This window comes from Callorhinus ursinus, unplaced genomic scaffold (assembly GCF_003265705.2).
Source record: "Callorhinus ursinus isolate GAN/ISIS: 27379988/994484 unplaced genomic scaffold, GSC_fseal_2.0 scaffold20, whole genome shotgun sequence".
Classification (NCBI taxonomy): Eukaryota; Metazoa; Chordata; class Mammalia; order Carnivora; family Otariidae; genus Callorhinus; species Callorhinus ursinus.
Genome location: NW_027397082.1, coordinates 3,738,921 through 3,883,099, shown reverse-complemented (window position 1 = coordinate 3,883,099; position 144,179 = coordinate 3,738,921). Strand labels below are relative to the sequence as shown.

At 39.9% G+C, this 144,179-nt stretch overlaps 1 protein-coding gene across 1 annotated transcript; it reads right to left on the bottom strand.

Moving 5' to 3' along the window:
- Window positions 1-35,780: 35,780 nt before the first annotated feature.
- Window positions 35,781-79,362, bottom strand: RAB11FIP2 (RAB11 family interacting protein 2). Its single transcript, XM_025880827.2, has 5 exons — window positions 78,745-79,362; window positions 72,750-73,192; window positions 71,577-72,045; window positions 45,936-45,981; window positions 35,781-40,133 (listed from the first exon to the last, which is right to left on the bottom strand). Exons 1-5 carry the CDS (start codon window positions 79,092-79,094, stop codon window positions 39,906-39,908), a joined length of 1,536 nt encoding a protein of 511 aa, XP_025736612.1. The 5' UTR covers window positions 79,095-79,362; the 3' UTR covers window positions 35,781-39,905.
- Window positions 79,363-144,179: the final 64,817 nt, after the last annotated feature.

Sequence of the window (144,179 nt, the reverse complement as noted above, 5' to 3'; positions counted from 1 at the left end):
AGAGGGTTTAGCAAAAACTGTTCTGAAATTCTCCTTTGATTCTTGCTCCGCAGTATAGAATCCAATCAATGCAAATGTCAAGTCCTGTGTTGCATCTCTCTGCTTCCTTTTAATGTTAAGAATTGGATTTTGGAAGTCATGGGTTTTCACATGTTAATGTTGAAATGGAATTCATTTGTGAGCATGTTTTTAGACAGAATAAGAAAACTATGATCTAAAGGCAGTTGTAAACCTTTAAAAATTTTTCCTTTTATCATGACTTTGTTTCACTTCTTGCTAGAATCCTAGCAAGCACAAACTCAACTCTTTACCCGGGCTCATAAAGAAATGATTAATATCTTAAAAAAAAAAAAAAACAACCCTTATCATTCGTGCTTATTTCCATACCAGAATCATTCATTATTATTTTTTTTCCAGAGTCTTCTTTTACCACCTAGGGAACAAAATCCCAACTATAGATTTAAAATGACAGATTTTGTGGGTTTTACTTTTCAGAGATGATGTCATTTGCGGGGAATTGTTGGGTAAACCATACACTCTTTTCAGAAACCTGCAATTACCTCTCTGAATAAAGAGATCAATGTCATGTTTCTAGAAATAATGGCTAATGATATGTCTCCCGAAAGGAAGTGGCGTTATTAATTACCTCACTGTGAACACACAGTTTATAGACAGCTCTGAGGGCCACTCGCCCAATTAAGTATAATGACTAAAGCTTCAGTTAGTCCATCTGCACGGCCTTCTAGATTAACGAGCCTGCAGCTTTACAAGACTTGCAAGGCTGATATTCTCCACAAGGAGAGCTCAGATGCAATACCTGGGCTGCTAAGAGATTTGGTATTATTGGAACAGCGGGATGGGGAAACCCAAACTCTTGTTTGCAGCCACCCAGCTTTGTTCCCGTGTGAGCTGAGATACTGATCGCCCCTCCCCCCCATGCCCACGGTGACGTGCATTAATTCATAGTACTCATCTAAATATATATTTAAATATGCATAAATATATCTACATTGTTAATATTATATTATAAACTTATATATAAATCATGTGAGTATGACTGTACACAACTTAAAATATTCTATTTATATATTTACATGTCAATATATATAAGTATATATAACAAGTTTATATAACATACAGTAATGTATACATAACTATCATAAATTTATGCATGTAATATAAAAGTAATTATATAACTGCATATTTATATGCTGACATAAAATAGAGTACATAAAAATATATTAATACCCATTTACATATAAGGTGAGAAGAGCAACACTTCATAACCCAAGGCAGCCAAGGTTAGAAGCTGGAATTTATCTTGGTCAGAAATAAAGGCCCCAACATTTTTAAATAATGTATGACAAAAATATATATATTACATATACACACGCATTTATTATTTTTATTAAGTGTTCTTAGTCTTTCAAGTAGCAATGAAAGCTGATTATGGAGCCTTTAATACAGATCCATGTTTTAAAATTAGTCTGTCTTTCAAAAGACAGACTATCTCTTTCCGTGACAGCATCAGTATAATTTATCACAGCGGGTCCTAGTTTGTTTGCTTCCTTGTTCTTTTGTTTGTTTGTTTTTGTTTTTGTTTTTCCCCCCGAAGTGTCTGCAGGGGCTGCACGTTGAGGCCTGAGGAATGATGTGCAACCTTTGGGGGTGGGTTTTCAGACACTAAAAGGGTGAGGACACCTGGACCCAGAGCTGGGACCCCATCCCCCGGCTTCCAGTGACTGCAGGCAAGGACCAGAATCCCGCTCTGACAGGGGCTGCACGAGGCCCCTGGGCTGCCTTCTGACTCCCCGCTACCCAGCCCCTGATTTACGACTTCCACAATGAATCAGGCCCTCCCCACCCCAACCTGGAGATAATACCACCTCCTCCCCAGGGCTTGGCTGGATTAGGAAGTCCTCTTTACAAGTCTCTTTGAAATCCCGCAGTGAAAACCAGGGGGCTGGTCTAACGTCTGGAGGCTTCCTGAGCAAGCCCAGAAGAGCCAGCGCCCTGCCCTCACCCAGCGAGGGGAGCATCTGCCCTTCCAGCTGTTGCTTCATGGGAGGTCACTCCGAAGGTCAGAAAACAGGACGGGTCCCCCAAGACAGGTGGCCGTGCAGAGCTCTGGTCATTCCCTGCGGCAAAGACACTCTGGCCATGTCCTACCTGCTCTCAGCTCTTCCACAAGGAGCACGCCCAGCGGAGGGTGGCGACTGTCACAGCTCTCCGTGGATTAACGCCGGACGCTGGAGCCTGCCAGAGTTTGGGTTTGGTGAGGTTTTTAAGCATCACCCATTACATATCTTTCTTTCTCTCTTCATCCGTTCCCAGATATTGATGGAGCACCAGCCCTGGGCCAGGCATTATCACCAGTGAGAAGAAATGACGAGACAAGACTGGAGTCCCAACTTCACCACCTGCCGACGGTGGCCTTGAACGCATTTCTCAACCTCCATGAGCCTCAGTTTGCCCACCTGCAAAAGGGGACTATATTCTCTACGTCAAAGGGTAGCCCCCGAGATTAAAGGAGATAACAAAACACTATATGTAAAGTGCCTGACCTTTTGCTTCATACAGTAAACAAACACGTTTTCCCTCAGCACTGCTCCCACAGGTTGCTCAAAGCACTGTGCCTACTTGTGTCTAAGTAGGGAGACGTCATGCTACACAGCTCAGATACCACCGAGCTCAGAAATACCACCCCGACTCTCCATGGCTCCCACCCGGGCCAGAGGGACGCTTTCCTCACGGGTGGGCAGGCCGCTGGTGTCGCAGGGGAGGACTTAGAGATATTGGATGTCTGTCACATGTACAGTTCACTCCAACTCGGGTGTCAGAGAAACCCTGGAACTTTCACTAGGCTGCTTTATTTTTTTTATTGTTATGTTAATCACCATATATTACATCATTAGTTTTTGATGCAGTGTTCCATGATTCATTGTTTGTTCATAACACCCAGTGCTCCATGCAGAACGTGCCCTCCTCAATACCCATCACCAGGCTAACCCATCCCCCTACCCCCCTCCCCTCTAGAACCCTCAGTTTGTTTTTCAGAGTCCATTCACTAGGCTGCTTTAAAAATGCCTATGGTTTCATTATAGAACACACAGATAGAAATGATGTACTCTTATGTTTGAACATGCATAGTATGGATGTGACCCAAATTCCACTCCTATGGAAAACACTTGCCCCTGTGCACCAGGAAACATGGACAAAACAGTCATAGCAGTGTTGTTTTTGAGCAGAAATTAGAAACAACTGAAATCCCAAAACAGTAAAACTGATCTAAGCAGTGATAGAGTTATTTAAAAGGAATACTACACAGCAATGAAAAGTAACGACATGTACCCATTTGCTTAAATCCTAGAAATATAATATCGAGTGAACAAAAGCATGTCACAGAAGAATAGATAGGGTCTGGATCCACTTATATACAGGCCAAAACATGCAAAATGAAAATATGCACATATGTATATTTTAGGGAATATATGTATGAGTGGTTGAAAAAATTCAGGAGAGTGATTATCTCTGAAGGGAGAGACCAGGACAAGATCAGTAGTCAGGGAGTGGGTACAGGTGGGGCGAAGGGGGAGCTTCACCTGTGTTGGGTGGTGGATTCTTAGGTGTTAATTTCATAATTATTCTTTAATCCATACATGTGTTGTACGTACTTATGTGTGTGCTATATTTCACAATAAAATATTTAAATGTTTCCTAATGTATTTGATTCTTGGGAACCAAGAATTTCCTAGGAGAAAAAATATGCATACAAGATATATATACAATGTTGTCTATTATAGCATAATTTATAGGAGCAAAGAGGAACCAACCAGAATATGCCAATATGGAAATAGTTAAATAAATTATGGCAAAATCACTTTTTGGGGGTCCTTGGCTATTGGTTTATAAGACTGGAAAGCTAATAAAGCCGCCACCTTCCAAAATACTACTCATGAGACTGGCTGAACTAGAAATTAGGAGGTGGAATTCTTCCTACTGCTTGGGCTATCTAGTGATCAAAGATGCTCACTTCAATGTTATTCCTGCCTTGCTCTCTAGACACAATAGCACAATGGCGAGTAACACTGACCTCACGTTTTCTAAAAATATGAGAAATTGCTAGCAGAGACTTTTTAAAAGGCTGTCTTGAAAAACTTACATAAGCAAGAAAACTAGACTTTGAATCAAGAGTCTTAAGAAAGAAATACGATGGCCGCACCTCCTACCAGGATGCTGGGCATGCAGGAAGTCCTAAGCCAGAGACGAAATCAGTAACCAGAATTGTGCTAGAATTTTCCTTCCCTTTCTTCCACCCACAGCAGCCCCCTGGGCACTAGAGGGTCCTCCACAGAGTCCTTGGTTTTTTCACAGCTACTTTGTAGTTGTGGCTACCAGTGGCCATAGAGGCACCCAGGCTCTGCGGGCCTCCACTGTGACTCCCGTTGGTTCAGCATCTTTATGTCACTCAGCAATGATCACCAAGCCTTTATTCCAACTGTCAGGTTCACCCTTGCATTTCTCCCTCGCACCCCCCACCGCCAGATTGGCAGAGGACCCAAGTTTGAAGACGGACAGTCCTCAGTCTGTGTCACTCCCCTTCTGAGGGCTCAGGAGGAGAGCAGCATCTCCCAGATGGTCTGGACTGTCTCCGACTCAGAGAACATCAAGTCTTGAGCCACGAAGGCCATGAGCAGCAGAAAGTAAGCTTTGTGCTGGAGGTAAGGGAGGCCAGGCCCTCAGAGTTGGGCTCTGATGAAGAAAATGCTGCCTTGGTTCACCTCACATTTACCGATGCATATTCACTCAGCAAATATGGACGGAGCCCCTCCGATGTGCCAAGCACCATGCCGGCTGCTGGCATGCAGTGGGGAGTGAGAGCAACACAGTCCCTGATTTCGGCAAGCTCACAGTCTAGCAAGGAAGACAGAATAAAGACAGAGAAGCAAGCCAGTCAATACACATTATACTCTCTATGGCCAAGACCTTGCTTGATAGAAACAAGCACGATGTTGAAATAGAGAATAATCAAATTGGGGAGCAACAGACTTTGCGTGGGGGAGAGAGAAAGACACTCTGTGAGTGTTCGTGCAGAAAAAAAGGAGGAAAAGACAACTGTGGGGAAAAGGGAAAATTTTGCCCCAGAACTGGAAAGAGACGGCGCAAATGCCTGCAGATGGACAACGGGCTGTTATGTGGGGCACACTGAGTGACGCCCTGTGGGGTGGAGGGCAATGAGCGAGGCCAGAGTGGGCAGGGAAACATGGGCCAGATCACATGGTCCCCTTCCATGTCGTGCAAGATCTGCTTGCTCAGCACGTGGGTCTGAGCACCATGTCGGCCTCCTCCTCCTGCTCTTGCCAGGTGACATGGGCCATCACCCAAGGACCAGTTCTCCATTCAGACTCAGAGGGGGCTCACTGTCCAGTCCTTTCCAGGCTGTGCTGCAGAAGGTGTGCGTCCAGAGATTCACTGACCTCCAATCTGATGGAGACAGCCTCCTGAGGGGCTCTGTCAGCCTGCTCCCAGACCAAGGGCACCCCATTTCATCCCAGAAATGTTCTTTGGGGTGCTGATATGCAGGGAAGGTGGGTAGATGGGCTCATCCCCATGGTCAGCAGTCCCCCAAGCTCCTAACTGCTCACCATAATTTCCCCCTGATGGGAACGGAGTCATCAGAAAGCATTCAATAATCTTGCTCTTTATAAAACCCAAAGGAGGCCCCGTCCAACTGTTGATCCATCTGGCCAGCTGAGGATTAGCTAACTCTGAGAATGCAGAAAGCTGTGAACAGAGGGAAATGAAGGGGTCTGTCTGGCTCACAGTGCAGATGGAGAACGCAGTGCTTTTCCAATCATATACAGACCCTCCTGCTCTCTGGGCCTGTGGCTAAAATCCAACAGCTGACTATGGGTGAAGGGCACCCAAGTCTTCCATGAGAAGCTAAGAAGTGCCTAATAGCAGCTCCAAATTTTCTACTACGTTCTTTCATTATAAAATATATATATCATGCTATGAAATAAAATGTAGACGTTTTAAAACCACCTGTGATTTCATTATCCCAACATAAATATTCTCTTCTTTATATAGTAGTTACTTCTAGTCTTTGACCTTAAACTTTTTTACATAGTTGCAGTCCTATACGCACATACTTGTGTTTTTAAATTTTATATTCTATCATAAACACTTTTCCATATTCCTCCCAGCCTTTATAGTTCACATTTTAATAACTGCATTATTATATTACCAAGTAAATGCACTGTAGCTTTTTTAAGAAATACCTTTCATTTGGACTTTTATGTGATTTTAGTATTTTACTATTATGGATAACCCTGCAGTCGATATTTTCATACATATAACTTTTGTCTTTCAAATTTTGTCAGAAATTTGATATTATTAAAATTTTAAATGCATGTGTTCATGCATATGTTACCATCTCTCTTTCTCATCTGTGTTATTATTTTTTTCCAGAGACACTTCTAAATGCAAGCAACACAGTGTGAAGAGACCTCTTGGTGAAAAACTGTCTCTCATAGTGACTTGTGAGTCTAAAGATACAGATGTTATTTTGGCAAACTTCCCATTCAGGTTCATCTGGGATGTCCTGTGCTTGTTCTTTGTGGAAACAAATTTGGGGCAGAAGGTCTTCTATAGACTCCGTTCGGAAAATAACCTTTCCCTTCTTAGATCCACCTTCTCTCCTTATGGGGATTCAGAGCCTGAGGAATGCGCCCCTCCCTCGGGAGCTGGAGCAGGCCAGTCCTTAGATGACAATGGCTTGTCACCTGGTAAGAAGCTCTGACCCTAGAGTGACAGGTCATACAAGTCAGAGGTCCATCCAGCAAGCCTGCGGGTTCCTCCTTCCCTGGGAACCCTTTCTTAATCTGCTGCGTAGGAGACATCCACCCTTCATGGGCTTCAGACAATGGTGACCAAATTCCTAACTTCTAAATCTCTGTTTAACCAATCCTTAGCCCTTGAAAAACAGGGCACAAAAAAACAGAAGTATTCTCTCAACGCTTTGCTTAGAAAAGAATTTTCTCTGAAGATTTCTTTTTTCTTTTGAAGGAAAGTTTTAAAAAGGAGGTGGGGAGGAGATTAAGAGGGAGAAAGTGCTGTTCTCCAAATTTCCCCTTTTGACAACTCTGTTGAGATTACCTAACATGCTTTCTAGCTCTCCTGAACAGACAGGGGAAGAAGTTGGCAACTTGGATAAATCACAAGAATGACATTTCTGAGAATGGCATTTATCAATCTATCCATAACTATCAATGGAGAATTCATGTTACTCTAAAATTTTTTAAAATGCCAAAGTACTCACTTCTTTACTGTCAAATTGAGATTTGATGGAAGAAACAGCCAGGCAATTAATTATATTTAGGAACCATGCATCTTGGCTTTGAAGTTAAACGTATTTCCCTGTGGCTTTATATTGAGAACAGCTTTTATTAAATTCAATTACTTTTCCCTCTGGTCTGCTCCATAAAGGTGCACTCGTAGAGAAGGATGGCTCTTAACAGAATTATTTCCACTGGAAAAGATGATGATCAGGTGGCGTTGGTCACTAAAAGGGGCCTGTCCTTTATAAGCAAAATAACAGACGATAGGGTGTGTTTCTGGTGGTCTTCAAGTTTTACCACTTTCTCCTCAGCCAACAAAACAAGGAACAGGAAAAAATGGAAGGGTCTCATTATTTTATATTCCATCTTGGCCACCTAAAGCTTTTTCCTTTCACAGAATGGACCAACTCCACTCATCTCTGAACCCTTGGACCGTAAGACTCCTCTCAAGATGCTCCCAGAGCTATAGATCATTAGCGTTGGAAGGAACCTGGAAGAAATGGTCTGGAAAGCTGATTGGAATAAAAGTCATCAATTCTAGACCCACCTGTGTCTGTGGCCACATGAGACTGGATCATTTCTGTCCCGTGAACCTTATTTTCTTCCTCCCACCAGCAGGCATAATGACTCTTGCCTTTCCCATCCCATATGGCCGTTATGAGGATCAAACGAGATGGTGAGATAATAAACAAGTGATAATTGCAAAGCATTGGCACAATCGTTAATAATTTACGAACTAGCAAATTTCTGTTTCAGCATCGTTTAAAATAATCTGTGGATTTGTTGAATCATTTTCCTGTTTAAGTGCCCTTGGTTGCATCTTACCCTGCATCTAGAATGTTTTTTCTCTCCCTGAGCCACACGAGCAAAGATGTTTTTAAGACCTAAGGTATTATTTGGTTAAAAAGTGACTGCAAAACTTGAGTGCGCCCTTGGCCAATCAAGGGGCAGCTTCCAACAAGGGCATTTTCTAACCAAAAGCATAATGTATTTCCGTAATAAAATGACCAATTTTACAGGTCCCAGGCATTGCTTTAAAAATGGTTGCATTAGGATCAAAAGCCTCAGTACCACCTGGGACCAATAAGTAGCCTGTTTCCTTCAGAAACATCGCCTACTTTAGCCCCAACACTACAGTTCTGACTTAGTGAAATTAAGAAGCATGAAAAACACAAGGCAAACCCTAAGAGCTTGTAGAAGAATTTTTCTGGATAAAATTCAATATTGTGAGTAGGTAATTCTCCCCACCCCCAAGTTTGTCCCAGAAAGAAGCCAAGGTCACAGCTACAATTGGCGTGCCTTCCACCAGCAACACACTCCTAAAACTGAAAGTTCAGCAGCCAAATCTACCAGAAGTGGCTTGCCGTTGTGGCCTGGCTAGCTGCCACCGGATTTGTCTGTTCAGAGTCACGCTGTCCTCTCCCACTTTTCATCATCGATTCTGCCGGGGACATGAGTTCCAAGCAGTGTCCATTACATCAGGCATATCACTACCGCTGCTCAGGGAAAACCTCCAATGACGAAATGTCATTGAATTGCCACATCAAGACCTCAAGTGGATGGAATATATCTTCTGGCACTTTTTTTGGGTAGACTGGGCTGGCCTATTCAGTGGGCATAAAAAGAAACGAAAAACTTAGACATACAGGCGTGTTGACATCACCGCACAGTGATTAAATCACTGAAAAGTTCTATGCGTGGTTTAGACGGAAGTGGGGCCTAGGAGATCGTTCTTGACTTAATGTGCCTGGAATATAGTAGGACCAACATAGGAGGTGGTGGATCGTCATTAGCAAACAATTATGTTGATTGTCTGCCATATGCAATGAGTTTATCTAGGATCCCATTAGGCAAGGACCATATCAGGCTTGTTAACTTATTCGTCCATGGGGAGAACTATAGAGCTCAGTATGTATTATGTGCTCAATAAATGCTTTATAAATAAAAGAATAAACAAGCTATGGATGTTTGAGATGTTAGGGGTAAGCCTCTAGTAAGATGATGGGGCATGTACTCCCTCCCAGCTCCAGCCGTCAAAAACTACTCAAGAAGGCAAACTTGATTCTGGAAACTAAGAAGAGTATCATTTCCTTACCAAACACTTCAAGGTCTCTTTCACATAGAGAGTCCTAATCAGAGGGGACTGAGGGAGAAAGAAAAGCCAAACCCCTAATTCCACTTCTTATGAGAAAGCATTGTGATCAGGAAGGAATTTGATGAGCCTTAATATGTCCCATTGACATTCCCCAGTTCGAAGGTCAAGGGCTCACCTTAGGGTAGAAATCAGGAGGGGCTGGCCCAGTAGGGTGCCTTCAAAGGGCTCAGCCTCAGTGAGAAGGCTGAAGCACTCCCTGAAGGCTGCAGGGTTGGAAGACATCTGGGAAGAAGACTCCGGAGGAGAATTCTCTCTCTAATTCACATTTACTGCAAACAAAACAAAACAAAACAAAAACACACAAAAAAACCAACTTGAGAAATTTTCATATTAATGAAAATTCAAGAGGACCCTGAATCTATAAAACTGAAAGGGCAATCATTAGTAACCAGCTAAGATAAGGGAACAGTAGGGGGCATTTAAAACATAATTGCCACATTACTTTGATAGAAGCAGTGAACAATAAACTCAATAATAAAAGAATTCAAGTTAGCAACACAGAACAAAACCTTGAACAGTTTTACCAGAAGCCAGAGGACAATTTTAACTTAAGCTAATTTGATTTAGTTTCTGCTATTGCAAACAAAAGATTCATAACAAACTCACCTCAAAAAAATAACTACAACTGAATTTGTCCATTTCTCCTTTTAGATCTGCCAACATTTCCCTTATATATTTTAAAGCTGTTATTAGGTGCATACAAATTAAGGATCATTAAGCTTTCTATTGAACTGAATCTTTAGCATGAAAAATGTGCTCTTTCAATCTCTCATGTTTTACCTTTATTATGGACTGAGTGTTTTTGTCCCCTCAAAATTCAAATATTGAAGCCCTAACTCCCAGTGTGATGGTATTTGGAAATGGGACCTTTGGGAGGTAATTAGAAACAAAGGGTCATGAGGTCATGAGGGTGCGGTCTTCATGACTGAATTTATGCCCTTATAAGAAGAGAGCTTGCTTTCTCTCTCTCTCTCTCTTCAGGTGCACTCACCAAGGAAATGCCATATGAGGTCAGAGAGAGACGGGGCCTATCCACAAGCCCAGAAGAGAGTGCCCATCAGGAAATGACCATGATCATCAGACTTCCAGCCCCCACAACTGGGAGAAAACAAACTTCTGTTGTTTGAGCCATCTGGTCAGTAGTATTTTATTACGTAGCTTGAGCTAGGACAACATCCTTTGTCTGATATTAATATAGTCATGCCACCTCTTCTTGGTTAGTTTTTTTGTTTTGTTTTGTTTTTATCCTTTTACTTCTAATCCATCTGTGTCCTTATATATTTAAAATGTATCGCTAGTAAAAGGCATAGAGTTGTTTTTATTTAAATCCACGCTTTCACTTTGTATCTTTTAATTGGATTGTTTAGTTCATTTCAATCAAATGTGGGTACAGATATGTGACCTTTCTATTCTTTGTTTCTTCCTCCTTTCCTGGTTTCTTTTAGATTTAACAAGGTTTATGTTATTAATCTTATTCTTATTTTGATATCTTCCCTCTGTTAGCATTTTATTTTCTTACGGAAATTTTCAAGCATAAAGAGAAATTGAAAGATTTATATAGTGAACACAAATATGCCCATGACCTAGATTCTACATAACATTTTATTGTATTTGTTTTCTCATAACTCTCCATCTATCCATCCTCTATGCATTCAGCAATTCACTTTATTTTTAAAAGGATTTAAAGTAAGTTGTGAACATCAATACATTTCACCCCTAATCACTTAAGAATATACAAAAGTACTAGAATTCAATATTTGTTTATAGTTTTCTTTTTTTTTAAGATTTTATTTATTTATTTGAGAGAGACTGAGAGATAGAGAGCACGAGAGGGAAGAGGGTCAGAGGGAGAAGCAGACTCCCTGCTGAGCAGGGAGCCCGACGCGGGACTCGATCCCGGGACTCCAGGATCATGACCTGAGCCGAAGGCAGTCGCTTAACCAACTGAGCCACCCAGGCGCCCTGTTTATAGTTTTCTTTTAGATAAAATGTATATACAACGAAATGAACATATCTTAAATGTACGATTCAATGAGTTTTGATGAATGTGGGCACCTGTATGGCCCAAAACCCTAACAAGAAAGAAAATATTATTATCTGGAACGTTCTTTCATGACTCTTACCCTTCTCAATCAATCCCTACTCTCCCCTCTAAGGAGACAAACACTATCCTAATTTTGTTTCTACCAAAGATTAGTTTTTGTCTATTTTAGAATTTCATATAATTGAATTATAAAATATATACTCTTTTGTATCAGGATTCTTTCACTCAGTATAATGGTTTTGAGATTTAACTATGTCCTTGCTTCTATCAGGAGTTTGTTACTTTTTCATTACTTAGTAGCATTTCATTATATGAATATAGGGGGTATAGCTCAGTGGTAGAGCATTTGACTGCATTATATGAATATATCCTCTAATACCTTTATAATGATATATATATGCCATTAAATACCATTAATTAAATACAGTTAACTACACTATTAAAATAATAGTACTATATATTATGTACTATGTATATGGTACTATATATATAATATAATATTATTATTTGAACGGTTACCCTGAACATTTAAAAAAGTTAATATATTTATCTTGAGATAATTATAGATTCACATGTAGTTCTAAGAAATAATATGGGGAAAAGATACATTTACCTTTTACCTAGTTTCCCCAACGGTAACATCTTGCAAACTTATATTACATTGCTGTGATGCAACAACCAGCCTATTTACACTAATAGAGTCAAGATACACAACCTCTCCATCATCACAAGGATCCCTCATATCACATCTTTACAGTCATATCCACTTCTCCTTTGCCCCTCTCTCTTCCTCAATCCCTGGCAACCGTTAATTTGTTCTCTAATTTCTATAATTTTGCCATTGAAGGATGTTCTATAAATGCAATCACGCAGCAAGTCACCTTTTGAAATTGGATGTTTTCACGAAGCATAATTATCTGAAGATTTCTACAGGTTGCTGTGTCAGTGACTCACTCATTTATTTTTATTGCTGATCAGTGGTCAACAGCATAAGTGTACCACCATTTGTTTAACCATTCACCTGTTAAAGGAGATTAGGAGATTAGGGTTGTTTCCAGTTTTTTCCAGAAATTACAAATAAAGCTGCTATAAACATTCCCGTACAGGTTTTTGTGTGAACATAGTTTTTTATTTCTCTTATTTATCCTAGAACCCTCAAACCCAAGACTCGAGATTAACTTATTGAACCAGCTTAGGTCACATGCCTTCCTTAGAACCAGTCGCTGGGGGAAGAGTACAGGGAGATAAATGTAGGTGTGAATTGGCTTAAACTAGGTTGGGAGCTTCACCTCGTGCCAGGAGACTGGAGTCACCTCCCCTGGAATCACAGGAAACCCCAAACAGAAACATGGATTGTCAGGCAGGCTGGAACCTGGAGAATTTACCAAGGTAATAGCCCTCAGTGAGAATGCTATGCAGGGAGAAGTTCTGGCTCCTGGTGAGGATCCACCTTCAACTTAAACCTTTCCTCCAAACTTCTGCACATGAATTTTGAGACCACATGGCCTCCATTCCCCCTTTGTTCCTCTCCTCCCGCTCTCCATGACTACATCCCTCAGCGCACACTAAATGGTCCCAGTCCTCAGTTCCTGGTCCATAACTTGTGTTCAGTGGTCCCTCAGGGTGAACCTGCTTCCCTGTCTCCTCCTGCTTCCCTCCCCATACACTTTATTCTTTTTCACTCTGCATGATTCCATCTTCTGCAGGGGCGGATTATTCTAGAGAGCCGGCAGTCTCTTCCTCGTGAACATCAAAGTAAACTTCCCTTTTTGTAATTTTAGAATTTTGGAGAAAGAAGTGAGAAGGAATGGGGAAGACCAGACCACCACCACTGGCAACTCTACCAAGTGCCTTGGTGCTATGGAGTAGGTCCAGTCTTCTTGGGGGTGACAGCTCAAACTTACCTTACTTCAACTTAGTCTCCATTCCTCCTGCCTCCCACCAACTGGGTCCCTTCATAGCAGTAGCTAACATTTACAATGGCTTACTGCCCATCATGCACTCTTCTGGGTGTTTCCCTTATATTACTCATTTAATTCTCACAACACCTTATGAGTCCATTTTAAAGATCAAGAAACTGAGGCTCTGAGAAATTCAGTGACTGCTCAAGGCCACATAGCTAAGAAGCATCAGGGTCAGCATTCAAATTCAGGCAACGTGACTCCAGGTTCCATGTTCTTAACCATTATGCTGACTTCGCCATCATTCAGAATCATCACAGCTCATCGCTTGCACTCAGTTTTGGGGGAGCTAACCAATACCTTCCCTCAGCAATATAATACATTATAAAAGAAGGCAACAAAGGACCACAGTCACAGGCCACTTACTGTGTGTTGGGCTCCATGCTAAGTGTGTTACATATAAAGTTGCTCATGTTCTACAGCAATCAGTAACAGTTCAAGGTCACACAGCTAGTTAGTAGGGAAGCCTGGGCTCGAACCCAGTTCTCTTGATGCCAGATCCCATAACCGTGGCCCCTGGCCTACAGAAGGGTTGTGGTTTGGTCCCTTGGTCAGGCTTAGGTCAAGGGGAACTCAGAGTTTCTCTCTCAGGAAGCCTTTCATTGCCTATGACCCCAGGAGTTCTTAGCACCAAGGCAGGGGTACTGGGGGCTCAGTATTTCCCAAAGCTGACACACCAAATGGCTGCTTTCTTTGAAGTCCAGTGTGTAAATGGCACCACTAAACTGCAAGACCAGCTCAATTCTGATCTGTGTAATAGAAGACCATGATAACCTGGCTTTACAGGAGAAAGAAAACATCCACATTGCAGGCAGTATGAAACCAGACGTCATATATCACCCGGGGGCACAAACCAATGGGGTCCAAGCAAGATGCCAAATGAGGAACATTTTGGGTTTAGATATAAAATTGCCACCACAGAGCTGTAGGAATCAAAAACACCAAAGTTAAGGAAGTGCTGTGTCAAACAAGATGATTAGGTGGGAATCATTCGTGAACCGTGAAGCTCCCTGGATGTTTCAGTGGTGGGGGTCGCTGGGGGTCGCACAGCCTAACCCTTCTGATTGTGACCTCTTGACTCTTCTCACCCCAACACCTCCTCACTGTCCCTCCCCAGCCTTCCCCATCTCAGGAGTGGCCCCACCATCTACCCAGGTCCGTTCAAAAACAATGTATTCTTTAGATTTTCCTCTTTCCCCTCACTGCTTTCTATATCCAATACATGAGCAAAAAGGTCAATTCTGCCTGCAAAATCTATCTCGGATCTACCTACCTCATCTCCCCTCCATCCAAACAGCTCTCCTCTCTCCCTGGATGGCAGGAATATCCATCGCACTTCTTTCCTCACTTCCCATCTGGTCCCCTCCAAGCTCTTCTCCAGCTGCAGCTGGGATTGTAATTTTAACACTTAAGTTTGATCTATCACCCTCATCCCATGCTTAACATGCTCTGTAATGTATTTCAAATAAAAGGTACCCTCCCTACCAGGACAGAGAGAGCCCCATATGATCTGGCCTCTGTCCATGCCTCCAACCCAATCGGGGACCCCCTCCCCAGCCCCCCCCACGCCTCAGTCACGCCCAGCTCTCGCCCTTGGGGCTCTCAACTCCACTCTCTTTCGTCCTTCAGTCTCAGTTCAAATACCACCCCTTCAGAGACGCCCTCCCCAACCACCATCTTGCTAGATAAAACACAGGGCACCCAGTCAAATCTGAATATCAGATAAATAACAAAGATAACATATTTCCTAGTATAAGTCAATCCCAAACATTGTATAGGACTTAATTATGCCAAAAGTGTATTTATTTATCATTTATTTGAAATTTCGATTTAACCGGGAATCCTGTATTTTTATTTGCTAATCTGGCAACTCTCCCAACAATCCAAGGAGTTCCCTCAAGTTCTTCTCAACTGTAGCTCCACATTCATTTCCTCCATTTGCTCGCCACAATTTTACATTGTGTGTTGTATGTTTGCCTCTTAATGTCTGTGTCTCCCCTCACAGTTAAGCTCCTTAAGGGCAGGGCCGATGTTGCTTTTATTCATCAGTTTATACTCAATAATTAGCACAGTGCCTAGCATATAATAGAAGCTCAGTAAATATTCAATGAATGAATGAATAAACAGGTATTATTTTAGCTGAAGAGTTGGTAACCTCCTTTTCTTTAAACTTCTTCCCAGGTAAAGAGGCACGTTTTCACCCCATTGAAAATACACGTCACAGACCAAAGCAGTGGAGTATGTAATCATAATCCATTTAGCACAGTAATTACACTTTAATGTGACTAAATTCAGCTGATGGCGCATTGCAGAGACTGCTAGGTGTTGAGTAAAGTTAATGCGACTTTGACACCTTTCCAATGGTGAAACCACTGGGAAGAATAAAATAGGAGGGAGGGAGGATACAGAGATGCACAAGGGGAAGCCCACAAGAGCTAGAAGTTCAGGTCAGAAGTTCAGAAGGAAAGAAAAGTAAAGACTGATGCCAGTAAGACAGAAAACACAGAGTAATCACAGGCAAGGGCTCGGATCCGGAAGCAGCTTAAAACACTGGAGCCAAAGCAAAGATTACAGAGAAACTTTGGAAAAGCAAAAGGTCATAAGAAAAGCAAAAGCCAAATAAATATTAAAACCTGCACTGAAGTCCTTCCTGATAAACGTCATCTGTCACATCCAGAGGAAGGGTCAGCAAACAAGGATTGGCAAGACCATCTAGAAGATCATCTAGGAGAAGAGTTTTGTTTTCAGAATTTGATTTGCTTGCTTATTTTTTTTAAGATTTTATTTATTTATTTGACAGAGAGAGACACAGCAAGGGAGGGAACACAAGCAGGGGGAGTGGGAGAGGGAGAAGCAGGATTCCCACGGAGCAGGGAGCCCAATGTGAGGCTCGATCCCAGGACCCGGGGACCGTGACCTGAGCCGAAGGCAGACGCTTAACGACTGAGCCACCCAGGCACCCCTGCTTGCTTATTTTTAAAAGGGACGTGAGGGCAGATGCGCAGTTTGCCAGGAATGGTTAGTGGGTGCCTGTTTGCATACACACAAATAAAAATAAAGAAAACTCGCTAAATCCCTGACCTATTTTACTATAGCTTTGAGGACTGGGCAAAAGCTATGCTGTCATTGAATAAGGATGGCGTAGAATGTATGCATCAGATGCTTGGAGATTAGTTGTTGAAACGTTCTTATTCTCTGATGGATGTGGGCTTGTTTCTGTGCTCCAGAGATGGAGTCCCGGGACCCCCCCAAAGGGGTCTAGCTCATAGGCATTTACAACACACATTACAGGGGTGCCTGGATGGCTCAGTCCGTTAAGCTTCTGCCTTTGGCTCAGGTTATGATCTTGGGTCCTGGGATCGAGCCCCGAATTAGGCTCCCAGCTCAGCGAGGAGTGCGCTTCTCCCTCTCCCTCTGCTTCTCCCCCTGCTAAAGCCTTCTCTCTCTGTCTCAAATGAATAAATAAAACCTTAAAAAAAAAAAAAAGAATAACCTTGAGTAACAAATGCAGTTACCAGGGCAACCTAGGGCTCAAAGGTGGGGTGTGATCTCCTTTTCTCTGAATGGCTACCTTTTTGAGTCTCCACCAATCATTATGAATCTCCCTTAAGCATACCCAAAGCATTGAATGAAAAGATTTGTCAAGCTGTCATCTGCCCTGAGACCTTTGCACATGCTGTTCCCTCTGCCCCTCCCCCATCACAGACTGAGTCTTCCTATCTTTAGGACTCCACGTAGAGGTCACCACCTCAGGGAAGCCCTTCTAGACCCCTGGCGTGAAGTAGATTCCCTGACTTTCCTGACTCACAGAGGTCCATTCTTCTTCTCAAGCTTAAAACTTGTAATCATGTACCACGTTGTCTGTGTGCTCAAAGTCAACCCCCAAATCCCCTGACCTGGAAACCCCATGAGATCAATGACTGCGTCCTGATCCTCACCAGCAGATTCTCAGAGTCCAGCAGTATGCCTGGTGCACACGGTGGGCCTAGTGCACATTATCATATTTATTGATTTTTTTTAAATCTTAAGAAATAAAAATAGAACATCAGAGATTTCTATAGTCCTGTTGCCCCCCACCTTTGCCCCAGCCCTGCTCTCCTTTGTCCGTCTCAAAAGGCTGTGCCTTATACATTCATAAAAAATACACTGGATTGTTTTGCATATTCTTTTCAGTAATCATAAATATTCCTTTCAATGGTCATAAATGCCACCATACTATACATGCCATTCTGCAACATGTTTTAGCACTGAGTGTTACAGTTTTGAGATGTATTCAATTGACTATTGCCCGAGAAAAAAAAAAGTGAAACAATGCAGCCTGGAAATTGTCCTAAACTTTCATTTTTTAATTCACATGCCCCATCTCAACAGAGATTATTTCTAATTTCCTGTTTCCTTAATTCCCCTCTCCCACTTCTGCACTTGGCTCGAGTGATCTCATTCAGTCCCACAACTTCACATGCCCACACCCCCAGTGATGACACCCAGCTGGTTATCCTCCAACCTTGACCTCTCCCTGGATGTCCACATTGGCATCACGCTGGTGCTTTGATTCCATCACCTGACTGTCCAACAGTCATCTGAAGCTTCTCATGCTGGAAAGGGAGATTAGTGAATTTCCCCCCAAGCCTGATTCTGCCCTGGGCTCCCCAATTTCAGCAAAAGACCCAAACCTGCTCAGTCACTTTGACCAACATTTTAGGAGTTACCCCTGTCCCTCCCTTTCCTTCACTTGGTCTGGGGTAATAAACCCCCGAGAGGATGTGGTAGGAGAGCGAGGGAGGGCAGCTGACATCTGTCGGGCAGCCCCCCGTCACAGCCCAGGTGGGAGGTAGAACAGAAGTGGTCTGGTTTAGCATATAACGCAAAGGCAAGTGACCCTCACCCTCTGTCAGGGATGGGGTGGGTGAGGACAGGGGTTGATGGGGACGTGGCATGCTTGTTCGGATGGGGCACCTTCCAGGCTCATCTGGGGATTGATACCATCAACCCAAACTTGCTGGATCTTCTAAGAGGAGCTGAAGACCTGCATTTTAAATGTTGGCAACTAATCAAAACCATTTTTATAGACTGCAAGAGTCAAATGAGACAAAACATCTCTATGTACTGATCTGGCCCAAGTGTCACCACCTTGCAATCCTGTGTGTGTGTACATGTATGTGTGTGCGTCTGTGCGTGTGCATGTGCATGTGCGTGCGTGCACATACGTGTGCATGTGTGCGCATGTGCATGTTTGTGTGTGTTCTATATTTGGGAGAGGGACAGTACTTGAAATGCAGGGATATGGGTTCATCATATTCCGTTCATAGTACGCTATTATTCCATATACTATCTTTCCATCCATAGACCCCTTTTCTGTATTTTTAATTATAATATTTATTCTTCATGCCCTACTCCCATCACCCACCTCCACCACATGCAACTGACTAGTGTCTTTTGTTTTTGTGTGTGTTCTTGTAAAATGCACACTGTCTTCTGTATGCCAAGTATTGTCGATTTACATAAACAGTGCTGTCATATAGATCTCATTCTGTATCTTGCTTTTTTTTTGGTCAGGACTATGTTTTATCCAGTCAATCGTCTTGCTGTGTAGATATCTATTCTGTTACTTGGAATTACTGCACAGCATCTATGATATGCGCCACCATGTTTTACCTGACCACACTCCCCAGTCACTTCCAGGATCCCCTGTGAAAAATAAAACTGCAATGAAACCATCCTCTACCTGTCCTGCAGGAACCTGGATGAGCATCTGCTTAAGATCTGCCTTAAAAGGCAGAATTGCTGAATGATAAGGTATGCAGGCTTACCTGCCCAGCACTGCCAGCAGTGTGGGAATATGCTTGCACCCCTGTGTCCCCACCAACTTCTTTCTTCCCAGCCTAAATGGAAAGTGATACCAAGTGATACCTCATTTGCTCTATGGTCCCGAAGAGTCCTTCTAGAATTAACACAGCTCTTTTTTTTGGAAAGCTCGAAAGACTTTAAAAACTCTTTGTGTTCATCCTCAGACTGGAAGGTAGGTGATTCTCCCCACTTGACGTTGATTCAATTATGCACCATAAAACTTATACCTCATAAATTCTAACTTCCACCTACTAGCGAGGGAGAGATGAGGACTGCTTTTCTTATCATCGTCTCTCTCCACTGATTCGGGTCCGTATGCTAATCACTAGCAAATACTTCTTGGGTAGGAACCATAACACCTACTTCTGACTAGAATGTTTTGTCAATTAAAAAAAAAAAAAGAATGTTACTTAAATAGAAATCCAAAGCCTAGGCTATAAAGTGAACTTTTTCAAATGACTTCTAGAAGAAGTCACAGTCCCCATGTGAGATGAAATATACTCTGGACACAGAGAAGCTGCTCTACTTTAAGAACAGAATAATGTGACGATCTGGTCCAGAGTCTTGACTGATGTTGCCTTGTCATTACAGAAATTATTTTCTTCCTTTTCTTATGGCATAATGTAATCCAATACTTAGGTGCTTAAAAAATGTTTCCCCTAAAGCGGCAGGAGTGATTATCATGAATGATAAGTACATTTGTCAGCATTAACACACCAAAGTAGCTTCCATCGGTCTACTCCGAGACATACCCCAAGGCTGGCAAGGTGCTGTGGGCACCCGGCTCTCAAGAGGGGCTGTTGGGTGTGCGCCGTCTTTTGTTTTCCATTCTGACATCGCAAGAATATTATAAGTAATTTAATGTTTGCTAAAATATTGAAAATCCTTTTAACTGAATAAATTTACTGAAAAGCTTCATAGATTTAAATGGTCTTACGAGTCATTTACTAGAAAAGATTGATTCCCTTAAGAGGATCCAGCTGTAACTTGCCTTGAGCATTGTACAAATTCTTTAGGGGGAACGGATGGCTTTTTTTCTTGTCAGTCCAGTTGAAAATGATACTCAATAGTTCTATTTACCAGTGGGGAAAACTTGTTTAAACACATTCAGAATGCTGCTCCTGTTTTTCTTGACTCTAATCCTTCTGTTTCCCTTGTTAAGAAGGTTTAAATATAAACACAATCAAATTTGTTCTGTGTGAGCTGTTAAAACCCAACAGTAATACAAAGAGGACCAAAATAGCTCTGCCCTAATTCATAATTGGCAACATAATGCTATTTATTTATAGGACAGAATGATAACACCTGAAGAGATCAAAAGAAGAGTGAGGGAGAGCACTGTCCACAATTAAAAGTAATAAAATTGAATTTCGTAATTCTAGACTGCAGGTTGCTCAGGACAGGGACCAAGTCTTAGCCTTCTTTATAGACTCAGTTCCTGGGAATGAGCCTGGCTCCTTGTAGATAAGCGTCGATTGACTTATTGGAGTTGCAGGGGCCACGGTAAATCACACCCCTTTCTTCCTAACCTGAGACAGAGAAGGAATGGGACAACCGGAGACAAAAATATACATATTGTTAAAAGATAAAATTAAAGGCATCATGCATCCAGAACGGGTTTCTTAATCCTCCATTCTGAAGTTGATAAAATTGGCCACTTAATCACAGTCAGCTCTGGCCAACTGAAGGTTCCCCTGCAGATGGGGGTGGGGGGCACCCATGAGCTCCCAATTTGACTGAGATGCCCCAGAATGCATGCTTCCTGGGGACAGCCTGCCGCAGAGTCAAAGATGCTCCGCCCCCTCCCCACGCCCACCCATCAGGTAAGCCACGCCCCCTCCTGGCACCGAGAACCTGGAAGTGATTCAAATGCTTTTTCTTTCTGGAAGCAGAGCGGCGACTGCTGCCTCTCTATGGAGTCATACAGCCTTGGCAGTGAATGTGTAGTAAAATGGGAGGGGGGGCGGGGGTCAAATGGTAGGTTTTATTATTCTATATAGGCTCCGCTATGGCTAGAATTCTCGACTTGACTCACGCTGGTAACCGGGGTATAACTATTGGCAAATACAGGTATCTCCCCCTTTTCCAAACTTCACATTTTGCCCCTTTGCTTTTCTGAAAGACTTACATGAGTACCTGTTTTCGCTCACCGAAGTGGGATTTTTCACTTTTGCGGAAAGAAAGGGTGGCGGGGGAGTAAAATAGCATCGAGCGCCGTTTGCTGGAGCCCGGCGGAGGCTGCGCGCCCCGAGGAGAGGCTCGGCAGTGGCGCCGCCCAGCTCCTTCCCCCGGAGCGACCCTGGGCATCTCAGCGCCCAGCCGCCCCGCTCGGAACTGTCTGTGAGCACCTGTGCTTTGTCTTGATTTGTTTTGTGCCTCCGTTAGCAAGATGTGTCCTAAGGTATCAGAAAAGCCTAGGCTGGGTCATTTTGGGGTCTGGAAATGCTCACATTTTTTTTTTCTTCATATAAATTAATGGTAATTGTTTCTTCACTTTACGCCTTTTCAGCTTATGAAAGGTTTCGAGGAACACTCTACTTCTGGATACCGGGGGAAACCTGCGTTCCTCCAAGTAACTTTAAAATTCATGCCATTGCTTAGATCCACATTTTATATCTGCCTTCCATTGAGATTAAATTATGTTGTTGTCAAAGGAATTGCTTGATCATACTTTTATTTCTACGTTTGTATTTTCCCTCTGTTCTCTGACATGATTTGGTGTACTCTTTTTGTAACTTGTTGCTGGGGAAACTCACTAATTCTAAGCTTGGGCAACTATTTGAATCAGGGCACTGTTCTTTAATGACCCTAATTGGCTGGAAAGAAAAATCCTTGTTATAGTGCTTTCTATTCTGTTTTGGGTTTTAGAATTTCCGGATGTGTGACAAATATTAAACAAACGATCACTTTGATTTGGGGTTTCAGGCTCAGATCAAAGTTACCATCATCAAACACTTGGGGTGAGGTGATGAAACCAGGCACGGCTGGGTGGTGTAGAATGCAGACGCGCAGGCGCGGGCATCCAGTCATGTTTGCTGAGAGGCTCCTCTGGGACTCAGATCAATGAGGAAGATACCCCGGTGTTGATCCACTGCCCTGCCTGCCCCATGCTCCGGTCTTCACTTGTCTCCCGCTTCGTTTTATATCATCCTCACCCTGGGATCTGATCAGGTTTGGCTGCTCAAAACGGAGCTATCAGAATTATGAAATACACAAAGGCATTTTCTAGACACTATCGGGGAAGAAGGTAAAACCCCAGACCACCCTATTTCACGGTCATGGGGCTTTAGGGCTGGAGGAGGCCGTACAGGTCATCAAATCTACTAGCCCTTTGCCCCACTTTCTCGATTTACAAAAAGGGGGAACAGACGCAAACAAGTTTGGTAACTTGAACAAAATTACAAAGCTCATCGCTGACTCGGTCAGGGTCACTACTCACTTTTTCAGATCCTCCAACTATCTTTATTAGTCTCTGTTTCTCAAATGTTGGAAACTTGGAGGAAGAATAACCCAAGAGTCAAGAGAAGGCAGTGTTAATGCCACCTGGCCACCTGTACTTTGTGTCTAGTGCTGATTTGTTGAAGTATTTAAGGATAAATCTACGTTGTAGATAGCATGTTCTAGCCCGAAGCCTGACTGTCCCTTGGTTCCCACAATTTTCCAGTTTTCATTTCTCTTCTTGGTAGATTTTTATACTATAGTCACTATACTAATAGTCCAACCCATTGGACAGATCACAGCTCAGATCTGGGAAATCCAGGTAAGAATTTATCCATGACTTGCTTCCTTGCTTGGGTGGACCCAGTACGAAAATCATTAAATTGGCCTCAACTGTTTGGATTTATTTGCTTTTGGTGTTATTTGGGAGGTCTTGGGGATTCCAGGAGAATGATAGGAAAGGTTTCAAAGTGTGAAAGTTAAAAGGTCAAACAAGGGTGAGAAGGGGCGGGAGGGCCCCCAGGAAGGAAGAAGCAATGGCACCTTTCTTGCCACACAGGCTACTGACAAGTGGGAACACAAACCCAGACAGGCCCTCTCTTTAGATAAAACAGATGCTGATGATTGAGAACATCTCTCGGGGCACCCATGTTGGGAACCAGAGCCTGGAGAGGCATGGGGCACTCTCACCTGGGCCTTCCTGGTTTTGGAAAAGGCCAACAGCAATTTACATCACAGCTATGTACAGGACAGCTGGGGATGCCACTGCCCCAGCGAAAGGGAAGGGAGGGCAGGAAAGGCCAATGATGCTGACAAGAAATTCATGACAGCCCCAGAGGGGAAAAAAGAAAAAAAAAAAAATCACCCACCCAAGGAGGCCCAGGAAGGAAGACGTTGCCAGGTGGCATCACTTCAGTTTAATTAGACAAAGGCTTAAGGGGTGGGGTGAGGTCTGAAAGCAGAGACACCTGGGAGCAAGACAGAAGGGGGTGGTCAGGGCAAAGGTTGAGAAAAACAAGCCACCTGGGACCCTGACGGAAACATTCCCCCCGGGAGAAGGTGTAAGGAAGCGGGTCAAGGAGGCTGGTGGGAATGGAGGCCGTGCAGGGGGGCAGGTGGTGCCCGTGAGCTGGCCTGCTGTTAGTCAAAAGAGGTCAAATAGACCGGGAAGAAAGGACACCGTTCATAGGGACCTTACCAAGAGAATGTCCTCCCCTCGGAGGAATCGGGGTAACTGTCAAAGCAGGAGGGGTGGCAGAAAGTGAAGGAGTCTAACCTAAAAAGTCTTTCTTCTTTTTTATTTTATTTTTATTACGATTTGCTACTACTAAAATTAAATACTATGATCACTGTTTAATACCACTTAATACTACTAAAATTTTCATTTTATTCCTATATAACTACCATAATTTTATTTTTGCTGTATTTGTTTATTAACAGTATGATTTTATGAGTCAAATCAGATTTTTTTTTCTTTCCATGTTTTCATTTGAAAATTGCAAACTTTCTGAAAAGAGTTGAAAGAAGTATACGCTCTCCACCCATCTACCCTTCATCTCCATTTACAAATTGTTGCCGTTTGCTACATTTGCTTTAGCTTTCTGGCTGTGTACTTTTTCTGAGCCATTTTAAAATAAGTTGCAAACACCAAAATGCTTCCGTCCTAAACACTTTAGTAGGCCCCTCACATAATAAGAAGGCCATTCTATTACATCCACATACCTGAGAAAATTAACAGTAACTTTACTTAATAAGAGTTCATATTCAATTTTCTCAATTGTCTCCCAAATATCTTTTTTTTTTTTTTTTTGCCTTTTTTGTTTCTAATCCAGATCCAATATTTGAGCAATACATTTGGTCGTGTCTCACTAAACTATTTTAATTTGGAGCAATGCTTTTTCGTTTATTGTTTTTCATGACATTGAAGATTTCGCAGACAACTGATTAGTATGTACTACTTCTGGATTTATCTGATTTATTTCTCATAATTAGATTAAAATTAAATATCTTTGGCAAGAATACTGCATAGGAGGTAACTTTTTTCTAGAAGGAAAGCATCCCCTCACCTAGAGGACAGAAAAGATTCTCATCAGAGTGACATTAAGCCTGATCATTTCTTTACAGTTTACTTTGCTGTCATGGTTTCTCCCATAAAAGATTTACAATAAATGTCTTGGACCCAGACCAGATCCTTAAATAGTTATTAAGCACCCAGTCATGTACTGAGCTCTGAATTTGTTTCTAAGATTCCGGGGGGAAAAAAAAAAAAGCAGCACTCTGGTAAAGAAACTGAGTTCAAGAATTTCATTGTACAACTCATGTTGTAAAAAGAAATTCCTGGACTAATTGCTGCCGGAAATTTATCCTGAGAAACACATAATGGGCAGCACCCTCCCTGTGGTTCTCCAGCCGAGGCAGCATCAATCCTCATGAAGAGCCTGGGTCACAGGGATTCTGTGCTCTAAGGAGAAGGGCCCCCTGTATTCTGGATGCCAGATGTGACAGTGGGGAAGCTGACAGTTTTGAAAATGAAGGAGCCTGACTCCTATTCTTGGCCAGATGGTGAACCCCTCACCTCAGCAAGGCAGTGGCTTACCTGAGGTTCTCTGTGTATTATTTTCCAAATACAGACCCCCCCCCAAATTAAATAAAGAGTGGCTCAAGTCTTTTGTCAGATAATAGTCAAATATTCCTGAAAAGGATAAAAAGATGTATCTTATTCAATTCTGAAAATGGCACATGGGTATGATGAAAAATTAAAACAGACCAAAAGGGTTTATGAAACATTAATCTGTCTCCTATGCACATACCCCAGTCCTATGTTTCATAAATAACCACCATCTCATATATTCTTCCAGGAATGTTCCTGCAAATACACATACCCATACCATACATAGTTTCATAAGAAAATTATTGGAGCTCTTTATACTTTTCTATTGGCTTTTCCTTCTCTCTCTACAATGTACCTTGGATATTTTGCTATATCAGCTTGTATACAGATTTCCTGCTTTTTAATTGCTGCATAGTACTCCATTAGATACCAAAAGTGTTTGGCTAGTGGCCCATTTCCAGTTTTTTGTTTTCATCAACAATGCTGCAGTCAGCATCCTGGCAAGCACGTGTTTGTATATGTTTGAGAATATTTGTAAGATAAATTCCTAGAAAAAAATCACTGGCTTAGTAAAGGGATGCATTGAAGATATTAACGGATCTTGTCAAATTGCCCTCCGAGGAGCCTGTCTCCAGTTACACTGTGAATGACCTGAGTACCCACATCCCCTTCTCCTGGCCAGCCGGTGTGTTAATATGGCCGAGCGTCTGCTAGGTGAAACCCAGCATCTCCTTTGTTTGTTTTTTCTATTTTGTAGATGTTTATTAGGATATTTGGTTTTTTTCCTGCCTGTCTGTTTTCTGAATATTTTCCTAATGGTTTACCTTTCCCTTACAGGTGTGTGGCGGTACTTGGTATAATAGAGAAGTTAGACCTTATCACGTGTGGGGCAGTCTTTCGCCATTTTACCATTTGCCTTTTGACTTTGTTTATGGTACTTTGTTGTTCAAATGTTTTAAAAGGTTTATGTAGTCAAATATATCTATGTTTTCCTTTATAGAATTTAGGTTTTGTGACAAACAGAAAGGCCTTTTCAGCTCTGACATTATTAAGAAACAAAACAAAAACAAAGTTTCCCATGTTTTTCTGGTGCTTCTTGTATTGTATGTTTAAGTTTTTAAACCATATATAATTTATTTTGGTATAAAGAGTGAGGTTTGGATTTGAATTTGTATTTTTTCCAGATGGCATTCAGTTGCCATAAGTCTATTTATTGATTGGCCCATCTTTTTCCCATTGCTTTGATGTTTGGTTTTCATCTTTTGAAGGTAATTATTCTCAATAAAAAGGCTAAATCAGACATCATTATATGCTGGATATGAAAATTTTTCAGTTAGTTTATTCAGTTTAGAAGCTACTGAAAACAATTCCTTTTATATATAACTCTTAATCCATTTGGCAGTTTGATACTTATTTTCCTCCAAACCAAAGAAGTCATGTGTCATAAATGTTGATGAAGTTTTCTTTTTTTTCTTTTTTTTCTTAGAGAGCGAGCGAGCAAGCATGGGGGTGCGGGGAGGGACAGAGAGAGAAGGAGAGAGAATCTTAAGCAGGCTCCTCGCCCAGTGTGGAGCCTCACGCGGGACTCAATCTCACGACCCTGAGATCATGACCTGAGCCAAATCAAGATTTGGACGCTTAACCAACTGAGCCACCTAGGCTCCCATTAATGAAGTTTTCTTAAATAAAATATCCTTTCTTCATCTTTCATTTCTAAATGATATGGCTGCAATTCTAAGTGGAAAATGAGGAGTTTTCTGCAATGCAGAAAAGGATAACAATTGGGATGCCTGGGTGGCTCAGTCAGTTAAGGATCTGACTCTTGATTTTGGCTCGGGTCATGATCTCAGGGTGATGGGATCGAGCCCCACATGGTGCTCTGTGCTCAGTGGGGAGTCTACTTGTGGATTGTCTCTCTCCCTCTGCCCCTCCCACGCCCTTCTCTGCTCTCCCTCTCTCTTGCTCTCAAACAAATAAATCTTAAAAAAAAAAAAAAAAGGAAAAGGCTAACAATAGTCCATTTACATCATTACCTCTAACCATTCAAGAATTGTCTCTATACTGGAGATAATTCAGTGTTTTCTTTTTTCTTCAATCTTGTTTGGAAACACCTCCCAGGTTTCAACTATATTTTGTCAAAATTAAACTCGTGAATTAACTAAGAGAGTCACGGGAGAATTGCATGTAAGGTCATCATTACTACTTTGTGATACTGGATATATCTATCATTAGCTATTGTCCAGTCTCAGTATCACAAGATGACATAAATGTCTACCCTCAGAAGAAAAGAACACTTAACTGTTCCTCCAACTTGAGTAGACCTTAAAAGACTCAAAAATGCCTCTTAAAAAATGGGGTGGGGAAGAGGGAGCATGACCTTCCTGAGCCCTTGGTAGACATCACTGATTGATTATGGCACGCTTTCTGTTTGTCCATCTTGTTCAACTGTGTATCATTTGTGTTTAGGATAGCACTTTGCACATAGCAGGTATTTAATTTGTTGAGTGGAAGGAAGGATGGGTGATTGTGGGGTCCAATCAATGGATGGGTGGGAGACTTTGCCAACGTCTACAACATAGTGCTAACTGTTTATTTATCAGTTAACACTGGAGGTGAAATCTATTTACCTTGTTGCACTGAGGTTTTATTCTTGACTCATTTTTCCTGACTATTCAATGAAAGATAGGTGCATTAAATAAAGCACTTCAGTCAGAAAAGCCCACCTTGCTTAGTGTGCTCATCAAGATGATATATTTTTGCATCATAATGTAATTAAATAAACTGTTTTTATATCTAGAATTTCCATAAGAGGCCTAAGCAAAAGTGGATCAATGTACTTCCCATTTCAAATAGGGACCACTCAAGTTTTCTTTCTTATTAATTACAAATATAAGCCATATTAGAATGGGAGCTCCTCCCTTCATCAAGGACAATGAAAAGTGTTTTCATAATAACCATGGTTGTAATATTTTAAAGTGCAGGTAAAATCTCAGCATGCTGCCATCCAAACCACATACAACAAAAAAGTAAAACCTTACATCATATTTCAAAGAACCAGCTACGAAACTCCTCCCTCCCCTCCTTTCTCTAACGTGCATCTAGTGAGGACCTGGAACGTGACGTGTGATCTGTAAGTGGTAGGGAAGAAAAGGTGAGCAGCTATTTTGTTCTGTTCAGTTTGCGTACAGATGAGCAGGGCACGCAGACAAGTAAACAAATATCTACAGTGGGACATGGCAAGCCCTCACTAAAATATTGAATGAAGAAGCTGATTAAGCATGCTTATTAAATTTTGATAGGCTGCCTATAATTTGAGATGAATTTATTTCTGCACACTCCCAATTTCCCCTAAGCAATGTTTTGGTAGCAATCATTTCTCCTCCAGACCCAACTCCTACTACCTATCAAAAACCCTTGTTTTCATTCATTTCAAAGGGGGCTCCCTTATAAGATAAAATCACTCTTTATAATAGCTATTCGTAATAACTATGTGGATCTTGGTAAAAATAATTTGATCACCCATTCAACGAATATTTATTTGATATATACCGGGCACTGTGCTAGCTGTCAATACTGGGGTTCCAATGACTAGAGGCTCAACTCTTCGCCGGGAATTCTTTATTAAAAAAAATAACTATTAGACTCAAAGACAAGGACAAATAAATGTGTAGGTTGAGGGTTTGCTGGAGGTCAGCAGAGATCAGATGCGGCAATTTGTGTGGAGTGAAACCAGCAGGACCGGAAGAAATGTATTCATATGATATAAATGTATTCATGACAGCTCATTCCACAAAAGATCTGAGGGGACTGGCCAAGATACGTACAATTCAAAAATGATGAAACAAGCGAGTCAGGACAAAGAAATAAGGATATAAAAATAAGAAAGATAGGAGTAAGTTTACCATTTAAAAATGCATACTGAAATTCACGTAGTTACTAGGAAATGCCGAACACTAATGATTGCCAAACTGAAGGGTAACTTTGGGGAAGTCTGTTCAACTCGACGATTCACTACAGAAATAGGAGGAACTCAGTGCAGAGAAAACAGAGAGGCATTTATAAAGTGCTTGGCCCATTTGTGGGAATCAGCAGACAAGAGAATCCCAAACTATTTTAGGTGGATAATAATAAATACCTAGGGAATCTATAATAATGTTGAAAGAGTAAGGGTCAGACAAAAGTTGAAGTAATATACTCATATACTAAAATAGTGAGATATTTGCAATAGCAAATCAGAAATTAAGGTGTGGTCCATGGCTGTGGTCTTGGTCTGGCTTATGAAAGAGATGTGCTTTGGGAGTTTGAGGAACACCCATGAGGGAGGTCACTCCTGTCGTTGTGAGGCCAATAAGTAACAGGCACTAAAAATAGGTTGGAGTCTGGTTTAGACCACAAAACACAAGAGTTGAAAGCAGTCAGAGAAGGTACCGCTGGAGGGTGAATACCAGGATGAAGACTTATGATCAGCTAGACATTCCCTAGGTCTGGTGGGAGCTAAGTTTTGTCTCATGTGTATACCATTCTGGCACATTCTTAGAGGAGGCATCATGATAGGTGTCTTGGCCCTAGCTCCTCAAGTGGTGTGACCCCGAAGTCACAATAAGCCTCCCAGGAATGGGCAAGTCTCCTCGGAATCACTCCTGGCTCAAATGAAAGGTGGTTGGTATAAGATTCAGGTGTCTCCACGCAGCTGAGTGACTTAGGACACCTCTGTTTCCAATCTTTCACAGAAGGTCCCTTGCTCTGGAGGACCCGTGCTGGGTGCCAACCTGCCCTTTGCCCCCATCCTTCACCATCCAGAGAAAAGAAATAAACAAATAGCCTCAACCTGCAACAGGATTAAAGGATCCTGCATGACCTAGGATGTCACCTTGCCTGCTCAGGGTTCCCAAGACCATCCAATTAAAACCGATGCTCCCTGCAAACCCTTCGTCCAGGCCTGACCCCCAGACCCCCAAGCTGTCCAGTCCCAGCCTCTCTCCTGGCCTGCTGCACAAAGCAGTGCACTTACCCTGGGTCCCGTGCGGTCTTTCTGCAAGTACTCCTTACACCTAATGAAGAGCTCATATAAGCACAATTCCAATTAGTATGATTTCCAATGTTTTCATTTACAATCTATTCACTTAAAGTCAAAATGACATCTTAATGCCAGTCAGCAGAGCAATTTGCCCAGAATAAGAAGTGAGCTGCATTTTTGGAAAGACTTACTGCTAGATTTCAGTCCACATTTTTTTTTTAATTAAAATACATGGATTGTCTTCACAAACTCTTCCTGAATATTTCATGTGTTTTGCGCTTTACTTGCTGTACATATCTTCACAGCATGCATATTATTCAAATATTCCCAACAGATGGTCTCAAGTGCTACATATTATATAGCATTAAGTGAATAGCTTGGTAAACAAATGAGTCAAGGATTAAAATATTTTACAGCTTATAAATCATGAAAGATGTTCAATAACAGTACATTAATAAAAAAAATCTTTAAATGTAAACATAAAAACATTAAATGCCGCTATTGGATCAGTCAACTATGACAAATGAATTTTTTCGTAAAACAGGTGGTCGTCCTGTACGGTCTCAGATTAGAACCTAAATTAATCCGCGGCTGGCAACTAGCTTACCTGCAGGCCTGGCCTCAACCTTGGTCTCTTCCACCCACCTTCCATGGCTTTCCCTGCCATCTTCCCCTCATTAACACCTCCTCCATAACCAGGAAAGGAAAGGAAATACGTAAGCCAATTCTGGTAGTCTTTGGACTAACTTGAGCAGAATTTTGCTGAAAGACGTTCAAACTACAAGTTCAAGTTGAGGATTCTGACCTGGCTGTGACTTTAATGCCCCAAGCTCTCCACAATTGGCTAAGCAGGTGTTTGGCACAGGCATCTCCACCGAGAAAACAAACCAAAACAAAACAAAACAAAAAAACCCAACCCAACAACTTTTGCCAGTGTTCAGATGGCTTGGAATCCATTTTACGCAGTTAATGTTCTAGCCGTTATTCCACTGAGGAATAAAAAGCAATAAAATGCTCTCCTGCTAGATGCTCTCTCTCCCACCACCCTTATTTTTGATGATGTTACTTAAACCTAATGCATAATGGCCTTTCCTAACTAGTTGGCCTTTCTAGTAATGATGCGGGATCTTGCAAGACTTTTAAATTTCATTCTAGATTTCCCTGGAAATGAGAACTCAACCCAGTTTTGATTGTGAAAATAATTTAAGCTTTCGGGACTATTTTTTTAAAACATTTTATTTATTTGAGAGAGTGAGAAACATGAGGGGGTAGAGGGTCAGAGGGAGAAGCAGGCTCCCCGCTGAGCCGGGCGCCCGAGGTGGGACTCGATCCCAGGACCCTGGGATCATGACCTGAGCCAAACGCAGTCACTTAACCAACTGAGCCACCCAGGCGCCCAAGCTTTTGGAACTATTTGGCAAAATTATTATAACCAGCAAAGTTACAAGGTGCCTGTTAAATAGAGTCTCTCACCTACAGTCCTACACTGGCTGCATTTGTCCTATTAAGGTTCGTTACCCGATTGCACACGCAGAGCCAGGCTTTATTCTACTACATTCCATATGCGGCTGTGTTCTGTTTCTTCTCTATACTAGTATCTTTGACTTCAGATAAAGGCCTCTGTGAGGCGGAGAAGGATGCTGCCCTCCTTAACCAAACGTGGAATAGCCACATCACAACAAAAGGAAGACACTCTAGCATGTCTGCCTGGAGGCCCATAGTCTCAATCAGAATCCCAAATCTTACTGCACAAACCAAAACATCCGTATCAATAAATCCATAGTATTTATTAAGTACCTACTTTGCATAACGCATTGTGATTATCTTACGAACATTCTATGACATTTCATCATACTTGAAGACTAAGTTTCTTTAAAATACAAAATGCTTATTTCACCAAAAAAACAAAAACAAACCCAAAAAACAAACAAAAAAACCCCTCCCAGATTCATAAATTCAGGACTGGCAAGGAAAGTTATATTAACTTAAAAAAATAAAAAAGGATTCTCTATTAATAAGCTACCCCAAAAAAGGGCAGGGGCTCTATCTCAATAGTTCTCAAATTTGAAAGTGCATTTGGAATACCTGGAGGGCTTATTAAAAGGGCATTCTGGGTCTACTCCCACAGGTTCTGATTTAGTCGGTCTGGATAAGGGCCTGAGAATGTGCATTTTAACAAATTCCCAGGTGATAGTGACATTGCTGCTTTAGGGACAATACTGTAAGAACCAGTGACCTACACTATTCACCTTTCCTCACCTGGCTGGAGTCAAATATGGTAGATTTTTTAATTTTATTATTTTTATTATGGTAGGATTTTAAATGGCTAATGTACAAAATCAAGCAAACTACGGAATTGACAACCATTATATTTTCATTGAAATACGTATTCTATATCCTAAAAAAAACACATGAAAACACATCAACTCAATACAAAGTACTGCTTGAAATTGTCATAGACCTTATGACCTTAACACAGCACATTAGGTGCCTAACTGATCTTTGGGATACTGAGCTTTGTTTGTTTTTCTGGGGGGTTTTGGTTGATTTTTTTTTTTAATAATTTTTAATGCCATAAAGTTTTGTTGTTGTTTTTTAAAGATTTTATTTATTTATTTGACAGAGAGAGAGAGAGAGAGAGAGAGAACACAAGTAGGGGGAATGGCAGGCGGAGGGAGAGGGAGAAGCAGGCTCCCAGCCGAGCAGAAATCCTGACGTGGGGTTCAATCCCAGAACCCTGGGATCATGACCTGAGCTGAAGGCAGATGCCTAACCGACTGAGCCACACAGTGTGCCCCATGTTTTTGGGTTTTTAAAAGATTTTTAAAACTTATTTATTTGAGAGAGAGAGCACGAATTGGGAGAGGGGCAGAGGGAGAAGCAGACTCCCTGCTGAGCAGGGTGCCTGACATGGAGCCAGATCCCAGGACCCTTGAGACCAGGAGCTGAGCCGAAGGCAGACGCTTAACTGACTGAGCCACCCAGTTGCCCTGTATTTTGGGGGGGATGCTAAGAGTTTTAACACAATTTTTGCCAAAAGCAAGACCATCATAAACAAGATACTGAAAAATCGTAATTACCACAAGAAGGGTATGTAAGAGATCCCAAGCTAACATTCTAAAATTCTTTAAACACTAGTGTGGTGGCCCTCCGACCGTAACTTGGATTTATCTGTACAGTTTTCCTTGTTCAAAGCAACTGCACGTCAGGCTCAGGGACAGGGCTAATCGGGGAAAGTCTTTGTTCCTTATTGTAATAAGAAAATTTAATGCGACCCACCCTCTTAACAACTTTTTAAGTGTACAAAACAGTGTTAGCGACAGACACAAGTTTGCACAGTAGAGCTCTAGTCGAGCAGAACTGGAATTGTGTACCCATTGAATGGTGACTCCTTCTCAACCCCTGCAAGAGTTTTGAGCTGGGGTTCTTACATCTCACACACACCCCACATGCCTCTCGGCCAACCCAGTTTTTGATTAAACACAAAATCACTTGTTGAGGGAAGTAAAACACCCAGAGTCTGAATTGCTCTGACGACCAGATGGTACATTAGAAATAGTGACTCAGGATGTCGCACACTGGTGGCCCTCAGCTTTGTTGAAAAAACGAATTTGTTGCAAACATTTGGAAATCGTATTTCATATAGAAATCTGTATTTTCATTTTCTCTAGGAAGATCAGGTTTAGCAACCCTGGCCTCAGCTTCACTTCCATGTGGCCACATGAGCCCGAGCTTAACAGCTGCTGTCCCCTTTTAGAGGAAGAATTGGGCTCTCCAGATGGCCCCGGCCTCCCCATAATTGCTACTCTGCTAAGCCTGGTCTGCCTGGTTACCCATCATACTTACCTGGCTCTGTTCACTCCGGAGTTTGCAATCCCTGCACAAAGGCTGTTGCACAAATAAGGAAGTTGGCTGGAACGTGCAAAGGACCTGCAAACTTGGTCTCCTACACTCCCCTCTCCCTTGCCAGAGCCTAACAGGATGCAAGAAACGTTCTAATGGTGAAATCTTTACTGTTCTAATTCATTAGAAAAAAATAAATCGTTTGCAAACTTTGGTGCTGTTAGTAACAAACTGGACCACGATGTCCATTTGGCCACAACACACTATCATTGAAAACCTCTGATAGAGAAATTTGATTCTGTGCCTCCCAGCATCAATTCTGGCTTTTGGGTATGCCTACCAAATGATGAAACAGTTGAACATTTAACAAATTTTAGGGTGTGAGGAGTAAAATAACAGAATCAAGCATTTCTAGTTCATGTAATTATAGGTTTCTAAAAATGCTGCTTCTAAGTAAAAATGTGAAAGCGTGACATTTGTGTCATCATGTAAAATTATTTGGGGGAAAAATGTAGAATGCGAGGCATCCACGTCACAAGGCCATTACCTTGAAAACCTGAACAGAAACATTTCTGAGACAGGCATTGCATTACAACAAATCCTTTGGGGAAAATGGCCACTTTAATAATATGTCCCTATTCTCAAATTACCCCAAATATCTTTGTCTCAGTAGACTAAGGAAACTTAAACCTGGGGCTAGGCAGAAAGGGGAACAATCTAGAGATATAGTGGGGGAAGTGCAGGGATGCGTTAAACAGGCCCCTAAAACTGATGGCAATTCAAAACAGGAAGACGTTCTGGCCTGCAGAGAAATCCCTTGCTCCAAATGTGTGTGATTTATGCCCCCAAAACTACTACATATGGATCACATCTCCCAGTCTGGAGGAATACAGCTGCCTGAGAGACTGCCATCCATATACACAGCCACACTGCCATGCGACTGGGCCCTTCCATGCCTGCCTCCTGCAGCCAGCAGAGGATGGACAGGCGCACCCTTGGACTGCTGGGCGGAGACAGTGGGAGGGTCACTTCTGCATGAGCTGGACAATCAGAAGTGGTAAGCAATGCTATGGGTTTGCCAACTCTATTCTTGAGTTTCACAAACAGATTTTTCATTCGTCGTCTTACATTTCCTCTGAACCCCTAAATGGTCCTTACCTTACAGGGTTGTTGCAAGGGATAAATGAAATAATGCATAAATGGAAAGCATTCGGGCTTGGCCTTAGCCTCCATCTAGATACTCAAATGTCATTTTCTACCCAAACCATAAGCTCCAGCCCTCTGAGGGAGGGCCTTCACACCTCTGTTGAAGAATGTCCAGTCTCGGGGGCTTGGAAACCACTCTCTGAACGACTGTTCAAAATTACTTTCCCCTAGTGAAGTGAGTTTGTAGGTCTTACAATACACTTGCCGTAATACACCAAATAAGAGGCATCCTGAGTATTTTTCAAAGACAAGCAGGACTCATGTAGAAATGCATGCACTGTACAGTTTTACCTGCAATAAGAAATTACGACAACTGAATCAAGATTGAACACTTTAATCAACTATAATAAATCGATAATTATATATTATATAAAAATTCTGATTCATGCATCAGATTACATAAATTATACAACTGTCACATTCTGCAATGCTTACAGACTTTTGGGTTTGTACCTGCAAAAATGTATACAAGTTACCAGAGCATTTTACTTAACGGGATGTAATACTCTTCAGTTATAAATAATGCTTATATCTTTCAAGTACCTACTAAATATATACACTTCTAGATCTGCAGCATTTTTTTTGTACCTCAAAATACAAACCACCTGGAAGTTTCAAAGATCAATAGGTCCAATGTATCATTTTTTACAGACCTCAATTCCATTGTAAGAGTGGAAATTTTCGACACAAGAAAATAAATGAAATAAAACGTCTAGTTTAATGCTTGAAAGCTTCTACACTTATTAAATACATCAGAAAACCCTTCATATGCAGATTAATTAGTTAAGGTGCTACCTATTGCATATTAAATACTTCCAATGATTGCATCTGGATTATTAAAGTTATAAATCTGTGAAAATGGGGGCTTTCGATGTGTGCTGACAGACCCTTACATCTCCATGAACCAGCGGCGCTGCGGTCCTTTACCTCCTACTTCAAAGAGATCGAGTGAATGAGCATGCTTTATACTTCACTTACACACACACACACACACACACACACACACAGACACCTACCATATCTATAAGACATATGAGTACATGGACATCAAAAAGTTTCAGCTTGAATTTCAAATCCAAAGTAGGTCGCTTCTCCTAAAAAGCTACAGAGGAAAATAACAGCTCTAGTGTAACAATTGCTAGATACGTTAAAGACAGCAGTTTTTTGTTTTTGTTTTAAGATTCTCCTTGCTAAAGAATAAGCACCCTTACGGGGGTAGGAGGTGGGGGAGGGCGGTGAGAGGATGGAGAAGTAGGTGAAGGAAGGATGTGAAGAAAGCAAGTCTGTCACTAATGAGCTGAATTTTACTTAGGTTTCCATTCATGAAATCCTTTTAAATACAAGGCAACATTTTCACAGCTGGAAAATTACTACAAAATCTTCATTTACTGCCAAAAGCAATAGATGTAGTTATGCATAATCTATGGATAATACTACGTTCATGGGAGGGTGGCAAAACTAGATTCAATGCACAATACAGCAGCAAAAAGCAATACTTGGAACGTTTTTCATGAATGGGTGACACGTCACTTTATATACAATTCTAAGCTATAACCCTGGGATTCGGTAAATGCAATTTGAAGCTTAAGTGGTAGGACAGTAGGTTCAATACTTTCAAAGCCGAATTTTAGAAATGGAAGGGGAACCGGATGGAAAACAATACTGTTTTGAAAATAACAGCAGAAATACTTTAGTCAGTAACAGAAGTATGTTAGCTTAAGATAGGTTTAGGATAAATATTGATGCTGTGATTTAAAAAATTCTCTTATGGTGGGAACATTCTTCAGCATGCATTGTTTAAGCCTAAAAGTAAAATCTGTCTGTAAGTCTACTGTGCTGTGCATTACTGAATGAGTGCATGTCTTTTATTTCTATGTCTAAACTACTAACAAAATATACCCTTAGAATACTTAAAAGTTACATTTTGGAGAAATTAAACGAAGGTGATCTTTTTTGGCCTTTTTTTCCCTACAATGCTAGAAACTAAAACTACTCTGTTCACACTTCTGCCCAAACACAGGAAACACTGACGTTTGCTCGGAAATTCATTTTTACTTTTTGATTTTAGATTTTAGTGATTTTATGTTGACCAAATTATGAACACTTATAATAAGTCTGACTCTAGGTCCCGAACAGAAGTTCATAAACATTGGGACAGAGCATTTTCAGGCAGTGACAAGTGCAGATTCCTTTTTCAGCACAATTCTTGTCTCAGGTTGAAAGATAAAAATATTGATTCAGTTATAACCGAATCATTCACGTCTGATAAGGCTAATCCTTAACAGTTCCATCCTGGCAGAGAACCTCTCCTTAGAAATGAATTTCCTCATAAAAAGAATAGTAGTATTGGAACAATACTTTTTAATGAATTCTATTTACATAAAACAAATCCCCAATACAAAACTGACATCTTGGTTCATTTTATAAGGAACAAATTTGGCCAAGGCATATTAAAATATCTGCAGATAATCCGTAATACTGAAAACTCATGGATTTTAGTACTTTAAGAAGTATAAGAAGAGCTTCAGTTATACTAACAGAAAAAAGTGCTGAGAATTTTATAATATCTAATAAAACGCTAACTAAAAATGTCACCGTGTTAAAAAAATAATAATTACTAAGACCTCAAATGAGAAAATAGAATTCTAAACCAGATTTTGAGGTTTAGAACAGAAATTTATTAAGTGGGAAAAAAAAGTTGGTAAAAGCTATTTTTCCTTCTCCATTTCTTCATTAAATTATTTAATTTTTTGTATTTAGGAAAAGTTCCCAGAATTTCAAAACATATATATATGCTCTCATAGGAAAACTAAGGTAACTCAGAAAATACAAATGAGCAATTTTAGCTCACAAATAAACAGTTGGCCAAGTATTATCTGATTCAGAATATTAAAATGAGCAAAACTATTCTATCTGCTTTGTACTGAATTTTCAATAAAGTCTTTGTGGAGATAAACATTAGACAAAAATGCAGTTCATTAAAAGCCTGGAGAATATAGATCTCCATTTACAGGTAAATTTTTTCTTTTAAAACCAGAAACACAGATTCAGTGTTTCACGGTAAGTATTTCAGATTTTTAAGGGAAAAAATAAGCAGATGACTAGTAATATTTTCATACCATTGTTTTCCACTTTACATCTCAGGATTATTTTGTACAAATCTATAAAGATAATTCACGGAAGTAATCGATGTTTTCGGGGAGCAGACTTAAAAGAGCTGACATATAATTTTGCAATAAACCCAATTCTTAAGGGTGGATGGAGAACAGTGTTTAGGGTGCCATGCTAGTGAAGGGCTGTTCCAACAACTCACTCCTCCTTCAGTGACTCTTATTTTGGTTCAAGACCCAAATGCAACCATCTGTTCTATTATTTACGTAACTTGAAACCAAGACGAATTCTTCATTCCTAGAATTTGCCCATTGCTTTGGGTTATCTGACAATCACCTACTTTTTTCCCCCTCGGAATGATTTTCAGATCTGACTTCCTAATACTTTCTTCGCTAGTGATTTAAAGGCATTCAGAATCTCAACAGAGCAGACTACATTAGCTTCTCTCCTACTTAAAAACGCAAATGTTAAGATAAAAAATTAACTCAAGAAATTCGTACTCTCGTGACGCTAGTAAATTTTCCTAAAATATGTCACGCTTTAAAAAAAAAGAAAAAAACCTTGGAATCAGTCCTTTTAGAAAAAGAGCAAACATCTGATGCTGGAATAATATATAGGAGCAGCTCATTGTGAAACCAAGATTCGCAAAGTCAAGAGTGATCTGAAGCAGCTTCCCTCTAAGTGTACTGGTAGCAATGATGATTTGTTTTGCATCGACAGAGCACACATAGATTTTCAAATTAAGAAATTGGTATCCTAATTTTAGAGGCAATCAGTTGTTTTTAAATGTTCTAGAAACACATGTATATATGAGGTATATGCATGTATTTTATATACAAAGATACATGAACATATATTCATGTACATATATATATGCATATAAAATATGAACTTTTTTTTAGTGTTTATAATGAACAGTATTCCTGCAGCTAAGTATGTCTACAAATTGACTTCTGAGAAACCAGCCAGAGCATCGATCCTGCTTTATGAGATCCATTCCTGAGGAACAGTACGTCATGTACTTCGCAGCCATCCCTAGGCCTGTGGCAGGTTGGTAGGCCAGCACCAGCACCTAAGTGAATCCTAAGGAACTGCTTATTCATTGAGAATCTGGCCCGTTTTCACTTGAAATGTTTCAATTATTGAGCTCACTTCAAAGGTCACTCTTGATGGTCCCTGTTAATATTTACAGGTAAAATAATTTTTCGCAAGGAAACAGTATATAATGACGCCTGATAATGCAGTTTCTTGCAGTACCAAGATTTTCTTCATTCTTTTTCTCTTTCTTCTTTCCTTTTTGCCCTTAATCATAAATGCGGCACAACTGGCTTATTAACTGTTGGCAAATTTGCCAGCCTTCCTGGACGGTTCGTACGGCACTCTGAGGATACTGGGTGTCTCCTCCATGACCCTCACGAGGAGGTTGTCGATGTAGTCCTCGAGTTCCCGGATGTGGGTATCTTTCCTCCTCAGGAGCTCTTTGTGCTTCACCAGCTCCTGGAGGACCTCCTCGTAGGTCAGACCACGATACCCTGCAGTGGCATCAAAAGGGTTGCTGTCCTAGAACAGAAGAAAGATGGGTCACTTTAGGAGACAACATGGCGGGCAAATTCAGAATTATTTTGAACTTCAACTTTTGATTTTTCAAACCCCGATCAGGTTTTTTCTGTGTCTGTGGCTAGAACCAACACGACCGTTCACACCGCGGCTAGCCAGTCCTGAGGCAAGAACTAGGACAGATGCACCAAAGCCTTGATTGTGATTTTAAATCCTTCTAGAACCGTTTTTTACTTTGTGGACAATGTCCTAATATACGAAATTGACCATATAATTTAGGACTAAAAGATAAAATGTTCTATAACAGATATAACTAAAATAGATTAAAACTAAAGATCTCTAAGAGTTACTTGGGACAACTCTAAGAAGTTACTGAAAACTATACATTTGGACAATGGCTTAGTCCTCATGGAACTGCTCCCAGTGAACTGTGGTTTAATGTTATGACTTTGGCTTTCTATTGAAGATGGTTTCAAGAAGCAGCACTATCCCATGTGCTTCTTCACTTTGCTATGAACTGTTCAGGGCCTCCAGAAGTAAATCAATGAGCAGCCTTGGAAGAAGCCCCATGGGGGTAACTTCTGTTTTAATTTAGAGGCAAAAGAAGCTTCTTCTCCCCTGAGGAACCAGTCTGTTTCTTCCTCCTCCTAGTGCTAATCCCTATATAACTTATTTCCCTTTTTGCCCTGGTTATTAGGAAACTCGGAGTTCAACTACAATCATGTGAAGGAACACTCAGGATTAGTTTATCTGCATTCTCCTCTTTCACTTACTATTTTACTAACCTTATTCTATTGGTATTCTTTTTTACACAAAAATAATATAAACAAAACAGAAAAAGACACTGATTTAATTCATTTTTATTACAAAGCACTCTAATAAAAGAAAAATATTTGTCAGAAATTTCATCAAAACGGCACTAGAACATCATCTACAGTGTATAATATTTAGACTGATTATATAAACTATAACATCCAAATATAAAGGAGCAACCTTTATGCCTTTTTATACATAGTTCTATCCTTAAAACTCAACAGCTTAGAACTGGTTTTTATCACTTTCTTTCAAAACATTTCCATTCGGCTGTAAGGAAAAATACACCGAGGAAACCAGTCCTGCTCTCAAGGACTAACTGTCTCTAATCTATTCCATGGAGGATGGAGAACAGGGACTGGCGGGTGAGTGCAAAAAGGCCTTTTTTCTCTCTTGTATTCAATGGATTAAATTTGTCTTTGTTTTCAGGATCTACTTTAATCTGGTGTATGTCTAGCTCACCACAAAAGCCCAAGTGTAACTTTTTATTCCCTCGTCCCCAAGGTACCTTGACTTTGCCAATCAGAGAAACACCTGAAGTACAGTTACCAGTTCGATGCTTCGGTTACCAAAGTCACTCCCTTCTCAAGGAAAAAGGGGAAAATTCAGGATTGAAAACTGCTCCAACCTCATGGAATCGCTCATGTTTTATAGAGAAGATACAGCTCATGCTAGGCCTTCAGAGACTCTGCCAAGCAGAAATGCATAACAGACATCCCAAGCAGTGGGCTCTGCTTGTTTAAAGGAGGAAAGCAGACTGAAGGCACAGTGGGCTCGACAGCAGGTGATCAGGGGAGAACGGGTGCCGGAAAACAAGGTTCAGGGCAGGGCATGGAGAGACTGAGATGGGAGGTTCCAACAGACCGTCGAGGACGCTGGATTATTGCAATGGGAGACAGGAAGCCACTGAAGGTTTCTCAACAGGGGCAGGATATGATTGAAGCGAAGTTCTAGGAAAATTAAAATGGCAGCAGTGGGTAAGATCATTTGGAGGGGCTGAGATTCTCTGTAAAGCTACTGAAATGTTAAAGTTAGTAAGAGCCTCCACTACATTAACAGAATGAATAGAGAGGATGCCAATGGAAAGTGAGCTTAAATTCTTTAAGACTGTATTTAAAACAACTTATTTTAGCAATAGAAACTGGGACCAGATACAACTTCAGCAGTTGTATTACCTTTGTCCCTAAAAAAACATTTAAGAATATTGCTTTACCACACAACCCTGGAGACAAGTGTGGTTTACTTTTTCTTCTCTCTCTCAATCTTCTGTAATTTTAAGAGTACACACACACACTCATGTATTAACTAATTTATTTAATTGGTCATGAGCAGTTGAAGATATAAAACTTAAAATTTCCTAACCACAATCTTATTAAACATTTATTATATTAAGCAGATTTCTACAGAAAAGATAAGACACAGTATTGAGGCAAGTTTATTTTTTAAATTTATTAAAAATAAGCTAAACTTTCTTACTGTAACCCAAGTAATTCTGCATAGATTTGAGACAGATACCAGCCTAGGCCTCACTTCCCTTATCTGATAAATGAGATGTTCTCCACGGTTCCTTTCAACTCTAAAATTTCCTGGTCTACAAAGTAATTTTTTTTCCTGAACTGCATTTTAGAAAAGTAATAACATCCAACTAATGTGATTTCATTTATCTAATAAAGCATATTCTGAAAAATAGGCATTCTTGTGCGAATTGCAGGGGTTAATGAAATTGAACTAAATGGGTTTCATTACTGACTAGTTGAGGCTGTTTTATATGTTTTCTTGGTTTAACATAATAACAGCATCTGAGTCTCTCTAATCTTAATCAAGTTACACATATATGAACTGATTTCTCCAAACTATTTAAGTGACGATATACAGTTAGAAAATCATTTATATTGTTATATTTAACCACACCAGTACTACCAGATATGTGATTGAAACTTTTTTTTTAAACATTTCTCTAAAAACAATGAGGATCAAAGACATGTTGAAAAATTCTTATTCTGACATACGTAGTTTACATTAATGCCATGATACGAATCAATCTAATGATTTAATCTCTCAAAATAATTCATCATCATCCCAGGATAATGTTCAATGCTTTAAAGCCATAATCTAGAGTAGAAAAGCCATTATTTGGCTTATTTTTCCCCTCACAACCATCTAATACTTATGTACAGACAGATTTCCTGAAAATACATTTCTGACCTTTTCAATACATTTTCCATTTGTCCTTTTATGTGAAAATTTTCCCCCAAATTTCTGCATCAAGTTTCTAGGCAGGAAAACATCTTAGAAACACATGTACTATAAACTATATTCTGGAAAAGAATATAAAATAATTAAAAACAGTTTTGTGCTTAGTTCCAGATTTTATCCCATATTTGAAAAGCATTTAACCCCTCTAATTTTAGGCCTGAGATTCTTAAACTGACTGATATACTCAATACATATGTATAGATCTACGTCTCCTTCTGTTGTTGATATAGCTCCCAATAAAATAATAAAGATTAATATTAATCCATACAATAGGAAATTAAATAATTTTCTGGTCACAAAAAGTATTTTGCTTGAAGAGGAAAACTCTCAGGCAAATACAAAATCAGTTATTTTTCCAAAAGATACTTCTAATACTGTTCTCGGAAAAACTTCTAAAACCGAGAAACCTCCAAACTGGTAGAGATGCCCCCCTAACCTACAGTGGGACTCGAAAGTACTTAGTATTTACTCCCCTGGCTCCACACAGATAGCACATGTGTTTTTAAGATGTCTTCTTATATTGAAATTTAATGTAAATTTGTCTTCTCTCTTCCCCTTTTACAACCGATCCTTTGTCATTCTGACCCAACCTCTGTTAAAAATTTCCATATGCAGATATCAGAAAATAGGGAGTGGGTGAGAGATCAGCAGAATTATCACAATAAGTTTTCCAATTGCAATTTTAAATAACAGAGTTGTACAAAAGACTTTGGAGAATTACTAGTGATCTATTTTTACTTCACACATAGCCTAGACTTTTAAACGAGGAAATGTATATTTTTTGCAATATTTAAATTTCAACAAAAGCAAATTATCAGGACTCAAAATAACTGGAGATTTAAAGAAAGGTTGTCCTGGTAACCAAATATTGGTGGGGCACTAACTGACATCCAAGGCAGCTAGAGGAGAGAGAGAGAGAGAAGATGAAGGCTTGGCATTCTCTGATCATCTCATTATTGTTCTAATGAGGAACTTTGCTCTGGGAATATCATCTCAGCTACTTTCACATCTTTTGTCCTACTGCCTTCATCTCCCTTTCAGTTCTTAATTAGGCCTTAAAGAGCTCGCACTGCCCTTTCAACTGGCTACTCCTCCTGTTTAAACACTGAGCTTTCACAGACAGGTGTTGGCAATAGCATGTAAGACACACAAACTTAATTACAAAATACTATGTCCAGAAGGGGAAAGAAATAACTTGGTGGACGGCTATTATCGGAGAACTTAATGTAAATTACTTCAAACATCTTATAATCTTCAACATAAAAATTGTTCAAATACTTTTCCTCAATAACGCTCGGTAGAAGGATGAGCTTTCTCCTCTTAATTGTATCCTGCAGTAAATTAACAACACCTAGTAATCCTTTTGCTGCCATTTAGAATAGTTAGTATTCCAGAGAAAAATAATCACACATCAAGGATTCTTTTATCACCTTTAAATCCTTTAACTAAAACAATTTTCACATTTTATTTCTTTAAAGAATTCTAAGGATGCTTTTACGGCAATAAATTACAAGATTGGGAAAAGTACATGTACAAGCACAGAGAAATTGTAATTAAGGTTACTTAATAAACAATGGCTGCACATTAGATCGATTTTTTGATGTTGCATTTTGTTTGAGATTAAGTAACCGCCTGATAGAATTCATTTTACTATCTGATCAAAGGCTGACTTCATATATTCTGACATTTCTCACCAGACTGCCATATTCTAAAGACTTGAGTATTTATGAAACATCAAAACTTATAAATCATTTACATAAAACAGCAAAAATGCAGCAAAGTCCTCTGGTTCTATAATGTTTTCTACCGTTCTAAGTACAAATAACTACATTTAGAATGGTTTACACACCACACCATACTGTCTTCTAGGCATATCACATCACAGAAAATTGTGGTATGTTATTGCTTTAAAAAATTCTTATTATACATCTGGATCACACACATTAAGGACAGATGGTTCAAACAGCAACCACCAGTCTCTTGGAATAAAGGCTCTATTTCTGTTATTCAGTGAGGATTCAGTTTTCTACCAAGAACATGCGCCCATACTTTTGTAAAGTAACTTACTCTCTAGGTTTGATGCATTTAGAATTGACTGAGGTGCAGTAGAACTCGGAACAGAGAGTCAAACCTGGACTTCAAATAATAATAAAATGAAGTTAAGATATCTGAATAGTCCTTGCAAAATCTGTGAGTTAATTCAGCTGGTAGCTTCTAAGCCTGTTAATATATTTGGTTTTGTTCTAAGAAGGTAAGTGTCCTAAAGGTTCTTTCAAAGCCTCTCCCTGTTAGCTAGATCTCTTGCCAGGATGCTGTTCCTATTGTTCAATGTTAATAAGGCAATTTTATTCTTTCTTCGATTTTTGCCACAACAACAAAAAATGTTCATTTTTCTCCACGTGCTCTTATTTCCTAACTATAACGTTGACCCTGACATACAGCTTTCACATTAATTTTAAAACAGTCTGTAACCAAAATATGTGGATTCTAAATTGGCTTCAATTAGAACTATCATATTTGCTTGAATTTCTATAGATCATAAAGTCACACCCTACCGTATATTAAAGACAAAGCTGGAATTTTGCTTTTCTTCTTTCTCCCCAGATTACCACATTAAACTATAATCCAAAGGTAACTGAGGGATTCAGGATGAAGGTCTTTTTAAAAATATATGCCAGCCAGAAGGCCGGCTTGTGGCTTCTTTTCCCGTAATGCACTAACGCCTCTGCAACTTACCGGGATTTTCCTGAGGTCCTCATTACTTGTCGGATTCATATGAAAACTAAGAAACAAAAGACAAACACAAATGTTAAAAGTATATCGCACAGTCCGCATGGTTGAGGAAACATAAAAACAGAAGCTTTCTAACCAACACGGCAATAACAATTTCTGAAGTCCTAAATGACATGGATGAATGAAACTTAACCCAGGATGCAGGAGAAAAACAATACTGACTCAACATTCCCAAGCATCTACAATTTTAAACTTTAAAAGAAAACCTTTCAGTTATTATCAGAACTGAAGAACTGTACCTCTAAATGTATAGTTTCTAAAAATCTTCAAACATAAGCGATTTTACCCAGCAAGATAGTTTATACAGCTGAATTTTATCACTTATTCATGTTATATACACACTCACCTGAGGGCCTTCTGATATAAACTGTGGAGAATTCAATAAATTTTAGTTGGAAAGACTGTAGAATGCCAGAGTTAAAGCAATCCTTTAAAAAGATTATGTAGGTATTAGAAAAATTAATTTTTAAACATTATCCTATCAATGAGAATGAGTTCAGAGTTGTATGAACTATTTCTGTCATTAATGTGATTTCTAAGTGGTCTTCAAAATTTAAATACCCAAATGGACCAAAACAAAATGGATTTCTTCCATGCAGAGAGTAAGAGAACATCACAGCTGAATGCTATAATCATTTTCTTCTTTGAAACATGTCCATTAGGAAGGGACTACAACCAAAAAGTGGCTAAACTTCAAAGTCATCTGATGAGTAAATATTTCATCATTGCTATTCAAGCTTAACTTTTACCCAGCACTTAAGAGTACTGGACATTAGAGCCTCTACAAAGCATTACTGTCCTAGGAATCTTTTTATACCCCCCCCAAAACAATACTTAGCTGTAAAATAGACATTTTTTTCTTTATCTGTGTTTTATCAGCCAAATAATTGGAATCCTTTGAAGAAATTCACTTTTACAACTTTTGATGGCATGCACAAAAAGTCTGAACACTGGCTATAATGTCTGGACAATCTCTATTCCTACAGGCACATGTCCCAAGCTATAAACCCATGGGGCACACTTGCGTTTCTTGCATGAGAGAAGGCCTCACACGTCCAACATTTCATTTGTTATGACTAAGATTCGTAGTACGAGCTTCCAGAACTGATGACTGACCTTTTCTAGCTAGAACTCCTGTGGATAAACTGAGTATATTTCAGTAGAGCTGGGTGACATGGCAGAGAAGATTAAAACATATTTTAAATACCCACAAATGAACACCCCAGCAACAGGCTGATGCAGCTGACCCATATTCTCATTCACTGTCTTTACGGTGTTCTGTATGGTTCCAGACTAGCATCAGTGTACCAGCAAAGCCTTAAGAGCCTGAGCAAAGAGTGGCTTAAAAGAAATTAACAAAAATAAAATCCAACAAGCCACACGTAGGCCTGGAGTGTCATGGGAGGGGCTGCTAAACACAGGTGGTCCCCGTCCTCCCCAATTTCCAGTCCAAGGCAGTCAACATCAGGTTAGTCCTGGAGGGCTAACCTCTCCTGGCCATCTCCTCATGGCACACTGTTTTCTAATAGGTCAAGAAACACATTCTGTCGCATGGCTTTCCATCCAACGGAGATACTCTCACGCACAACATGATTTCCATTCAGGTCTGTGGTACACACCGCGGTTAGAGGAGAGAAGTGACTGATGGCCCTGGGGCCAAGGGGTGTGAATTCAAATCCCGATTCTGCCCTAATCTTGCTGGGTGACCCTGAGCAAGTCACTTAACTTTGTGTCATCTGTAAAAGGGGGGTGGCAATAGTCCCCGCATAGGAGACTACTGTTAAGATGAAATGAGTTAACAACATGTAAAACACTCAGCACAGCCATACAATCCAGCAATTGCACCACTGGGTATTTACCCCAAAGATACAAATGTAGGGATCCAAAGGGTACGTGTACCCCGATGTTTATAGCAGCAATGTCCACAGTAGCCAAATGGTGGAAAGAGCCAAGATGTCCATCCACAGATGAATGGATAAAGAAGATGGGGTATATATATACAATGGAATATTATGTAGCCATCAAAAGGAATGAGATCTCGCCATTTGCAATGATGTGGATGGAACTGGAGGGTGTTATGCTGAGTGAAATAAGTCAATCAGAGAAAGACATGTATCATATGACCTCACTGATATGAGGAATTCTTAATCTCAGGAAACAAACTGAGGGTTGCTGGAGTGGTGGGGGGTGGGAGGGATGGGGTGGCTGGGTGATAGACATTGGGGAGGGTATGTGCTATGGTGAGCGCTGTGAAGTGTGCAAGACTGTTGAATCACAGATCTGTACCTCTGAAACAAATAATGCAATATATGTTAAGAAAAAAAAAAAGAAGAAGATAGCAGGAGGGGATGAATGAAGGGGGGAAATTGGAAGGGGAGACCGACTATGAGAGACGATGGACTCTGAAAAACAAACTGAGGGTTCTAGAGGGGAGGGGGTGGGGAGATGGGTTAGCCTGGTGATGGGTATTTTTTTTTTTTAAAGATTTTATTTATTTATTTGAGAGAGAGAGAGAGAGAGAGAAACAGTATGAGAGGGGAGAAGGTCAGAGGGAGAAGCAGGCTCCCCACTGAGCCGGGAGCCTGATGTGGGACTCGATCCCAGGACTCCGGGATCATGACCTGAGCCGAAGGCAGTCGCTTAACCAACTGAGCCACCCAGGCGCCCTGGTGATGGGTATTAAAGAGGGCACATCCTGCGTGGAGCACTGGGTGTTATACACAAACAATGAATCATGGAACACTACATCAAAAACTAATGATGTAATGTATGGTGATTAACATAACAATAAAAAATTTAAAGAGAAAAAAACACTCAGCACAGTGACTAACAGAACATGCTCAGTGAATTATTTTATTTAATAAACATTTACATGGCACTTAGACTGTGCCAGATACTCCTCTAAGCACTTCACCAAAATTAACCCATTTAATCTTTATAACCCATAAGGGAGGTGTGATTTTTCATTTTCAGGATAAGGGAACGAGTCACAGAAAGGTTCGGTAACTTGAGTGTGGCCAGTCAGTAAGAGCGGGAGGTGGGGAGGTGTCTGGTTCTAGCCCCTGCCCTCCTAACTCTGACACACAGCCTAGCCCTGCTCTCTGCACACAGATCTGCTGAGGGAGTACCGGCCACACTGCTGAAGCCCCGAACAGACAGGACTCACGGATTCCTCAGAACACAAACACCCCCATCCTTTTGAGCAGGCACATGGCAGAGCTGCACCTGTGGAGGGAGGGGAGCGCACTCAAGAGTCTCACTTTTAGACCACATGGAAAACAAAATGTCCCATCGCAGCAGTTAGCTAAGGAAGGCCCATGTCAAGGAAAAGGGAGGATTTAAAATTACATGAAGGATAGGTTTGGCAGAGAGAAAGGGCTCTGAAGATAGACGCGTGGCCTGCGGCTGCGAGACACGGCACCACTGCAGTACACGGAAGAGACTAGAACACAAGGCCCATGGGGAGGAAGCAGCCCTTGAAGGCTCTTGATGCAAAAGATGGGGCTCTTAGGACCTGATCCCTTAGAGCAGTAGGCAAGTTTTTGACAATTTTAATCTTCTTTCATAAATGCTATTTAGACAACTCATGTCTGGTAGCATAATCCATACCATTACAATTGACAATAATGACAACTGTATGAATATCGTGAACAACAGTATGACTGTACAAATAACATTCTCTGTCTCAGGAAGAAAGTACTGACCTGAGAAACAGAAATGCTGGCATTAGATTTATTGTAATACAGATTTTTCGAAAACAGACATTGAGGACACAGATTTTACCAAAATCACAAAACTACCAATATGTAATATCCAGTAGCTTTAGCCTATGAAACTAAAGTGAGACTCAGGGACAGCCCAGAAAATGTCTGAGAATTCTTAAGAATGCTGAAATGACAAAGGTCACCCCCCGGCTGGGGAAAGGGTGTCGTGCACAGCCGGCCCTGCTACCCCCATTATGACTGGCAGCCATGCGCAGCACAGAGCTGAGCGAGAGGGCTCTCGCGCGGGGCATTGTCTGCAGGATAAAGGCACAGCCCCTCCCTTGGGGTCGGCTTTATTTTCACACACTGACGTGTCAAACACATGACACACTCAGTCACTCATGGCTGCCTTTTTTGATCTGTCCTTAAGGGGGGAAAAAGAGTTAACTGAACTGGATTGAATTAGCCTGGCGAAAAATAAAATGTCTCTATTTATCAAAGTGTGGCACCAATTTGTGTTATCTTTCTCTCTGGAATGCTGTCCTCCTGTCAGACAAGATATCGAATAATGCAGTCTGACTGCTCAACTGAGTTGTTGACAGGTTAAGGGAAATGGTGTTTTTAATCAGGTGTAAGGATGAACTTAGACATGCTCCTACTGAAAAAGTCTATACAAATTTCAACTTCATGATTAATTAAGGAACTTTAGTTTTAGAAATCAAAACTGAAGGAGTTTGGCGGTGACAAAGAACTTTAAAGCAAATTTTAAGCTGATGAAAATATTTTAAATTTGTATTTTCAAAAATATTTTAAGCTAAGAAAGTGTGTTACCTGAACGTTCTAAAGTTTTTGTCAATTGTTTCACCTCATATTTCCCAAATTTTAAAGAATTTTTCCCAAGTAAACTCTAATTTACAAGTTTAAATGAATACTACCAAACGTATTTCAAGAAATCATTAGTATCTCTTCTATAACATCACTTATTAGTTATTTTGAAGTTAAAATAAATATTGAGTAAGGAAATAATTGGTGAGAACTTGAAACTGTCCTAAAATAGCTGCTCTGGACTAGCCCTCCACAAACAGAAAGGCCAACCAACCTTTATGAAGTGATAAAATTAACCACTGCATGAGTCACTAAGGCATTTGGCTGCATTCATTTTCTTCTTTGTCCTTCCTTTTCTCTAAATACATTCTTTTAGAGCAAGAATATCTAAGACTAGAGAGTATCGAGAGTGAAAATGTATAAAGTCCTTGTCAAGAAAAAAAACACAAAAACCCCACAGAAGAACAAAGATCTATTAAAACCGATTAACTGTCTTGTTAGCGTAAGACAATGCAAACTGTGTAAATTCCTGGCTCTAGGACTTCAAATCTTTCAGTGAGAAGTCACGCAACAACACTTGAAGCTCTTCTGAAGGCATTTAAAAACAAGTATTATTACCTCTTCCATGTTATCTCTTTCCAAGCCCCATTATTGCTGAAATTATAAAGCTAAATACATTTTTGGCCTATACCGTGATCCATTTTGTATTTAATAAGGGAATTCAAGTTATTTGCAAAATCCAGGAGGTGACCGACCTGGCTGGAAGGGGGCAAAGAAGGAAGGGGGGGTGCAGCAGAGGAGTAACTTATTGTGTATGGGAAATAAGTATAACTTTAAACTATCACAGAATAACTTCTAAGATCGTTTGCAAAGGACACTAACCTATTACTCTTCTTGTTTAACTGTCTCGAGAGTAGGCACTAGAGACCCAAGGCTTCACTCTGGTGACAAATGTAGTTGGGAGAGGAGTATAAACTAAGAACTCTAACGTAACAGAATACTTTTAATGAATCTGAAAAGAGGAAAAGAAAAAATACCCCACTGACAGTGAAGCAAGGGCAAAGAATGACAGTAAGCCTTACAACAGCTGATATTTTATTGACTTTAACTGTGCTACCAGGCACACTTCAGAGCACTTTACATGTTAGCTCACTTAATCCTTGTACTGTGCTGTTTTTATTTCCGTTTCCAGCAGCAGAAAGAGGCACAGAGAAGTTAAGAAGCTTACTCAAGGTAACACAGTTATCAAGTGGTAGAGTCAGGATGCAAAGAAAGGCAGCCAAACTCCACAGTCCAAGCTCCTTAGTCAGGAACTTCTTCTCCTCACACTTTCTAAACCCTTCAGTCCTGCTGTGAGCTCAGAGAGGGTTCCCTTCAGGGAGTGCAGGATAATTACCTCAGGGGTCTCCCAATCAGAAGTGACTAAGAAAAGTCCAAGTTAATCTTTTTTTTTTTTTAAGATTTTATTTATTTATTTGAGAGAGAGAGAATGAGAGACAGAGAGCACGAGAGGGAAGAGGGTCAGAGGGAGAAGCAGACTTCCTGCGGAGCAGGGAGCCCGATGTGGGACTCGATCCCGGGACTCCAGGATCATGACCTGAGCCAAAGGCAGTCGCTTAACCAACTGAGCCACCCAGGCACCCAAAGGCCAAGTTAATCTTAAAAGAGGTAAGAACACAGGCTGCAAAGCAACAGGTTTCCAAAGAACTGTGCCCACCGTTTTCTGTTGGCCCCTCCTGCTCCATATTCTGCCCCTCCCTGCGCCCCAGCAGGCTGACGTCAGCAGAGTGCGTCCTCTGGGCCGCCTTGCCCAGTGGCTTCCAGTTACTCTCTGGCCCTGGGAGGCACCTGCAAGAGAGTGGGGACAGAAAGGGGTGGCAGGGGGCAGGGCATGTATCCCCCGCTACAGCCCCATCTCACTGCTGCCTCAGGCCCTCCCTGCTGGGCTACAGTTTTAAGCAGGAGCTTCTCTATAACCGGCCACAGATGAGCTACAGCTGTCCCTTCTAGCCACTGCAGGCTCCTGGGGCTATACTTTCCCTCCTCGGTGTCCTTAACCCCAGGCACCCCTCTGTAAATGGTCTCTCACTAAACGTTCTTCAATTATCTGTTTTGAGCATGTCAGTTGTTTCCTGCTGGGACTCTACACCTGATACAAGATTATACAATAAATGCCATAAACTATTAACTTCATAATATAAAGCAGTTAAGGACAAAGGTTTGTCCTCTTTATCTATTAAAACGAAAGAAGAGAGAGCCAAAGAAAAAACAATATCCCACAATTATTCATATGAATTATCTATACTTCCCTTCTTCCTTCAATTTCTGGCTTTTGCTCTATAATTACTTATTTTAACACTCTTTTCTGTCTTCCCAGAATATACAACGTCTTCTACTTTGTAAATGATAATTCACATTTACATGCTGGCCACAAAAAAGTTCCTGGCCTTCATTTAACAACACTTTTCACATTCACAGAGCTAGACTTTATGTTCAAAATTATTTTCAATTTAGAATTACATTATTAAAGACTGACTGCTCTTGCAGTTTTGAGATGGCGTAATTGCTTAAAGTGACTTGAATTTGAATAATACCACCTCATATTTATATACTACCTTACAATTTATAACACATTTTCCCAAACAGAATTTCTCTAGACAAGTTTCCAAAGGAAGAGTAATCAAGGTGGGACTACTGCTACTCACGTTCAGATCCATTCAATCAAAATCCCATTTGATCAATTTCGTCTTCTGATTCCCCCACTCGCTCCCTCTGACGGACCTGCTTTGTGGACCCACTACCATCCCAATTGTTCCCCCACCCATTGTGTTTACTCACCTCTCCCCCCAGGGCATGTTGACAGCTTGTTACCCCCTCCTACACTGCCCATCTTTATTTTGCCAATTTCTAATCCCTCCTGAGTAACCCCTGCTGACTTTGTTACTCACTCACCTTCTGTAATCTGCAACACATTCCCCACCACCAACACTCGCTGCTGCTTTTATAAAGGTCACCAACAGCCTCATTCTCTTTAACCTCTCAGCTCCATCTGATAACAATGACTGTGTCATTCTTTTTGAGACTCTCTTCTGTGATACCTGGTAGCCGAGATGTTCTCCTATGTTTCCAATTATACCCTTTCCTTGTCATCTTCATCTTCTCACCCCTATGAGAGACACACTGGATATTTCTTTTTTTTTTCCTCCCAAAGATTTTATTTATTTGAGAGAGAGAATGAGATAGAGAGAGCATGAGATGGGGGAGGGTCAGAGGGAGAAGTGAGACTCCCTGCTGAGCAGGGAGCCCGATGCGGGACTCGATCCCGGGACTCCAGGATCATGACCTGAGCCGAAGGCAGTCGCTTAACCAACTGAGCCACCCAGGCGCCTGACAATGGATATTTCTTAAGGTTCTGCTTTCATACCTCTTTGTACTCTACCTTGGTGATTTCATATTCTCCCCCCACTTCCCCTGCCACAGTGATATGGCCTGGTGACTGCTCAATCTTTTATCTTCCACTATGGTTGCATTATCCTTTGAATACCACCTTTACGAATGTCTGTTTGAAGTCTCAGACTGGATATCCTCCCCATACCTGAAAGTTAGCATGTCCCAAACCAATCACCATCTTGACTTTTGTATCAGTTCAGCATGATTTTCCAATTTCTGGCATAACCAAGTCTCCTGGTCATCCAAGGAGAAGCCTCAGGGATGCACTGGACTCTGGCCTTTAGCTTGGAAGATTCTGCCTCATCAGTAAGCTGCAGATTCTCCCCATTCAGCTCCTGGACATGGCTCTCTCATGTTTCCTTGCTACTCATGGTCACTGCTACCTTTCTGATCACAAGACCACATCACCCCCAGCCCAGACTACTGCCAACAGCCTCTTACCAGTCTCTACCAGTCCTTCCTTGTCCAATCCAGCCTAAGCAACATGGCTGGGTAAGATACTCTGAAGCTCAAGTCTAACCTTGTTACTCGTCTGTCAAAAAACTTCTGGCCTTCAACTTCCTCCTGAATAACAAATTTCTTAGCCTGGTTTTCAAAGCCTGTTGGTTTTGACTCAAATTATCTTTCTAAACTTACTGCCCAACACCTAGTACCCAGGTACAACCTACTTGCTCTAAATTGCATATTTTTAATGAACAAATAAGAGATGCCACCTATTTCAAAAAATCAGGATTGAAAGAAGGTTAGGAGAAATGAATATGACATTGTTATGACAAAGTGCTATTCAAATGTAAGGTAAGGGGCGCCTGGGTGGCTCAGATGGTTAAGCGTCTGCCTTCGGCTCAGGTCATGATCCCAGGGTCCTGGGATCGAGTCCCACATCGGGCTCCCTGCTCCTTGGGAGCCTGCTTCTCCCTCTGCCTCTCTCTCTCTCTCTGTCTCTCATGAATAAATAAATAAAATCTTAAAAAAAAAAACAAAACAAATGTAAGGTAAGTAAACCTAGACACAGACTTTATATCCTTCATAAAAATTAACTCAAGACTGACCACAGGCTCAAATGTAAAACATAAAACTGTGAAACTTCTAGAAGATAACATAGGAGGAAATCCAGATGACCTTGGGAATGGCAATGACTTCGTAGATACAAAACCAAAGGCATGATCTATGAAAAAACAAACTGATAAGCTGAACTTCATTAAAAATTTCTGCTCTGTGAAAGGCATTAAGAGAATGAAAAGACAAGCCACAGACTGGGAGACAATATTTGCAAAAGACATCTGATAAAAGACCGTTATCCAAAATATACAAAGAACTCTTAAAACTCAACAATAAGAAAACAAGGAACCCCATGGAAAGATGGGCCCAAATCTCAACAGACAACTTCACAGAAGTGATACAGATGACAATAAATATATGAAGAGATGCTCCACGTCATATGTCATCAGGGAAATGCAAACTAAAACAATAATGAGATACCATTACACATCTATTAAAACGGCCAAAATTCAGAACACTGACACCACCAAATGCCAATGAAGATGTGGAACACCAGAACTGTCATTCACTACTGGAAATGGAAAATGGTATGGCCACTTTGGAAGACTGTGGTTTCTTACAAAACTAAACCTACTCTTTTTTTTTTTAAGATTTATTTATTTGAGAGAGAGAGAGAGAGAGAGAGAGTGCATGCAGGGGGAGGGGCAGAGGGGAAGGGAAAGAGCCTTAAGCAGGCTCCGTGTTGAGTGAGGAGCCCGACATGGGGCTCAATCTCATGACCCTGAGATCACGACCCGAGCCAAAACCAAGAGTCGGATGCTTAACTGACTGCGTCACCCAGGCTCCCCACTAAACACACTCTTACAATACAATCCACACACAATGACAACTGCACTCCATGGTATCTACCCAAAGGTGTTGAAAATTATGTCCACACAAAAACCTGCACACAGAAGATTTATTCATAACTGCCAAAACTCGGTAGCAACCAGGACGTTCCTCAGTAGGTGAATGGATAAACTGTAGTATATACAAACAATGGAGTATTATTCAGTGCTAAAGAAGAAATGAGCTATAAAGACATGGAAGAACTTTAGATACATATTACTAAGTGAAAGAAGCCAATCTGAAAAGGCAGGCTACGGACTGTAGGATTCCAACTATATGACATTCTGGAAAAGGCAGAAACTATGGCCACAGTAAAAAGATCAGTGGTTTTCAGGGTTTGGGGGAAGGGAGTGATCAACAGGCAGAGCACCCGGGACTTTTAGGGCAGTGAAAATACTCTGTATGATACTGTACAGGTGGACACATGTCATTACACATTTGTCCAAACCCACAGAATGTACAACACCAAGAGTGAACCCTAATGTAAACTATGGACTTTGTATAATTATGATGTGTCATTATAAGTCCATCAACTGTAACAAATGCACAGCCCTAGTGGGAGTGCTGATAATGGCAGAGGCTATGCATGTGTGCGGGTGGGACACTTACAGGAACTCTCTGTACTTTCTGCTCAATTTTGCTGTGATGTAAAACTGCTCTAAAAATAAATTTTGTTTAAAGTTTGCCTTTTGTGCATCTATCTTACTTCCTGGATTCCCCATCCCTTCTGCTACAAATTACTTGAAGAAAGGAATGATATTTCATTAATCTTTTCAGTCCTGGCATCTTGACCCAGTACCTAGAGTGCGGCAGATGCTTAATAAATATATATTGAATAAATCAATAGCCAGTGCTTAATAAAAATTTCTAAGAACTGGGCTAATAGTTGACTGAGCAAATCGACAGTTAGGTCAATATAAGTTTTAACAAGATATCAAGTCCTCAAAGAGCAGAGGAAATCGTTTTTGCTGAGTAACAAAGATTAATTATATCTAGACCTGATAGTATATTAATGGAATGTTTTTCAGTTCTTTTTAAGATAGGAAGAATTATTCTGATACTTAAAACTGCCAGTATGAATTGAAATAAGTTTCAAATTGGTGACCTGCAATAAAATCAATTCAACTAGCCAGTGTATCCAACCAGGTCTACCACAGTTTAGGTATTTGACCACAATACAGATTAATTTTGAGATTTTTCTGGTAAACCCTGAAAACATTTATTCCACAAAAGCTCAATGTTAAAGGAGCTTAAAGAAATGCCCTATAATGATCCTCTTTATAAAAACCCTAAAAAATAAAGTGTCCAAAGAGAGATCCCACTAACAAACACAACCTGTAACGTATTTCAGTTTTATTACACGAGCAAAAGGGCTTAAGAAACAAGGTACAACTCAATATTGCTCCTTCCTCCTTTTTAGGAAAAGCAAAAAAAAAAAAAAAAGCACAAATCCATGACATTATAGATTAAAATACTACATTATCTCTCCTGGGACTGGGCACACACACTGAATATCTGAATGGCAAAACAAAACCTAATACATAAATGTCTATGGGGATTAACTGTAATTTACTTATTAATATTCTCACAGGATGTCTTTCATGAGATCTTATAGGCAAGACAATTAAAAATTGTGGTCAATGACACCAGAGATCATGAACAGCAAATTCAGAGCAAGCTGCTTTTCAATCATGAATATCAATGAATATGTCACTGAAGAAGTCCTAAAACTTGACAATTTAAAGAGATCTATGAAGTTAAGGCATATTTCATCAAGAACATCATATTCAATCTAGTTTAACTTACCATTTTCTCCTGGTGAAGAAATGAAATAATTATTTTAAATACATTCCCAAATTTCCAAACATAAGCCCTATGGCTTGTGTAATCAAGGCCAACCCAAGCACCTGATAAGCCTTTCCTGTGAGAGGCTGAGGGCTGAGGACAACCTGGGCACAGGAACTCCTCCATGAGGGGTGGGCAAGGCAAGCTGGCTCTGGGTCCCTTTGGCCAAGGCAAAGAAGGCCAGACAGCCCACAACATCCTGGGCCAAGAGCATCCCAAGCTGGCTCTGTACCTGGGACAAAGCCAATTTCTGGAGAGAAAGCCACGGTGCCCTCTGGTCACCAGGAAGGCCTCAGATGTTCAAGAACAGCCTGCAATGAGGCCCCTGGTCAGAAAGCATCTGCTTCCCCAGCCAGTCATCTCTGTTGGGCCTTCAGGGAGGGGCTTCCAAGGCAGCCAGACTTACTGGGGACCCTCCATTAGGTGATACAAACCCCAGACTCCTGTGCATACTCCTTGGAAGCAGAGCTGCTGGGGTGACTGGGAGATTTCTGGCCACTACACCCTCGGCTGAGAAGCCCAGCCTTAAAAACCAAGTCTTGGTGATCAAGAGCTGGTTTCCCAGAGCTAAGAAATTATAAAACTTTGCTGGAAAAGAATTTATTGTTTTGTATAAAAATACACTCCCTAGCCCCTCGAAAAGTGGATGAATATAATGATTTTATTGGAAATTGCATATTATACTGTATCCCTCAGCCAGCTTTTTCTGAATGGTTCTCTTATAAAAAAAAGAAAAAAAAAAACTAAGAACATTTTAAACACAGGCATCCGCCGATTTTTTAGAGTGTACCTTGTCATATTTGCAAATTTCTGCTGCCACAATAACTTCCCCATTGTCCTGTTCCTACAAGCTACATAAATAAATTACTTTTCACTCTAAACAGCTTTTATTCTGAATCTAAAAATCACACTTAGAAATGAGGTCTCACTGGCATCTTTTGATTTTGTGTCTCTTCCTATTCAGGCCCATATTATATATGCATTACCTATATCACTGTTCTCTGGGGGTCCCCAAAATTGGTGTTCCATCACATCACTCCTAGGCCAAAATATCTTTATACTTATTACAGAATTAGGTGCAAATTCTTCATTCTGGTATGCTACATTCCCATTAACAAGGTCCAATCTCCACTACTGCCTTCGACCTTAACAATTCCAGGTAGTGGGTCCCTGATAGCCACTTAAAACACTCACTTTTAATGCATTGCCTGGTCTCATTTTAACCTTCATTCATAAAAGCACTTTCCTCTCTCCATAGGTCCATCCTTTGAGACTCTGCCAATTCTACCTTTTCCATGATGCCTAGACTGCGTGACCTTACTCATTTAATCTGTCATTTTTAGCTCTCTGAGCATTTACTAACTGCATCACCAATTAGGACAATTAATTACATATTTTGTATCTACCTGCCTGGGATCTAAAGACAGAGACACCGCCTGATGCATCTCTGTTTCACAATAGTAACAATTCTTATACAAGACAGGAGAGCAATGTCCATACCTTATTATCAAGTTCTAAAACATCTTTTTGTAGAATGTCACCCCAATACATACTGTCTCCTGGTAGTCTAAAGATAACAGGCACAAAAAGTGACATTTTAAGACCCTGCCCATCCCTATGATTCCATAAAATAAAGTGATGGCAATACAAAAATATCTTACATTTAACTTTTGTTTATAAGTATATTTTCGCTTAAGGAATATCTTTTAAAAACAGAATGACAGAATATTAAAAATGCAATTAATATTATTTCAGGCATATTAAAGAACCTTGAGTCCAGAGACTCCTCAAGCAGAATCTTATTTTCTTAGTGAAAACCAGAGAGAAAAGAAGGCACCCTCCTTAACAAAGAAATGAAAGGAAGAGCCCACCTTCAAATCTCGGTTAGAAGGGATACCCTGGTGCCTGTGTTGAATTTCCTAAGGCAGAGACCCTTTTCGCAGAGGACTCTGGAATGTTCTGAAGAGTTTTCCGTAAAGTAGCATTTATCGTTCTTATAATGATAGTTTGAACTGTCATCTTTAACAATTTAATCTAAGGTCAGATACGTTGAGTTTAGAAAATTTTCATCATGATTTAAGGAAAAGCCAAAACTTAGCTGTCTGCCCTGCACTGCCCTTATTAGAACTACGCAAGAATTTCTGAACACAGGATTTGATAGCAATATTGATTATAATACCTTTGCCTTGTAGAGCAATAAAACAAATTTTCTACTTAATACCGGGAATATTTTACTTAATCTCAATGTGGTTCAGTTTACTGAAGATTATTATTGAACATACTTCTTGAAAGAAACTAGAAAAACTATCAAGTTTATTGTTTTCTGCCAAATGTATATATCCTCTACTAGTCAGTGAGAAACATGAGTTCCTAAATTCTACTTTAAGTTGAGAATACATCAGTACTTGGAAATAATTTCAGTTAACTTATTTAAAGCAAATTTACATATTCTGTAGACACTGTGCAGTAAGGCCATAGTGAGAGCTACCATCTCCCGGTTCACCCTGTGGTAAGCCATGCTCCACACTTTATCCCATTTTACAGTTGAGAAAAATGAGACTTAGAAAGGTTAAATAAGTTCATACAGCAGCTAGTTATTCAAAAGACTCAAATCCAGACCCGAGTCCAAAATTTGAACTCTTAATACCTATCCTATACTTCCTTTACAATATTCTACTATTACTATATTTATATTTTCATGTTATATTATAACACCTTTGACTGGACGAAGGTAATCAAATATATATATTCTGAATCAAGTATTAAATTATGTTCAGTCTGATTTCCATTTTTCATTTATTTGGGGCATTTAATTTCTTTGAAAATGAAAAAATCCGTATGAAACAAAATATACTGTATACCTCTAGTCAACAAAATATGTGATTAACCTGAACACCCCCATTCCCACTCCAGGATCCATAACAAAGAGGTCATTATACCTAATGCAGACCCGCTGCAGGGCACTCACTAATTGGCTCCTTGGTAGCCTAAAGTAGCAAACATACTTCCTCAGGAACCTACCAGGCATGGAGTATAGCTCCATGACTCCAACTAAAAAAGAAATGGTAGAATTACCGAGTAGTGAGTAAAGAGCTAATGATACAAGAGTATACAGTCATTATTTATAAAATATTCCTTCAAAATGCATCTCTCAATTTTTGAAAAATAAGGTTTCTTGCTATTTACTGAAATAACTGTCTATCCACTCATTCCCCAATTATAAAATCATCTCTGATGGTCAAGAACAAGCTCAAAGGCCTCTTCCTTGAAGAAGCATTTTCCAATTTCTAGCAAAGTGTTCCTTTACCTTTTCTACAGTAAACACTGTTCAACACAGTTCATTCTGCCTGGAATATGGGTCACTGCTTACACATTCCTCTCCCTATGTGGCTACTGGGACTTTATCCTCTATGAATTCTATCTTCAAGCCACCCACCCCCAGCCCTGGTAGAGCTTCACATACATGTCTGTTAAAACAATTTTTAAAAACTGGCAATTTGAATTAAGCATTACTATAGACAGAACTGAGTCATGTAATTGCTATTTAAGTGGTATTAGCACTTTTGTCAGAAAGATTTCTAAGGTTAAAATAAATACATAAGGGGCGCCTGGGTGGCTCAGTCGTTAAGCGTCTGCCTTTGGCTCAGGTCATGATCCCAGGGTCCTGGGGTCAAGTCGCACATCGGGCTCCCTGCTCGGTAGGAAGCCTGCTTCTCCCTCTCCCACTCCCCCTGCTTGTGTTCCCTCTCTCTCTGTCTCTGTCAAATAAATAAATAAAATCTTTAAAAAATAAATACATAAATACATAAAATACATATATTTTTTACCCAATGTATGATACATTATATTTAATATATGATACATATTTATATATCACATTTTAATATTTATATTACAATTATATTATATATTAATACTATATTTAACACATCAAAGAGCAATAATTTATCCTTAAAATATAAGTTCAAGGAGACAAATGTCAAATGTCTGGATCTCAATATTCTTAGAAACTAGCTAAATGTGTAAAAGGAAAATCATTTCATAATCAAATTAGTTGCTTTATTTTCTATCACCAGCAGCCATTTAGAACACCCCTGCCACAGGTACCACTACTACCATTTATTAAAATACAGAAACAGTACATGTGTTTCAAAAGTCAAAGCTTTATTGTTATGGCCAAAAGTAAACCGCAGGTGATGGAGTCATAGTGGCCGAAAAGGAAGTGTTCTAAACATAGAATAGGGGCCTGGAAAAGTAAGAGTTCACTGAAGTAGGGCTAAATATAAAAGAAACAGAAGTTATTCTCTTGTGAGAAAATAACAAAAGGGGTCCAACAGGAACAAGATTTGGTAAAGCCAAAACTGCTGGAGAGAAATACATGTAGTAATTACAATTCTAAGGTGAACACACTTTAAATGTATTAAATCCATAAGCAATTACAGAAATTTGCACTGTTGTGTTCAAAGAAGCCAAGTGTGTTTCAGGATTCAAAAACAAACTCTCAAGAACTGTAATTAGTGTACTGATTCTAACTCTTTGTCTTCAACAACTCAAAACACATAATTTCTATCTCGAAAACAAAATTCTAAAATAAACAAGGCAGCATCTTATAAAAAAAACAAAAAACTCAAACCTCTCCATCAAGACTAAAATGCCAACTCTGACAACAGACCTGACGTTGTTAATATAGATCTTCCTTGACTCACAATGGGGTTACATCTCAATAAACCCATTGTAAATTGAAAATACGTGCATTTAATACCCCTAATCTACCACACATCATTGCTTAGCCTAGCCGATCTTAAATGTGCTCAGAACACTTATATCAGGCTACAATTGGGGAAAATCACCTAATTCAAAGCCTATTTTATAATAAAGTGGTGAATATCTCATGTAGTTTCCTGAATACTGTGCTGAAAGTGAAAAACAAGATGGCTGGATGAGTAGAGAATGGTTGTAAGTTGTCTGCCCTAGCGATCGCGAGGCTGACTGCAAACTGCGGTTGCTGCTGCCCAGCCTCACCAGGGAGAATCCTAGGGCAAATCCCAGGCCTGGCAAAAGATCAAAATTCAGAATTCTGCAGTATGGTTTCTACTGAATGCATATCACTTTACCACCATCGTAAAGTTGAAAATTCATAAGCTGAACCATGAGTTGGGGACCGTCTGTACAGTTTTTACAATGCTGTGTTTCATCAAATTTAAGACACTGATTAAAGACACATCGTTGGAATAATCCTCATTGCTTCTTCTCCTTTACCAATCCCCTACCATCCCAACCTCCACATACAAAAGGAATGTATCTCCAAGATGTTCCCTTCTTTTCCATCCTCACTGCCAAGTAACCTCCATCAACTCTCACCTTCACAACCATATTAACTTTCTAATTAGTTTTCCTGCCCCAAGTCCTCCCCCTTCCCATTCCTGTCCCTACCAGACTCCCCCACATCACAGGGCTATACCTAAGATGTTACTCTGATCATATCACAACCTAACTTAAAAATCTTCATGGCTCCCCAACTGCCTCTACAATGTCCAATCCTTAGCATGGAATGGAGACCTGATATTTACGTGCCCATTTCTATGAACTCTAAGATCAGGAATTTATATATTAATAAACCTCTGATTTTCTTGTATAGTAAATATCCCAAAAATAATGCAAATGAAAGTGTCATCTGATTATCAGATCTGAAATTCAGAAAAAATCATCTGGAAGGACTGGAGTTGTCACACGGAAGAGGCAGTGGAATGAATCAGGAGACCTGCAAGGGCCTTTTTATTTTTAATCTTCAAAGTATAACATGTTTATAATAAAGGTCTGCTGACTGTGGGAGTTTTCTGTACCAAAACTTGATTCAGACCCCAACAATTTCAAATTTATGCAGGAAATAACTATGCCAAATGTCTGAAATTGGGAATATCAAGTCTCAAACTAGAAAGTACCATAACAACATGAGTGGCGCTGTGCATATCACATAAAAACTACACTGGTGAAGAACAGCCTCCTCTCTGGCCAGATCCTGACAGCTTTAAAGGAGATAAGGAAAGTAAGGTCAATCTGGAATAGACAATTTTACCCAACAGGCCACTGGTGAAAAAGAAACAGAACAAGAAATGTCTAAAATAGTTTAGAATCATAAAATTTATATCTTTCCAATGTATTGTTCTCAAAATATACATGTTCATTAATGGCAATTAACAATGATTATTAATCTACATGTAACAAGCTTGTTGGTTTGACAAAGAAATAATCCTCACAAATTCTACCTTAAAAGTTAAAATTTACATATTGATTTGCACTGGGGTCACTGGAATATAATCTTAATACTTCCCTATCAGAAACCTCAGAAGGACTTACATACTATTATCTTGTATTTGATCATATCATAACAACCTGTTCTCTTTAACTACTGGACTCGTTGTGTTATCCTGTGTCCAGTGCCTAAGAGCTCGTTAATTACCTAAACTATATCTCCATAGGTCTTGTTAATTACCCGTCTCCTGTCTCAGAGGACCTTGTTAATAACTTGTACAGTCTCTCTAAAGAGGTCCTAACAACACATTAAAATTAAAGATGCTTTTCTTTTAGCACCTGTCAAGTGCTGTAAATTGAGAAATTTTCACATCAGTTTATTAGCCTACAGTAGTTTTTGTGGATTTTTTTTGGCTGGTTTTCTTCTCTCACAAAATCTCTCTGTATCTCAATCTCTCAACTCAAAATAATAATAACGACGACTTAGCAAAGTTTTGTCTTTTTTTGTTACAGAGCTTTTTTTGTTTTCAATTTTGAAGTCTATAAATATCAATTTGCATTAGTGAGTTAGCAAAAGGATGGCATGGTTGGTATCTGCAAATTAACCCACTGGGAGATGTACCAATTAATGAGAGCTATTATAATGAGTATTAGGATGACAAAGGGTAAAAAAGTTTCAAGTAGTATCTGGGGAGTTTAACATAAAAGTTCTAGTTAGTGTTAAGGGAACTAATCATATTGCATATTTCATGTTCCTAGTCACTGTTTCATTGGATACATTCTGCAAATCCCTGGACACTAATGGATTAATGGCTCTAAAAATCATCTCAAAAGTTTTTGTTTTCTGTCTTGTAAATGAGGCCACAAATTTTCAGCTGTGTAAAAGATTTATGGCCTGTCATGAATGAGGGCAAAATTATCTTTAATATTAGACAAATATGAACAAAAAATAAATATTGCTATTAAAATAAACCTTATACATGTTACGGTTTATTATGCCAGAGACTGGGCTTTAAACTCATATGGGGGGAAAAAAGATCCATATGGAGTATTATAAAAATGAAGGTTTTAAAACTATGAATAGGATCATTTCTTTCGGAACATTTGTTTACTCTAACTTTTTAGAATCAAAATGTAGGCCTACAGTAAACAGTCTATCTTTTTTTTCATGGACATGTTATATAACTTCATAATAATGACTACATGCTTATAAGCCTATGGTGATTTGTAAAAATTAGAAACATATTTAAATATACATTCTAGGTAACCAATTTTTTTGTAGCTTCTAAGAAAGGTATGATACAACCATAGACAGGAATTGATGAGTTAAGGAAAGAAAGGACAAAGGGAAAAAGGGATGTAGGTCAACCTGATCCCAAAAGTAAAAGGCATATTGTCATGCAAAATTATAAAATATTAGTGATAGACAGGAGTTCTTAATCTTAGACACTATTTCCTAAAAAATAACTGTTTCACCAGCTAAGCAACACGTAGGTTTTTCCACAGTAAATACTGTAAATGGAAATATATGCTCTAATAGAATCAATAACACCAGGAATGATATTATAAGACATACCATTAAGTTAACATAGAACAACTAGGAGTTTGCTACATGATATTCACAATGACAATAAGGCAGAAAATAATGAAGGGAAAGCATGTTCTTTTTATGAGTCACATATAGAAGAATATTCCCAAATCAACATTCTCTGGTAAAAATACTTCCCATAAGTTCTTGCTCTCCAATGAGCTTCCTTTCTAAAATCAAACATCAGCTCTTCATACAGAGTATGCTTATACACACACACACACACACACACACACACACACACACACACACTTTTTTTTTTTTTTACATTTCAGAATAAGACATACACAACAAACTTTCTCCTTGTGTTAATGAATTCTCTTAACTGGGGGCAGTCCTTCAATCCTACAGTTTCCCATAGAGCCTCAGAAGAACACACATCACAGAGTTTCTGTTCAAGTTATGATAGGTAGCATATAAACACAAGCGTATTTCCTAAGTGTTGTTCATCACTACTGATGTCTAGGTTTTACCTGAATTCTGAGAAACAATTCATCTACAGATGCCATAAATATTAAATACTCACACATTTCTGCCTGATCCTCAATGCCTACCATAATTTAGATGTTTCTTAGCTATTCAGCGAAATCTTATATTCCTCTCCACATGCCTGTTTTAGTCTGGCTGACCTCCCTCCTGTGCCCTCCACCTTACTTAGGGCCCTGTGAGCAAAGCGAATGTGACTAAGTCATCTATTCAACTATGAGTTTACCAACAGAACTGCAGATTTCTATTCATCAATTAGTAATTACTGAAGTCTTATGAAATACATGATATAAGTCAGATCAGTACTTTTTAAACCTGACAGAGAATCAGTGGGAAGTTTTAAAAATGCTGATTTTCATTTCAGGGCCCATTCACACTAAAGATTCTATCTAATTCAGGACCCAACAAATTGTAGTTGAAAAGAAATCCCCAGGAGGCGCTGATGATCAGCACTGAGGACATGTACTCATCTAGATGCTGTGGGGCACCCACAAGAGAAGATTCAGCATAGCTATTAAGAAGCTTAGAGAACTTAGTAAGGAAGACTAAGACCCAGACACAATAGATATCCTAGAGCAGTTATGTTCTGTATCAGCAGAAAGCCAAAGGGAAATGCCATGTTATTATCGAGAAAGAATTAAAGAGTTTTTAGCCTCAATCAAGGATAGGCTGAGCACACTCAGATGAGTTAAGTGCATTCCAGGACTGAGCTAAGTAATGGGCATAGCAAGGCTTACGAGGGTCTCGGAGGAGAGAGGTTAAGGAAATTAACTTACCTAGAACAGAGAGATAAGGAATAGTAAAAGAAAAGTTGGACCATCAAGAAAAGCCTAAAATACAGTAAGTCTTGAAAGTTAGAAGAGTTTGGATTTGGTGTTTCAAATCAGTGGTTCTTAAACTTTTTTGAACTAGGCTTTTCAAACAGACCAAAGTTACCATGGCTCCTGTACCCTAAATACTAAGTAATAATAATGCTAAGTGTTGTGATAAATAAATGCAAAAACCGCAGTTCACTTAATAGTCTCAGAATGTCTCATTCAGATAAGGTTTATTCAGTTATGCTTGGTTAGGTGGCCTTCCACATTCAGCGACCCAGGCTGCCCTGTCTTACGGCTCTGCCCTTTTCCTAAGACCCCTATTCAGCCAGCCTGGGGCTCAGCAAGTGATTTCAGTAAACTCTGCAGGCCACACAATCTCTGTTACATTGACTCGACTCAACCGCTGCAGCACAAAAGTAGCCACAAACCAGTGGCGAGGCTGTGGGCAGCTGAAACATTATTTACAAAAACAGGCAGCAAGCCAGATCTGGGCCCCCAGCCTTGTTTGCCAAACCCTGGCCTAAGGTACTGAGGAAGAGAGGCAATACAGATGACTACATAGGGCATTTTCATGGACCAGACCTGCGGTAGACATCTCTTCCACTAACTCTTCAATAAGCCAGAACTTCGTCACCTGTCCCCACCTAGCTAAGGGTCTAGCTGTGTCTGTTTTTAAAAAAAAAGGACATCCTGTTTGCTGAACACACCCACCATTTCCACTTTCCACTGGAACCTAGCCTAGTGTTAAAGACATGGCTATGAACAAATGATTAAAAATGGCATAACAAACACTCAGGGTTTTTTTTGTTTTGTTTTTTGGAAAATTATGTAACTGCTGATGCAACCAAGCATTACTTTACAAATTGTGGGGTTAACCACACAACACATTAGTTGATACTGATGACACCAAATTACCTGTGATTTATAATTAAAAAGCAAGAGCAGCCACAATTTGAAAACACAAACAATACCAATCATAAACTGATGAAACATTTTCCTGAAAATGGCAAGAATTCCAACTACACTTTCCAGCGCATGTGCAGTACGAGTTGCGCAGCATGCCAAGTGTTAGACAGTATCCAGACTTCTCAGACCTGGCACAGACCACAAACATAATGAGGTGCCCTCACCACACCCAACTCAGTCTCTTCTGGGTCCATCGCTGAACCAGATTTCTTCCCTGGCTGCACTGTGGTTGGGACATGATGGACTCTGGCCAAGGGGAGAGCTGTAGAGGTGATGCACACCACGGCCAGGCCGGCACAGAAAGACGTGCCACACGTGACCCTCAGCTCTCTGGCCCCGCTGTATGACCCTGCAGGCCATGCGGTAAATGGTAGCACCACAAGAAGAAAGGAGCCTGGTTCCTGAATAACGGTGTGGAGCTGAATGACCACTTGGAGCCAAACACCCACTTCCCTCCTCCCCGTCATCTTGAATCAGGCGGTGACAACAACGAGTAACACGCTTTGACTGTGATAAGCCACCGCGATCTGGGGTTGTTTATGACAGCTGATAACCTACTTAACACGGAGTTCTTAACTCCAGAAATGTGCTATGTAGGGTCTGAGTATTAAATTTCAAGAGCCCTTTGACACTCACTTAGGTTTTGACTAATGCTGAGTTTTACGTAAAAATGTACATATTTGCCTTTGTGAATCTGTTTTCAGTGTACCAGATCTTCAGCCCACACTGGGCTGCAAGAGGAGCCTAAAGGAATAAAAGCACATTTTAGGAAATCGGTCTGCTATTCCGTGTTCATGGATTCAAAAATGATTTTTTCTAACATCTACTATCTACTAAGCAGCAGACTGGAGATTATGGGTGGAAAGACGAACGAAATGCAGATGCTGCCCTCAAGCTGTTCATGGTGGTGGGAGGTCTACTGGTGAACAATGGGATGCCCACAATAAGACTTACGTAAGAAAAGGCTAAGGCTGCCCCACAAGGATCAACTACCTCTCCTTCTAAGAGCAAGCAAGGCTTCAGAGGGGCAGGTAAGCAGAAAGAAGCTGCAAATTAGTAAGTGCAAGGCAGCAAAGGGTTTCAAAGAACCCCGTTCTCCGTTCATCTCTCCTGTCGGTTTTATGCAAGACTATTATAGGACCTATTAAAAGAATGGAAGCAAAAGGTGGTATTTTGGGGGGTTTACAAGGTGATTTCTTCAGGTGGATTTTACTTTTTCGTTACTAAGAAATAAAAACTCTGACTTCTAAGAAAGCGTTCCTTAGTACTTTCAAGTTTTTCAGAATAAAGAAAATTCTCCAGGTTTAATCACACCCTATCCCCTTGCAGGGCAATAGCACGGTTCCCCTGCACCTGCGATCCCCGGTGAGCCAGCTCACTCACAAAGAACATGATGTGGATCCACAGCCACAGAGCTTACCCTTCACTCTGCTCAGTATTTTCACAGACGCCAGCCACAAGAGTCCAGGAGACTCTAAATTGATCCCTTTAGCACTAATGGAAAAAATAATCTGCAGCACATGTCCTCGTGGTAGGAGTCTGTAGCTTCCAAAGTGCATCTGATTGAGATGTGAGAGTGAGAAATCTAAAATGTCTCCCATAACTGAGGGCTGATGTCGGCAGGAGAAACAGGAACACAGGCCACATGAAGATGAAACTACCTCGACTGTATCCTCCCAAATTCCACTCAAGATCAAGCTGCTTTCCAGAACTTTCAACTGTACTCTCTTCCTAGATCTACTTATAGTCAATCCTTCTTTTTTACACTATAAATTAGAGCAACCCTTTAACTGCAAATGTATTTACCACAAACACGGTTTGCGACACACAGAGGAAGAGGAACTTCCCAGGAACCTACAAATGTTGTTGGCCTCATACCTGGCGTCCCAAAGAACACGAAGAAGAGGAAGACTTAAAATGTAAAAATCCTGTTTTTTTACACACTTGCATTTTATGCATTTATCAAGAAATAGCTCTAATTTTGACAGAAACAGCATTTGTCCTGAAGTCACCCAAACAAAGCCTAAGTCTGGCAAAATGCCCCACTCACTTTAAAAACCCGTGGCAATCCATGTAAACAGCCCAAGTATAGGGCAATTAAAGATTTGAGGATACTTATTTTTCCCCATGCTGCCATAAGTTAAAAACATTTTCTTACCACTTCCCATTTTTCTTGCTTTTCTTTGAATCTAAAATTATATAAAGTACCCAATCTCTAAGTTACCTCAGACAGTTGTTTTTCATTTTCTTCAAAAAAAAGTTTAGCAAAAGGGAGAAAAAGCAAATATATTTCTATTTACCTCTGTAATTTAGGACTTAAGACAATATGTGGAATACGCCATGTGAAATACCAAAATAAAGTATGTGAGTAGCACAACGAGACTATGGACTCTTTGAAAAAACATTAATGCCACACGATAAAAATATATTTTTTGGAGTATAGTTTATAAAGAAAACTGAGCAATACTTTTTAAAGCCACAGCAAATATTTGCTGCTAAAAGAAAATGAAAGAAATACACGTTTCCCTTGAAAATGTTAAATGCATACCTGACCACATCAGTAGAAGATCAGAAGACAGGTGGGAGAGTATGGTCTAAAAGGGTGCTTGTTAATATTACACTTTTTGTTTATGGTGGGCCAAAACAAAGCACTTTTTGAATAAAATACGACATGACCGTATATAAAACATAGTAGTAACAGCCACCATTCATGGGTTCCCTTATTTAGGCCCTGGCTTCATGCCATGTACTTGATTTATAATTTATCATCACCCAATGCTACCAAGCAGGTATTCTTTTCCTTGTTTCAAAGATGGACACAATGAGGTTTACAGAAGTCACAGAGCTACTGAGCCAGGATTCCCACTCAGGCTGGTATTCTGTATGTTATTGCCTGGAGGAAAATCTACATTCCATGGCAAACACTCTACCCTGCTATTCCACAAGTGCTTAGGATTCCAATAAATTCATCTTATTCTTTAAGTCTTCTTTGATCAGCTATTCCACCGTTCACTTCTGCAAAACCTATAATCTCATTTAAAGGTATATAGTTCCAATTTGTACTAAGGAAGAAGAAAAGTACCATTATATATGTAACTGAGAACTCAAGATTTTGAAAATCTATTATCATGACAGTGATTATTCCTATGACCATTAAGTCATCATATAGAAAACTCTGATATACTTATAGTACCCACAAGGGTCACAAAATTCCAGTAAACATTCACAAATAAAAGCTGCTTCTAAACAGACATTTGATAACGGTAGTTAACACCTACGATGAAAACCATTAATACTTAACCTAAGCCAGTATTTCTTAAAGAACAGCCCATGGGCTGCTACTGGTCCATGAATCCTCTCCAGAGAGCCCGTGAACTAATCCCTGGAAAATAATATCTAGAAACATAACATATCACCTAATTTCTGGCCTGAATTAACACCCAGTGGTGATTGACTCTCACCATGTCTCATCAAAAGCTATGTCGTTCTCTTGGTAAGTTTCAGTGAGTTTCTTGCTCAGGGAAGTAGAAAGAGTCTAGGATAGGGATTAATAATCTTTTATCCTTCTAAGATAAAAAGTTCAATTCCAAAAAGATGTATGCAATGTTGCCTGGCTCCATAATTAATTATAAAAATAAGATAAGAATTTTGTTCAAGTCAAATAAAAGGAATTTAAAACATTCAAGTATTTAAAAGGGATATTTGATACTTTCAAGTACAATATTTTTCAAAACAGCACAATTTCCCCCAATGTTAGGCTTACCTTGAAGATGGCATTATATTTGAAGCCCTGAATTTTGCTGTAAACGGATTAGTTGACTCATAATCAAAACAGTCCTGACGATTTTCACTAAATGCATTAGGTGATTTCAAGTCACAAGGGCCCTCAGACCCCCCATTGTTAAGTTTATCAGATCTTCGGCTCTCTTTCTTTCCAGTCACTCTTTCAAACAGGCTAACTTTCTCCCTTTTCTCTCTTTTATTTTCTTTTCTTACTTCAACTGATTTTGAAAATAAATTCATGCTGCTGTCCCATGATTCACTGCTTTCCTCAAATGGATTTTTCTTCCTTGGCAGTGTTGCAAATTTTTGGGGTAATGAAGCAGTCACATTTGTAAATGGGTCATTTTGTCTTCCAAAAGACGATTCACCTTCATCCACACTGCTGTCAGGTTGGTTCATTTTAGAAGTATCAAAGCTTAATGTTCTTCTGTGTGGAGATTTGAGACTTCCTGCAAACAATTTTGTAGTTAGCACATAATCAGTGACACATTACATCACACTACTTGACACATTCTGTGTGCATACTGCTGCTTTTAGAATGAGAGCAATTAGCTATTTAAAGATATTAACCTTTAAAATAATCAAGGAAAACAATCTTAAAATGGTAAAGTATAGCACAAGAAGGTAGGCTAATGATAATTAGCATATTGCTAGACAATCAGTAATTTACTCAGCTCAGAAAAAAAAATCACATAAACAAACTATAATGTCAAAACTAGGGGTTCTGGTGGGCATAAAGGTGCTTAAATTCTTAAAGACTTTTGTCATCATTAGCATTAAATATACTTTGCTACTTCTGAACATACAAGATTTTTTTTCTAGGAACTTTCTGATTAAATGGAACAATTATTTATGCTTCAGGCTTTCAAGACCAAAGAAACAGCAGTAAAAAAAGATGCCAGGCCATGAAAAGCAACTGGGACTCATTTTTGTTATCATTTAATAATATAAACACAATGCTGAATACAGGCAAGTTCTGCCTTTAATAAACTTACCAATTTTGAGCATACTCAGCACTCAATAAAGAGTTGACGACTAAACTTAGAAACTACCAAGAAATTGCCATTTTTATTTTCTAACTTTATAAGTTAGACTTTAAAAATTACAACGGTAGCTTGGATCACTAAGGACACAATTAGAAAGTGTCACTTACCACTCTCCGGAACCGCTCCAAAGGAATCTATCTGCCGTCCAAGAAGATGCGTTTGACCAATGGTGCCAGACTTCAGTTTCTCAGAAGATATGTGGGTCCCAGTTAAGTCAGACATTGAATGTGCTGAAGAGAGTCGCTGAGGACCCAAAAGGAAAGGCTTTTTTGGTTTGGATTTCATCTGTATTTCACCACTTGAAAATTCAGTATTGGCATCGGGTATGTGAGAACTTGGAATGATTGCAGAAGACGTATCAGAAAATGTCCCATCATTTTTTCTACCTTTCATCTTATCTTTTAATTTTGCAAAAGGAGATCTTGTTTTGTCCTTCATTGATAAGTCAAACATACTTGCTGTCATATTGTTCCTCATGAATTGAATATTGACCTTTATCTCACCCCTGTTTTTGGCTCTTTTTCCTTGTTTGGATTCTAATCTAAACCACCTTAAAGAGAAGGAAAAAACCGGGTTGTAACACGTAATGAAGAGAGGATACGAGCTTGTTATATATAAATAGCTTTTCAGGTAGAGCTATCATACACATCAAGGCAATCTAAGCACGACAGCTCTTCTGTGTCCATCTAACATAAGCGTTGCCAGTGGCCTAAGAACATTTGTTAATGTTAAAACACACTGAGGTAAAGGCTATGAAAGAATTCATCAGTTCACTACTCTTAAGCATTATACAATAATGACCCCATTTTCAATAAAATATTTAGCCCGTTTTTCTTCGGTAAAAACTACTGAAAGAATTTCGTTAACATCAGAGACCACTGCATTATAGTTTGCTCACTGTGAAAATTACCTAAGATGTAATTTAGATTCATATCAAGTGGGTCAAAGCCTTCTCCTGAATAAAATATGAAAAATGAGTAAAATGTAGGAAGTGAAAAATAGTCATAAATCCTGTAAAGTTTTTGAAAAAAGCAAGCTTAAATGCTTCCTGTTAGAATCTATTAGCTTCATTTACTATTGCTACTATAACAATACCAAAGAAAAATTATTTAAATCGGAGCCAAATCTTATGCTTTGTAGTCAGTTCGCTGAATTGCAATGCCCATTGTCAAATGTTACAGCAGTCCCCCTTCTCCACGGCTTCAATTACCAGCGGTTAACCGAGTTCTGGAAGCGGACGATCCTCCGTCTGACATATCCTCAGAAGGTCAGTAGTAGCCTAATGCTATGTCACAAAGCCTATGTCATTCACCCCGCTTCATCTCAACAGGGAGGCATTTTATCATCTCACATCAGCACAAGGAGAGTGAGTACAGGACAATAAGAGAGAGAGACCACATTCGCATTGCTTTTATTACACTATATAACTGTTCTATTGTACTACTGATCTCTTACTGTGCCTAATTTATAAATTAAACTTGATCATAGGTATGGACATATAGAGAAAAACATAGTAGATCTAGGATCGGGTACTAGCCACAATTCCAGGCACCCACTGGGGGTCTTGGAACGTATCCCCGTGGATATGAGGGGGCTACTATATACGAAGCCAAGTCTGTTTTGGTTTTGTTCACAGTATTTTTATCCACAAGAAAGTCTCTGGTGGTCAGTGGTACAAGTGGTTATTCTACAGGGAAAACCGCCAAAAAAAAAAAAAAAAATTTTGCAAAATCAAGCCTAGAAGAGTTTCTACAGTGTTTTCACATTACTTAACAGTGAAGCATAACCGGCAGACAGGTTATTACTTAAATACAGCTCTAACCAAGTGTAACAAATTTTCCTAGCTACAAAGGAACTCTGATCTAATTTTACATTAGTACTTTCTCTCCTTGTTACCAGGAAGATATGCCAGAAGAAGCTTATGTTTACTATCCATCAGGTGGAAGACTAGTTCACGGGTCTTTTCCAGGCCAGGAGAGAAAATTGGCACACAGCATCCATACCAGTTCCATCTCAGCAAGTAACACACAAGAGAAATGTTTTCTTCATTAATTTGAAGAAATTCAATCAATTAAGATCTAGTTGCATCAAAGCAAGCAGTTTTTTTAAAAAAGATAAAATATTTTATAATAGGAAGCATTACCCCAAGACCTTAAATTGAGAAACGCCCTTGAAGCAAATATTGAAATTTGAAGACACAGGGGCTAGAAATAAGAAATGACAGCAATAAACTCTGTGGAATACAGAACCTTGAACAAGACAAAATTTAATACTCGAAAAGCAAGGTTATACACCCAGTTATTAATTCCCAGTTCTGGAAAATAAAGCCATTTTCAAGGGGGGAGAAATGCCTCTAATGGATAGTACATGGGAAATACTCTGTAATATCTAGGCTTTACACAAAATAAGTGAATATACTTTGCAAGAAGTGTACCAAAAACAAAAAACCGAAGCATGTCCTCTTCCATGTATACAATAAATCAAAGCAAATCTGAGGAAAAAAATAAACCAATAACCCAATAGTTGGTAGGAGGTGAGAGTAATCAAAACTCACTGAATTTCAGAAATAAGACCAAATCATTCATTTACTTTTAACATCCATTTTTCATAGATGAGGGAATTGAGGCACAAAGGCTAAGTAACTTCCCAATGTCAGATTAAAGTCAATAAGGAAAATATCCAATTTGATGAACAACATCTGCATGAAAATAGAAGTTCTTTACTATTTGATGAACCACATATGTTAATAAGGTTAAAGGCAGGGCGGGCCATATTACAGGACGCTGTGTTCCATCAGGAGGCAGTGACAACCACGGAGGAAGGCAATGCAGGTTTTCTCCGGCTAAAGGGTAAGCTCCTTGAAGGCAGTTTGCCTTGCACTCGATAAATGTTTATTGAATATTTTTTTCTAAAACTATACTCTTAACACAACCAAGCTACAACTCTGTGTGTGTGTTGTGTTGTTTTGTTTTATGGTAGGGAACACTACTCAGGTAAGCTTTAAAGAATCAAGCAAGTCAGTATTTGAATACAAATTCTAAATGCAGTGTATTTTCCACCCTCTCCCCACCCTTCAAGGAAAAAAAAAACTGCAAAGAACTTTTAACAAATATATAAAACTTAAAATTTAGGCATGACAAACTACTTTAGCTGCTTTGTTTTGAAAGTGATATGATGGGGAAGTCTTAATGAGACCTTCAAGAATCATTCCAGAGATAGCACTTATTTTCCCAGGCTTCAGAAAGATAAAATGAAGACACAGCATTTGGGGCTTAGTGGATTAATGCTGATTTTTTTTCACCTCTGGAGTGCTGTTTTTAAACTGTATATGGCCTCTGTTCAATTTTTAGTGGGCACAGGTCCATGTTCAAAAATCACCACACATGTGGGAACTATTCCCAAGCAATTGGTGCTGTGTGGTCAGAAACAGGACAAGATTGGCAGGAAGGGTGCCAGAGGCCAGGACACAGGTGCACTGCAGAGACTCACACAAAAGTCCTAAAATCTGCATGTGTTTGAGTCATACCTAACTCTAGGGACTCTGATTGTTATTACTTTTCATGAGCATTAAAAAAAAAAAAAATCAACATTACCCATTCCTGTTGTAAAAAAATCAATAGATATTACATAACAGCATGAACGATTTTACCATTCTATTATTAAACATTGTATTATTTCCTTAAATCTCATGCCAGAACCAACCCAGACACCCATAAAAGTGGGAGATACAGAAGTTCTCTTTCCATGCCCCACTCAAAATGTTCTGGCTCAGGCCCTTTCCCTCTCTTTAAAAGAAAAAAAAAAAAAAAAGAAAGAAAGGCATTTAATCTCAAATTATAAAAATAAGTAAAGTAATAGTTTTAGCCATCACATTTCTTTGCGTATCATGACACAATTGGAAGACAAGCTGTAAATACTTGTCTTCAGTGTCAAGAGTATAAAGTGTCACACCCAGCAGTTTCATGGGACTTCTAAATCAGCTGGTAGCCTTCATCACTCATACCGGTTTTCTAAAAAGCACTTGGGAATATGCCGACAAGGCTCAGCACTGTGCAGAATATTAAATATCTTTCTTGCAATACACCGGTGGCTCAAGTTCATCTCGTACTGTGCCACATGCACAGCTGTGTTGGAAAAGGAAGCTATTAAATATATTAAAAAACTAGAAATATTACCAATAAAGCTATCTCATCAAATATGTGGTCCTCATTTATCCACAATGAAAATGGGATTTAATAACATCTGAAAATCACTTTGCATGCAATAACATCACAAGCCCTGTTGAGAACATTTAAAAGTATTTTCCCCCTGAAAGTTCAAATGAATTTTATATAGTAGTCAACAGAGAATTTCTGTAGGGAGACCACGATAGGAGAGTGTTGCTTACGGCCAAATATACTGTCATTCGGATGCTGCCAAAGATAAGGAGTAAAACAAGAAGGAATTTTAAAACCTCATTTCATCCTCTGAATCTCTGGATTCACAGTTGGGCCTACTTTCACTCAGAAAATTTAGATTTCAGAGAAGGCCTGGAGTAGGTCATTCATTAACATAAAAAGTACCAAAAAACGCAGCATAAAATTTGCAGTTACAATATACCTAAAAGTTTACATTCAAAACACTTTAAATATTATAGAGTAAGTGTCATCCAAAATTGGTGATTTGAAGCAAATTATTTGGTGATTATCCATTTTTCAGTTTCAATTTGATGAAGAACTCCTCAGAGGAAACAATGCCATTTTGTAGGTAACAGTTGTCAAAAATCATCCATATATATTCAACTTCACATTTTTTGAAAATTTTTTTCTTAAAATATTATCTCCTAATTAAATATTTACCATTTTTTCCTCTTGCATTCCTAGTACTTATCTCTCTACCCTTTTACCCTTCACGTATTAAATCTTACATGAAGTCCCAATTTAAAAAAATGTAATAAAAATAAAAACACTAATCAAGAGAAGACTGCAGGAAGATGTACAGAAAATAAGACACACTTGTTCGAAAATATAAGAAATTAACACGAACTTCAAGGAAGTTACCATTATCAAAAGTTTTTAAAAGGGCAAATAAATTTCAGTTATGACTCTGAAAGAAACACCAAAGCTGCTTTGGGAACTTGAAGTCCTCTTATAAATTCAACCTATATTTTTCTCTCATTAATTCCGTTAATCTTAAGGTTCTCTCAGATCAGAATAATTACAGGTTTAAGGAAGTGTGAGTATATCTATCTCTAAAAACATATTATTTTTCAACTTAAGACATAATATCCAAGTGCTAATTTATATTATCCTTTTTTAAATGAGACTACATCTATCCTAAGCTTGAAAGTCGTAGGTTAAAGGTCATGTTTGCAGGGAAGATGTCATTAAATCACTTCATCACAAGAACTGAATCACTGTCTCCAATCTGAGAGCATTTAACATAGTCTAAACACGCTGGCTTTACAAAACTAATTCTGAAGTAATATACTAACTCCAACACACTGTAAATTCACAGAAAAATGTTAGCGTGTATTCAAGGTTAGGAATGTTTGTAAACACTTTTAAATTTTTTTTCTTTTAACAGCTTTAGACTCCATCAAGATGTACTGACCCCGAAAGATGGTTGAGCTAAAATAAAGGCGAACTTGTGTTTGTAAATCTCCAATGGAATAAGGAGCTCTAAATTTGGTAATTTATCTTTTGACAGCTTCAGAGTTCAATATAAGACGTTATATTGGTAGATTTAATTTTCTGATGTTCCATTTCCTGGCAAATTGTAATGTTTAAGGGCCATAACAATTTAAACATATGTTATGTGATCCAGTCCTCTTAGAAGTAGTGAAGCAATGTCAGTTTACTTAAAATTCAGTGCAAAATATTCAATTAAGATGTTTACCTTAAAAATGAGAGAGTAATGGATCATTAATGCCTCCATTTAAAAAATACTTCTTCACAAGGGCTATTTTTACTTCAGATCCGTGCAGATATGGTGCTTAAAACTAGGTCATATTTCAGTCCAAAAACCAATGCCCCAGCTATACAAATAATTTCCAAGAACAGAATATCCATAAAGAAGATATAGTCAATCTCCCCCAAATTCAAAATAAATTACGTAACTTACTCTGTTTTCCTTCTTTGTTTGTCCTCAAAGATGTCATTGAGATTGATTGCCACCTGCCCTAAAAACTTATCCAGACCCACCAGGGACCTGTGCATAACTATGAGGAAAAGAATGTATTTCTCTGGATTCCCCTGCACTAGCAATCCAGGTAGCTCAAAAGAGGCCTCTTCCTTCCAGACTGGCTCAAGGGTTTTCTCGGCTACAGAGGTGGAGTACTTTTCCTTGCCCAACTGAATTATAGTGTATGTGTCATTGGTGCCACTTTTGCCTTTTGGCCTAAGATCTTTGGCTTGGAGCACGGTGACCTGCACGTGGGTCGGAAACCACTTCTGGGCTTGCTCGGACAGCATCTTTCTGTCCTTTTTCTCTGCACCGAGTTCTCAAGCGCAGGCACTGCCCCTCCCGGAGGGAGAGCCTAATTCCTTAATCACTGCATCCTAAGGGCACTTAACGGCGACAGGCAACCTCACAGCGGCCCAACTTCCCCAGGGCTCGCTGCCAAGCGCCTCGCTGGGGCAGCCCGGAGGCACGGCTGTTCTGGGGGTGCCCTCTCCGCTGCAGAAGCCCAGGGGCCCACCATCCCCTGGCCGCGCCGCCCAGGCCTCCGCGCGGACCCCCACGCCGGGCGTCCGCACCTTCACGCGCCGCCGGCCGCGGGGACGGACCCTGGGCGGCGGCGAGCGGCTCCCGGGCCTGCTGGCAGTTGAGGCCTGGCCGCCAGGGCCCCGCGAGGCGCTGCGGGGGTGGCAGGGCGCCCCCCGCCCGACCTACTAGAGCTCGCCCGCCGAAACTCGCAGCCCCCGGTCCCACGCCTGCCTCCTCGCGGCCGGGCCGCCCCCGCCTCCTCCACGTCTCCCGCCCGCCCGCGCAGGTCGGCTGGCCCGGCCCGGCTCCTCCTTCCGACCCCGGTAATACGAACCGCCAGCGGCTCGCGCGGCCTGGCTCCCTCTCGCAAACCTCTCCCTCTCCCTCCTCCTCCGCCCCCTCCTCCCCCTCGCCTCGGCTCCTCCTCTCGGGCGGGGGCGGGGGCGGGTCGCCTGGCCGTGTTGCGGGACGGGGGGCAGGGGACGCGGCCGCCCCAGCGCCGGCGGGCCGCGGGCTGCAGGACGGCGGGTACGGGGCTCGGCCTCGCCCGGCCGGCTGCTTCTAACACCCGGCGGGCGGCGGCGGCGGCGGCACTTCCGGGTTGGCCTTCTCCATGTTGAGCTCGGGAACGCGACGGGGCGGGGCCGGGCGGGGCCGCGGGGTCAGGGGTCAGCACCTCCCTGGTTGCCGTGGCGACCGGGGGCGCGCAGCGCGAGCTCCCCGCCCAGTGCTGGGCGCTCCTCCCTGGTTTCGCGCTCGCTGCTGGGGCCTGGAAGGGCGCCGGGCCCCGGGGACGTGGGGGCCTGCACAGGCCAGCAGGGAGGCTCCAGGGGGAGAGGCGGAGTGCTCCTGAGAGGTGGCTTCCGAGGCCCGGGCCTGCCCGATCTAGGGAGAGACCCGATTTCAATCCTTGGAAACTAACACAGTTTAGCTGTACCTTGATGCCTGGCGCCTGGCACAGAGCGGGCGTTAGATAAGTGGTGGCGGGATGCGTCAGTCCTCTTCATTGACCGAAAACACACTTTTCCCCAACCCCTTACCCACTCCTCTAATTCACTGGAAAGACATCCCCCACTCCCAATGTTAGAAGAGAGGAAAGCAGATAAAAGATTCCCAAACCAACACAGGAATTTAAAAAGATCTGGAGAGACACTGGCTAGAGTCAAAAGACCTGGTTCCTGAACCCCATGTCGGCCACCATCAGTCTGTGTGACCTTGGACAAGTCATTTCCCCTCCCTGACCCTCAGTCTCTCCAGGGGCAAGAAGACTGTGTCTAGGACACCCTCTGGGCACTCCCATTCTCGTAAGACTATCCAACTTCCGAAGCCAAACCCAGAGATGATTCTCATTCACCAAGGGCTACAGACTGTTGCCTTACCTGCGCTTAAGGGCACAACCTGATGGACACCAGTGCTGTTGGAAAGGAGGAAGCTTTTTAAGAGAAGGAAATGGAGATCTGTTAATACTGAGCTTTTTCTGGACTAGCCAGATCTACTGCGGAAAGTATGGGTAGCGTTGCTGGGATGTTCTGCCTCTGCTGGAAATTCAGTATGTAGCCTGTGATGGGCACTTAGCTTCTTGAGGCAAGGAACTGAGATTCTGGGAGCCTCCATCTCTTTGTCCATACATTGTAGATAAAATGGCTATTGGATTATAGATAGCTTTTTATTTTATTTTGCTGTGACTAAAATAGTTTGGAGGAGTATTCTGAGATAATGTACATTTCCTAGCATAGTGTGGCACTGGGTATCCTTTTGCCCCTCTATTTCTCAATTATAAGAGACATTTATATACTACTTTTATTGTATTTATTTCGGTTCATGTCTTATCTTCCCAAGGAAATTCTAAATTCTTTGGACTGCCTTGTGTATCATGGATCATCCCTTCACAGTGCCTGGCATTCAGTAGGTACTTGGATTATTGAATGACTTAATGCCTCTTCTCCCTTTATAGGACAAATTTTGAGAGTAAAACAGTTTGATAGATGTACATATACTTTTCCACCTAAAAATGACCATACGTGTAAGATAGAGTGTTTATTATTTTTAGGCAAGGTTCAAAACTTTTCCATTTGAAGACATTATGTTCTCCATGTTCCTCAGTGTCCCATGTTTACAGGATACTAGCTGCAGCCCTTAAAACTAACTAGGGCCTTTTCATTAAATATTTCTTGAATGGAGATATGCGAGGGCCCAATATATTTGTGTCAGAAGAGCAGTCATTGAAGAACCTTAGTGGGAGAGGGGATGACCTTATATATTTTAGTCTTGTGCAAGGAAGGTACTTTTCTAACACTAAAGGACAATGACACAAACCTCAAAGAGCACCCAAATTCTAGCACATTCTTTCAGGGACCCACTGACACTAGTGTCTAGAGATTTCCTTTCATGTATGAGAAACTCCCAGTTTTTGAGTGCTGCTTACACACAGTGGTTGGTGTGAGTTCTGCATGAAGTAGGTGCTCCAAAAAGAGACACTGGATTAATTTACCACCAGAATCTTCAGGGAAACAAACTATAGATTAATCTTAAATAATACTGAGCTAGACACCATCTAGAGTGAAAAGACCTGGTTTTAGGTCACTCTAAGGAAAGCATACTATAAAAATGTTAAAAAAAAAAAAAGCAGAATTTTCCATCTCTGAGACACAGTGTATGAAAAGACCATATGTGGAAAATAAAACAAAATCATCATCGTACTGTGAATATAGCATCTGGATCCCAGAGTGGGCAGTTGTCAACTTTAAAGAAAAATATTCTTAGGGATTTTTAAAGAGTCCACTGAATAGTCAATGGTGGAATTTCAACCAGCATCTCTAGAGAGAAATAATTTGACACCTGAAACTTACAAAAACAAAATAAACATCATGAAAACAAATTTAAGTTTAGAATTTTTACAAATTGCACTTTTAAAAGTCTTCATGTCTCTATTAAATGTTGTGATTAAACAGTAGGCAATTAATTATGATAATGGATGTGTGTTTCTAAAGAGCTTAAATTGTTTGGTAAGCTTTATTAATGATTATAAACTTGTTTACAAGTATCATTTCACTCATCTCTGAAATATAGTTATCTCTAGGGTGGAAGTTGGCAGCAATAGTTCACAGCAATGCAATAACATACTCCTCCAACACAATTGAGGGAATACTCTAGAATTACTAACATCCCTTCCTATAGCACCTAAATTTCTTTTGAGTTTTCCCAAGACCTCGCTAGAGCCAAAATTGTTTAGATTTACTATCTGGCAAGATCAGAAGTTATGATCTAATGTTTGTAAGCCAGAATAAGAAAATAGCATATTTTTGCCCCAGGGAAGAAAATAAACAACAGCAACAAAAATGAGCTAAATAGAAGCCAGAATTACATTGTAAAAGTGAAGTGATTTCCTATAAGAAAGTGTTTTTCTTTTCTGATTGTTTATTAAAAGAGTAAAAAACATGTCAGTTAGGTCAAATATGTAGTTGGCTCAGAGAGAGAAATAATGGCCGTTATTTAAGATCTGGAATCAAAGTGGTTCTGCAAAATATTTATTGTCTTACAGTTTTAAAAATCCTTCTTACTAATTTTAAGATATACTGGGGCAGTAATTTAAAAGGGGAAGAAGGATTGCATACATAAAGACAACATACCAGAGTTGAAGAGAGTCACTTTGTTTTTTTTTTTTTAATCCTGCACATATCCTATGTCTAATGATATGTGCAGAGATGTTTGGTATTGAGAAACCAAATACCAGGGCTTGGGAAAATAACACATCTTAAAGGAGTAAAATGCTGAAATTTCTAATTTTAAACTGTTATAATGCCTGTTGCAATGAATGAGAACAATTTTACCAGAAAGTAAAAATAGTCAACACTTATTCTCCAATAGTGGAAGATTTCACCAGTTGAAAATATTTACTAAGTGCTGCACCTTTAAGTCAAGTCCCATAAGGAGACTTATTCCAAGCACTGTGAAAGATTTTTCCCTTTGGGCATCAGCGTCTCTAAAATTGCACCTTGTGAATCGATTGTAGGACAATTATAGTGCTCTTAGTGTTTAAATAACCCCCTAGGTCACTCCCATGTACATTATATAACAGATATTCATTATTTTCCAGTTGGAGGTTCAGAGACAAGGGCAACAAGAAGCTTTCCCAAAATATCACAATCTTCAGACTTCAAATACACACACACATGCACACACACACTTCAAATATACATACAACTCAAATATATACAAAACTTATATACATATGGCAAAACTCCAGAGTTATGTTGAAGATACATAGATAGATTAATCTTCACATAACCAGTCAAAAAAAAAAAAAAGAGTGTTTGGCAAGTTGACTTGAAATTACAGTCACAATAAGCTAGTATCTGGGGCGTTTTGATGATCATTTTGTTTTCATCACTGGATTGATTGATTTATCTTCTGGGATCGAGCAGTGTATGGACACAGTTTATGGTGCTTGAGAAGCAGTGTGGTGTGTAATATAAAGAACTCTAGTCAGCAACCTGGGTCTTAATCCCAAGTCTGCCTATTACTAGCAACATCTCTTTAGGGAAGTAATTTTCCTTCCTTGGACCTCTGTTTCTTCATCTGTAAAATAAGAGTCTATAATAGGAACACTAAAGCATTCTATAATATTTAATAATTCTAAGTAGTACGTCCACAACACAAAGAAGCAAATTGCATTTTAATTGAATTGAATTTGGTCAATATACTAAAGCAGATTACCTTTCTATGTAACTTAATAAAGGATCCTCTAATTCAAGAGAAAAAGAATCTTCCAAATGCCTTGAGAATTCTCTCTCCCAAATGAAAATGATCATCACAGAAAGGAAGTAAATATAATTTTTATTAATGGACTCTACATGAGGAAATTGACACTAACAGCTCAAGATTTGGAAGAAATTACACATAAGTGTAAGTGGTTTTGGAAAGACTTAAACTTTTCCCTTGTAGTAATAAACATAACTTCTATTCGTATTATTTGTAGCTTTTTCAAACTTTGAAGACATGCTGACTGAGGAGGGTAGGAATTTATGGACCAGAATAGATATTTACACATCAGAATATTTTGTGTGGCTGTCTTTTAATTTCTACCTCATGCTATCATACTATTATGTTGTACAATTTTTGTTCCCTCAGCAAAATTTATGCATGTTGATGCACAGAGGGTGAATTGATTTACTTTAGCTCTTCTATGGTATTGGGCCAGATGAATGAGCCCCATTTGCTCTTTTTCTTTCCAAAGGATGTTTAAATTGTTTCCAATTTTTTACTGTCATAAACAATGCTGCAAACATGTCCGTATATGTTGCCTATGTACATGTGCAGGGATTTTTTTTTTTCATAATCATGCCTCTTTTTGACAACTGGCAGTGAAATTATTAGGAATTTGTGAATGGTAGGTAGTGTGGAAAACCCATGGGCCTGAGCATCAGATCTGTGTTCTATTCCTGGGTCTGCAACTGAGGAGTTGTAGTCCTGACAAGTCATAATCTTTCTGTGCCACTGGGTTCCCTTCCATCTTCAGAATTCTCAAGGTCTTTTGTATGTATTATGTATATTTTCGTATTATATATAATATATGTTATTGTATATATATAAATATGTACTATTTATATATAATGTGTATGATATATAATATGTGTTACATAATAGATATGACATATGTATATTATAAAGTATGCATATTATACATGCCGTATAATATCCATTAACTCATATTAACTTATATGTACTATTTGCTATCTTTTTATACTATATGCACTATTAACATATAATATGTATAACTTATAGTATATTCCTTTAAGTTATGTCTCATAGATATTAATTTATATGTGATTAGTTTATATTTATAAAATCAAATAAATTTACGTATATATGAAATTACTGAAGAGCAAAGATTATCGTTATGGAAAAAAGTTTTGTGCAACTTAGATATTTATCTTCAAGTGTCAGTTGTCTCATCATCATGAGCCTCCTTTCTGAAATCTCCTAGAACATTGCAACTTGTATAGACAGACGTATGTGGAGGTTAACAGAGACTGGATAATTTTGAATAATATTGAAAGTAATATTTATCAGAGTTATGTAAACTTATCACCTTTGTACTTTGTAAACATGTTAGCAGTTTTTCATTTTCAGTTAAAATCCAAGATGGAGGATTTTTAAACAAATAATAAGGGATTAAAATTATAATATCTCTGGAACTAATATATATATGTTCATTTGGGACACATTAAACTAGTGGGCAGTTGGCAAAAACATTTGGTAGTTATGTTTTTTTTTCCCTACGTAGGATCTGGTAATCTAGTAGTCTCTCCCTTTCTACTTATTTAATCTATGCTAAACAAAGCAAAGGGCTTTAAAAGTATGTGATATAGTGTGTGTGTGTGTGTGTGTGTGTGTGTGTGTGGGTGATACACAGCCTGGCTGGGTGGAGTGGGGGATTGCATTTTGAGGGACAGATCCAACTCTTCTTGTTCCAAGGTCAGATTTTATACCATTTCTACCTAGCAGTTTTCAACCAGCCTGAACAATGTTTTAGTCCATCTGAATATCTGATAATAAAGATAGTTTTGGCTTGGAGCTGGGTGCTTATCTTTTACCCAGCCCTGAATTAGGTCACCTTCAGAGCACTTATAGGTTAAGATATAGGGAAGGATTGTTATAAGACTGTATTATAATCATTTTCTAGTTATCGGAATCATCATTGATGATACAAAATTAAGCACAGGACTTAGCTCGGCATGTAGACCTAAAAGAAATACCTGCTTCCAGGAAGTTAAGTAGTATAATGGAAGGAACATTGAACTGACAAAAGCTGTTTGACTCAAACAGCTAATGGCTTATGTGACCTTGAGCAACTTAAATTCTTCCTCAATAAAATAGCAACTGTAAATTTCTTTTATCACCATACTTGGGTCTCAGATTACCAAGAACATCTTCCCAATAGTCTGACATCAAGGAGACACTGTGTTTTACTGTGGTTATCAGGCTTATGCAAGAGGATAAGGTATTTACATTATGTAATTTGTCCCTGTCACTGTGCTCTCGTAACCTGAAGTCTTAAAAATATTGAAGAAGTTAAAAAAAAAAGGTAAAGGTAACCCCAACATGCATGCACTGCCTTGGTGACCAGGGAAGGCACCCTTGTGGCTATGGGAAGACAGCCTAAGGCTTAACTCTCACTATCACTGTTTCTCAAGGTGTGCTTGTCAAAGAGATACTCTGCCATGCCAGATTCGGGAGCCCCTATCTTGCACAAGTTGGTTACATGGTCACCAAATTCTTTGATGGATTTCGCCTGCTCATTCAGGTATTGAGTCTCAATGAAGCCACACAAATGGGGGTCATTTTTATCAGTGGCCAGTTTGTGCAGTTCCAGTAGTGACTGATTCATGCTCTTTTCCAAGTGTAATGCACACTCCATTGCATTCAGCCTGTTCTCCCAATCATCACGGTCTGGTTTCTTGATATCCTGAAGGAAGATTTGGCCACCTCATTGGTTCTGCAGCTTCATGAGTTTCTCAGCATGTTCCCTCTCCTCGTGAGATTGGTGAAGAAAATATTTGGCAAAGTTCTTCAAAGCCACATCATGGTGGTCAAAGTAGTAAGACATGGACAGATAGATGTAGGAGGTGAATTTCTAAGTTAAAAGTTTTGCCTAAATGCTCTTTGTAATTTTGAAGGTTTTTGTTTTCCTTTTCTGTATGCACTTGGACATTGGAAAGGAATGGAGCAAACTGACTTCCTGACGTCTCGTGCATTAGGCACTTCTAGAATCAAGGGCTGGCAACATTTTCTGAAACAAGATTTTTCTCCACGGTTCCTGGGATACAGACGTTCGCGCAACTTTCCTTGAGTGCCTAGCCCAGGATAGGTTTCATCCCTTGGGCACCTAACTACCTGTGTGACTTTGGGCAAATCATGTCAACTCTCTAAATTTAGGTTTGTTTGCCTACACAATGGGTTGTTGGGGGGATTAAATGAAGGGTTGGGCACAGCTCAGGGAGGGCCTGGTATATAGGAAGTGCTCAAAAGATGTTTGTTGATGTTGGGTTGATGGTGCAACTCCACTTCTCTCTGCAACTGCTTTCCTCATATCTGAAGGCAAAGACTAGACAGCACAGTTGTTCTGGGCTGTTCTTCACCAGGTAATTAAGGATCTGGCGCTGCAGCAGATGCCCAGCAGGCGAGAGCCAGGGAATGAAGACCCTGAGTTACTTTTGTCTTAAGCCGAATGCAACGTTGTTAGACACTTTTTCCAAACAAAAATAGAAATATAAGAACCCCTTAATAATATTTCAAACCTTCATTTGAAATTTAATAATGATTTGTTAAAACTATCATTTTAACATCTTCATAAGAGTTAATCTGATTTCTGAATTGCAGAAAAATAAGGACTCCCTAAATTATACAGCTTCCATCTCTACAAGTAGCTGAATTAGAAACTTAATAGATCATATACCAGGTAATATTTTAATATACTAGATTTTCACATTGAATTGTGAAAACAATGAATTTGAAAACAAAAGTATGCCATCCTTTGGTACACTTAGTAACAAACATTCGGCGACTAATCAGTGTTTTCTGACTCCCATGTACCACTACTCTAATTTTAAGCATGTTATCTCTTTTAATAAAAACAATAGCTAACATTTTCTGATTGCTCACCTTATGCTAAATTCTTTAACATCACAATCTCATTTAATTTCAAAGAGGTAACATTACAGTCAACACAAACATTCCCACTGTGTTTTCCTAACCCATCACGAAGAATGAAGGGAGTCTGTGTGGTGAACTCTTCTCCTCAGGCATGACTCTCAACAGGACGAGGCAGGAAACTTGGAAACCAAATCCTTCATATCCTTTGAACAACTCTTGTACTTTAATTGGCTTTAAGCATTATCATAATATCCTTGACACAATCCCAGAGCCTAACACTGCTTTAGTGAAAGCACGGACAAGCAAAAAACAATTGATCTATTTTGCAACCCATAGCATCTTCTGTGAAGCAGCGGTTGCACATCCATAAACTGCAGAGGGATTGAAATGTATTAGTGAACACATTGAGAAAAAAAAAATCACTGTTTACATTCCCGAATTCTTGCACTTTCATAATCAAAAGACAAAATGCTGATACTGATACATAGTCTCTTGCGGAAAAATACTGGGTTCTCATTCAGGAGTACAAAACTCACACACCATCTCAACCTACCAATTACATTTATCAGACGTTTGCTGCAGAGTAAAACACAATAATGTATGTAAAAGCATTTTATTAAACTTTTTATAAATATAAGAATTTTATAAATATAAGATTTTATCATAATTTTAGGTGTGTATCTATTAAATATATACCTCTTAGCATTCACACATTCTCCTAGCATCAAAAGTTGCTTAAAATGATTAAGGGTTGAAGAGATTTAAAGGCAAGGAAAATTCTAGTTTGCCATCATTCAAACTATGTTAAATCCAATCAGCTTTATAAGGCAGTGAATAAATAAGAACTTGATAGCTAAGTGGATAAATATATGTGATGGGTCGAAACTGGTTGACCATTGCAGAAAAGATAGATTACATTGTATTGACAGATCAAATTTAAATTTATTGTGAAATGAAAAGCCTCGTGCCTTCTTGGGAAAACATACTTTTGCAGGCTCATGTGGCTGCATGGTTGATAATATGTTGATAATAACTGATATGTTTTTCATTCCCAGTAGTACCCAGTCCCCTTGTGACTTTTCTCCCAGTTTCAGGCAGCACGAAGCAGAGCCAGACTCATTGCTGCTCCAGGGTCCATTCTCAGCTTTGCCATTTCCAAGTAGCCAGGAGGGGAAGAGGTATAAAAACCAAAGTTCATGCAGTAAATGAAGAATTTTGGAAGGAATGCAATTGATGAAAGATGTCCCTGGTCCTGGAGAAGGGGAAAAAAGGAGACTGGGAGAGAAGATCAAGTGTGTCGCATATTTTTTAAACATCTCCAAGACTTTTCCCTTCTCCCCTTGTTGGCATGGGAACTGGGCAAATTGTTGACAGAGCCTCCAGACCAACTTGAGCACCAAAAGCCATCAGTTGTATCTTGGTTTCTAGGAGGGTCTTTGAAGACGAGCAAGGTCCAAGAGCACCCCCTCCCTGCCGCCCCCAGTGCCTTGCACCATGCTGACTTGGAGCAGTGACAGTGGTAGTAGATTAGCAGGGCAGTGAGGCTCTAGGCAGAGAAGATTGGAGGCAACTCCCTGAACCCCCTGTTTAATACGAAGCACCAGAAAACCTCGGAGAATTTTATCTTTCCCAGAAAGGTGTGAAAATGACTAAGAAACCACTGGTAAAGCTCAGTGATTCTCCAAGTCAGGATCTGGAAGATCTGGAGTGCAAAGATCAAGGACCAGGGACCCAGCAGGATGGGACCAACACATATGTCTGTACGCAAGGAGAGGCTAGTGGGAGTAGGTACTGACAGCTTTGGACTCGCCCTGGCTTCTCGCTTGGGACCTCCATGTCTGTTCAGCCCTAAGAATTTCAGTTCTGTCCCAGGGAGGAAGATAGAGAGGCAGAAATTCTTACTGAGTATAAAACCTGAAATGACTGAATATATCCAGTTAGGATGTTTTCTGGATGAATTTTGACAGGAGCAGAAATGGGAGAATCCAAATAGAGATTAAGTTGAGTGACAGGGACATGGAGTTACATATCTTGCCTATCACCTGAGTATGTGTCCTGAAATCCTATTCTTGCTAGAAGGCATAATACATTGTAAGAAAAGTGAGGGAATTGCCCATGCATCTGAGGGGCCCCACCATGATGTTACGAGACGGTGTTGGATCTCCTTTTCTATCAGCTTATGGTTGCACATTAGGACTAAATGTTAAAAGTGTATTAATACATATAAAGTATATTACCAATGTATTATCCTGAAGTGATATCTCTAATGAACTTGGTCTTAAAAATCACCTGCAGGTGGACTGGACAACCTCTCAGCAGCATATAGGGAAAAGATGAAGGGCGATGGTTGATCCACTGAAATTGATAGTGTGGTGTAGTTTCGTGCAAAGCTAATGTAAGTTTGGTGTGCGTTAATGGAACTATAGTCCGGGAAGGTGCACCCTACTCTCCTTCCCTTTCCTGTCCTGTAACCGTGATCATCCATCTGAGGACAGTTACTGAGCACCAGTAATCGAAGTCATCCCTTCCTGTGTTCTCAAGATTTTGTATCTGCCATTAACCCTTCTCCTTCCTGCTTCCTCAGTTGACTTCTCCCCTGCTGGACCAAATCTCATCCACATGTAGAGTCTCTAATATTTCTCATATTAAAGCAATGACTCCTTTGACCTTACATCCCCTCCGGCTACCATCCCACTTTTCCATTTCTTTTTGGAGAAAAATTTCCTGAAAGATGTGTCCACACTTGCTCTCTTTCTCCCATTTTTCCCTTGAACATGCTCCAATCAGATTTTCGTCTCAGCCATTCTACACCTACATATTGCCTGGGTCGATTTTCATTCGTCTTCTTTGGCTGATGAGCAGCACTTGATACAGTTAATCACATATCTTTCATCCATTGGGTACCAATACTATTCAAGTTTCTAAAGCAAAGACATCCTAGAACACCAAGGTTCAGAGGGATGCCTACCCTGTTGTAGCATTTGGTGTGTTACAGTGTAATATCACTGTGACACATGATGGTAAGTAATGAAAACATATGTTTACTGTACTCATTTGGTATATTTTTTAAAAATTATGCTTAGGGGCACCTGGGTGGCTCAGTTGGTTAAACGACTGCCTTCAGCTCAGGTCATGATCCTGGAGTCCCGGGATCGAGTCCCACATCGGGCTTCCTGCTCAGCAGGGAGTCTGCTTCTCCCTTTGACCCTCTTCCCTCTCGTGCTTTCTATCTCTCATTCTCTCTCTCAAATAAATAAAATCTTTAAAAAAATTATGCTTAAAATATGTTTTATATTCATCCACTGCTCTGACCATAAAGTTTATTAAGTAACTTGAACCAGTTGATTGTCTAAAAAGCGTGATCACTAAGGAGAACACTAATTTGATAGTTCTAACAAAGAACTTGGGGCTTGGATTTCAGGCATAGATATTTGAGTCCTGGGCACTGTCTCTGATTTGGTGATATATATACATATATATATGTATATGTGTATATATATATGCCTACAATGTTATATATGCAATATATAGTATATAATAGATATGTGATTGCTAATATATTTAATATTATATAATATGTTATAACTATATATAAACATTATATATTGTAAACATTATACTATGCTATATTAAAATATAAAATATGCAATCACATACTATTATATATCATTTATTATATTATAAGCTATGTATGGGATATATATTATTAGTTTGTATAATTTTATACTATGTATATAGTTTATAGGTTTTTTGGGCTGCACAAACCTGAGATTCCTACCAGTTAAATTGCTTCGGTGGAGCAAAATTAGAGATAGGGAATAGAGATATGGATATTGAAGTTTAGGAGCCAATTCTGGGCTTGGTGTCCCAGGGATCTGAGCTGGAGCACGGGACGTTTGGGATTCTCAGCGGCGGGGTTTACAGCTTGCTCCTGTGATCCACCACGGATGCGCCTCTCAGCTCAGTCTCTTTTCCTCTTCTCACGTGTCGCTAACTACCCACTCCTACCCTGGACTCTGTGTCTTGTCCCTGCCTCACGGCTCTCACATCTTCCTCATCTGAATGTTCCTTCTCCTTGCCAGGACTTAAGTTCATGACCCAGAAGGAGTGTTGCAACCCAGCTCAACTTTTCTTGAGGCAGGCCACTTCACAGCAGCTCGGTTTCCATCACCTGTGCGTAGGGAAGGTGGAAGGGGAGAGCTGGGGACCTGTGGGCTGCATCGGGTTTCCCCTTCATTAGGGATGTGGGCAGGGCCAAGTCACTTGGGCTGGGCTGTTGGGAGGCAGATACGATTGTTGACATACAAAACATACTAAAACATAGACATTGAAGACTTTCAGTGTGGTTCAAATTTCAGGGTCAATCTTCATTTAGGAACAAAATACATTCTACGTCTCAGCTTAAATGAAATAAAGTGTTCAAAAATCACTAAATGTAAGCTCTTGGAACGTAGATGTTGTATGATAGAAGCATGTATTACTCCAAGTATTTCTTTCTATATTCTATTAATGTTTGTAGATTTTTTTTCTTTCAATTGTTGGCCTAATAATGACTGCTAATTATAATTGCTAATATTCTCTAGAGTAGAAGGCTTTCAAATCACCTTCCAGCATTAATACCTATTTAAAAAAAAAAAACAGAGTTGCTTTTGGAATTTCCTGGATTCTTCTGTTTGTCATGCAAATATTCAGTTCTGCTCTTTTTATGATAATATGAAATAAAGTAGTTTCTCATAGTAACATTGTAAATCATTTGCTTTCTATTACATGCAGCTGGTTTTGTTACTGTAATGATTTTCTATGAGTGCATATTGCAGAACACATAAGATGCAATGTGATATTCTTTTATTCAGAATTTATATGCAATTATTGTTTGCCCAGAAATAATGAGACAATTTGGAAATATAGCAATTTATTATAATACATTTCTTTTTAATAGGAATCTACATTGAGGGGGGAAAAATCCTAATTTCTAAAAATGACATGCCATCTCTTTTTGTTATATAGAGTTTTCATCTCACTGAAAATTCAATATCAAAATTAAAAACAGCTGAGGTAGTTACTCGGGTGCCTTCCTTCAGCTTATTCAAAAGAATACGGGATGAACGGTAAGAATTAAGTAAACCACAAATTATTTTGGAGTGTCTGGTTTGTATTATAAATAAATTTTTCACTGCTGGTTGTTTTTTCAAAAATATTGACTGTATTTTTGATATTCATTCTTGTGATCTAATGTAAACGATGTCCTACCAATTTAATGTATTGTTTGTTCATGATTACATTTTTCATTACACTCATATGCTATAAATATTTCTCACTCTGCTCTTTTGGATCTCCCCCAAATAGCCATAGTGTTTAAGACATGTCATGGAAACTGTTATTAAGAGAACTATCCCCCTTTCGTGTTGGCACATACTAATTTCACACCTTGAATAGAGTCTAACCACATCAACAATGAAATATCTATTTTTAAGAAACCAAACTGAAGAGCATTTTTTAAAGGGCAACAACAAAAACGTCAAAACAGTATCACTCTGGCATCAAAATTTTCTTCCTTATGATCTGAACTAGAATTTTAAAATACTTGTTGGTAAATTTGCTTTAGTTTGCATTTTGATGACATCAAAGTTGGTTAGTTTTTGGTTTTGAAGTATAAATGCTGTGAACATTTTCTTATATTCTTAAAATTGGTAAATTAATACAACATCCTCACATTTCATTCTTAATTACAAAAGTAGTATTACCAACACAATGCATTGTGTAAAACAGGAAAGAAAGATTACCAGTTACTGTCCATGGGCCACATACTTTAAAAGTGTGTTTGATTTGGGCGCCTGGGTGGCTCAGTTGTTAAGCGTCTGCCTTTGGCTCAGGTCATGATCCCAGGGTTCTGGGATCGAGCCCCGCATCGGGCTCCCTGCTCAACAGGAAGCCTGCTTCTCCCTCTCTCACTCCCCCTGTTTGTGTTCCAGCTCTCGCTGCCTCCCTCTCTGTCCAATAAAAAAAATCTTTAAAAAATAAATAAATAAAAGTGTGTTTAATTCTCAGAACAATGTTCCATTTTATTCTCATTTTCTCAGTGGTTCCTGTGTCTCCTTACAAAGGAGCACAAAGTTTATAAAAGGGAGAAGAATGAGGAGAAAATGCACTAAAGGCTTTAGAGCCAGGAGAATGATATGAAGGATCCTCTTTAGTGGACCATCAGTGATTGAGGGGACAGTGTGACGCCGACTCTGCTCAAAGAAAGTCATGCGCAGTATCTACACAAGGGTCACCATATTGCAGGACATAGAAACACATGGAATCAGAGCAGCAAAATGACAATGAACCTCTCCACGTTGCTGACTAGTGACCACTTACCCACAAAGATCCTTCCTCTTCCCAGAGGTGCTACATCTTCAAACAGGGTAAGGTCATCTCAAACCACATGTCCCCTCCCCTCTTGTCCCACCGCCATTGAAAGAGAAAGCCAAGCTGCCTCCCCATCTCAAGTCCTTTGAACCATTCACCTGGGGTGATGTAAGGCTTTGTAAGTGTTTTGAAGAGGATATAAATTGAAGTTCGTAAGCCAGACCTTAGTTCAGGAGTGGCCCATTATGAAACCTGCTGCAGATATTTTTAGGAAACATGTTGACCGTTAACATCTTTAAAAACCACCAGAAGGAGCAACTGGTCAAGCCAAGAGAAGTTTATTAGATCTATTACAATAAAAGTGAATACCGCCTTGACATGGTCTCAGAGGTGCCTCAAAGTGGGGAAATTGGGAAAGGGATTAGAGTCTGAGCTGGTGATATTGAAGGGAGTGTTGCAAGCAGGAGTAGAGGTCACGGTGGGAGGGGGTGGGGGGGATGGTTAGACAGGGCAGGCTGTGCCTTAATGGCTCTGAGAAGTGCAAAGCAAGGCTAGGATTTGAAGGGAATCTTGTTGAGCAAGTTGCTAGGCTTAATCAGTAAGCTATTTACAGTTTTATAGTCTTATCTTCCAGGATGGGTCTATAGTCTTATCTTCCAGAACAACTGTTTTCTGGATCACACAGACAAGTTATTTTGCACATTACCATTGCAAGCAGATTTTTCACTGGAAAGCTTTTCTCCTATGTTCAAAATCTTACACACACACACACACACACACACACACACACACACACACATACACACGGTGTCTCAACTGCATCAGAAATTAAGATAAAACTATAGAAACATTTGTAAAACAAAAACCAACGGGCATTTCAGCTCCAAAACCTAGGGTGGATTTTGTTCTCCATAGGTTAATCAAAGATGGTTGTTTCAGCCCAATGCCCTAGGATGGTGGAGGTGGTTCTCCATATATGAGGGAAGAAAGGAAAGGAAAGGGAAGGGAAGGAAAAAAAGAAAGAGAGAGAGAGAGAGAGAGAGAAAGAAAGAAAGAAAGAAAGAAAGAAAGAAAGAAAGAGAAAAAGAAAGAAAGAAAGAAAGAGAAAGAAAGAAAAGAAAGAGAAAGAAAAAAAAAGAGAAAGAAAGAAAGAAAAAAAAGGAAGGAAAGAAAGAAAGAGAGAAAGAAAGGGAGGGAGGGAGAAAGAAATTCATCTCTTACAGGGAATGGACTGGAGACAAAAAAGGGAGGGAGTGTGTTTGTTTCCCTGGGAACATTCTTTGGAAAATATGGCCTTTCAATATTTCCTTACCTGCCCCTTATCACCTCCACATACCACCTTCAGGCTGACCTCCTTTCATTGTTTAGTGTTGCCACAAAGACTCATGTAACTTGATTTTTCACCTGGATTAAAATGTTAGTCGCTGGAGACCTTATGAAAAAGTTATTTCCTGAGGGCCCCTCATTCATCTAGAGACAGCCAGAACTACAACAATTTTGATGAAAATTATGTGCTTTCCATAAGATTTTGAATTGTTAAAAGATAGAGGAAACATGCACGAGATGGCCAATGGTCACTGAGGGCTTTCGGTGGTTTGTTTTGAAGCTTAGTGAAACGGACAGATTCTATTGTCAGCATTTGGATGGTGATCATGGACCGCTTTTTCTTTGAGGAGGTAGCAAGGTAGTTAGAGATGGCTCTTCACCACCATGGATGGGTGCATCTGCCCAGTTAAAAACTTCAAAACGAGCCCGGGTATGTGCATTTCACAATCTAAAAAGTCATTTGTTCTTTTTCTAGTGTGCATCAACTAGCAGAGCAGAATGGAAAGCTAGGTAATTATTTTAGATACAAACAAATGCTTTAATTTGAAATTATGTAGATGATATATGTGTTGAATTTCTCTGGTGATGTTGAAGTGATTCTTTGAATGATTTAGGAAACAGCTTTAATTTCCATTCTCCTGAGTGGTTTCGATGTCAAACATCCAGGGAGTTGAGAAAATATCCAGTCTTACGTGAGGATAATTTTCAAACCTTTGAGGTGGCAGCAGGGCCTGGCTCCTCTTACCTGACAGGTGAAGCACACTCCCCTGCTCCCGAGAGAGGATGCTTTCATCTGTAGTCTGGCTGTCTCTTCCTTCTTCTCTTTTCCTCCACTCTCCACCTGCCTCTACTTCCTATACAAACTCAGTTTTACTGCTCCGAGTTCAGAACGCTTTGAGTCATGTAGACAAAACATTTCATTGTTTGATAAAGAAATTTCCATTTTTATGCGAGGTCACATTTTTATGCAGTGTTATTAGAGTTCCTTCCTTATGTATTTGCCGCCTCTGGAGCTTCTTGTGTTAAACCATAACCTTTTAACAAAAAATAAACTGAAATCCCTTGTTCTGGGTGGGTTTCAAGTGAGAGCTTGTTATTGCAAGACCCTCCACAAAGCTACCTGAATGTCCCAATTTCTTTTCAGGCTGAGATGGTCCAAATACAGAAGCTCTGCAGAGAAATTTTGCTGTAAGCATTTGATGGCTGGGAAGGAACGAATACCTCAGTTCTGAAGAATGTCACCTCTTTGGTTTTATCTCTGTTTGGTTTTCAGGGAGTTGGCCTCCATCTTGATAATGGCTCTTTGCCCTTCCTTGTGACCTAACCTTCTGGTACCAGGCCCTTGTTTTTGCCTTCTCTGTGCCCACTCCCTTTGTCTTCTTATTTTGACCTCATTGACTCAGGCGACACAGACCTCTAGTGGAGGCCAGGAGGCCTGGTGCACCCCGCCGGCAGGCGGCTGCCCCTCCTGGTACCCACCACTGCTAGCCAAGGCCCAGCTAACCTAGAACAGACACTTTTACTCGCCTAGCGTCGTCCCTCAGGGAGCCAGAGTTGAGTTCAAGTAGGTTAAAGCATTACATTTGTAAATTTGTAAAGGATCAAGTTGTGAAAAGAAGGGCAATCTTGTTCTTTGAGACTTTATTAGGCAGTAAATGCAATATGATCCATTTATAGGAGTGAAGACCCAGATTTTCTGAACTTCACTGAACCAGAGAGATGTGTTTTATTTCATAGAGTTTATGGAATGACTACAGCATAGGTACATTTTTACAAGGCACTACATTGACTTAAGGTAATCATAAAGTAAAAATGGGCAATGAGTACGTTCAAGTCTAAGTATAATTTATATACATATTTGCCCAATCAAATCCAAAGACCCAAAGCCATATGTTTCTAATTTTTGGTTTAATTTTTAAGCTCTTTAGTCCCTTTTTTGATGTAAAAAAAAAAAAAAGTTGGGTTTGCTTTTTAAAAAATGTTGCTTGTATCATAATAAAATGCACCAACTATGCCAATAAACACTCGTATCAGCAAAAAGTGACATGAGGCCACGTTAAAAAAGTCTTCACTGTGACAAAATAAATCAGAATTATATGGCAAACCCCTCGCAGCTTGTTATCATTTTGCTAAGAAAACAGAGCTACTGAATCTTTTCTAAGTGGAAGTTGAACGTAGACAAGACAGTTTTTTTCAGATGATGCCAAAATTCTAAAGCTCTATTTTGATATAGTTCTTCTATCGATCTTGATATTTTTGTTATTGTATTCTTGTTATTCTGCCATTCTACTCTTGTTATTTCATGGCTTTTGAAAAATAAACCTTCTGAGGGGAAAAGGTACAAATTTGGGGACTGGCAAGAGGGCAGTACAAACTACTTAGGAAAGACAGGGAGTATGGATAGAGGAATAGAACAGAGAGACTGATAGGTCAATCAATAAGTAGATATTGGAACTTTCCTTTTAATTTTACATTTCTTGCTTACGTTTTATCATAGCCCAGAAAATTAGCTAACTAGCGAGAAGTTTGCCAAGGAAGGACAAAAATAAATTTAGGTAGTTGGTTTTTAAAATATTATTTTTTCATTATTGAGGTGTTTTTTCCCCCCATTTACAATGGCAAAGAGAAAGATGGTATCACTTCATTTATTTCTGTTCTCAATGCACATGAGCCAAACGAATCAAGTTCACAAACAAAGCATGGGAATCTGTCTGGCCACCCTCCTGCTTCTACATCCCACTCAAAGGTATGGGTGGTTGAGAGTCCGATGTACATACTTTCAGTTCCCTTTCCATGTGTTTCACACACTTAGGTACATATCTCTGCATATCTTGTTTACATACACACAAGATCATAATCTATATATTGTTCTTTAGCTTTTTTCACTCCATATGTCATGGAACTTTTTTTAAGGTAAATACTCACAAATCAGTGTCTTTCTTTTTATTGGCTACATAGAATTTCATGACATGACTCTATCACATTCAGTTCTTTATTATAGTACATTGAAGTTATTCCTGGTGTTTTACTGTTATAAAATTCTAAAATGAATATTCTATTACTTTTTAAAAAGTGGAAGTGTTTCTTTAGGATAGTTTCCCAGAAATGAAATTGTTAGGTCCAATAGTAAGGCTTTTAAAATTTTTAAATTTTATAGGTTTTGGTAAATGGCCTTCCAAAAAGCTTATCTTTTCACTAAATATATGAGTGCTTGTTTTCTCATATCCTGGGAAGCTCTTGAGATTACAAATCTTCTTTTGTTTTCTTTCCAATTATGTGAATGAACATTTATATTTTATTATCATTTTGATAACTTATTTACTTAATTATAAGAACAACTGAGCATGTCTTTATTTACTATATACATTCTTTGAGAATTGCATATTTGTATTTTGTCAATTTTTCTTTGGGGGTGTTTGCTTTTTCTTTAGTGATTTGTTGAAACTTTTCATGTATTTTGGATATTAATTCTCTCTATATTAAGTATGTTGCAAATATTTTCTCTTGGTTTATGTTGCTTTTTTTTTATTTTTTAGCTTTTTAGATTTCTGAACCCTATTTGAGCATGTGAAAAAATTGCTAGCAAGGCTGCACCTGGGTGGCTCAGTCGGTTAAGTGTCCGACTCTTGATTTCAGCTCAGGTCAGGTCATGATCTCAGGATCAACAGGCTTCGCACTCAGTGGGGAATCTACTCAATATTCTCTCTCCCTCTCCTTCTGCCCCTCTCCCTTCTCTAAAAATAAATAAATCTTAAAAAGAAAAAAAAATTGCTAGCACGTGGACATTTCAAGAAATTAGTTAGCTAACATATTTATTCAGTTCCACTCAATTATTATTTAATTAATTTTTAAAATATAAATTTGAGGGGCACCTGGGTGGCTCAGTTGGTTAAGCGGCTGCCTCGGCTCAGGTCATGATCCCAGGGTCCTGGGATCGAGCCGCATGTGGGGCTCCCTGCTCAACGGGGAGCCCGCTTCTCCCTCTCCCTCTGCCTGCCTCTCTGCCTACTTGTGCTCTCTCTCTCTCTCTCTCTGTGTCAAATAAATAAATAAAATCTTTAAAAAAAGTAAATTTGATTTTCATTTACCATATTCTGAGTTTACAAAAAGCGCCTTTAAAGTTTTTTCTCTTTACCTTAACTGTTTTGCTCTCTGTTAAAAGCACTGTCCCACATTATCACTTTCACCTTCTAAGTTATGTCTATTTTGGGCATATAAAATGATACCTGAAACAGGAAAAGTTGATTTTAGCAGCTGTGGTATACAGACCCTAAGAATACCCTCCCCAGTGACCCCTGCCCTCTGGGGTTCACATCCTTGTATGATTTTCTCCCTTTGAGTATGGGCAGGAGCTGTGACTTGCTTCTAACCATGAGACTATGACAAAGGTGATGGGGTGTCACTCCCGTGGTTACATCACATTATAGAAGACTCATCTTTCTAGCTCTTACTTTCATGCTGTTCTGGAAGGAGTAGCTGCTGTGTTATGAGCTGCCTGAGGAGAAGCCCATGATGCAGGGAACTATGGGCAGCCTCTAGGACCCGAGATCCTCTGTCATACAGAGCCAGGGAATGAATTCCCCCACAACCTGAATAAGTATGAAAGTAGATTCCTCCTTAGTTGAGTCTTCCGATGAGAACGAGGCTAGCCAACACTGTAACTGTGGCCTGCTCAACTCTTGGAAGGGGACCCAGGCAAGTTCTGCCCAGATTCCTGAACCACAGAAACCTTAAGATAATAAACATGTACTGTTATAAGCTGCTGTGTTTGTTGTAGTTGATTAGACAGCAATAGATAACTACTATAGTACCCACATTTGAAATCTACCTAGACATCTTTAAGGAAAAAAAGTAGTAAGCACTAGAGAACTGAATTATCTGTTCTTTGGCCCTATATATAACTGTATGAGAAAGATGTGTTGCAGGGTATAATACTTACATTAGAAATGGTTCTGCTTTTCTAGCTCTTAAATGTAGTTTCAAGTTTGTACTATTACAGAATTATAGAGCGGACCTTAGAAATTGAGGAAAACTGTTAGACTAAGCTTTAAAGCTGCCAGAAGTATATTGGATAAAATGTCAGCACAATTAATGATGGGGAGTCTGACAACTGGAATTTCACCTGTGTAGACGTTAAAACAAATACAACCACCACACTGGAACTTTCAAACTCACAGTGATTTGTGTGTTTTGTGAGCAAAGCTGTTAAGTGACAATAAGAAGTGAGAAAACAAAACCTTCTGTTCAATGGAAGAATTTCTGACTTCTTCCATCACTAACCTTTCTCTGCTTCCCCCCAACCCCCTAGTTCTTGCAGCGGTAACTTCTGTGATTTGTCTTTCTTTTCACATGCTCCTTCCTTTTCTTGCTCTTCTGTTTACTTTTGCTCATCATTTCTATAAATCCATGTATTGAGATACTGATTTTTTTTTAATTTCCTGGCCTTAAGGATTCAGCTTAAAAAAATCCACTTCCAAATAATTCTATATGGTCAGAGTCAATATATTTTTTTTAGATTCAGCATGTAAAGAAGTGTCATTGCTAACCTGCTTAAGAGTACAGAGATAAATGATTTCATTCCATTCGTGCTGTGAGGACCCCCGAGACGTGTGTTCTGGTTCATGTCTGAGCCCTGCTAAACTTGCTTGAGTTTAGTGCATGTTTATTTCAAGCCTGACAGTCTTTGCCTTTCTCTAGCCTTCACCCTTGTCGGTCTTGATATGAGGCTTCCTTTCTATCAAAAGGTCTAGCCAATGAATTTCATGCTACTTGACTCTCAGTTCTCACCTTTTCCAGCTTTATGTCTCTTTATAGGTGTCAGAATAAATTTCCAGCTCATTTTCCAAACTTTGTCCAGCATTTTTCACTTTCTATCTTGCATTATTATTACTTCTCACCTGTCTTATCTTGACTTTTTGGAGGGCAGAATCCCAGAATGTCTAAGACCGTGCTTTGCAAGTAAGAGGTCCTAAATAAACCACTATGTGAATGAACAATTATTAGAATTTAAAAATGCTTTAAAGACATTTAATCCAGTTGGATTTCACAGGTTGGTGAAATAAGAAGGAAAAACATGGGGAGGAGGGCGACTTAGAATCGCCAGTTTTTTTTATTTTGCCAAGAGCTTTAAATAAGCAATTATCTCCTATCATCATTATGTCATGAAACATAGTATAAAAACAAAATGGGGTCTAAAAATAAAGTTCAACACTCGCCAACGAAATTTGAAGGACACATAGATGTGGGGCTCGATCCCAGGACCCTGGGATCATGAGCTGAATTGAAGGCAGACGTTTAACCGACTGAGCCACCCAGGTGCCCCTTCGAAGTGGTTTAAAGAGGGTGTTTGAATTGAGTGGAAGCTTCGACCAGCCTGGTGATTTCTGAAGTACACGGGCTGTGCCAGGACAATATGAAGACTTACTGCATTTATGAATGAAAAAGTAAGGAGAATAAAGTAAACAAGTAGTTTTGTATCTGATGTATCCATTTGGGATAAGGATCAATTTTTTTATCCCAAAATTATGTCCTGCAAATTTTGTTGGGAACCCACAGTCCTGGAACCGAGCCCTGCATCAAGCCCTGCATCGGGCTCCCTGCTCAGTGGGGAGTCTGCTTCTCCCTCTCCTTCTGCCCCTCCCCATGCTTGTGCACTTTCTCTCTCTCTCTCTCCCAAAAAATAAATTAATTCAAACAAAATAAACCACTTGGAAGATCTGCTTGTTGCACATCCAGCCCTCAGATAGCCTCCCGAGTCTTGCTTGTGATTAGTGACAGGTGGCAAAGAGGACCACAGCGGGAGTCCCCTCAAAATCTGTGCCTACCTCTCTGGCACTTAGAGAAAGGCAGAAGAAGGCAGGACTTTTTATTCTGCACTGGAACATATATTAAAACAAGGTACAGTTGAAAACTGAGACTTTTTCTACATTCTTTGTTGTTTTATTCTTCCATTTTTGGAAGAGGGTAGCAGCTTTCATAGAGTGAGCCAGTGTCTTAGAGATGGTTTTCTACCAGTATTTACCAACTAAGCCCCAAGCTTGAAAATTACTCAGATAAGTTTAGAAATAATCCATTACATATTTCAACTTTTTCTTTAGCAATAATTTAAAAACCACAAGATGTTGTCTAAATACTGCAGAAATTTCCCATATATCCCTTATGACATTGATACAATGCAATTAACTAAACTACGAACCCTATTCAGATTTTATCAGTTTTTGCATGCATTCTTTTTTAATGCATAGTTTTATGAAATTTATCATATGTATAGATTCACGTAACAACCATCACCATCCAATACAGAACTGTTCCACCTCCACAAAGAAATGCCCATGGCTACCCCTTCACATTATACATTTTTAATAACTTAGTTTACTAGCAGAGTGATCATAAACATATTCCTTCAAACACAGAGTGGAAGGATGGAATTTTCTGGGAATTGGAGTTGAAGGGTACACCTTGAACCACAGAGAGCTGGTGTAATATTTGGGGTTTTCCATGACAACGCTCATTGCCCTGCCTATCCTTCAGATTTACCCAAGGCACATACAGTGAATCAAAGATCATGAGTAGTAATTGGGAAGGAAGGAGCCAATCCCAGAGGCCAAGCCACAAGCAGAGAAGAATTGTGCTGGAACCTTTTAGATAGGACTTGTGTAGGGGTTGTTCCAAGCTTTGTGGGGCTAAAACATGAATGATTTGAATAAATGTTTTTTTAGAAAGGCGACCAAGCCAGTGAAGGACCCCAAAGGTCAAGTTTCATTAATTCCTAGCAAATCTGTCTCTGGATCAGTCTTAAACTAAAAATTCTTTACTAAATAGACCTATTCATTTGTATCCTTCTTCAAAATGGTAAATACCCACCCAGAAGGACTGAAGCGGATACCTCCAGTTGCCATAAAGTAGTTTCATCCCTTTCTTTGGTTCCCTTACTATTGTTGGGGGAAGGGTAGGAGGTCATTTTTGAGTGCCAGAGGTGAAGTCCTTTTGCAGGTCACAGGCAACACTACAGTCTTGCTGGTGGGAACAGAGGAGACAAAGACCACGATATACAAATGATATAAATCTTTGCCTCCCTCACAGTTTTGACTGTAGCTGGCCTTGTTTCTAAGGAAGCACATGGTTAAATGCTGAACATCAGCCACTCGCACACAGTGGAAACATTTGTGAGATGCTTTTGTCTAAGGTAAAGACATCAGGAAGCATGTCTCTTGGCTAGAAATCTGATATGACAAAGCCGGAAGAAGTCAAGCTACTCATGACTACTTGGGAAAGAGTACCAATGCCTGTTCAATAAATAGCATGGTGACAGATGCGTTGTGCACTTTTAGAAAATTAAATTAAAGGTAATGTCTATAAAGCACAAAGCCTATCATATAGTAGATCTTCAATAAATCGTAAGTATTATCATCATTTCATATATATGATCTCCTTTAATCCACACTGAAACATTGGGAAGTACTCACCATAATCCCTATTTTTACAGAGGTGGAAACAAGGTAAGAAAAAATAAACACTTGCCATTAGATCACAGAGTGAGGTGACACTTCACTTCAGTCTTCTGATTCTAGTGTTAAGTCCTGTTCGCTGGGACACAGCAGTCTCTCAGATTTAGTGACCTCGTCTTATTTCCCTTATTATTATAGTTATAATTTCCTCATTTATTTTCCCCATGCATAAATATCTTTCAATCTCAGGTAATGTATATTCTTTTTTTTTTTAAGATTTTATTTTATTTATTTGTCAGAGAGAGACAGAGAGCACAAGCAGAGGGAGTGACAAGCAGAGGGAGAAGCAGACTCCCCCCATAGCAAGGAGCCCAATGCGGGACTTGATCCCAGGACCCTGGATCTTGACCTGAGCTGAAGGCAGACGCTTAACTGACTGAGCCACCCGGGCATTTTCTAAGCTTTTATCTAGCCTCTTAAGGAAACAAGGAAACATGAAAAGTCCGCTTTGGTTTGTCTCCAAAACTTCGCCCTCCTCTACCCACAAGAAAGAAAAGCTTGCTGACGCGTGTCCCAGACTTATAACCCATCTCCCCTCGAGTCCCCCTCCAGCTCACTCTCTCCAGCTTTTTCGTCCAACAAACCTTGATTAAGCACTATTATACTTATGCACTGAGATGCTAGGGATGAGCAGATGTAAGACGAGGGCCCTGCCTTCCACGATTTTCAATTTAGTAGCAAGACGGGCTTCTACATAATTAAGTACAACACAAGGAAGAGAGTACAATGACATGGAAGCACTGAGAAAGCTGTGGATTCTAATAGGACAACGGTTGTATTTGTGACAAGACACAGGAAGTGGCCTTTGAGCTGGTCCTTGAAAGAAGAGGAAGAATAAGGAGAGAGGGCGAAGGGGTGGCAGAAACAAAGGGTGAAGACACAGAGAGTCATGAGCAAGCCACGCAGGCATGGCCAGTGACCCAACACACTGAAGCCGAGGGCCCAGGAGGGAGCGAGCCTGGAAGGATGGGTGGGACTGGGTCACAAAGGCCGTCCGCCTTGCTTAGGCGTTGGGCTAAAGCAGTTGGAGCCCGTCAAAGGATTTTAAGTAGAGATGTGCTATAATCGCATTTTTTTCCCCCTAAAAATAAAGACCATTCTGGTGTTAGTGTGGAGAATGGATTAAAAGGGTGAGAGATTGGAAACTGGAAGATCACTTTGGAGGCCGACTTTGACAATAGCCTCTTCCCTCCAGGAAATAAACTCATCTACCTCCTGGTGAGGTTCAAATTAGGAATAAAAGGGTGAGTTCTTTTTTCTTATGAAAAACTAAAGATGAAAGTACAGATGCCTCCCCACCATGAGTACTTTAATTGAAGTCCCGTATGGAAGGGACAGTTTCTAAAACCTGCAAGTAGCTTCAATTTGATTTTTCAACCAGATAACTTTTTCTGGGACCTCTTGTCTTCAAACATCTTCCTGGGACTTTGGGGAGAGGGGGATGTGCAACAAAGGCCATGGGAGAATCTAACGAAATTAGCCTTTTTTTTCCCCCAGTATAAATAGCAAGTCACTAAAGTGGTGAAAGAATGATTATTTTTAAGCAGAAGAAGAAAGTTTAGAAGTAATTCCTTTCGTTTCAGCTGGAAAGCCTGACTGTTACTTTTCTGCTACTTGATGGCATCGAGTTTTCTGCTATTTATACGCATCTGCCTCTCTGGTGGGGCCACCTGAAAAGCACCTACCTCAAAAACCTAGCACGAACAGCTTAATTTGACAATTTGTAGATGGTATTCTTATATTACCCTTTAAGACCTTAATAATTAGTTTTTCTTTAGTGCAGTATTAAAGCATTAAAGGTCATAAATTCCACAGTCACCTGTATCCATTTATTGCTAATTTATTATGGAACATATCATAAAACTTTCCTTGACATATAGGCCTCTTCATAACTATAAATCTTTTTTCAACTGTTTAGATAACTTATGCTTAAGTTCAAGAAGAGACCTCGAGGAGCAAATATTTAAAACATCTATTTATTACACATTAGCAGTGCAGGGCGGGTAACCATGTGAAGTCATTGAGAAGTATTCACTTATTTCCGTATATTTATCACTTCAAACCCTTATAAAGATAAATTTGTTTTCAAGAGGAAAAAAATGTTACATGTCAAGTGCTGTTTTACTAAGTGCTTTAAAATGGCCAGCTGAATAAAGCTATCTTTCTAGTTAGTATAGAACACACAAAAAAATGTTTCCATTGAGAATAAATTTGTCACTAGTAACCTCAGTTAAGCTTAAAAACGTTTCTAACTTGAAGGTGTCTTCAGATGGCAAATGTATCATGTTCTTTGACCAACGCATTGTTTTCTTCTGTTTCAACTAGGGACATGATACCCAGTAAAAAGACTCACAGTTTACTGGATGAGTTTACCTTCCTGCTTAAACTTCTGTATGAATATTGGTGGCATACACATTCAGAAAGGGAGAGGAGAAAATCAGCTTGCTGGAAAACCAATTTATCGAATGAACAATTTGCTGAAAATCAAATAGTTTCCATTCATTCTGTCTCATACTATCAGTAACCGTGATGCGTGAGATGGTTGAAACACTCCTAGGGATTTTTTTCTTTCAAAACTTTCATTTGGCTTGAGTTTTTCTGTGGCTACAGTGGTTAACCAAACCAGAGTATCACAGGCTTCACTATGCTCCAACTTGAGAAAATAAAAATATTCTTGTATATTTTAAATTACAAATATAATTGTGTGGACTGTCATGATTTATAAGCAATGGGATAGGTTTTTCTATTAACGTATTTTCAATCCAGCTTTCTGTACTTCTCTTAATTCATTGTGTAGTTAATCAGACCAATACAATATGACCATTTCCATGTGTTTGAAGCTTTTGGGAAGAGCTCAATGTCTCAGGTGCTCAATGAACTTGATATATAACTGAACCACACTGACAAATTCATTGCAAATGGCTGGGCCAACAGGAATACAACAAAACTTAACCAACCAAACCAAACCAAACCAAACCAAAACTTGGGTAAACTCTTGAACACTTTATTATACGATTTGCTGAAATCTTGCTTTCTAACAGGAACCATGGGGTTATGTCATCTGTACAATATGTTATTAGGCAGAAATGAAGTAAAGATGCTAAGAGGGGATTCCAATGTGTGAGTAGAAATTCAAAATGCAAAGTTGAAATACATTAGCCATAAATAAAGAATTATTCAAGGGGCGCCTGGGTGGCTCAGTTAATTAAGCTCCAACTCTTGTGCTCACTTCAGCAACACATACACTAAGCTCCAACTCTTGGTTTCGGCTCAGGTCATGATCTCAGGATCTTGGGATCAAGCCCTGCGGCGGGTGCTGAGCTCAGCAGGGAGTCTGCTTGAGGATTCTCTCTCTCTCTCTCTCTGTCCCTCCCCCTACTCTTTCTCTCTCTCAAATAAATAAGTTCATTTTGAAAAAAGAATTATTCAAGAAAGAGTAAAGTGGTAACAAGTCCTTAAAGAATGCTAAAAGATGAAAAAAAGTAAGGCAAAAACAAATATAAAAATAACTAGGAAGATAAGAAACCACCACATTGCATATTAAATTTTGGCCTCCAATTGATAAACACAACACACTGAAGTTGCCATGTGACTTGGGAAAATGGTGAAATAATCCTAAAAAGGGCTAAAAAGTTTATCAAAATAGAATAAGTCACCAGAATAATTTTTAAAAATTGGTATTGTATCATTCTGCTTGGACTGCCATAACACAGCAGCACAGACTGGGTGGCTAAAGCAACAGGAATTTATTTTCTCACAATTCTGGCAGCTAGAAATCTAAGATAAAAGTGTTGGCAGGGTTGGTTTCTGGTAGGATCTTTCTGGCCCCCTCTTGCTGTCTTCACATGGCTTTTCCTCTGGGAGCACTCCTGGTAGCTCTTCCTTTTCTTCTAAGGATACTAACCTTATCAGATTAAGGTCCCTTCCTTATGACCTTATTTCACCCTAGTTACTTGCTTAGAGGTCCCACCTCCAAACACAGTCACATTGGGGGGCTAGGGCTTCACCTTATGAATTTGGGGGGTATAATTCAGCCAATAACAGTGCAAACTACAACATTTCTATATGAATTAAAAGTCATAAATCTCATGGTCACATATACCCATTTATGGGTTTTGGTTCCTTTTCTGAATATTAAGTATGTTCATGAGATTAAATTACCCTGTGATCTCTGGCTCCTGACAAATATAACATTCTTGTCAAAGCTATAGAAATCATCCCTTCCATTACTAATTTATGTAAACTTTAGTATAGGCAAAATAATAAAATTTTCAGTAATTTGGGTGAATTTTACAAGTTTGGCAAATTGGTGATTCAGAGAATTAATATTATTTGAAAATTATCCTTTGGCCACAGAAAAGCACATTAGGAATAACTGATGCCTCACCATATCACAGGTGGCAGTAGAAGGGTCTACTGGTGTGCTGGTGGCAAGCCTAGGTGAGGTCTCCAGAATTCTTTGGATATTATTTTAAAGTTCCCTAAGAGTTCTAAGTCTCAAGAAGAGGAAAGAATGCAAGGTTCCATCAGGTTAGATAGAAAATGCATTTGTATGTCTAAGGTTTTCATGGGATCCAAAGGTCTTCAGTATTTTAGAACATATGTAGGGGCCCCTGAGTGGCTCAGTTGATTAAGGATCTGGCTTCGGCCCAGGTCATGATCTCAGGGTCCTGGGATCAGGCCCTGCATTGGGCTCCCCACTCAGCAGGGAGTCTGCTTCTCCATCTCCCTTTTCACTTCCTCCTGCTCGTGCTCGCTCTCTCTCTCTCAAATAAAAATAAATAAAACCTTTATATATATATATATACATATATATGTATATATATATATATAAAAGAACATGTATAAATCATGAGTCAGAGAAATGCAAAATATAATCAAGGACTCAACCTGGATTGGTTTCAGATTTCTGTGGGCAGGCAAGGAACTAGACACTATGGGCTCTGAGAACAACCACCCTCACATTTAACAAAAGCATTTTTCACAGCCTTATTGACAGTGACATAAAATTCCTTTATGATACAATTCATCCACGTAGAATGTTCAATTCAGTGGTTTTTAGTATATTCACAGAGAGATGCAACCACCACCACAGTCAAGTTTAGAACATTTTCATCACCTCATCTCCCATCACTCTCCCCCAGCCCCAAGCAACCACTAATCTACTTTCTGTCTTTATAAATTTGTCCTGTTTTGGACTTTCCTATGAGTAGACTCATAGGCTAGGCGGCCTTTTGTGACTAACTGCTTTCACTCAGCATGACATTTTCAAGGTTCATCCGGGTTGTAGCATGGACCAACATTTTATTCATTTTTCTTCTGGCTTTTTTCAAGATAAGATCTTTTTGCTTAATCTTTGATTTTCTGCAGTTAGAATATGATATGCCTAAATGTAGTATTTTTGGCCATTACCCTGCTTGATATTCTCTGAGTTTCCTGGATCTGTGGTTTGGTGTCTGACAGTAATTTGGGGGAAATTCGTAGTCATTATTGTTTCAAAAATGTCTTCTGTTCCTTTCTCTCTTCTCCTTCTGGTATTTCCATCATGCATATATTACATCTTTTGTAGCTGTCCAACGGTCCTTGAATGTTCTGTTCCATCTTTTTTGGTCTAATTGCTCTTTGTTTTCCAGTTTGGGAAGTTTCTACTGACATATCCTCCTATGGGAGTTCCTCATCTGAGGAACTGCCAGAGTGTTTTCCAAAGTGGTTGCACCATTTTACTTCCCCACCAGCGGGCCATGAGAGTTCTTATTTCTACACATCCTCATCAGTGCTTCTCATTATAGAACGTTTTGATTCTTAACACAACCAAAAACAAATTTAATTTTTAAAAATTTTAATCTAAAACACACACAACATAAGACTTATCACAGCAAGCACTTTTAAGCATACAGTCCAATAATCTTAAGTATGTTTACATTCTTATTCAACCATTCTTCAGAACTCTTTTCATCTTTCAAAACCAAAACTTTATACGCATTAAATGTCAATTCCCCATTCCCTTTACTCCCAGCTCCTGGAAACCACCATTTGACATTTTGTCTCTATGAGTCTGACTACTCTAGGTACCTCATATAAATAAGATCATATGGTATTTGTCTTTTTGTGACTGGCTTATTTCACCTAGCATAATGTCCTCAAGATTCATCCATGTTGAAGCATGCACCAGAATTCCTTTCCTTTTAAAGGCTGAATAATATTCCATTGTATGTGTATTCCACACTTTGTTTATCCATTCATCCATTGATGAACACATGGGTTACTTCCACTTTGGGTTATTATGAATAATGTTGTCATGAACATGGGTGTTCAAATAACTCTGGGAGACCCTGCTTTCAATTCTTTGGTATATATACCCAGAAGTAAAATTGCTAGGTCATACAGTAATTTTTTTTTTTTTTTGAAGAACTGTCATACTGTTTTCCACTGTGGCTGCACCATCTCACATTTCCCCAATAGTGCACAATTTTTCCACATTCTTGCCAAATCTTGTTACTGTTTGCTTGTGATAGTGGCCATCCTAATGGATGTGAATTAATAGCTCACTGTGGCTTTTATTTGCATTTTCTTAACAATTAGTGCCATTGAGCTTACCTATATGATGAGCCCAGGAGATTTCAACCATAAAACAAGATTCAGTGAGACTCATCAGGATCTTTAACAAAAATCCAGTTCCCATCTGGACCCAAATATGTTTACAGGTAACCTAAATTACCTGGGATGGTAACAGACTTCTTTTAGTGGGTGAGAATCTTTTAACTCTGGGAAGATTCAGAATTAGTATAGAAAAGATCACAATGATTAAAATTGAAGTATTAATATTCAGAGGTTAAGAAGTAAACCATTCATATTTGTTATTTTATGTCCTTGGCCTACTTGGAATGACAGTCTTGTAACTTTGATTAAAAATTTGTAATTGTGTGATTTTTTACTTGAGATGACCACTTTGTCCTGATTTGCTCAGGACTGACTGTGTTTTTAAATTGAAATTCCTGCATCCTGGACATCCCTCAGTTTAAGATGATTGGATTGGTCACTTTATTTAGACTTGAGTTTTTAAAATGAAATCTTACTAAATTCATATACAATATTGTATCATCTAAGAGAACTTCAGTGTCACCACGTCTTTAAATTTAATGTACTAAGTATATAAAAGCTATGTAAGTATATACTGGGGTTTCTATAATTCAGATAATAGAAGTACTTAAAACAGAAATATAATATGCTAAATTTATAACTCAAGTTTAAAGTGTTTGAAAGTGTTTAACTAATGAGACCAAACATTATTTGAAATCCCTTTTAAAAAACGTGTTAACATTTGCTATACTTATACATGGACTAAAGAGATTTTTAAGTTTAAAATTTTCCTTAGGTAAATTGGACACCAATTGTTTAAACCAAAAATAAATTGAGGAACAGTCTTTTGAGTACACAAAAGCTATTCTAAAGGACACCAGAAACTGACAGCAACTATAACCCCAGATGTCTGAAAATATCTCCATTTAGGGAGTTTCAAAAGGAGTCAGATTATCCTGGAAACTTGGGGCCCATTACCAGTTGTCAAGTAAATCAACGGAACATGTCAATTACCATGAGTATATACACTTTCGGAATGAAAACATCCTTCTTGAGAATAAGGAGGTCAATCCAAACTGTTACTTTTGTTATGTTTGTTTGTTTTTAGGAGATGGCTTACTTTAGCCATTAAGAAATCAACATTTACCAACCTTTTCAACCAAAAAATTGGCTCAGCACTCACCTTCTTTTAATGAAGCACTATCTCTGTAGTATATCTAAAGACCAATTAAGCTGGAAACCCATTTTGATAATTTGTCATCGTCATTCCAGTTTGATATTTCAGAATTGCATATACTTTAACCAGCCTGAAAAGGAAATACCCTTTTTAAGACTAACAGTTTCATTTTTATTAATTTATTTCTATTTTTATTTCTTTATCTTTTATTTCTCTGTTCGAAATTACCTTCAGAAATGTGGTTCATCCTGCAAGTTTTCCCAAAGTGGTCATTTCAGCAGGAAATCTAAGAAAACGTGGAATTTAAAGAACCACTGAGCTGAAGTCAACAATATTTACAGACGCTTGGATTCATGCAAGGGCTTTTCAGGCTGTGATAGGCTTCAGACCAAGTCTCCAGCCTGTTATTCCTATTTGGGGAAGGCTAGTGTGGAATACTTGCTGGAGATACCACGACCAGATGACCAGGGCAGTTGCTTCCTTGTGACTTCTCTTTGTGATATCCCTGTCTCTGGAGTATGTTCCATGAAAGCATGATTCATGGCTACTGGCCTATTTAGACTGTAAAGCAAGAAAAAGCCAGCACTGTGTCTTCCTCTCTTGTCTATGACACCACATGCCGTGCTCCTGTTGCATTGTTACAGAGAAACCTTGCAAAACTGACCGTTTGCAACAAACTGCCACTCTGTTACCCCAGAGGAGAATAACTGACTATAGGCAAGACAAAAATCTCATTTTATTTTATGTTGACAAAACCGGACCTTAAGTCTTAAATTCAAGGAAAAATTATAACATTTTAAAAGGTGGCTTATTTTATTATAAGGGATGTGCTATTACGTTAAAGACACCTGCTGCCTTCTAATTCATCCTTAGACAGTTGAATCATATCCTGGCGAAAGGAAAAAGGCTAGGTTAATAGTAGGAAGACATTTTTATCAACATCCTGAGTCTGAAATGTCTTTGAAAACCCTGCTATATAGCACATTATAAAGGACAGATTTTCCAAGACATTAATATTTATTTTTACAAAGAACGATTCCTTAAATTATAGTTTTAAAACATTAATAATTGCCAGTGGTTTCAAACAGACTTCCTTTTATCGAGGAGCTGGAATCTTTTGGTTCACTAGACCTCCTTGATCTTAGTCTGTATGCATTGTTTAGTTTTATTTGGTGCCACAGGGACTCCTCCGAACTTATCAGAAGCCTCAGTTTAATACAGAAAAAGAGAGGCTCAGAACATGTAAATATAATACTGTTAATGTTTTCCACGTTTGTGATTCCAAGGTCAAAGTAAAACTTCTTATTGTATTAATAATAGCAAAGCAAAAATAAGCTTTGTAGTTGTGAATTCATGGTTTTAAAGAATAATTTCCCTATGTTTTTATTAATTCAAGCCATCCATTGAACGATTCAAGGATTCTATTATGTATTCAAGGGTATATCTCATATTGTACCTTTAACTTTGGGAGACTATGAGAATGGATATGCATGTGATTCTTTACAGTCATCAACATAAGATATTTCCTTTGTTCAAAAGTTATGTCAACTTAGAACATTAACAATGGTATTTAGTAAAATAAACTTTAGAGCTTAATAGTGAAATAATTAAAAGCCAGTTTTCCCATACTTGTTATTTAAAATGGCACAGTTTGCAGTAGAGTTCACATGCTGTGCATTACAAAGCATGGCCGTATATTCTGGGTTCTGATTCTATCTGCTCTGTAGGCCAGCAATCATCAGAACTTTAATAAAAAAGCTCCAAGGAAAACTCAGACAGCTTCAGCTCACCAAGCCCTTTCCTTTGAGAAAGCGTATTGAATTCATGTCCCATTCAGTGGGGAGTAATAAAGAAACTAAACCAAAGCTGTAGGTGTGTTGCAAGAGGGCCTTTGTTTGACCTAAGCCTTCATTTAGGACAAAGCTAGCATTGATGTCCATCTCAGGTGACTGGTAGTGAAGATGGAGTGATTTGGCAGCTCCTTTTTCTACCTGTGGGCCTTGATCCTTCCATCACTCCCACCTATCATTCTTCCCCACCTTAAACTTGAACTTGGTGGATGGGAGTAAGAATTCAAAATACAGCTGAAGTTCTCAGAGCTCCCTGTTCTGAATTGCAGACCTGGACTGCATGCTTCTCAGAAGGGCAAGCTCATCTTCCTTATTCTCCTAAGAAATACATCCTTGCCTCGCCAAACCTATTTCCTTTCCTTAAGGTCATATCCTGGCATGTGCAAACAAGCAGCTTTCCATGTTAGACTTCGCCCTGGAGCCCGTTGGGATCCTGCTGGTGAGGACTGTGGCAGCCGGAGTAACTCAAGCATGCAGAGTAAAGCCCAGGTTTCAATACTTGGGGGAACTGAACATTTCTTAGCATTCTCTCCTCGTGAACCTCATACTATCCTTTGTCATGTTGTTTTGCCAGCGATGTACTTTTTGGATATTCTGTTGGGTTTGTATCTCATATATATCAGTCAAAGAAGTTAAGTTTCATTGGTAAGACATGGCAAAGAGTATCTTGCCTCTTTCCTTTATTTGGTGGGTGAGTCACATAGCATGGGAAGGATGGGGATTCAAACTCACTCCATGTTAACTTTCTCCCGAAGTTATGGGAGTATTTCCAAGTATAACTCCTTTTCCTGTTACAAAATTTTGACTTGTAAGGAACCAAAGAAATGTTCTGCTTCAGCATTGGCCAAATCATGTTCTGGACATACTGACTGGTACATATGGTCAAGTAAGTTTGAGAGCATTGTGTTCAAGAAAGCTAGAGATGTTCCTTTGCTGAGTCTCAGAGTCACACCAGAGTGACTTTCAGGTGGCAAACCTTTTCTGAATATTTATCTTTTTAATACACCATATTTCAGAAAAATAGATATTACATGTAAATATAATAGAGACATATTATAATATATTAATAAATGCATTTACATAATAAATATATTACTATACTGCATATATTTATTATATAATTGTATAAAGTATGTAATAAATATATTGTTATATATTTATGTGTAAATATAATGCCAATATAATATATAAAATATACAGATATAAAAATATATGTTTAAGAAACACATCTATGTATGACAGTGAAAGAAATTTCCCCTTAACAAAATTATTTCATTTAAGCTGTTTTATGTTTATTTGGTTTGTTTGTGTGTGTCAAATAAGCTAACAAGGATTAAGTAACTAACAGGCTAGTGACACTACACCAAAAATTCTGAAGCTCAGATGTGAATGACAAGTTTAGGAAATATATCTTTACAAAGAGCTTCTGTTCATGTGTTTATCTTTCAGCCTTTTAAAGCTGAACAGTAGAGGGGAGAGATTCTGAAAAGCATGGGGATGTATTCTCAGCAGAATGGACTTGAAAAATCAAGTGCCGGTGCCCTTCATCATCTGTCCCTCTCCAACGTTCTGCTGCTCTTCCTTCCCAGTCCCTCTGTGAATGGTGTGGAGGTAGAGGAATGAATGAATGAATGAATGAATGAATGAATACCAACCACAACAAAGCATCCCCCCACCACCACACGCACATATTTGCACACACGCCTATTTTTTGTATCTGTTATATTGCAGGTCATTCAATATAAACTAGGAAAAAATATCTTGGGATAAAACTGTCCACTTGGAAACACATTTGTGAACAGTTGATTAATTTCATAGTTTTACATTTTTTAAACAAGGGAGTCCAGGCATATATAACTCATAATATATTCCCGTCTAGTAACATTTCAAGAAAGTAACAATCTTATTTAAATAAGTGTCTTCAGAGTGAAGCAGGTTCACTTTTCAGAAGAACAAAACTCTCCTGGGCATTTTTGAATGTTCCACTCAAGACTGAGATGAATCCAAACGGGGCTTCACAAATGTGATTGTCACAGCATACTGGGCCGAATTCCTCTGAGCACTGAGAAGTGAATGTTAACATAAAACGTGAAAGATCTTTCTTTCCGAGCTATGCCCTTCTCCAAATCTCCAAAGCATTTGTTTTGTAAAATCCTAAGTGGAAACACATTTTGGTGCCATAATTTCAAACAAACCATCTCTTTTTGAACTCTGCAGCCTTGATGCATTAACACAATAGCATATCAAGTTCACAAAATTTCAGATAAACCACGTTCAAGCTATAAAACGACCAAAAAAAGTTTTAATTTTTCCCACATCTCATTTCCTTTTCCCACACTACTTTAAGAAAGTCCAGCTTTAGTATCTCTTGGTGAGCAAAGTTGCTGCAGATACGTCTATGGCTGGTTGCTGGCTGGATATCTACTCACAATTTAGTGTGAGTTACCTTTCCCAGGCATCCTGACAGCCGAGGTGAGGTCATCTTGACCACATTTATCATTTTGTGAGGCTCTAAAGAGGTAGTAGTGAGTAAGCGAACACTCCAAGAAATAAATGAGTGGATTAAAATGGGGTGCGTTAACTGTCATTCATATGAGAACTCTGTTCGACCAACATGTTTTTTCCAACTGTCTTCTGAGATAGAGAGAAAAATATAAGGGTGCCTGGGTGGCTCAGTCCTTAAGCGTCTGCCTTCGGCTCAGGTCATGATCCCAGGGTCCTGGGATCGAGCCCCACATTGGGCTCCCTGCTCAGCAAGAAGCCTGCTTCTCCCTCTCCTGCTCTCCCTGCTTGTGTTCCCTCTCTCACTGTGTCTCTATCTGTCAAATAAATAAATAAAATATTTAAAAAAAAAAGAAAGAAAGAAAAATATAAAGTTGTAAAAGCATCATGTTCTGAGCCTTGCATTTTGCCTAAGTAGGAGGCTCAAAGCAGTTAAACATTGCCACGTTGCTTTTTAAAGTCAATTTAAAATATTTGAGTTAAAATATATAAAGTTCGATTAAGTTCACTTATTGGAAATTCAAGATGATGACGATAATTTGGCTAAATATGACTATCTTTGTGTTGGAAATAACATCAGAATAGAATAATTTGAACAAATGACCTGAATAAATAAAATGACTCGAGGGTGCCTGGGTGGCTCAATTGGTTAAGCGACTGCCTTCGGCTCAGGTCATGATCCTGGAGTCCCGGGATCGAGTCCCGCATTGGGCTCCCTGCTCAGCAGGGAGTCTACTTCTCCCTCTGACCCAAGCCCCTCTCATGCTCTCTCTCTCTCTCTCTCTCTCATTCTCTCTCTCAAATAAATAAATAAAAAATCTTTAAAATAAATAAATAAATAAATAAATAAATAAATAAATAAATAAATAAATAAAATGACTCGAAAATAGCCCAGAATCTTTGCAGAGGAGTGAGAGAACCCAGAATAATTCTTCTTCAATCAGGTACCAAAGTGTTTTCTTATTATACAAACACCTCATAACTATATTATAGAAGCTTAAAATTTAGGTTAATATAGACATTCCTTAGAGCAAAAAGGGGCAAATATCTAAAGGGTAGGGGAAAAAATGATTTATTCTGTTTTTCTAGCATTGCTAGTTTCCAGGTGTTCACCTTTTGATCCGGCTATAGGCACTGATTTTCTGAAGTGGTTTCTGATGGTGTCTGACATCGTTTATAGTACTCTTGAACAACCTTGTAATGTGCTAAACTACACCAAATTAAGTGAGTTAGTGGCCAAAAAAGAGTCCAACAGGCCCATGGGTATCATGAGTGTTTTGCTACTTGCTGCCTCTTGTATTCAGTGCTCAGAGGGAAGGAATGAAGTTTTTGATACTCTAAGACCTCAAGTGGTGGATTTGGTGGAGAGCTTATAACAGATCTGGGACAAATCTGAAAGGATTCAACAGTCTTAAGCATGTGGAAGTTTATAACTTGGCAGCTTATGTCCTTTTTAGTCATTTATTCATTCAGTCAGTCAGCCACCAAATATCTATTGAAGTACCACTCTGTAATGTCTGACAAACTCTGTTGTGTGGAACTAAAGATAAGAGAGATTGTGGTCCTGAGCTTAAGGAGTTTATAGTCAATGGGAGAAAGGGCATATATAAATGAACTGCCTCAAAGATAGGCTAATGTGTTGGCATGTGAAGGAATGTCATGTACGAGTTGGGAGGAGGGAGAGATTTCTTCCAGCTGATTTAATCAAGACAATATTCATTTATAGATCCAAAGATTTAACACATATGCTTAAGAACAGATATGCTTAAGGACAGATAAAGAAGCAGTTAAAATTCATTTATCTGAACAGTCAACAATTATATATTAAGGGTCTACTGTATGCCAAGTATTGTTCTAGACTCTGAGGGTTGTTTGAAGAACAGGCAAAGCCCTTTCCCTCACAGAGCTTACGTCATAGTAGGGGAGACACTCAATAAATGAGTAAGCGTATGATAATATGACTTTAGATAGTTGGTACTATGAAGAAAGTAAACTGGTTTAGCAGGATAGATGACCAAAAGATGTGTCATTTTTGATAGGGTGTCTAGGGAAAACTCTGGAGGAGAGAGCTCTAATGGATGAGAGAAACAGACCATGGGAGAACCTTGGAAAAGAGCCTTTCAAGCAGAGGAAGTGGCAGGTGTAAGCACGTGTGTGTGGGAGAAGCTTGGTGCTCTCGAGGAACAGACAGGTGACCCGAGCAGCTGGAGGAGAGTGGCCAAGAGGGAGTGTAGTGGGGATGAAGTTGGGCAGTAACAAAGGCCAGACCACTTGGGGCCCGTGAGCCCGTTTTGGTACCATGGTTGGTCTGAGGACTTGAGAAACCACTGGAGGTTTCAATCATAGACGAGGTCATGTCTGAGTATAGGAGTGCCCTGTAGTGGTTCAAGGAAGAAGGAAACCAGGGAACTACATAGGAGGTGAAAGCAACAGTCTAGAGGAAACCTGGCAACAACCTGAAACCATGTGGTAACAGCTGGTTTGATGAGAAGTGATGAGGGTTGGGGTCATTTAAAAAAAAAATAGAGAGGATACAGCTTATGGATGTGAGGTGGGAGAGAAAGAGAGGAACCAAGGATTACTCCTCGGGGTTTAGACCTGAGGAATAAGGTGGCTTTTAGCACACTTGACTGATATGAGGAAGATGGGGGAGAAAAAGTTTGGGAGAGGAAATCAAAAATACAATTTGGGCATGATGCTTCTTTCCTAGCGCTGCTGTAACTCATTACCATAAACTTGGTAGCTTCAAATAACAGAAATTTGTTCTTTCACAGCTCTGGAGGCCAGAAGTCAGAAATCAAGATGTCGGCGGGGCCATGCTTCCTCTGGAGGCTCTAGAGGAAAATCCATCTCTTGCCTCTTCTGGCTTCCAGGGGCTTCAGGCATGCCTTGGCTTGTGGCTGTGCAACTCCACTCTCTGCCTCCATCTTTCTAGGCCTTCTGCTCTGTGTCTCTATCTTCTCTTCCTCTCTCTCTTATAAAAGAACATTTGTCACTGGATTTAAGACTCACTCAGATGATCCAGGATGATTACATCTTGAGATCTTTAGCTTAATTACATTGGCAAAGGAACTTTCTTCCAAATAAGATGATGTTTACAATTTCTGAGGGTTAGGATGTGGACCTATCTTTCTGGGGGCCACTGTTCAATCTACTCCAGGTGTATTAAGGAAAAGATGCCATTAGGTATCTAAATGGAAATGTCAAATAGTAATTGGATAGGGCATTTAGAGCTCAGGGTAAAGGTCAGGTCTGGAGATGTACATTTGGGAGTCATCAGCATATAAATGTATGTAAAGCCCTGAGGCTAGATGGCATTGTCGGGGCGGGGGGTGGGGGGAGGTGAACATAGAGAAAAGAGAAGAAGGCTGAGGACTCCAACACTTAGAGTTCTGGTAGAGGAGCTAAGGAGGTTGAGAAGGATCTGACAGTGAAGTAGGAAGAAAACTGAGACAGTGTAGTCTCCCAAAATCCAAGTGAGCAAAGTGCTTCAAGGTGGCAGTTGTGGTCAGCAGCATCAGATGTGGCTGAGAAGTCCAGGGATATGAGAACAGCAGATTCATCACTGGGTTTGGCAAGAGGGTGACTTTGATGTATGTGGCTTCAGTAGAGTGGTGGGGATGAAAGCCTCAGCGGCATGGATTACAGATAGAATGTGAAATGAAGAAAGAAAAAGAGAGTGTTGGCCAACTTGTCTCAATCAAGGAAATAGAGTATATCATGAGAGAAATGGGTGGGCAACCAAGACTTGAGGGGGCAGTCAAAGAAGGATTTCAGGGGAGCTGATGTCTAAGCTGAAGCCTGAAGTCTCAGTATAAGTTAGCCAGTTGGAAAAAAAAAAAAAAAAAAGGAAGAGTTTTATAGGCATAGAGAACATAAGAAGCCAGCAACAGATTTTAAGTAGAGCAATGATATGAACAAATTTGTATTTCAGAAACATTACTCTGGCTGATCTGGCTGATGATGAGTAGTGAATGAATCAGAGACTGAAAGCAGGAAGAGCAGGGAGTCATGCTCCAATCCAAGCAATACCTGGTGGTGGCCTGTACTGGGAGAGAGGTGGTAGATAAAGATGATATTAATACTTCACAATCAGTGCTTTAGGGCCACTGGCCAATCAAAATGAACACTGGCTGTAACACCCCTTGTAGCTGTGGTAGCATGTACCAGCTGACATTTGTCTGCTTGTGTGCATGGCAAGGACTGGATAGATCCTAGAGCAATTTAGAACTTAGTGTTGACAAGATTGGTGCATTAATTAGATGAGAGAAATGAGAGAGAAAGAGAGAGAGAGGCAAGGGCCAGGATGATCCTGGTGGAGGGATGGTGACAGTATTTAACAAGGTAAGGGGCTCAGCAGGAAGAGTAGTTTGGTGAGTGGGAGTGGGTGAAGTTTTGCGTTCTGTTCGAGTCAAGCTGAAATTCAAGGTGCTTTGAAGACACGCAAGTACAGACTTCCACTGGGCCAGGGAGAAGACTGATTTGGATGTGGGGTATGGGTTTGGGAATCATTAGCATAGAGAAATGGTAGTGGAAGCCAGAAGAGGGACTGAGCTCACTGGAGGAGAACCAAGGAGTCAGAAGCAAGGGAGACCAGAGATAGAAACACCTTGTAGTCTAGGCAGAGGAAAAAGAGACTTCAGAGAAGTGGAGGGAGGGGGTGAAAGTGGGGGCCGAAGGGGGCAGAGAGGTAGGAAAAAAGCCAGGAGAATGCATTGTCAGAGAAGCAAATGGAAGAGAGTGTGTCAGGAAGGAGGAAACGGTCAAAGGAATCAAATGCTGCAAAGAGGTTCAGACAGAGAAGATGGAGTGACAGTGAGGTCATTACTCAGTGTGGCAAGAGCCCTGGCGGTGTAGTGGGGGGGGAGGGTGGAAATCAGATGGTGAGGAAGTGACAAGTGGGAGGTGAGAACAGAGATAGTGAAGGTAGAAGCTCTTTCAAGGTAAATCAGGGAAAGAAAAGCAAGCTGTATCTAGAAGGGATTGTGGAGCTGGGGAAGACCTGAACATGTTTAAATGCTTCCTGTTCTCCACCCTTTTTATTCATAGAAGGAAACACAAATAATGAGGAGGCTGAAGACCCCGAGAAGCTGGGAGAGGACAAGACAGCCCTTGGACAGGAAGGGGACTGCCTCCTTTCTTGCAACTAAAGGGAAGAAGCCAAAGATGATTGCCCAGATAGATTTGAATGTTACATGGCAGAAATTGAGGGTGTTACTATCTTGGGCCTTATTTTTTCATAGTCATATTGAAGAGAAGCTGAGTCTAGGAGGATGAATCAGCCTTTGGCCCCCATTCCTCCATTAGAACTGCTCTTGTCAAGGTCACCATGACCTCCAATGTTGCTGAAGGTTAACTCTCAGTCCTCACCTTACTTATTTGCAGCATTGGACACAATTTATCATTTCCCATTCCCTGAAACACTGTCCGTCCTCGCTGTATCAGGTATATTTTGTGCATTACTTCAAACTTCCAGGGCCCCCATTCTTACTCTAGCCTTTACTCTGGGGAAGAGTTACGTAAAGGTTTCAGCCCGTTTTGGGCATGTGTGAGCTGACCATGTCTTGCGTCTCTTGCTTCCTGCCCTGGGGCTTCTCCGACACCATGGAGTGTGACATCCCACAGAAACCATGTGGAACTAACTCATGCGTGATCCAGAAATGCAGGGGAGTTAACATTCCTTGTTAGGAATCTCTACCAAAGGATAGGAGCCAAGGGGTAAATGCTTTTTCCATTCTTCCTTGAGCAGACAGTTTGGAGATTTCATTTCGTAAGGCTTGTGTGAAGGTCCCATCCCTATTCCTCTGTTTTACTAGACTGATCCCTTAGTCCTGCTTCATGAGGTTCACATTCCAAAATAAACCACCGCCACTAGCCCTTTTCTTCAGTTCGCTCTTTAAGAGAGTCCCAGCTAAGATTCTTGATGTAAGGCAGAGGTATAAACAAGCCTAAACGCATCAACTAGACAGCTTCTTTTATAGCTCTGTCCCTTAACAACCAGAGCCTGGGTCTAATTTTAAGCAGTCTCTTCTGTGGCTGTGTAATATGCAGGGCGTCCTAATGTGCCAGAGAGCCCTTCAGGATCTCACTACATGATTTAAGTTGATAGTGAATGACCTGAGCTTCTTGATTCTTCCCCTTTTCCAGATTTCTAAAAGCACTTAACAAAGACCAGGTCACTCCATAATCTGTATAATTATTATTGCCCCCATAGCATTCAAGCACCCCAAATAACTTTTGCCTGTATCTACATCCAAGGGGTTATCACCACCCCACTTACCACAAGCAATGGGTGTCTTATTCTCAAATGGCTAGTGAATGATCCAGCCACAAAATCCTACCCTGAGGGTCTGCTTCCTAGGGTTACTCTTTTTTTTTTTTTTTTTAAGATTTTGTTTATTTATTTGAGAGAATGAGAGAGCGAGAACACAAGCAGGGAGAACAGCAGAGGGAGAGGGAGAAGCAGGCCTCCCACTGAAGGGTTCGATTTCAGGACTCTGGGGTCTATGACCTGAGCCAAAGGCAGATGTGTAAGGACTGAGCCACCCAGGCACCCCCCCTAGGGTCAATCTTGATAACAGGAGTCTTAGCCTGTTTCCTCAAAAGACACATCTGTGAATTGCGCAAGACTGTTGAATCACAGATCTGTACCTCTGAAACAAATAATGCAATATATGTTAAGGAAAAAAAAAGAAGAAGAAGATAGCAGGAGGGGAAGAATGAAGGGGGGTAAATCGGAGGGGGAGACGAACCATGAGAGACGATGGACTCTGAAAAACAAACTGAGGGTTCTAGAGGGGAGGGGGGTGGGGGGATGGGTTAGCCTGGTGATGGGTATTAAGGAGGGCACATTCTGCGTGGAGCACTGGGTGTTATGCACAAACAATGAATCATGGAACACTACATCACAAACTAATGATGTAATGTATGGTGATTAACATAACAATAATTTAAAAAAAAAGACACATCTGAAACAAAGGCCTAATGCAGGTGGCTTATTTTGAAACGTGATCTCCAGGAATCAGGAGTTAGGGACAAGGAGAGTAAAACAGGGGAGGAAGACAAACCACTGTGGATGTCTTCCTGCAGGACCTTCATAAAAACTTTATGAAATGTGACTCCAAACTGTTCACTCAGGGAAAGCACTTCACCATTCCAGTCTAGAAGGATGATAGGAGATATTTCATGGAAACAGGCTCCCTGGGAATCATGGGAGTCGGGAGTGGCAAAAGCCAGGTGACAGCTCTTGGTCCTTAGAGACAAGACACATGTAATTCCTAACATGGGCTTCAAGACTGGAGTAGTAAGCTGGATGCCTTGACCTTATAGGGCCCTGTGGCTATGGCTAATAAGAGTGTGAGCTATGTGAAGAGCCCACTGCCAGCTACCCATCCGGTGTAATAATCATAATTTAAAAATATGAGCTGGCAAGCAGAAAGCTGATGTCAGCACTGCGTTGGAAAATCATGGTCCTTCACCCAATTTCCGGATCTAAGTCAGTTTGCAGACCCAAGAGTCTGTTGATTGGAAGGAGGCTGGGTCCTCTAGCGATGTGGTTCTCAACTGGGGACATTTTTGCACTCAAAAGATATTTTGCAATGTCCGAAGACATTTTGGGTTGTCACAACGGGGGTTGGGGGGGGCAGGATGCCACCGACATCTAGTGGGTAGAAACCAAGGAAACTGCTAAACATTCCATAATCACAGGACAGTCCCCCACAACAGAGAATTATCCAATCCCAAATGTCAACAGGACCACACTTGAGAAACACTGTTCTAGAAGAAGTTTCTTGCAATGTAACTGTAATATAATAAATCATAAATATCTCCCCAATTTTTTTCAGATGGACCTGAAGTCAAGAGACCTGGAGAAAGGGAGGAATACTCAAGAGTTTTCAGAGACTGCTGGATGGGAGGCTTGATTGGAGACTAATATCTGGGACCCAGAAGTGCCATCATGATCCCTCACTTGGAGTAGGAGCTAATAGAGGTCATGTGATAAATTGAGTTTAGGGCGAAGTCTCCTTTGTGGTTCAAAGGCTGTCGTCATGCCTGCAGTTCCTGAGTGTGTAATTAGAATCAGTTTACTTAGTAGGTGGCAGAAGCCTCACCCTGATTCCCTGACCTATGGATTAAGAGCTATGTAGTAAAAAGGGCTGCTTCCCTGGGTCAAGACAGAATATCAGAAGTAATACTACATCCCAGGGGAAGTTGCTAGGGTTACCCTCAAAGATTTAAAGTTGCGGTGCGAGTGGTCTCCATTATACCCCTGTGCATTCCAGCCATCTGGCAAAATGTAATGGACCATGGTGGACACAGCAGATGTGGTGGGTTACGATGGTGTTCCCCTTAGATCCTCCCAACTCTCTTTCTCCCTTTTTTGTGCACTCTGTCTCACATTTTGGTGTGTCTTTGCTTCTAACACCCAGCACCCGAAGTTCTTTGGAGGGTGGCCTTGCGTTACAGAGGACTGCTTTGCCTGCAGGAGATGAGAATTGGAAATGCCTGAGAATTTCTCTTCTTCACTAAGGTCCCAACTATGGGGCAACCGATCTGGAGTTTGGGCCAAATGAGTAAGGATAATCTGAAGGCACAAACTCTGTGGCATCTCTGGAAAGCCCTTTGGAAGTTTACATTGTAGACGTCTAAAGTTCTGGAGCAAGGTCCTGCCTTCTGTGACAGAGAATCACTTGTCATTTGTAAATTAGCTCCTGGGGGTGCTACTTGGCCCTTGTAGAAATTGAGCGCTTGCCTGCAGGTCATCAAGTGACTGTGCAAATGGAACTGTTCTTCCTAATCTGAATCCTGTGTCATAAAGCAGGGCGGGCACAGTAGCAATCTACTGTGTAATGAAATGGTATATTTGGGCTCAGGCCAAGTATATTTGGGACTGTGTCCAGAAGATATAGTATATTATATAAACACATAGCCCAGATGTCCATGGCATTCACCTTTGTTGCACCAACACCTCTCCTTCAACTCACACGTACAACATCATAGGGCAGAGGTAGGGAAGGTACAACCTAGTTTTGGGAAAAAAATGCAGGCTTGGTTCACAGATGGGTTTGCACGATGTGTTGGTGTTAGCCTAAAGTCATTGGAGAAGGAAAGTTCCTGCAGCAGGTATAGCTGTGAGTAGTATGCTTGATTGTTCAATTTGTATGGAGGCAGAATTGCCCTGAAAGGTATGGATATGGACACACTTTGGGGCAGAAACAAGTAGCTTCACTATTTGTCAGGAGCCTAGAATGAGTAAAACTAAAAGATTGGAGACCCAAAAGTCTGGAAGGGGCATGTGGCTAGACCTCTGGAAATGGGCCCAAAGCATCCTTGCGTCTCACAGGGATGTCCACCAGCGAGAAATTCCCTGCAGAGGAATGAGCTGACTGCTGTGCTGACAAAAAGCTGGTCCTGTGCCTGCCAGGCGGCTTCTCTCCTTGGCCACCTGGTGCTGCGGCAGGTCAGTGAAATGGGGACAGGTGTGTGTGGGAGAATATAGTGGCAAAAAATGGATCCTAAGCTTGAGACGAGTAGCTTGGACTTCCTCTCACCAAGTCTTACTCGATATGGCCATATAAACTTGATATCATCCATCTGTTTCCAATTTTGTGGAAGCTCCACGAGTGTAGGCATTTGGTCTTTTGTTCATCATCCACCACCCAGATTGATGTCTCGCGTAGAATACGGTTTCAGTAAATGTTTGTTGAATGAACGATATGATTTGCTTATGCAGCCATCAATATCAAGAGGACAGTCTGCGAGGTAGAAACAGCTTAAGCAGGGACCAGAAGGCAAGAATTTTCAGGCTTCGCTTAAGGAGTAATGACTGTTTTGTTTAGAATAATTTGACCTGCAGAACTACTTTTTCTGCAGCACTTTTGGTCAATTTCATTGTATGACAGCTTATAATCTGAATGTTTTCAAAGGAATGAAGGTGGAATTCAACCTGTGGGAATTACATCTTGGCACATACCAAAACCTTGTTCAACTTCAAACACGCTTCCAGAATATCTCCTACCACTTTCTGACTGAAAATATGATGTCATTAGATGACTAAATTGAACAAGGTACCCTACTATTAAGGGAAACATACCCTCTTCCTGTATCACTCAGATTGGCTAATACTATTTCTCCAAACATGCTAATTATTCACTTCTCCATATTGCCTGTGCTAACAATTCCTTAAGATACTAATTCTAGAACTTTAATAAGGATAATGAGAACAGTTTTTTAGGGTTAAAAACATTAAAAACAGAGACAAAATCCAAGCTTCTCTGACTTTTTAACTATTTTCTGGAATCCACAAGCAGATGATAGATGTGATAAGCCATAGCAAATGCTTTCATGACAGTGTCTGTCAAATGTTCTATGGACTTGGAACAAACCTGTCTTCTATTTATTTTTACTCAGCGACTATCTCAGCTTCGGCATTGTTCAGAAACACAAGGTCAGCTTACATACCTTGCAGAGCTACAGATCTGTCAAAAATTTAGCACACTGGCTCAAGATCCATCATCTGGTAAGAAGCAGATTCTATGTCCTGCTAGGCTGGGTGGTGCTCCTTGAGTCTGAGAGCTTGTTGGTCATCTTGGAGGATGACATGATTGCTGACCTCCCACAGTGAGGCCTCTGATGGAGGCTGTGCTTCCAAACTGTCTTCTTCCACTCTGGTTCCCTCTCCCTACCTGACATTCCTGTTTAGCTCAGTTAAGTCAGTTCATCCCGGGGGCTCCTGGGAAGACTTACCACATCTCCCTTTCCATTCACCTTCTTGCAAGGTGGGAAGTGCAAATGAATGTGGACTAGAGTTTATTAATCCTGGGATTATTTCTTGAGGTGACTCTAGTACCTTCCAGTAGAAGAAAATAAGTGAAAGCTTCTGAGGCCTTCGGCAGCTTGGTTGAGTCAGAGGTCATGGCAAAATACGACAGAACAAAGATGATAGGCAACACTTTTCACATTTCTCCTATAGGAAGAAGCCCTTCTCATCATTTCTATGGTGTTAAAATGGAAATTATTGTAGTAGTAGCATATCTGTGTAAACCACACAAATTCTTACGTACATTTACCTCAAAAGGAAAATTCATGTAACTTTCATGTGCTTACTGGCTGGCATGGCTCTCTTTACTTTGGCTAAGGCCCTAAAGAACAAAGGTCTTCCTTTTGCAGTGAGAAACTGCCAATGGATCATTCAGTATGGAATAATAATTTCTGCAGCTACAGCACTTCTGTGTGTTTTTGCTTGGTAATGTAAGCTACTTTGGAAATATAAAAGTAATTTTTAAAGGCAAATTGTCCACTGTTGTTGCAAGGGAACAGCTCCTGGCTTCCTGTCCAAGCATTCTGAACAGACAGCTCCAAGGAGATCTCTAACATTTGGATCAATCTGATTTAGATTATAGGTTTGGTCTGACTAAGAGACAAATACCTAACTTCCGCTATCCCGTTCTTATACCTCACAGCCTGGAGGCATTTCTGTAAAACAATAAATATCTGCGTAGAGTTTTGTTTGTCAGTCAACTGAACAAATTGAACAATAGTACTGGTTGCTCACTTGCTTTTTGTTAGCTGGCTTTATTGTTAGTCATGGAGAGTACACACACACACACACACACACACATGCACACTCACATGTCCATTGTAAACCTTTAATGCTAGAGGTGAATTTTGGGATTATGTAGTCCAATTCATTTCTTTCACAAGTGGGGAAATTAATTCCAACAGGATTTAAATTATTTGCCCAATGCTATAGAACTAATTGACCAGAAGGTCAGAATTAGGACTCAGGCTTCCTGACTGTTCCAGTGATGTTTTTCTCCTTGCTATACGGTCTCTAATCTATGGGCAGTGAAAATGGAAACCATGGCCTCAGATGACATAATTCATCGATTAGCCTTCCTACATCATGAGGCTCTAGGTGAATAAACATACAAGCATTCATTCTCATAATTATCTCTTTTTTCTCATCTCTGCTTTTGGACATATCAGAGTAAACGTCCTCGGCATCCGTCAGAGTGTGGCTAATCTCTTAGGTATTAGTGACAACAACATTCAAGGTTTGGAATTTAAGACATATGAGATTCAGAAGTATTTCTCTCATGAGAGCCTTTTATAAGGAAACAATAATGATTTTTGATACAATAACTGTTAGCAAAGCTGTTATCAAACATGATGACACACTAGTAAATTTCTGTTTAACCGTATCATCCAAGTATTCAATTTTCTTTGCAGGACAGGGTGCATTTACATCCATTTTTGTCATTTCAAAAACACCAATAATTCTGAATGTAACCATGTTCAATTTCCCTCAAAGAGTTGACAGGTATTTAAAGGCTGGGGAATATTGGTAGGGGGGAAGGTGGGGTGAGAGGCTATCCTCAGAGCTTAAATGTAATCTAGGTGGAGAGACAGAAAGAATATCAGGATAGGTGCCAACTAGCTAAAGGAGAGTACCTGGGTGCACAGATATTATTGTCCTTGAGCAATCATCAGATTGGGTTTACTTATCAAAAGTAGAAGAGAGGGGCCATTTTAGTTCAAGGAATATTCTACCCTTAAACTTCAAGTAATAAAATGGATGATGGTTGTGAATTTAAAGATTTTGGTGGCTATATTCTCAGATGGTGTTAGTTTTATTCAGACGAGGCTATCTTTGTGATTGCTGGGAACATTCTAGAAAATGTAGTATTTAGGAATTTCAGTAGGTCTTCTCTATAGTCTCATGAAAGAGCAGATTATGGTTATTTCTTTAGGCATATATATTACATCCTTCTAAAAATAAACTACAGAATTTCCTGTTATGTAAAACATATATATTCAAAAGGGAGAAAAATCCTGTCTCCAGCGAATGTTTTTCTGCTCATTCTTGTATTTTTTTCTGGGCATTCATTCCTTTACTTATATACTAATTAATTCCAAAAAAAGACAGCTTACCATAAAATTATGCCCTTCTTTAGAAATAATTAAATCTATACTTTATGAAAAACAGAACTTATATAATCAGACAAAAATATATAACAAACAAGAAAGACTGATGGGTTAGGTTTTGGAACTAGTCTTGGAGATAGTTGTATCAGAATATCTACAACACATTTCAGCACAAGACTCTAACTCTCAATTTGCAAACAGAGAGGCACTCCACGTCATCAATTTTTCTGAAAGACGTTTCTTGCCCTAATATTTACTTCTATACCTATCGACTTTTTCCCACAGGTCAAAGCTGCTGACTTTGTTCATAGTGTGGGGCCTGAGAATCTGCCTTTAAAAGGAGCACCCTGGACATTTCCAAAGCAGGCTGAAGATAGAGAGGCACTACCCAAGGGAAATAGTCTACCTCTTCTCCTCAAATATAAGTAAAATAAAAACAAAAATTTGCAATGTTACTGAGTTTTGAATGATTTTTCTATTAAAACAGAAAAGGACTATACTCAAGCACAGGAAAAGTGTCTACAATAGTAGTTTATACGGGGACAAAAGGGCTAGTTGACAATCAACACTTCAGATCTCTTGTCTACATAGAGCCAGAATGCCAGTGTGTTTTACTGATGTCTTCGATGATTTGACTTTTTCTTACAACGTTTACTGAATTAACAAACTAGACACAGATTTATATATACGGTGGGAAGTCTCCCCTCCTGGAGTGGACACTGTTGGATTAGATGACACAGTCCCCTCGTGGACCAGAAGGTTACCTTATCTGGAGAGGTTGCTTGAATTGGTCCTTCGAGACCCTGATACATCATTTATACATACAAAGAGTTTTACTTATCTGAAGATCGAATTCAGACTTCCTTGCCATTTTGGAGAATTGCTTTAAAACATATTCAATATTTGCTGTTTTGTGGTATTTTTTCGAGTATGTTTTAAAATCCTTCAGAAAGAGGATGATGATGGGCCATGTCTACTCCTGGTGCCTTGCCCTTAGGTCCTCAGGGCAACCCCCTGACTATAGCCTCGGGGTCCAGACCAAAAGCAGTGCTGGTGACGGTAGGGGAGAGGAAGCGTCTTCAGACTAGGCTTTCTCATACACTTCCCCAAAGTTCTTGGACTCAGATCATAGCCCTTCTTGTCCTGTCCCTTTGGGACTTTTTAACCTGCTCCCATTCATTTCACCTATGACTTGGAAATCCAGAGGACGTGAGCCCTGGGATTTGCTTTCAAACATCCTTGCCTGTAACCTTGACCACTTAGGTTACTGTAGCCTGTCGCCAGAGAGGCTGGTTACAAAGCATGGAAGAGTAACAGAAATGACAACAATGGCCATGATAATGATGGCCACATCAGCAACAACGGGGACATAGAGATAATAACTTACAGCATGTTTACAGGGTGTCCGACACTCAGCACTTATGTATATTACCTCGTTTAATTCTTACAACAGCCACATGAGGCAGATCTTATTAGTATCTCCATTTTACAGATGATGACAATGAAGGATAGGCAGATTAAGAAACTTGCCTCACGATTAAGTAGTGAGAAGCAGAGTTGGGGTTTGAACTGAGAGAGCGTTGCTCTTGGAGTCCACGCTGTGATCCAACCTCCTGCGCTGCCATCGACTAATCTTAAATTAAGTAACAATAAATAGACCTTACATTTCTGTAGCTAGAAGCATTAATTTTATATGATCTTCACAAGAGCTATGAAATGGTTATAATTATCCCATTTTTAAAGTGATAATACCACAAAATACCTTACCTATTTCATGCAACCCTGCAGGGAGCGACAGCATAAATATTTAATTACTTATATTGGCATTCTTTCTACATCTACGGAAATTTTTCTTTCCAGTCCTGAGACGTTAATAGAGACAAAGATTTTTCAATTTGTCTCTTTGATTTTGTTTGATGATAGCTTTAAAATTGTTTTTTAAAAGTCCTCGAAGGTAATCCAGTAGAAAGAGTAAGCTTACTGGCTCAGGAAAACGAAACGCCATTCAGTTCCTCCAAAGAAATTTGGGACAGATGTGTCTTTTCTTCATCTTCTTCAATGAATCCAGAAGACGAAAAAATGTATTTTATTTCTTGTGAAATGCATTTTCCTGTTCATCTCTGTATGTGGGACTGTCAAAGTTTGTAAGTTTGGCAGGGTTCTAACGTGGCCATTCTGTTCTCCTTTAGAAACTTATTAAATCTATATTTTTTTATGAAAACCAGAACATGGCAGAAGATTTTTTCATCTTTTGACATTTACTTGTTGGTTAGTGTTTTTAAGTCATGCTAGATCTCAAACCAGAATGACAAAACATCCAAGACTTAAGTGTTTCCAAAGCTTGTTTGAAAAGGCCGGGGGGCAGGGGAGAGGCTGGTGAATGACGATTGCCCAGCACTTCTGTGCAATGTTTCATCTGAGAATCAACAACGATGTGAGAGCCCCTAACTAATTCCTCTAGGTCCGATGGAGGATTTTCAGAAGGGGAAAGTGAACGGATTGCCTTTTTTTCAAGGTTTCTTCGGCCACAAAGCTACTAAATGACAACGTATAAGCACCATGGGATTTTTAGAAGTTTGGTCTAGGTTGGAGGCAGGTGGGCAGACTGGATGGCATTTCCAGTTTCCTCCTGGATTGAGGATCCTAAGAGTTTCTCCTCAGGTCATTTCCCGGAACTCAGGAAGCTCCATCCGCCTGCCTATACCACTGCCACCAAGAAACTACCAGGGCTCCTCCCCAGCGTTCCAATCTCCCCAGATTTATCAGGCAGGCCCACTGAAGCTCCAGTTTTCATATCCCAGCTGTTCCTGATACACTAGAGATTTTTAGAGAGCTTCAGAGTTAACATTAGTTGTGTCCTGGTGCATTGGAGAAGTTATTCTATTATCTCCAAATTATACTGGATGATTGGACTTAACTGTCTCTAAAAGGGTTTGAGGTTTTAGTTTCATTCCCCTGTGATCACTGATGATATTTTGTTGTTGTTGTTTGCTAAGAAGCCTTTTTTTGCATTAGAGGAAATGGCTAATCGTGTAATTTCTATTTTTGGCTCATTTTACCTTCCTTCTTATTGAAAATCTACCTTTAACTAAAGTGACTCAAGAATCATAATTATTTATATAAGGTATGTTAACCAAATCATAGCAATGAGTGGTAGAGGAGATTTAATCTGTATTCCAAACCTTCACATGAAATTCATCTTTAGATATGGTTCCCATCTTGTAGTTCACCTCTTAAGCCCACGAGGCTGACAGGGCACTGTCTGAAGGAAAGCATGGAAATAGAGAAAGAATTCTCCATAGACGTACATGAACATTCATATGATGAGGGGGGAAGGGGGGAGGAGTTCTATAAGCTCTTTCTCTATACTCCTTACACTTTAATAGGCTGAATTTTCTCGTGCCCCATTATTTTCCTGTTGGGTGCAGGAGAAAATAACTATTCTACAGATAGCTCACAAAAGAGTGGCCAACAACTACATTTACACAGAATGCTTTTACACAAATTTTTCCAGAACCCATAACTTGAATGAAAAGCTCTTTTTTCCTTTGCTCCACTGTGATGAGAACAGTTTGTTTGACTCAGACCAAACCAAATCAAGCATTTCTGTGGGCACAAAGAGGAATGTGGAGCAAGGAAAGATTTTCTTCCTTAAAAAAGAATATGTGCATGGAAAACAAAATTGCTTCAAATTTCACAACATCCTTACCATTAAACACTGAAGGCAGATTCGGGTCAGTCCAATTTCCTTTGCAGATATTTGACTTTAAAAATCACATATTCAACTCTTAAAAATGGATTTGTGAGAAATGATATATAAAAAAATCCCACGATATATAAGTCATGATGAGTTTCAGCTTATGTTTAATCTCTGCCTCTTCATCTTTAAGAGATGCAAATTGCCTCCAGGCAATAGTGGAGATGTCTTGCCCTATTTCTTCCAAATCAGCCCCTAAAGACGTTTACATTAGAAACTCGGACTGACCCTGAAATAAATGAGTTTCTTCAAAAGGCTGGCTGCCCCCTCTCGAGGAAATTAAAAGTCATTGGGGAGAATTTTATTTTAAAAAAGCAATAACAGATAAGTATACAGTTCTCGGTCTCTCAGCCCAACCGTGTTAGGACATTTTAGAATCTCAAATGACCCATCCTGTTAACTGCGTGGTTAATCTGCAGAGGGAGAGCAAAACTTTTTCTAAAGGATCCAAGTATCATACTCTCCCAGTTGTTCCAAGATCTCGGGTTTGTGACAGTACTGATTCACAGAATGCCATGTATTTGCTTTTCTCTTTGAGAACGTAACATTACAAATGTATTTGAGATTTGATTTGATTTGAAGCTACAGTAATCCCTCACATGCGGTGGAGAACTAACTACAGTTTCGGATATTCGAGGTAGAAGAGATTCTCTGTTCCTTGGCCCTTAAAGCAAGGAAAACATCATCCTACCAACCTTCTCACGAGGCTGCTGTGGGCACTAACGTTATGGAAAACCAGGTAACCAAGACGTAGACTGAGTGTTTGATGATTGTGCAGACCCCATTGTTCTGCTCAACCTTTCAGCAAACCTTGGGACACAAGGAGGGCAGGGGTCCCCATTATTATTCTTACTGTATAGATGAGGAAACCAATGCTGAGCGAGGAGGAATGACTTGCCCAACATCACAGAATTAGCAAGTATGAGAATCGAGAGGCAAGCTCAATGCTTTTGACTCTCATCTCCGTGCTCTTTAATAAGGGGCCATGAAATTCCTTTATAAACCATAAAGTGCCTTACAAATGTGAAGTATGACATTATCAGACGCCTTAAACCTTACTCCTGGACTTCTGGAGCCAAAGCCAGGAAAAATGGGGAAAATACTGGAAAGCTAAACCACTGGACTTTTCATAACATAGTTCAGGAGAGAGGCCACACAGAAACAATAGCGACATACCAGATATTTAGAGCAGAAAACTCAGCCGTTGAACAAAGACTGGTCATTAGTTGAGGAAAGAAGTAGTGAGTTGACAGCCAGAAAAAACAAGGTCTCAAGAAGGAAAGGTGGCTGAAGCTGTCCCACTCCTTAGGAGTGGCAACTCGGAGCACATATTCCACCTTGGTTTCTGTGGGGTTTCATGTCCAGTTATTTACTGTGGTAAGTTGCTTGATCATGCTCTTCTTTTGCTTGAATTACTTCCCTGCCCTTTTCCCCACTTCCCTACCCATGTTTCCTTTACCTTCCAAACAAACTACTTGCCATCTGAATCCTAGTTTCAGAGTTGGCTTCTGGAGGAGCCCAAACAAGACACATCTTGCTGAGAGAGATCATTGCCATCTTGGGGAATAGCAACAGCTTGTAGGAGAAAGACCAAGGACCAAGAAAGCTATGGAAAGGACCAGGGAGATAGAAAGGGTCTAGACCCATGAAGTTTCACCATCGCTAAGAAATCCACCAGAAACCATAGGTCAGAGTCTGCTGACTGACAGCAGCCTGGGTCCAGAAGATATTGCCAGCAGAAACAGCTGAGGAACCGTTGTCTAGACAGAAGAGTTAGCGGCCACAGGCCGGACAGGAGAAAGAGGGAAAAGAGGCATCATCCCCCTAACAAGACGGAACTAAAGCCCTGAGTTGAAGGGGTGGGCTACCCAGAGACTATTTATACCTTTCTTAATAGAAAGAGTCAATTCCCAAGGATAGCTGGAGTCTACAAGGAAATGTTGCTGGCCAAGGTGGCTGATGCCAGAAGGAGTATTGGAACAGAGAGAAATTCAGTGCTAATTAGAGCCAAACATGATCTTGGGCAGGATTTAATCCAACCTCTCATGCTACAGATGAGGGACTAAGGATCAGAAAGAATGCATGTTTTACCCTGGTCGGTAAGACAACACTTAGAGCCAGGGCTAGAATCTGTCCCTGGTACTTTTTTTTACCACTCCCTGCTGTCATGGCAAATGATCAAGCCAGAATTTTGCTTCTTAGTCTTAATCGTTACTTTGAAAAGGGTACCTAGTCCTCCAGAAATGGGAAAATTCAAATTAAGTCTCAATTTCCTCCTAAGTGCTGGCACCCACATAGAAGGGCAGACTACAAGGTCTAAAGTCTACCTATTTTAGAAGATGTGTATAATAAGCCTCTCCCACCTAGTAGGAATGCTGCTGTGAGTTTTAATTACTATTCATTAAGGGCACAGATGTGGTCTGTTAAATGAAACGCTGTAAACGAATTTCATGATAGTTTTACCAGGTTACAAAGAACTGACAAACTCTTAAGAACCCAACTATTTTGGTCAATCCTGGTGCTGTACCATTATTATTATTAATAATATTATATTATATATATATATATCAGGTATTATATATGACATATAATATTGTGTAATATCACTATATAGTGATATCAGTAAATAAAAAATAGTAAATGCTGTTCTCTTTAAATCCAAGTAAAAAAAATATTTACTGCTGAATAAAAAAAATCTGTCTTCCTGATGAGTTCTAAGATTGATTTCAAACATGAAGGCGGGGCAGCATTATGCCGTCGGAGAACTTCAGAGGTAAAGATGTAATAATCTTACCAGTTTCCTTCCTTCTCATAAATGGCACCAAATATTTAGGGAAGTTTTGCACCTCTGAGGTACATTACTCAGAGAAAGCTCAGCGTCCCTCCTGCATGCTCTTTTCAAATATCAAAAACCAACTCTAGAGAAACAATGATGGTCTTAGTGGAACTAACTTAAAGTGTGACTAACAGGGATGATATGTATATACACACATACACAAACACACACAGCCTGATAGAATTCTTTGAAATATTTATTTATCTAGTTATAGATTTTATTTATTTATTTGAGAGAGAAGGCAAGAGACAGAGCATGAGCAGAGGGGGAGGGGCAGCGGGGGAGGGAAAGGCAGACTCCCCACTGAGCAGGGAGCCCAATATGGGGCTTGATCCCGGCACCCTGGGATGACCTGAGCTGAAGGCAAATGCTTAACTGACTGAGTCACCCAGGTGCCCCCTCTGGAATATTTAATATACTCTTTAATAATATTACATATGCCTCTCTCTCTAGTAGACTATATATTTTTAAATAGGATAAGCAAGGAAACACTGGATTCGTGGAAACAGAAGACTGATTTATTTCCAAACGTTAAATGTTGAAAGTGGACAGGACTATGGAGATCATTCAGTTCAATGTCTTATGACTAAGAAGACTCAGGCCATAAGGAAAGGACTCGCCAAAGCCCACCCAGCTCGTCAGTGGGGAGCCAGGTCTTCCAAATCTCAGTCCACGTCGTTCCTTTCCCCAAGACCAGCAGGATGACTTCCTTGTCCTGAGGAAGGAGAGTATATGCTGGTTCCTTCCTGGCCATTCTTCCTCGGTCCATGGCACCTCTCCTAGACTAAACAAAAGAAATGCCACTTACATGAAAGTCCTCTTGGGGGAAAGCCTGTGTTTTGAGAAGAGGTGCAAGTTCTCCCATCCTTGTTGATACTAGTCTGTAGAGATATTCGGGATCAAAAAGCAACTGCCATATGGAATGCTGAAACATTTGTGAAATTGTTACGATGAAATGCAAATGAAAGCATTTTGCAAACTGTCCTTTACCCTTGACATGCGCTCCACTGAGGAGGATCTGAATGTCAAGTTACATCTTTTCAACCCCAGGAAAGGATGGTGCTGACTCCATGTCCAGGAAGTAGTTCATCAATTTCTCATCCTCATGCTCAGAGGATTTTCTAGGTGCAGACAGGCAGATCAAAAGGCACTGTGGGCTGATCTGGGCTCTTCAGCAACATGATATGATGGACGAACATCTTTCTCTTTCCACTGGAGTGTTTGGTATTGAGGTGACCTTCAATACATAGAGGAGGCAGCCCCCCTGCCGAATGCCAAGATTTCAGGGCCCTAGGAAAACTCCTCCTGTACCCCTATACCCCTCCTAGACCCTTAAACCTCTTGGCTGGCCTCTAAAAGGACACTGTTCGTATCTCTTTCATGCCAGTTTTAGATCCCTAGCAATGCAAAAGTACCCCCAATGAGAATAACCTAAGGTCTTATGGGTCATTTTTTTCCTTAAACTAAACAAAGTCTTAGCGCCTGAGTTTTGATAAGGAAGGAAAAAGCACATACCAGAGGACCCTGACTACTTCCAGCAGGTAAGTGGAGGTGAGTGCCATTCAAGGAGAGAAGCTGACCGGGGAGAGGCAGTGCTGGGTTGACTAATGAAAGCTGTATTTTGGAGACTTTTATCTCATGCCATGGGCTGCTCTCAGTGTTCTCAGAGCTTAACTGACACGATCCTTCATCTTATGAGGTAGATACCGTTAAAATCATCCCCATTGGAGATGAGGATGTGGACATAGGGAGAAGCAGCAACTTGCCAGAGGTTACATAGCTCATCACCAGCAGATTTCAAATCAGTCATCTGGCTCCAGAGTGAGACTCTTCCCTGCCCCCCATCTGGATGACCTGATGAGTTTGGGACTTAAAGTCACCAAGCTCTGCTATCTGGACGATCCCTACAGATCACGGTTTTCCCCCCGATTTGGGGACCCTTTGAGCACTGAGGTTTTGGCAGCCCCTCTGTAAACGAATATCTCAACAAAGAGCAGAAAAGGAGGTGAAAGGTAGGCCGGGTGCAGGGCCGAAACGGAAAGCTCCCTATTTATAAGAGATGCTGGCGAAGGCCAGACCATTTCTGCTGATACGTCCTCAGCCCCAGAATCGTAACAAGGGCTTGTCTCTGTGGATGAATAAGCATCACCCTGGTTCCAAGGCCCGATGAGGGGAATGAGGTAATGGCTTTTAAGTTTGAAGCACATTAATAATACAGCCTCTAGGATGGACAGCGCCACCACCCTGGTGTCCTTCTCCACATGCAAATAGAAGACCGGGGTTTCTGAGCCATCCAAGTTAGCACTTTTCACAAATACCAAACATAAATAATTTAAGAGGCAATGTTTAAAAACAGGAAAGACAAAATCCCGGGTGAATTTGCTGTTTACCTCTCTCTCAGCATCTCTTCCCCTCTCATACACCACGGGCTGTGTGAGACCTTTGAATCACTGTCGTTCTGACGTCTCACTTAAATTCTTCTAGAGGCTTGTGTGCTTTTTGTCACTGTTTTGAAGAGGGTCAAATAATAGAATAATGGATTTTAAAAGTTTATCTTAAATTAACTACTTTGACAAAAAAGAGGAAAACTAAAATGTCAATGAATTAGGTAGAAAAGTTATCACTCTCTCGTATAGAATTTACTTGTTGCCTCGTTGGAACCCCATCAAAATAGAGGAAAGTCCGGTACAACCTAGAGAATTAATTAACTGTCACATGAGTCACTTATTTTTATAACGGTGATATGAAACCTCTGTAATACAGCCTCATACACAAAACTCTTTACCTCTGGATATAGTACATAAAGCTGAGGGACATTTCATTTTCTCTAACATTGTCGTGTTTGAAATTAGCGATAACCTTCCTCAGCCCCAGTCATAGCTGAGACATACTGTTAGTTAATAAAGGTAGAAGGGTGAGGTCTGCCTTCACACTTGTCAGTTCCTCAGGTTAGCTGGGCCTACTAGCAGTGAGGGCCAGTCCCTGTCAACTGTTTAAACTCAACATGTTATGTATAGTATGTACAATTAATCAGTTATTCACTGTTTGAAAGAAGAAGTCTGAAGATGTATAAATTATGCCACACCTGCTCAATTACCTCGTGTCACAAAGGCTTTCCCAAATGACATATTATAGCCAACCAAGTCGTGTTTCATTAGTACAAACCTAGCAAGAAAATCTCTATCAGTAAAGGCCAAAACCATGTGTCAGATGAGATGGACCAAAATGAACGACATTAACATTTCTGGTCATCTTACATCTGATGTGAGTGAGAGCCAGAATCTCTGCAGAGCCAGGGATGATTCGATGATAACAGAACTATGGTCATGTCATGAAACATATCGGTCACATCCCTTTGCCGAGTAAATAAAGAACACAAAAAGGACAGCAACACCAAATAGCATGGGACGAGGGGTAAGACAAATGGCAAGAGTTTTTGGTGATTTTTTTTTTTTTTTTTTTAATTCCACAGTGTCAAGGGAAAGCAAACCAGACTGTCAAAGCAAAATCTGATGCCGCGGAGCACCGGGTTTGGCAGGCCTGGAGGCCGGGTTGCGCTGTTTTATTTGGGCCGCCATGTGTTCGTAGACCTTTGAAGAACAACCTCACGGTGGGTCACAGAGCGGTCAGCTGCTCATCTCTGCCGTTGTTCCAAGTGGCCCACCCCAGCCACAATGGGAAGAAGTGAATGATTTCTTTAAGGAATTGGGCTATTTATAAAATAAATATAAAATCTCCTATCTATTATGCACAAATGATAGTGCAGGAGAGCTCCAGCAGCTGTCTATTTGCTGAACATCAGCCTCCTGTGCGGAGAAATTGCCCCGTACTGGGGAGAAACACAATACAGTTCACCAGAGACTTGGCTGCAAGGTAGAGCTGCTTGTCTGTGGGCAAGTAATGACTTGCATTTTCAGCTGCTTCTTGGTAAGAGCTTTAGTAATTGGAATCAGTTATTCAAAACATCGCTAAATGTGATTTAAATGGCAAGGATTTAATAACAGAAAAAGAAGCCATTAAGGGGGTTCAAGCAGGGGAGAAGGGAATTCCGTTTTTTAGAGCAGAGGGAGAAAAATAAAGCAATTACTTGATCTAAAGGCCAGAAACAGGACTCCTGCTGTCAGGGAGAAATCAAATCTGTCAGCAATTAGTGGGATCTTAGGAGGTAAAGAACTCTCCAGTGTTGAGCAGTGAATAAGGGGTTAGCAATTATATGAACTGATAAAAGTGTTCTGGTTTCCAAACAGCAGGTTAACAAGCCTTACTTTTTTCATAACTTGATGCAGATGTGATGAGTCACACTTTATGATATTTTTCAGTGGTCCGCCAGGAAAGTTACTTCATAAGCGCATTGTGCGGCCTCTTTCCGTCTCAAACTGGGTTCGTGCTGCCTAGCCCCAAACGACGTGCTGGAAGGCATTTTGATAGCAAGGCTCTTCTTTAATTAGAAACTGGAATAATAATTTCCACGAACATGCAAAATTTAAAGAAATCAAATAGGAAACCCATGTCCCTGCCCCACTCTTCCCATGGAGTTGGTAGTTACTTGTATTTTCCGCACAAAAAGAACAACATCTTATGGCATAAAGCAGGGCAGTGTTTCATCAACGAAATAAGTTAACTTTACTATGACATGCTCCTTATTATTTTGTCGTGTTGGGGAAAAAATATCCATTCCTTATATTTATACACAGATGTGGCCCACAAATGACTCCTATCTGAGCTTTTTAAAAATCAGTTTGTATTGATGTATGTGGTTGCGAAACAGTATGATACGTGCAGTCATACCAGATAGAAAAATCAATTGGTCTGTCGCAAAAACAGTTACAGGGCTTTCAATTCTGAGTGCTGAGAGAGCGCTCAGATGTCAATTTAAAAAAAAAGGAGTATTTGAAGTCAGGTCATTTGAAAAGAATTCTCTTTGAGCAACTAAGATGGTCACCTGTTTATGTTTTCACTGACATGTATTCTGTTTTAAAGATATAAGTGAGTACATCTAGCAACAATATTGCCAAGCGAGATCTCTCATCCGGCACATGCTCCTGACAAAAGACAAAAACAAGGATTTTTTTTTTTCTTCTTTTTTCCTCCTAAGAAATTCAGTCTTAATATATCTGGACATTGAGGACCTTCCTGCTTCCACTCCAAGCACTGTATAAACTAATCGTTAAACAATTTTTTAATATCCAATCGATGTATCTCAAGGGGTTTTCCATTTTGAGCAAAACTCCCCTGACCAGAAAAATCCTACCCCTCCTTTCTGGCATAATCATTGTCATGGGTCTGCAGGGCTCCCACTGCCAAAACAGCTAAGTGCCCTTTAAGGCCAATGATCATGAAACATCTGTGAAACCCAAAGTGGTTTGGAAACGTAGGATTGCCAGAGTGTAGCTTTAAAGGACAGCTTTTAATCAGCTCTAAAGTCAACGTAAGTTTTCTAATTTGTCTCTTTTGTAACACAACTTTTGGGTTCGTATTATTATTATATATTCTATATATTATTTTATGTTAGCATATCTTGTTGCTCCATTTTCTTAAAAATTATATTGTTTTTATAGGGGAAGGGAAGGAAAAATAAAATAAGATGAAAACAGAGAGGGAGGCAAACTATGAGTCTTAACTATAGGGAACAAACTGAGGGTTGCTGGAGGGGAGGTGGGGGGATGTGGTAACTGAGTGATGGGCATTAAGGAGGGCACGTGATCTTATGGGCACTGGGTATTGATTGCAACTGATGAATCACTGCATTTTACCTCTGAAACTAATAATACAGGGTATGTTAATTTAATTGAATTTAAATAAAACATTTTTAAAAATAAAGAAACAATACAGAAAAAAATTATATTGTTTTATGCAAATTTACAAACAGTATCTAGCAGATTTGTTGGATAGGTTTGAGAGGAGAGTAGGGTATGAAATTGGGAGGGAGGGGAAGTCAGGTAGAACAACTACAGTTCTCCACAGAGACCTAGAGCCGTCATCTTGACATTGCTGTCAAATACCCCCAAATCACACATCACACAGGCTCACAAAGATCCCAAACCACAATGCACCTAACGGCACCAAGTATATTCACTTGTGCTTATGCTTTAATTGCTAATAATCTGTGAAGATCTTAAAAAAGATATACAAGTGACATCCCCGTTACTGACTTGTTAGTTCATATATACATATATGTATTTAAATTGAGAGTCATATTTTTGGACCTCCTTAATTAATTCCTAATTTTTTTATTATCTCCCATTGTCTAACTACAAAAGTCGCTTAACTCCAAAAGGCAGAGAAAGCAACTGAGTTAAGGAAGTGGTAAAGATGAAAGATATCAGGATAAAAAAAAAAAAATATCTCCAGCACAGGAAAATGCTCCTTTGGAAGAGTTTGCCTTGTACATCTGCGGTGTTTCTATAATGATTGTACCCAAATCCTTACAGCCAATCCATCCCTCCCTAGTGGGTCAGGCTGATGGGAGGCTGGATCTCATCACAGCGAGGATGGAGTCACAGTCCACTGTGTTTTCATGAGTGGACTGCTGGATTTTCCTATGACCTTACCCCATCTCTGCTATGGACAGGCTGTGCTTTCTGGGACCAAAAGAAGTCCTCAGTTTCCCCATCTGGAAGCAGTAATAATAACACTTACCAGAATGTCCGTGGAGTTTTCTATATCCCCGGGAAATTATAAAGCAATAATATAACTTTGCCTTAGAAAAAAATTGGAGTAAATAATCCCTTAAAGGTAGGGAAAACAAATATGATGCTCTTTATGGATTATAGGGTTATCCAGTAATAATATAACTTTGCCTTAGAAAAAAATTGGAGTAAATAATCCCTTAAAGGTAGGGAAAACAAATATGATGCTCTTTACGGATTACAGAGTTATCCAGTAATACCTCATAGATTTTACTCCGCTAAGGTTAGCATCAACTCTGTTTTCTCGTTTAAAATATCTGCAAAGGGATGGAAGCAAATGAGTATCTAACTTGTCCCAGTAGAATATGGTAGCGAGACCCAAACATTTATTAAAAACATGCTTCGCGTGACATCATAGAGAAAGCTAAAGGTATTTAAGTGACGTATGGGAGGGCCTCGATATTGTTCAGAGCAGTGTATAAAAAGCCCAAGTAAATATTCTACATGACTCATCAAGTTCAGAGCTGTTGTCGTCACGTCTCTACTAATAGTCATGAAAGCATCTTCGTTAGCCAGAGATAAATACCAGGGAATGTTCGAAATCCAGCTCCCATGCTTTGCAAGCTGCCTGGGAGCAGAGCAGGTGCCCAAATTGCCTGTCTTCTGGCCCGAGGTTGCAGCTTCCAGAGCAGGAGGCGGGGAGAACTCTGCCAGAGCAATGACCCCCGCGTGGGTGCCAGTGACACACTGCAGCGAAGGACCTCAATGGGATGGAGTGTGCCCTTCGCCCCAGGATCAGGCGCCGGGGTTGTCTGGGTGATTATGCAGTGTGGCTGTCGCCAGACTCCAAGATTCCGGCAGCCCTGGTGGAAACCATGTGGATGTGTCTGTCCCTCTTCACACTGAACTGGGTCCCGTTTGCAGGAGCTTTCACGAATCGGCCATTGGTGAGTGTCAAGCAGGACCCAAGACCATTGCCACATTATACATCTGAGTGTCTCCGCTGAATTAGGATGTCTGTCTGACAATTCTTAGCAGTTTGTCAAAATCCTAGCAGTTTGCTGGTACCGGAGCCTTACTTGGCGGTAAGAGGGCAACTGTAGAGAAGTGCAATTTTTTTGGAGGATTGGCGCAGGGAGTCTTCCGGGATTTGCTGTAAAAGGACTTGCTAAATCGTTTCCCCCAGGTTAGTGGAGGAGTGGCCCTCTGCCTTTCACACTCCCTTCAAACCCCGGGTTGGGCACCAGAGCAATTAGGACATTCCTTCTGTTAAAGGATATGATTGAACTCTGTCTTTTAATTTTGTGATTTTGATCTACTTGAATTACTGATTAATCAGCCTTCCAAACAGGCTCCCTTCTACCTGCTTGGGGGCAAATAGTAAAGAACGCCGGTGTTGCCAGGCTGGATACCCCCATCCCTGTTCTTCCGGTTGGTACCGCAGGCTAGAAAGCCAAGTGGAACAACCCCGGCACTTCCTTGCCTAATGAGCTATTTCTTACCTTCTCTGTAGCCCTGTTGCTATCGAGGACTGTTTCTCACTCTTCATCGTGCAGGTTGGACTGACAGCCTCCTAAGGTGTGTCACGGGCGGCCGCGCTCCCTGCAAGGGGCATCTTCATACTGTCGAACTTTCATGACCTCCCAGGGATGAGTATTTAAAAACCACCTATACCATGAACTTTTCCCTATTTTAAGGGGGAAAAAAACGGGCTATCTTCAGCATAGGAATTTGGTTTATAGGATTACTTTCAT

Excerpts from the sequence above, each read along its gene's own strand:
- RAB11FIP2 (XM_025880827.2), bottom strand. The coding sequence starts at position 79,094 with ATGCTGTCCGAGCAAGCCCAGAAGTGGTTTCCGACCCACGTGCAGGTC. Across the intron at positions 73,193-78,744 it reads AAACAAAGAAGGAAAACAGA|GTGGTTTAGATTAGAATCCA; the intron begins GTAAGTTACGTA and ends CTTCTCTTTAAG. Across the intron at positions 72,046-72,749 it reads TGGAGCGGTTCCGGAGAGTG|GAAGTCTCAAATCTCCACAC; the intron begins GTAAGTGACACT and ends AATTGTTTGCAG.